This window comes from Macaca thibetana, chromosome 2 (assembly GCF_024542745.1).
Source record: "Macaca thibetana thibetana isolate TM-01 chromosome 2, ASM2454274v1, whole genome shotgun sequence".
Classification (NCBI taxonomy): domain Eukaryota; kingdom Metazoa; phylum Chordata; class Mammalia; order Primates; family Cercopithecidae; genus Macaca; species Macaca thibetana.
In genome coordinates this window covers 6566472-6710650 of record NC_065579.1, presented here as the reverse complement: position 1 = coordinate 6710650, position 144179 = coordinate 6566472, and positions in this window count along the sequence as shown.

The following is a 144179-nucleotide window of genomic DNA, read 5'->3' as shown; positions in this document are numbered from 1 at the left end:
TCATTAGACATTTCCTCATGATTAAGCTTGAAAAAGGATCTTTTCTTTTTAATAATATTTTCAAAAAGATAAGCTTTGGGCCAAAAATTAATTGATACATCAACCATATTAACAGGCACTGGAGGACAGCAGAATGAAAAGAACATTAATACAGATAAACAGAGTATTATCATTTTACAATTACCTTTGAGCATCATGCATTAGAAAGGAGGGTGGTGAATCAAGTTTATTTACAATAAGTACTTTTTTCCTTTTTTAAAACAATGAAGATGATTTATTTTTATGCAGAGAGAAAAATCTGCTAATAAAACAGCCACTAATAGTTTGTAGTGTTTCCTACAAGGCAACAGTTCATCGTACTTAGACAGTGTTTCATAGATGTGCAAAATGTCTTTATTTGATTACTTTATTTAATCCTTTCAACAATCCTGGAGGATTGTAAAACACAGATTTTTATTTCTATTATATAAGTGAGGAAACAAATTTAGAGACTGATAAAATGATCTGCCATAAATAAGTGGAGAAGCTGAGACTTTTGGTTGGACCTTATTTCCCTGATCATTTCACCATATCATAGCACTCCTGTCTCTTAAGAGTCTCCCAGGATTTAAGAGTTTAAATCTGTGGTTATCAGAATCACAATGTGCTAGATCTCTATTCCCATCTCAAAAGTGTTTTCTGGACAATGCTGCAAAGTATAAATGTGTTAGTTGGGGAGATCTTGGTTCCGGTTCAAATTTAAAGGGAGAAAAGCACCAAACTTTTAGGGTTATGGATCCATTAAATGAGAGATACTCATCAAAAGATTTCTGGTACCTCTGCTGCTAAGAAAACTGTGTCGATTTTCACAGACTTTTTGTTTTTAACGAAGACTAACAGAGTCCTAACAAGGTACAGCACAACAAGGCGGCGTGGATAAATCCCCAGTCAGGCTGGTGGACACTACTCCTTTTTATGAAGCTAGTATTCTAGGTCTTATGATAGAGAAAGTAATATCTACCCAGAAGAACTGGAGCTTTCAGAGCTGAGCAGACCTTTATAGCCAGAAGTATTTTCTATTTGAAGTGATTATGAAACCGCAAATACAATACTTCTTTGTTCTATTAAAGGTTCACCATTGGTGTACCTTGTGTATTAATAGCCCATACAAAGATTTTCCCTGCCTTCCTTACACACTGCTAATAAAAATAATAATAAGTTAGTCCAGTCCTGTTTTTCTTCCTCTGGTTATTTTGCCATAATTGAAAAATTTCATATCATGATGTTCTTTGTGAAAATGTTTAAGCTCCACCTCTTCCTCTGCCTACGAAAGTAATGAACTGAAACACCGGATCATGCAAGATGTAATGTTAGGCAGATTTAAGTGTTAGGGAGTATAGAAATACTGACATGTACACACACAGACACACTGAGCATACATTCTTAACTACCAGTAATGGAGGCTGTACATTTGTTTAGCGTAAGGGCAATATGTATCAGTAATGTACAATTTTAGCATTTCAGTATGCAGTTTATTGTTTTGCTTGTTCATTTGCTTAACTAGCCATTCTGTCCTGACTGTATGCATCTACATGCTCTAATAAAGTGTCCCTCTTTGTTTTTTTTTCTATTGGATTAAGGCTAATTGTTTTGGTTTTCCCAAGCTGATTATGATAAGCAAGCCCAATCAAGATAATAGTACCAAGTGAAATGAGTATACCATTAAAATGAGAAGAGATCAGTATTAATATTTTGTAGTCTTTAGTGGCAAATAAGCAAGGATGAAAGTGTTGGCCATATTGATGACTTATTAAGTTTTAGGAAACTGAGCAGTAATCCAGTAGTTATTGCCTGTGGAATCTAATATGAAAGCTACTTTTGGCCGGGCGCGGTGGCTCAAGCCTGTAATCCCAGCACTTTGGGAGGCCGAGGCGGGCGGATCACAAGGTCAGGAGATCGAGACCACAGTGAAACCCCGTCTCTACTAAAAATACAAAAAATTAGCCGGGCGCGGTGGCGGCGCCTGTAGTCCCAGCTACTCAGGAGGCTGAGGCAGGAGAATGGCGTGAACCCAGGAGGCGGAGCTTGCAGTGAGCCGAGATCGCGCCACTGCACTCCAGCCTGGGCGACAGAGCGAGACTCCGTCTCAAAAAAAAAAAAAAAAAAAAAAAAAAAAAAAAAGAAAGCTACTTTTTACATCTTACTGATGATGTACCAAAGACTGAAATCTCTTATGTATCTCTGCAAGTAATTAGAAATTTAGACTTTATGTTTTCCCCACCACAACCCAGCCCAACTTTAAGGGTCAAGCAGAAATGTGATTCAGAAAGAAAAAAACCATAATTCCTATTTGGTTTTCTGGGCAGCCATCCAAGCAAACCTTCCTCACTGCAGCTTTGAAGTATGACAAAGAAGTGGCAGCCCCAGGTAGTGTAGCAGCAAGATGCCTTCACACTGCAGGAGAATCTCGTCAAGGCCAAACAGCTTGGTGAGAAATATTACTGAAGTGATTTGGAGCGATGGTGTTTCAGAAGGGAATTACTAAATAGAATTCAAAAGATCCACCTAGGCCGACAGCTGTGATGAAGAGATTCTTTCCTCTGATGAAATCCCCTCATCTTTCTTTTAGTCCCTTACTCCCAGTTTTGTGGCTTAGAATATCAGCACAATTCATTGAACATATGTGTTCATTAAACGAAAAAGGATGCTGGTTTTTATATTTTCCCTTTTTAATGCAAACTTCGTGAAACAGAACAAGGTGCCACATTATTTTGTTCTTGATATCTCAATTATGAAAATGAAAAGTATATAGTTTTAAACTTAGACTTCCATTAATTAAAAGATTTGTAAAGCCAAGTTTATATTTTTGTAAACGTTTAAAGGAAAGAATACAATGAATATAAACCTGAAGTCTTTTATTTGTGCTTAAGAATATTTTTATAAACACCCACACCAAATTAATCATTCTTACAGCAACAGAATATTCATATTTTTAAAGACCTAAAACAGGAAAATTTTAATGAAATCTAATTTATAGTATATTTAGTCATAAAATAGATAAATGTGATTACTTAATGTTTTCATAGCAATTTTATTACATTGTAGAGTGGAATGTCATTGACATAAAAGATACATAGAATGGAATATGACAGTGAAAAATGAAATATAAAAATTTATAGGCATCTGTAAATAGTATACTTTTAACTTTGATGGAAACATAATTCAATTATAAGAAATCAGATCCCTTCCTAATATTACTTCTTCTATGACTGAAAACAGGGCTTGTTTATCACCTATAAAGTAATATTCAATATCTAAAGGTAGGAACCACCAGATTATAATTTATTAAAATAAGTTTTTACTATCTTGATATGATTATTTAGAAATTCATAGATTTTATCTACTTGAACAAAAGCTGCTTATGTGTGGGAATTATCGATTCTGTTCCTTCTGCCTGAATATCTTTGGCCTGGAACCAAAATACTGCTTCTCCCAAAATTCATTCAACAAATATTTTTAGACATATATTAAAATATTACTATACCATTCCCAAAATTCTATGCTGAGTGACGATTATTTTGAGTTAAGCATCATATTACTTATTGGAATTACTGAGTGCACGTGTTCCCATTATTATCTGAGATTGATTTAAAGTGGTAACATAGTTCGCAAGTCTATTCTTTTTTTTAAATGGAGGTTTCTTGGGAGAAAAATCAATTAGTTTTGAAAAGTGGCATTTTGAGCACAAGGATGATTTAAAGAGAAAGATATTTGGCAGTTAAAGGGTTGTCAATGTGTGAGAGCTACAGATTTTAGCACTGCTGCAGAGTTTAGCAATGCTTAAGCTGGCTCTGGTTAGAGGTATTATAGCTAAAAGGATGATAAAGAGAACAAATCTGGTTTTCCTCTCAGGAGCAATTCTTCTCTGAGGTCATGATGGCCCAGAGTTTTATTTTTAATGTTACAAGTGCAGATAGTTTATCTATGGGCTCCATCAAAAGCTATCAATTTTTGGAAATTGATTCACATTAATCATAATTATTTGAAATTGAGAGAAGCCAAATGTATGGGGGAAATTAACTTTTCAGTGACTAGAAGGTGATATTTTGGTATTCAAGATTTGGTATTTGAAGTACCTGGGAAATAAGATTACTCATCTTAGTATCTACTTTTTGAGAGTTGATCAGAGTATTCGGATGACTTGAAAATTATCTTTCTAGGTTCAGTAGATTGACAAGAATGAAGCTTGTTTCCATATAGATACATTATGCACACATACTTTGTTATCTGCATTTATACATATTATTTGTTGTTTTGTTTTTGTTACAAATGGTTTGACGTGACTTAATACATGCAACATCAAATGAAGTGAAATTTTAAGTACCTCTTTCTAGTGCCTAGAGTTGTTGTAACCACTTGACAGATATACATAAATAAAATCTTTTTTGTGTGTGTTTGTGTGTGTGCGTGTGTGTATGTGTGTGTATCAATCAATTTCAACAGAGGGGTAAGTGGATCCTCTTGATTGCTTGTTTTACTTTAGCTCATGGTATGGGATCCAGGGCTAGACTAAAACTCAGATTCCAAGAGAATCAGATTCTCCAGTCCTCAATAATTCAATTCCAGGTTGAATTATTTGTTTTTCTAAATGGTTAGAGATTGATTGAACGGGTACAACTGATAGGCTATTTATGAAAAACTTCTGCAATCTAAAAGAATGAGATGCATGTAATACTAAAGGATGATAGAAGAAGAACATTTATTTGTAGATTTACATTAGGAAACAAAGCAATTTAACACAGCTTCTGGATTTTGCTGCCAATATAATTCAGTAAACATAGCATCTATGAAACAAGTTCAAAGATGAGATAAAACAACAATTTGAGAAAACAGACTGAGATGAAAAGGCAGCTGGCTGAGAGGCAGAAATAAAGAGAGAACCACATGAGATAAGAAACAGTGTGAAGAAACTAAAATTGCTATTACAAAGGGGCTAGTATCTGTTGTTTAAAATGTCATCTAGCTAGAAGAACCTTAATAGATTTTGCTCAATTTTTTACTGAAAAATTTATAAATAACCATTTTTATAATACTGAAAACAAAGATTGATAGGAAACTAATTATTGAATCTGAGAGGAAATAATTAATAGATATTTCAACTCAGAATTAAAAAAAAAATATTGCTACATAGCTTTCTGCTCCAACCTTCCTCAGGATCTTTGCATTTGTTGTTTTCCTGCCTGGAATGTTCTTCCTTTTACCCTACTCACTTTTAACAGATTGATGGTTTGACTGATTTGATTCTTCGTATCTAGGTACAAAAGTCATATCCTAAGAGAAGCCTTTACTAAGGACTAAAGTAGATCAGATAACTTTTTATATTTTATCTTAATAATGAGCTAGTCCAGAAAGAACACACTTATAATGGGAGCAGGAAACTTGCATTTCTTTAGTAATCTAGCCACGAAACCTGGAATAGTGGTTATTTTTAAGAATGCATTTAGTGAATATTCATTGACTAAATGAATTAGTGATTAAATGGCATTCATCAGAGCCTTATTAGTTGTGTTTATGTTTCTATGTGTAGTTATTTGATTGTATCCCCCTGTGATCAATATTCTTTATGAGGTTATGGACATGATGTACTCTGTTTATTTTGATCACCACTGTACGTTGGCACCAAGCAGAATACTTGGCACACAGCAGACAATTAAACTACATATTTGTGGAATATTTATCGGGTACTGAACAAGCATTATAGGGAAAGGCAGAAACAGAAAGAGCCCTGGCAGGAATAACCACTAGGAATTAAGGCTGTTCCAGAGTACTAGAAAGTCATGCTGTGAAGACAAGAGGAAGATAGCACTACCAAAGAGCAGACATAACCTGGATAGAAGGCTGATGGAAACTTGGAGGTATAGATTTTAATCTGTTCTCCATTGGAGACCTGTAAATTGCATTTAGCAGTAATATCAATAGGCCAAGAGTGAGACAAAAGCAATCCACTACCCCATTTGTTTAAAAATAGAACATCCGTATAAATTCCATATTCTCTGAGGATACATAAAGATTTTTTTAAAGGGGCCAATTAAAAACTACAGAACAAGAAAAATGAAGATTCACAATTACAGAATTCCTCTGAAAATAATTTATAAGCTGAACAAAATTTATTTTATTTTACTTTAGTTCTGGGGTACACGTGCAGAATATGCAGGTTTGTTGCATAGATAAACGTATGCCATAGTGGTTTGCTGCACCTATCAACCCATCACCTAGGTAACTAGCCCAGCATGAATTAGTTATTTTTCACTGATGCTCTCCCATCCCCTGCCCCCCGCAACAGGCCCCAGTGTATATTGTTCCCCTCCTTGTGTCCATGTGTTCTCATTGTTCAGCTCCCATTTAAGAGTGAAAATATGCAGTGTTTGTTTTTCTGTTCCTGCAATAGTTTGCTGAGGATAATGGCTTCCAACTCCATCTATGCCCCTGCAAAAGACATGATCTAATTCCTTTTTATGACTGCATAGTATTCCATGGTGTATAAGTACCATATTTTCTTTATCCAGTCTACCAGTCTATCAGTGATAGACATTTGGGTTGATTCCATGTCTTTGCTGTTGTGAATGGTGCTACAGTGAATATGTGTGCATGTATCTTTTTAATAGAATGATTTATATTCCTTTGGGTATATACCCAGTAATGGGTATATTGCTGGGTCAAATGATATTTCTGGTTCTAGGTCTTTGAGGAATTGCCCCACTGTCTTCCACAATGGCTGAGCTAATTTACATTTCCACCAACAGTGTAAAAGCGTTCCTGGCTAGGCATGGGGACTCATGCTTGTAATCCCAGCATTTTGGGAGGCTGAGGTGGGCGGATTACGAGGTCAGGAGATCGAGACTATCCTGGCTCACACGGTGAAACCCCGTCTCTACTAAAAATACAAAAAATTAGCCGGGCGTAGTGGTGGCGCCTGTAGTCCCAGCTACTTGGGAGGCTGAGGCAGGAGAATGGCAGGAACCCGGGAAGTGGAGCTTGCAATGAGTCGAGATTACACACTGCACTCCAGCCTGGGTGACAGAGCGAGACTCTGCCTCAAAACAAACAAACAAAAAGCATTGCTATCTCTCCACAGCTTCACCAGCATCTGTTGTTTCTTGACCCTTTAATAATCACCCTTCAAACTGGCGTAAGATGGTATCTCATTGTGGTTTTCAGAATATACACTAGGATATACCACTCCATGAATTACAAACACATAAAAAATGGTCTGAACTTAAAGGGCAACTTAATGTTATACAAAAGATAAATGGATGACATAGGAAAGGGATTGCAAAGAAAGTAAAATGTAGTAAAAGAAATAAGTTACCATTGGAAATGGTAAAAAAAAAAATCAAAATTTATTCTGAGGGCATATGTATCAATAGCATGAAGTGCCAGTTTGGGGATTTCAGAATATACTGAAAAAGTAATATCAAAATTATGTAAAAGAAGATCACAATTGTAGAAATTTTATTTTGGAAAACTAATGCAAGATTTTGAATGAAAGTCTGAAATAAACAAATTGAAAACAATAGCAGAAAAATAGTTTCTTTGACCTAAGATCTGACAATGCAGATCAAAAAATAATAGTATCTTGAAGGTTAAACAATGGGAAAGATATTTATGCCAATACATAAAAAATTTTATATACATTGATAATTTAAAAGAATGAAATTAGAAATGTATAAGTGTATCCTCTGATTTTCAGCAATATTAATAACATCTAGGAGAAATAATCAGTTTTGAGGAAAACTATTGTCATCCTAGATTTTTCATATGCTGCCAAGTAGTTCTTTCTGAATTAAGGAAACAAAAAGACTCTGAAAAATGTATTCGCCAGAAAAAAAAAAAATGACAACTGCATGTCCTTCTTAAACAAACCAGAAAATGCACTCTAAATAACTGACAAGGCAAATTTAAAAGCCCAAGATAGGGACGGTGTAACCTCTAATAACAATGGTGTGTACAAGTGCAACTTACAGACTAAAAATTTACAAAAGAATTTAAAATCCCACAATATTATTTATATATTTGTTTGTTTATTTATTTATTTATTTGAGATGAAGTCTCCCTCTGTCGCCCAGGTTGGAGTTCAGTGGCGCGATCTCAGCTCACTGCAAGCTCCGCCTCCCCAGTTCACGCCATTCTCCTGCCTCAGCCTCCCGAATAGCTGGAAATGCAGGTGCCTGCCACCATGCCCAGCTAATTTTTTCGTATTTTGGTAGAGACGGGGTTTCACTGTGTTAGCCAGGATGGTCTCGATCTCCTGACCTCGTGATCCGCCCACCTCAGTCTCTCAAAGTGTTGGGATTACAGGTGTGAGCCAGGGCGTCCGGCTGAATTTAAAATCCCACATTATTTTAAAAAATAGTTAAAACTGAATGAGGGAAGACGAGAAATGAACGCTGTAGTCAACTAATGGCTGAAATAAAAGAGGGCTAAAAATACAATATTTTACATTTGATTTCAATAATATTTACAGTGTCTCCTCCAAATGCAGTGGTGTTTACAACTGCATTTGTTGTGTATAAATATACATTGCATATAAAATATATGATGAACATTATATATCTGTGATGAACTGTATATATGATGAACATTATATATCTGTGATGAACTGTATATATGATGAACATTATATATGTGTGTGTGTGCGTGCATATATATATATATATATGGTCAAGTGAAGCATTGAGAGTGGAGAAGGAACAAAGAAATCTGTAACTCATTGCGACTAATCAGTTAGAATCACCACTACACTTGGACTAGACGCAGTAAATATTATTATATATCTTATATAAATATACAGGACAGGGAGGTGCCAAGATGACTGACGAGAAGCAGCTAGTGTGTGCTACTCTCATGGAGAGGAGATCCAGTGGGCAGTAAACACTAGCTCTTCAAATGGATTATCCAGGAAGACACGCTGGTTGGTATTCATCAAGGAAGCACCATGACCCATGGAGAGCAGAGAGGAGTGAGACAGGACAGCTGCCCACTCAGGACTGGCACGAAAGCAAGGGAGGCTCCCCATCACAAGGAAATGGTGAGTGGGCAGGAGCGCCTGGGGTCCTACACTTTTGCCACAGAGCTTTGCAATTCTGAGCACTGGTGATCTCCCCTGATCCGTCCCTCTGGGGCCTCCAAACTGACACAGAGCTGCCTGGGGCCTGACCAGAGCCACCACTCAGGTTCACATGAAGCCCAAGGGCTTTGGACTCCTGAGCACACTGGCACTAGCTGTGGTAGCTTCACCAAGAGAGGCCAAGCTCTCTTGCATGCCCCCAGAATAGAAGCCCCATCCATGGTGCTGAGGAGCGGTCAGACTACTGGCCTCACCTCCACTACAATTTATCAGGCAAAGCCCACAAGCCGGGAACCCAGTGAAGCCACCCCTTCTCTGACTGGGCGCTTGGGCCAGATGCAGCTCTGCATTTCTCTAGGATGGAGCACCCAGAGGTAACTGACAGACCCACAGCTTTTGCTGCTTCTGCAGCCCATGCCCCTACTGTCCTCAGGCTAGGGAGGGAGCAAAGAGCCCAAGAACTACTGTGGGCCTGCAGCACACTACAGCTGCCTTGTAGAAAAGCAGCCAAGTTGTTTTGCACATGGGTCCCTGACTCTGCTCTCACTAGGCAAGGCCTCCTGACCTGGGTCCCCGGCACAGTTGCCCTGCCCCCGCCTGATCATGTCAGTCAGTGATGGCTCCGTGTTTCTTTGGGAAGGAAATTCCAGGGACGATCCAGACCCTCTGCCATTGCCTCTGCAGTGGTACCACCCTTTCTGACCATTGGGTTGGGAACAAAATAAAGATTCTCATTACTTTGCTGGCACCTCCAGCATGCTACAGCCACCATACAGAAGGAGCAGTCTCTCTAGGCTGTGAGCCCCCACCTTCTGCCCTTCAACAGACAGGCCCTTGCCCCCATGCCCATTGGTCCCAGAGCATAGCAACTCTCCCCCTAGTTGAACATTCCCATTGGCAACAGCTCTGTGTCACTCTGGGATGGAGTCCTTAGAGGCAAATGATAGCCCCTCTGCCACTGACACTGCAGCAGTACTGGGCAGTACTTGTCTTGCCGCCACCAGCCTAAAGAAGGAACAAAGAGCCTGAGTGCTTTGCTTTTACCTCCCACATGCCATAGCCACCCTAGAGAAAAGGTCAGACTTTCTTCCCTACTGGCCCTCCACCCACACCAACCCTTTTTTTTTTAGGCACGGCCTCTTGGCTTGGGCTCACAGTGCAGCTGCCCCATCCCCAGCTGGTTGTTCCAATTGGCAGAAGCTCTGCCTTTCTCTGGGGAGGAGCCCCAAGAGACAAATGAAAGGCCCTCTGCCATTGCCACTGCCAAGGTCCCCAGCCTTGCTGTCCTTCGAGTTACAGAGGGAACAAAAAGCCTGAGATCACCCCAAGGCTACAGTGCCTAGTTCAGGAGTTCCAAGCTGAGATCTGTAGCCAGCACTCAAGTGTGAGAAGAGCCCACACACTCAGAGCATTGAAAGGGAGCATGGCTGCAAATTCTAGGAAATACAGAGAAGCCACATGGCTGAGTATGAGCCTGTCTACCGGCCATTACACTTAAGCACCATCTACTGGATCACAGCCCAAATGTCAACCCCTAAATACTTCACTAATATACCCACCTGTGAAACCAAGGACAAGAATTTCAGTCATGAATAAAGACCCTGCACAAAGCCTCAGCCCTCTGAAGGCATTCAGAAATGAAGCCAACTGCGGATACTCAAATTACAGCACATTTAAAGGAACATCAGCCCACACACATAAGAAATAGCCAGCACAAGAACTCCAACAACTCTAAAAGCCAGAGCATTTCCTTACCTCCAGATGACTACACTGCTGCCCAATAATGGTTCTTAGCCAGAATAAAATGGCTGAAATGACAGATTCTCAGTGAATATGGATGGCAATGAAGATCATCAAGATTCAGGAGAAAGCCAAACCCATTCCAAAGTGTCTAAGGAATCCAGTAAAATGGTTCAAGTGATGAAAGACACAACAGCCATTTTAAGAAAAAACTGAACTGATCTGATAGAGCTAAAAATGTACTACAGGAATTCCATAACATAATTGGAACTATTAATATCAGAAGAGAGTAAGCTGAACAAAGCATCTCAGAGTTCAAAGACCAGTTATTTGAATTAAGTCAGTCACACAATTGTCCATGAAAATTTTCTCAACCTCTTTAGAGATACTGATGTTGACATTCAAATTGAGGAAACTCAGAGAACTCCTGCAAGATACTATACAAGATGACCATCCATAGTCATCAGATTCTTCAAGGTCAATGCAAAAGAAAAAAATATTAAATGCAGCTAGGGAGAAGTAGGTCACCCACAAAGGGAACCCCATCAAGCTAACTGCAGATCTTTCAGAAAAACCCCACAAGCCAGAAGAGATGGTGGACCTATATTCGTCATCCTTAAAGAAAAAAAATCTCCAATCAGTAATTTTATATACAGCCAAACTAAGCTTCTGAGGCAAAGGAGAAATAAGATTCTTTTTAGACAAAGATAAGCAAAAGTAATTCATTACCCAGACTTTCCTTACAAGAAGCCTTTAAGGGAGCACTAAACATGAAAATGAATGACCATAACCTGCCACCACAAAAACATACTTAAGACCCCACATTGCCAAGACAATCCTAAGCCAAAAGAACAAAGCTGGAGGCATCATGCTACCTGACTTCCAACTATACTACAAGGCTACAGTAGCCAAAACAGCATGGTACTGGTACCAAAACAGAGATATAGACCAATGGAACAGAACAGAGCCCTCAGAAATAATACCACACATCTACAGCCATCTGATCTTTGACAAACTTGATGAAAACAAGAAATGGAGAAAGGATTCCCTATTTAATAAATGATGCTGGGAAAACTGGCTAGCCATACGTAGAAAGCTGAAACTGGATCCCTTCCTTACACCTTATACAAAAATTAATTCAAGATGGATTAAAGACTTAAATGTTAGAACTAAAACCATAAAAACCCTAGAAGAAAACCTAGGCAATACCATTCGGGACATAGGCATGGGCAAGGACTTCATGTCTAAAACACCAAAAGCAACAGCAACAAAAGCCAAAATTGACAAATGGGATCTAATTAAACTAAAGAGCTTCTGCACAGCAAAAGAAACTACCATCAGAGTGAACAGGCAACCTACAGAATGGGAGAAAATTTTTGCAATCTACTCATCTGACAAAGGGCTAACATCCAGAACCTATAAAGGACTCAATCAAATTTACAAGAAGAAAACAAACAACCCCATCAAAAAACGGGCAAAGGATATGAACAGACACTTCTCAAAAGAAGACATTCATACAGCCAACAGACACATGAAAAAATGCTCATCATCATTCGCCATCAGAGGAACACAAATCAAAACCACAATGAGATACCATCTCACACTAGTTAGAATGGCAATCATTAAAAAATCAGGAAACAACAGGTGCTGGAGAGGTTGTGGAGAAATAGGAACACTTTTACACTGTTGGTGGGACTGTAAACTAGTTGTGGAAAACAGTGTGGCGATTCCTCAAGGATCTAGAACTATAAATACCATATGACCCAGCCATCCCATTACTGGGGATATACCCAAAGGATTATAAGTCATGCTGCTATAAAGACACATGCACACGTATGTTTATTGCGGCACTATTCACAATAGCAAAGACTTGGAATCAACCCAAATGTCCATCAGTGACAGACTGGATTAAGAAAATGTGGCACATATACACCATGGAATACTATGCAGCCATAAAAAAGGATGAGTTTGTGTCCTTTGTAGGGACATGGATGCAGCTGGAAACCATCATTCTCAGCAAACTATCACAAGAACAGAAAACCAAACACCGCATGTTCTCACTCATAGGTGGGAATTGAACACTGAGATCGCTTGGACTCTGAAAGGGGAACATCACACACTGGGGCCTATTGTGGGGAGGGGATAGCATTAGGAGATATACCTAATGTAAATGACAAGTTAATGGGTGCAGCACACCAACATAGCACATGTATACATACATAACAAACCTGCACATTGTGCACATGTACCCTAGAACTTAAAGTATAAAAAAAAAATCAGAAAAAAAACATACTTAAGTACATAGAACGTTTACTCTAAAAAGCAATTACATAATCAGGTCTACATAACAACAAGCTAACAATACAATGACAAGATCAAGTCCACATATATCATTGTTAACCTTGAATATAAATGGGCTAAATGCCATATCTAAAAGACCCAGAGTGGTAAGTTGGTAAAAGAAACAAGACTCAATTGTATGCTGCCTTCAAAAGACCCATCTCACATGCAATGACACCCACAGGCTCAAGGTAGAGGGATGGAGAAAAATATATTAAGCAAAGGGAAAACAAAAAAGAGCAGTGGTTGTCATTCTTATTTCAGACAAAACAAGCATTAAACCAACAATGACCAAAAAGAACAAAGAAGGGCATTACATAATAATAAAAGATTTAATTTAACAAGACTTAACTATCCTAAATATACATATGTCCGACACTGAAGCACCCACACTCATAAAACAAGTTCTTAGAGACTTACAAAGACACTTACATAATCACACAATAATAGTGGGAAACATTATTGGACACAGTATTAAGGCAGCATACTAACAAAGATATCCAGTAACTGAACTTGACACTGTGGTCCAATGTCATGGACCTAACAGACATCTACAGAAAACTTCATTCAATAACATCAGAATACATATTCTCATCTGCACATGGCACATGCTCTAAAATTAACTACATGCTAAGCTGCAAAGCAATTCTCAACAAATTAAGAAAATTTGAAATCATGCCAACTATTTTCTCAATTCTCAAAATACAGTACCATAAAATAAAAATTAATACCAACATGATCTCAAAACCATACAATTACTTGTAAATTAATATCATCATTCTGCATGACTTTTGGGTAAACAATGAAATTAAAGCACGAATTCAGAAATATTTTTAAATAACGAAAACAAAGATACAATATACCAGAATCTCTGGGACATGGCTAAAGCAGTGTTAACAGGAATGTTTATATTGTTAAACGTCCATATCAAAAAATTAGAAAAATCTCAAACTTAACACATGCCTAGAGGAACTAGAAAACCAAGAGCAAACCAACCCTAAACTATACTATAAGGCTACAATAACCAAAAGAGCAAGGTACTAGTACAAAAACAGACACATAGAACAATGGACCAGATTAGAGAACCCAGAAGTCAGTCACACACCTGCAACTATCCGACCTTCAGCAAAGCCAACAATAGCAAGCAATAGAAAAAGTATGGCCTATTCAATAGATGGTGTGAGATAACTGACTAGCCATATGCAGGATTTACACTGGACCCCTTCCTTTCACCATATACAAAAATCAACTCAAGATGGATTAAAGACTTAAAATGTAAAACCTAAACTATGAAAACCATAGAATAAAACCTACAAAATACCATTCTGGTCATAGGCCCTGACAAATACTTTATGATGAAGACTCCAAAAGCAATTGCAACAAAAATAAAAATGGACAAATTGGACCTAATTAAACTAAAGGGTTTCTGCACAGCAAAAGAAGCTATCTACAGAGTAAATAGACAACAGAATGGAAGAAAATATTTGCAAATGATGCATTCAACAAAGATCCAAAATCCAAGTAATATGCAAAATCTACAGGGAATTTAATTAAATAAATCAGTAAACAACAAACAAGCCCATTAAAAAATGGGCAAAGGACATAAACACATACTTCTCAAAAGAAGACATGCAGGCAGCAAACAAACATATAAAAATAATGTTCAATATCACTAATCATTAAGAAAATGCAAATCAAAACCACAATGAGATACCGTCTCACACCAGTCAGAATGGCTATTAACAAAAAGTTAAAAAAAAAAAAAAAAAAAAAAAAAAAAGAGGATGCCAGTGTGGTTGTAGAGAAAAGCTAATGCTTGCACACTGCTAATGGGAATGTAAGTTAGTTCAGCCACTGTGAAAAGCTGTTTGAAGATATCTCAAAGAACTTAAAACAGAAATACTATTTGACCCAACAATCCCATTACTGAGTATATACCCAAAGGAATATAAATCATTCCACCATAAAAATATTTGCACTTGTAAGTTCGTCACGGCACTATTCACAATAGCAAAGACATAGAATCAACCTAGATGCCCATCAGGGGTGGACTGGATAAATAAAATGTGGTACATATACATCATGGAATACTACACAGCTATAAAAGAGAACAAAATCATGTTTTTTGCAGAAACAAGGATGGAGCTAGAGATCATTATGCTAAATGAATTAATGCAGGAACAGAAAACTAAATACCACATGTTCTCACTTATAAGTGGGAACTAAACATCGAGTACACATGGACACAAAGAAGGGAAAAAGACACTGAAGCCTACTTGAGGGAGTAGGGGCAGGGTGAGGACTGAAAAACTACCTATTAGGTAGTATGCCAATTACCTGAGTGACAGAATTATCTGTACAACAAACTTTTGTAATATGCAGTTTACCCATGTAACAAACGTGCACATGTACCCCTTGTACCTAAAATAAATGTTAGAAAGAAAAAAAAAGAAAGTCAAAATTCAAGAAAATAAAAACATAATTTTTTGTGAAAAATGAAAAATATTTATTTAGTGTTTATATGTGATGCTATTTGATAGGCATTGTTCTATGTTCTTTTCATATATTAACTCATTTTATAAGAAGTATTATTTAGATTTTACTTTCTGATATATTTAAATCAAATTTTGGTAGTTATAGAACAGGCTGTATATCTTCCAAAGCATCAGAGGAGACAACAAGGAGAAAGTAACTAATAAAATAGTAAGAACGTGTAAACAGATACGCATGAGAGAACAAGATGGCATAAATGAAAACAAAGTATTTTATTTCAAAAGGTAAATGAAAATGATATTAATCTTAAAAGACTCTAATTGGATTAAAGTTATTTGTTATTTATGAGAGACATGCCAAAATTAATCTTTTATGAGCATGAAATATAAAAATTTGGCATTATTATTTCAAATCTAGCAATGATGAGAAGGATAATGATGTTAATAATAGGATTCAAAGTAAAAGATCTCAAGACAAAGTGAGCCATCTTATATTAATAAAAGATATAATAAGAAATGAAGATTTATTTAAGAAGCCTAAATTCTCACCTTTCAACTAAGGCAAATGTTATTATAACATGCAGTCAGAGCCCCGGCACTACATATACCTTGCGGTGTCTCCATTTTTATTCTAGAACTTCTTGCAACTACCAGTAATCCAGACCATGACTTACTCCGCCTTGGAGTCCTCAGTCATTGCCACTCACCACTGATTTGCTGGCGTTGCTTATTTTGCAACCATCTATTGAACTCACAATATTGTAACTGATTTTCTTGTGTGATATATTCTTATCAGCATAATATTCAAGCTGCTTCTCGTTTGGCTCAAACTCTCACTATTCGGTTATTTTCCGTTGTATCAAACTTTCCATTGTATCCTCTGGACCCCACGTTAGCTACCTCTGCTACTTCTTGTCCTTTCCTGAAAATTTGCTGTCTTGTAAGGACACTATTTCTATTGGATCTAACTTAAACAGATGCTGCTCATTTCTTTGACACCCCATGCAAACCAGGGTAAGGAAATGGAGCTGCCTTTTCCTACCAGCACAGTGCTATTTCCAGGTCATTGTTATTTTACTCTTTTGAAAATAATGTTCCTTTGAGGACTGTGATCTCTAAGTCTTCTTCCTTCCACCCATCCTCATTATCACCACCTAGTAACTGCCACATTTAGATTCCTGTGTCAACCACTTCAGTCATTCATTTGCTCAAATCCTCAACTCCATGTACATCCCTTGCCTGTATGTGCAACACATTTACTCTAGATATCACCATCTTACCTCTATAATAGGAAAATAAGTCTTAGGGACCAAATCACTAAGATAAAGGAAAAAGTCCAGCTGGGAACTGCTTAAGCAAACTTGCCTCGCATTCTATTCAACATCATCCCTCTTCCCACTGAGATAAATACATATTTGATTGCCTCCTTGGGAAAGGTGAATCAGAAACTCAAAAGAATGCAACCTTTTGTCTCTTATCTACCTATGACCTGGGAGTCCCCTCCCCACTTTGAGTGGTCCTGCCTTTGCTTCGAGGTGTTCCACCTTTCAGGATGGAAACAATGTTCATGTTACATATGTTGATTGATGTCTCATGTCTCTGTAAAAGGAATGAAACCAAGCTGTGCTCTGACCACCTTAGGCACATGTCATTAGGACCTCCTGAGGCTGTCATGGGCATGCAAACTTAACTTTGGAAAATAAACTTCCTAAACTGACTGAGACCTGTCTCAGATTTATGGGGTTCATACCTCCTATGCGCTCAACTGGATTAAGGTCTTTAGAGGTACTAAAGTTGAAATACTAATGCGTCCTCTCATACTCTACCGTATAAAACTTAAAAAGTACAATTTTAGATAATAAATGCAAAACATCTAAAAATTATGATTTTCCCCACAAATGCTTCCTTGCTTTTTCTGAAGGTAAGTCTCCATGTTGGGCAATTCAGTACTGACTAGATAAAGCATCCTGAATAGTGTGAAGAAAATCAAACTATCTTCAAATTGATGCCTATTCAGGGTACTATTGCTGCATATTTAATTATGCCAGTTCAGGAGTTTAATGTCACTATTTTATTATGTTCATAAATTCCTGGGTCACACACTTATACAGAGCCCAACAGGGATGGTTTGTCTCTGTTTCTTAATAGATAGAGTCATAGCAGGAAAGACTTGACAGCTAAGGGGTGATTTGGCTGCTGGGCACTGGAATCATCTGCAGATATCTTCACTCAGATGTTTGGTGACTAATGCTGGCTATTGACTGGGACCTTGGCTGGCACTGGCATCCAGTGCACCTATGCATGGTTTCTTCATGTAATTTGGGCTTTTGTGTTAGTCCATATTCGTGCTGCTGATAAAGACATACCCGGGACGGATAACTTATAAAGAAAAAGAGTTTTAATGGACTCACAATTCCACGTGGCTCCGGTGGCCTCACAATCATGGCAGAAGAGCAAGGGAGAACAAAGGGACAGCTAATATGGTGGCCGGCAAAGAGAGAATGAGAGCCATGTAAAAGGGGAAACTCCTTATAAAACCATCAGATCTCATGAGACTTATTCACTACCATAACAACAATATGAGGGAAACGGAGAGGAGGTGCCAACTGGGCTTCCTGGGTCAAGCAGGGGCTCAGAAAGCTGTGAAACTCACTTATTTCCTGCATCAGGACTTCCTTCAGTCCTGGATGAATAATATTGAAGATATATGCTTAAAATATTCCTAGCACCAGGATTTATGCATGTGTTTTCTTCCCCAAGAAAGCTACAAACAGCACAAATTTTGCTGTAAGTTTCTCTGTGTCTTTCTCTCCCTCTCTCCCTTCCCCCTCCCCCAAAACCAAAGTTAAAAGGAACATTAACTGCCCATTTTTCTGTGACCAGCAGACTTTATCTATCCTCCCAATTCCAATTCTTTGTGAACATACTTTGTAAAGTCCTATAAAATCCTATCTCTTTCGCCATGCCACTGCAAAGTCATAAAGTAGACAAAACCTAAGTTGCAATTCCAGTTTTTCTCAAGATCTAAGACATGTCACAAATGGTTGATTGCCTTTGTTTCTTGCTCTGGTAACATCTTCTCGCTGCATGTATTTCCTGCCTTAAAGAGTTTAAAAGGCAATCTCATAATCTAACTCTGGCTACCCATTCGGGACCCCTTCCATGCTGTGGAAGCTTTGTACTTTCACTCTGCTCAATAAAGTCTATAGGTTTTTCTCTCTCCTGGTCCGTATCTCTATCACTTGCCACAGTCAGCCACCACACCAATTCTTTGGCGTGCCTAGGCAAGAACCTTAGGCATTACAAAACCACCCCCGTGATTAAATTATCTCCCATCAGGTCTATCCCACAACACATGGGAATCATGGGAGCTACAATTCGAGATGAGATTTCATTCTGCCCCTGGCCCCTCCCAAACTTCATGTCCTCACATTTCAAAACCAATTATGCCTTCCCAACAGTTCCTCAAAGTCTTAACTCATTTCGGTATTAACTCAAAGGTCTGCAGTCCAAAGTCTCATCTGAGACAAGGCAAGTCCCTTCCGCCTATGAGACTGAAAATTAAAAGGAAGTTAGTTACTTCCTAGATACAATGGGGTTACAGGTATCGGGTAAATATATCCATTCCAAAAGAAAGAAACTGGCTAAAACAAAGGGGCTAAAGTCCCCATGCAAGTCCAAAATCCAGTGGGGCAGTCACATCTTAAAGCTCCAAAATGGTCTCCTTTGATTCCATGTCTCACATTCAGGTCACGCTGATGTAAAAGGTGGGTTCCACTGGTCTTGGGCAGCATCATCCCTGTGGTTTTTCAGGGTACAGTCTCCTTCCTGGCTGCTTTCATGAGCTGGCATTGAGTTTCTGTGGCTTTTCCAGGCACACCATGCAAGTTGTCAGTGGGTCTACCATTGTGGGATCTGGAGGATGGTGGCCCTCTTCTCATAGCTCCACTCAGCAGTGCGACATTGTGGACTCTGTGTGGGCCTTCAATCCCACATTTTCCTTCTCATGGTCCTAGCAGAGGTTATCCATGAGGGCTCCACCCCTGCTGCAAACTTCTGCCTCCATATCTAGGCATTTCCATACATCCTCTGACATGTAGGTGGATGTTCCCAAACCTCAATTCTTGACTTCTGTGCACCCGTGAATACCACGTTGAAGCTGCCAAGGCTTGGAGTTTGCATCTCTTGAAGCCATAGCCCAAGCTATACCTTGACCCCTTTAAGCCATGGCTAGAGGGCACCAAGTCCCTAGGCTTCACACAGCAGGAGTGCCTAGGCCCAGACCTCAAAACCATTTCTTCCTCCTAGGCCTCCAAGCCTGTAATGGAGGGGCTGCCCCACAGGTCTCTGACATGCCCTTGAGACATTTTCCCCATTGTCTTGATGAGTAACATTTGGCTCCTCCCTACTTATGCAAATTTCTACAGCTGGATTGAATTTCTCCTCAGAAAATGGGTTTTTCTTTTCTATCACATCATCAAACTGCAAATTTTCCAAACTTTTATGCTCTGTTTCTCTTGTAAAACTGAATGCCTTTAACACCACCTAAGTCACCTTTTAAATGCTTTGCTGCTTAGAAATTTCTTCTGCCAGATACCCTAAATCATCTCCCCCAAATTCAAAGTTCCACATATCTCTAGGGCAGAAGCAAAATGGCAACAGTGTCTTTGCTAAAGCATACCAAGAGTCACCTTTACTCCAGTTCCCAATAAGTTCCTCATCTCTCTCTGAGACCACCTCAGTCTAGATTTTATTGTCCATATGATTATCGGTGTTTTCAAAGCCATTCAACAAGTTTCTTGGAAGCTCCAAACTTTCCCACATTTTCCTGTCTTCTTCTGAGCCCTCCAAACTGTTCCAACTTCTGCCTGTTACCCAGTTTCAAAGTCACTTCCACATTTTTGGGTGTTTTTACAGTAGTCTTCCACTCTACTGGTACCAATTTACTGTATTATGCTGTTTTCATGCTACTGATAAAGACATACCTGAGATTCAATAATTTATAAAGAAAAAGAGGTTTAATGAACTCACTGTGAGTGGAACTGTGGCTGGGCAGACCTCACAATCATGGTGGAAAGTGAAAGACACATCTTATATGGTGGCAGATGAGAGAGAGTGAGAGCCAAGTGAAACGAGAAACCCCATATGAAACCATTAGATCTCGTGAGACTTAACCAGTACCACAAGAACAGTATGGGGAAAACTGTCCCATGATTCAATTGTCTCCCACTGGGTCCTTCCCATAACATGTGGGAATTCTGGGAGCTACAATTCAAGATGAGATTTGGGTGGGGACACAGCCAAACCGTATCAGCTTCCTCATAGCATAGAACATTCTGAGAAATTAGATTTTTTTTTTTTTTTACATAGTGGATCAGGACTCCAAAAATGAATGTTCTAGACAATAAAGCAGAATCTACATAGTCTAATCTGACCTAGTCTTGGAAGCTAAACAATATTTTCTGCCAAATTCTATTGGTTACAAGTAAGTCAAAAGCTTATTTAAATTCAAGTGAAGGGACAAGGTTCCTTCCCATCTCTTCATGTGTGAATTTGCACCATTTCCAGTAAACCCATTTCAATGACCATTATAAGCAGGTGGTTTTTTTTTAAAATGAAGCTATAACTAATGCCTTCAAATTACACTAAATAGTTAATTTTCTCTAACATTCTTCAGTGTGACTGATGAAAAAACTCTCCCTTTTCAAAACTCCTGCATGTAGTAATCAGAATACTACTAAGATGACCTCATGAACTACATACTTGTATAATTGCATCCCTTTGAGTGTGAGTAGGACCTGTAATTTTTTCTAATCAGTAGGATATGCTCAGGATGAGGGTTGTTTTTTTTTTCAAATGTAATTCAAGTCCCCAATCAGCTGACTGTAAGTTAATGAAAGAGGGCAATTATCCCGAGTGAGTCTGACTTAATCAGGTGTGCCCATTACATGAGAGTGTAGAGGTCAGAGAAATGTTCCTGCTTGCCTTGAAGAAGATGCAACTATTGATGAGCTCTACAAATGTAATGAAATTAATTTACTAGCTACTTGAATGAAATTAGAAGAAGAGCGATCCCAGGCAAGTCTCCATATGAGAACACAGTCTGACTGACACCTTGCTTTCAGCCGAGTGAGTTCTTAAGTAGAGGGCCCAGCTAAGCCATGCCCACACTCCTGCCTCAGAGAAACTTTGACATAATATATGTGTGATGTTTTAAATGGCTTGTGTTAATTGGTTGCAGAGCAATAGAATAATACACTGCCATAACTTGTAGAGAATAGTATTGCTTCACATTTTCTGCAGAAAATAAAAGCCATCCAGTGAGAACTCAAGTATCTCTCACTACACCTGAAATTTACATTTTCCACCAATACCAAACTGTTTCCTTTCCTTTTCGGAAGATGGAAAGGCTTCATTTTTCATGACTTGATAATTCCCTGATGTAAGATTTGTAACGGTCACATTCTCTGAAAACAATACAATAATATTAGAAATTATAATATAATTTAGTCAAAATAGCAAAAAGCTTACTCTCTTGTGATTTACAAAAATATCCACTTACTTGAAATTCCCAACATATTAATCAATACAAATTGAAAAATATATTTTTTGAACATCTGCTTCCAGCTATGAGAGAGTAGTTTGTAACGAACCAGCACTCACATTAAGAATAACTGAAAAACAACAGCAACAATTTTGTGAACAGCCTAGAGAGTTTCAAAGGCACTCAGAAATTAAAAGGCCATGAATTCAGTAAGAAAGTAATTTCACTGCTGTGTGCCCAATGTCTCCTTGTCACTAGTTATGTCTTAAATCATAAATCATGACAGTCTAAAAAGTTGGGGAGAGGAAGCTCGATACAAGACAGACGAAATAGCAGAGACTTCTGTGATTTTACTGATTAGGGACAAAGGAGATAGAAATTAGTGTTGGCCACTAGAACAAAGACTTTGGAGAGAAAGGAAGCATGTAAAAGTGAGCCTAACTTTCTGAGTTGTACTTTTCTTCAATATTTCTGTGAATTATTAAACTGTACAAGCCAATAGCATGTAAAGCTATAAAGAAATAGTCAAAAAACTCAGAAGAACTCTTGGAAGACTGACAGTGCCAAGAAGAAAAAGCTAGAGTTCTGGTCCTACCAAAGTTGAAGACCCTGGTAAATATCCCAGCCATGCTCTCTTCCAATTCCCAGAAGACTACACATTAAAAGTAGCAGATAAACCCAACATCTTCAGAATCTTTAAAACTGAAAATGAACTGCAACCCCAAACCTGATTACACTGAGAGGAGATCCTCCTGTTCTAGCCACCTTACAGAGGATAAGGGAAACGTACTTCAGAGAAATTTTCTATACTTCTTATATACGTTGTCTGGAAATTAGTAAAAAGTCACCAGGCATACAAAGAAAATGAACCAAGGGAAACAAAATGTATAATAGAAACAGATAAGCAGGTGATCTTTGTAAGTTATCAGAAAAGCATTTTTAAGCAGCTGTAATTATTATATTTAAGAAAATGACGGTGAGATGGATTTTTTTAGGAATTTGAAAGACTTTAAAAATAATCACATAGAAATTACATAGTTGACAATATAATAATTGAAGGAAAGAATTAAATAGCAGAGCATATTTAATGAGATTACTGTGTAAACGGTAGACTACTGAGCATTTGGAAAATGGCTATTCTGAAACCAGATGTGCTGTCAGTGTAAAATACAGATAGGAGTTCAAAAACTTAGTTAAAGAAGTAATCTATCTCATTAACATCTTAATATTGATTACATATTAAAATTATACCACTTTGAGTTAAATAAAATATATGGTTAAAATTAATTTTTCTTTTTTACTTTTTAGAATGTAACTAATAGAGAACTCATACGTTTGCTTGCATTGTATTTCTATTGGACAGTGCTTATTTAGAATGTAGATTTATAGAAAATAACTAGATCGATGCATGCAGGGAGAAATAAACAGAAAAGAATATAAGACACAATGGGACAGGAAATACACGTCAAAATACATATAATTGGATATCTGCAAGGAAGGGAGAGAAGAGTGATGTAGAAGTATTACTTGAATAGATGATGGCTAAGAATTTTCTCAAATTTACAGAATCAATAGTTATAGAATAAGATAAACCTTCAGCAAGAAAAGAATATCTAGGCACATCATAGTAAAACTGTTAATGAGTAAAGAGAAAATATTAGAAGCAGATAAAATAAAAAGACTTTAGGCCACAATAGACTTATGGTTCACTTCTCAACATAAATAATGGAAGCTACAATGCAATGGAATGGCATCTTTAAATTGCTGAAAATGTAACTGTCAACTCAAAATTTTATACTAAGCAAACATAATGTTTTGTAAAAGAGGGCAAATTAATGACATTTCTAGGAAAATAACTAAGATAATTTGTCACTAGGAAAGCTGCATTAAAATAAAATACTAAGGGGAGCATTTCAGACAATAGAAAGTGACCCCAGGTAGCACCACAGAAATATGGAAAGTATGTAATGAACAATAGAAATACAAAAATTTGGGCAAAAGTAAATATTAAAATTTTTTAAAACCCAAGCATGATAATGTCATATGTGCTTTAAGGTATATATAAAATTAAAATGTCTGACTATAGTAACTCAAAATGTTAGAATTCATAAATAAAATTGAAGCATTAAGGTCTTAGTGTTATTTGCAAAGTATGTTATAAACTAGTACTAATTTATTATTAGACTGTGATAAGTCAAGGATGATATTGGTATTCTTTGTGTATTCACTAAATGTATAGTAAAAAATAATAAATTAGACTAAAATGTAACATTGATTGTTTCTATAGATGGCAAGAAAGAAAATATATGGAGTAAAAAAAGCAAGATGGTGGATATAAATTAAAATAGATCAGTAATTGTATTAAATGTAAATGGAACATATAATTAAAAGAAAACTATTGTCATACTAATTTTAAAACTATCCACTATATGTTTCTTAAAAGCAAAAACAAAAAAAATTGAAAGTGAAAAGATATATGATAGAAAAACTGACCTTTAAAAATCTGGTGTAACTATGCTATACTATGTAGCCTATAACAAAGAAGCATTACCAGGGATAAACGGGGATGCTACATAATGATAGAAGATTAAATCCCCCAGGAAAATACAATAATTTAAAATTTCATGTACTTAAAAAGATAACTACATAACATGAACAGAAATAAAATTGAAATAGACTTATCAACAATCAACAGGAAATTTCAGCATCTCTTATCAATTGCGGAAAAAAGGCATAAGGATATGGATAAACTGGATAACAAATAAAATTGTTAGTGTGCAAAATCAAATCAATTACCTCCAGTTCAAAATGATTTCTGCCTGGTAAACTCCAATTCAGCTTTTCCAGAGTTTTCTCAAATATCTCCATATGAATACAAGAAAGTAAGAAATAAACAATTTCCCCACATTTAGATGCATGATGCCAGCTTAGGCAGTAAGAGCCTAAAAATTTACATCAGAGCTTCACTATGTTGTCTAAATCAACAATTTTTTTTTTTTTTTTTTTTTTTTGAGACGGAGTCTCGCTCTGTCGCCCGGGCTGGAGTGCAGTGGCCGGATCTCGGCTCACTGCAAGCTCCGCCTCCCGGGTTCCTGCCATTCTCCTGCCTCAGCCTCCCGAGTAGCTGGGACTACAGGCGCCCGCCACCTCGCCTGGCAATTTTTTTGTATTTTTTTAGTAGAGACGGGGTTTCACTGTTAGCCAGAGTGGTCTCGATCTCCTGACCTCGTGATCCGCCCGTCTCGGCCTCCCAAAGTGCTGGGATTACAGGCTTGAGCCACCGTGCCCGGCCTAAATCAACAATTTCTTAAAATTGAAACCCAACAATTGGTACAAAGATACTGTGCCTTCTCTGTGAGGTAGGATAATCAATACATAGAGAACCAGTAGTCTATTCCTACTTTTACCGTTAATAAACTACTCTCAGGGCGTACGGCCAACCTCTACATCCGACAATGATGGAAAATAATTTACATCTCAATAAAACAGAAAAAAGATTCGAAGATAAATTTGTAATACCCTTCTCTCCTTCTCCCTCTTGTGTATGTAGTTTACAAAAGTTCAGCTGAAGTAGCAATGTTTGTCCTAGGGGAATATATCTTTAAGGCTGAAACTCAGGACTTTGGGTGCCCGACAAGGACAGGCCTTTCCAGGAGTTTGTCAAATAGCACTACACAGATATGCCTATTTCACTTACATTTAAGCATGCCTGCCCTGCAAATAGTAAGGTTACTCCCACCAAACTGGTAAACTGTACAATTGATCATTTTTGTTACATATTTGATTAATGATAAACTTTTGAAATATGTTTACATTCTAAAAATAAATGGCAGTATAGATTTTTGTGCTTTTTTCTTTCTCCCAATATTATATGGTTACCTCTATTATTGTAATTGTTCTGAATGCTTAGGCTGTATTGGCTGAATTAAAATTAATATTCTTCAAAATTCTTTCTTCTAAATCTATTGCTCTGCAAAACTGAATTTCTTTGAGCAAGGATCTCATTCTAATTATTTATCTTCCTTTACTGTTCAGTACAGTGCCTGGCAACAGTAGATAGGAGTTGTTTGAGGAACAACTAAATTACATGTTGTGACTATTGACTGTAACATAATCTATTGCTCTGATATTACAGACGATTTCTTAGTAAACTACTTTTCAATATACAGCAATTAAGAAGACAGATAATTACATAGTTATGTTAATGCCACACAACTCTTTGAAAGAATCTGGTCTACAGGCATTAGCACCACAAAATAATTTTGGTCAGTGTGTGGATGGTTGATATCAAAGTTAGATTTTAAATAATTTTTTACTGATAGTCTGTATATTTCATTTAGAGGTCATAAGAAGAAATATTGATGTCAAGACAAAGAATACAAATGCTAAAGCATTGACAAATGCCAAAGCAATTTGCTGGCAGATATTAACATTAACATTTTTTAAACAATTGTGTTAGTAGTCTATTGTCATATTCTAGACCATTTTCAAGGAAAACATTTAATTTATTGTGGAATCCAAGAGAATTTATGCATATGCCAACAGATGTTTATGTGTTAAAGGAAAAATCCTTGGAATATTTTTAGATGTAATTAACACAGTACATGTTATATCTAATTTCTACCTTTAAAAATTACTTGCAACAATTCTCTTCTTTATAAATAATTTAACCTTGAATAGCACAATTTTGGGGGAGTGGCCCAGAAACTTCTGAACTAGGAGCACATTTAATCTTGTATTTCTACACAATTAGTTTCTGTTTGTTTTCTTTGCTTTACCAAAAATAAACAAAAAACTAAACCATTTTCTGAAATCAACACAATGCATTCCAATAGAAATTGATTGAAAGTCAAGGAAAAGTTTCAGATCTTTTAGGTAATCAAGCAAGTAGTTAATTTTAGGTCAATTAACAATTTTATCCAAAGTAAGCATTAAAATTCTGGCTGATGATCTAGTATATCAGAAAAAAATTAAATTTATTGTACAAATGTAGATTATTGCTGTCATGTCTATTCTGTCAGGCTATTATATGTACTTAAACATAATTGCTGCCTTATGTTATAGTAGGAGGCTGTTCTATAAATTAGAAATCAGTACATTCTATTGTGTTGTTCCAGATATCTAAATGTCACTCTTTTTAATGTGTTCTAGTTAAGAGGAATTCACAAAGATGTGAAGAAATTGATTTCCCAAGTGGTTAACTGGCACTTTAAACACTCGTATATTCATTTCTTCATTCTCTAAGCATTTATTGAGTACTTGTCCCCTGCCAAACTTTATTCTAGGCACTGTGAATATAAGGGAAGTAAAATGAAGTGTATAACCTTGCAGTTCCATCAATCTAAACAGAATGAGGGAAACAATAATAGAAAGATGATTGTACTACACTCTGGAAAATGTAATGATAAAGATAGGCACAGAATATTGTAGCAGTATAATGGTCAAATAGCTAATCCAAACTTGGAGGTTATGGCTAGCAGGAGAAATTTGTAGAAGATAATTCTTGAAATTTTTAAATACGTTCCAGCTCTTTTATAGATTACGTTTCGCAGGTGAAAGGTGTTCCAGGAAGAAGAATAGTATAAACAGTGGCAAAGAGGCAAGAAACAGTAAAGTTTGTACAAAGAATTGTACATATAATCACCTGTTGGTATGTATCACTCGAGGCAGAGAGCTGGTAGGAATAAGGCTAGCAATAGGCAAGCCAGATTAGGTAGAGCCTACAATGTATATTACAACCTTTTCCTGAACTTGTAGCCAATTTGGAGTCACTGATGAGCAATCAGTGGTAGAGTCAAATAGTTAAATGTTGGACTATGGGCAGATAATTCTGGAAGGGATATGGAGAATGGCTTGAAATGGACAAGACTGAAAGCATTCAGAATATTTGCAGTAAGCATGTGAATGATAATGAGAATTGTGATAGGAACTGAGAGGAGGAAATAGATTTGGAAAATATGATATTTAGTTAATAAAATCAGAGCTACATGGTTATTTGGAAATGGGAGGAACAAGGATAAGCCCCCTACTGACATCTTGGGAGATGAGGTGAATGACTGTGCTAAATTACCTGCTTTACTTCAAATTTAATACATGAACTAGAAATTGGTATCATCAGTCAGGAGAAACGAAGCTTGGTACTTCCAGAAATCAAGACAATTACCACAGAGCAATTTAAAGTCAGGGCAAAGTTTCAGATCTTTTAAGTAATTAAGCAGATAGTTAATGTTCAGAAATATTACCTTCATCAAAATTAAGCATTACCGTCCTGTCTGAAGCTCTTGTATATTAAAAGCTCCTTTTTAGTTTTACCTACAAATGCAGCTGATTGCTTTCATTTGCCTTTAAATACAAGGGCTACTGTAAGCTTAAGATAGGTGAATGTGATGTTAGTAGGTGATTAATAGTTAAACAGTCCAGACTTATTATTTAAGAATGTCAATATGAATGTATACTGTATATAGTATACATACAGTATATACAGCCTTAGACACTGTGCTATGTGCTGAGGAGGCAGAGAAGAAATAAATACCCTTGATGACAGAGTTGTTTTAGCTGAAAGATGGATTTTTAAAGATGGGTGATTATTTATTTTATTTTAAGTTCAGGGGTACATGTGCCAGATGTGCAGTTTTGTTACATACGTAAACGTGTGCCATGGTGGTTTGCTGCACAGATTAAATAGGGATGATATATTACATTAAAAAATACTTTTTATGAGATGCTATGATTTTGCTCCTCGCAGAAAATGCTATGTTTCAACATCTAATCATAAAATACAAATTCATCCTCAGAAATGTGCTATTACTTAGATATCAGTCTGCATCCCTTTGAAAGTTTTATTTCTTTTAGTATTTTCAATTATCAATTTTTGAATCATGTGACATGAAATATTATTTTATGTGTTAATAGAATTCATTGCTGCTAGTAACCAGAGTAAGATCAACTTTAGTATTTTCTTTATCTATGAATTTTCATTCTCTTACTATATTTTTGTGGAACATCCCCAAACTAGAAAGATAAGGGCTTAGTCAAGTTCTGAGCACGTTCTCTTCATGATAAAGACAGGATTCAATCTCTTTGACAATAGTCTTTAGAGAAAAGCCAGTTTGTTTTTGGATCCAGACTTGAAGATAAGAGTTTTTCTTATTCTCAGTAATTGAGCAATTGGGGATGTACCCTCAAGATATTTCCTTTGCATATGGTCTGTGAAATACAAGGGCTATGGAAATTTTGGCTAAAAACATTCAATCAATAAGTTAAAAAGCAGTGAAGTGTGCTTAATTAATCCAGCTGATTCACCGAGTAAGAGTTAATGTAATTGCCATTATCAGATGGAACATTTAGGCATACTTAGTTTAAAACCATTATTTTACTTGTGAAGAATCTAAGATTCAGAGACTTTTAAAAATATATATATAATAGATTTCCCAGGGTCAGTAGCTACATAGAAGAAAACAACTGAAATTCACATTTCATTTATAGGTCATGTGTATTGATGTAGAACTGAAATACATTAGCATTCACTCTTTTTTAGTTAAATGCTCAGTGCAGAGTTTTGATAAGCATATATAGTCGTGTAACCACCACCACATTCAAGATGTGGAATATTTACATCACTGGAGAGTTCCACTATGCTCTGTTCTCCACCTCATCCTAGGCAATCTCTGATCTTGTTTTTATGCCTGTAGTTTTACCTTCTTCAGAATGCCATAGGATTCACACATTATGTATCCATTTGTATTGAGTTTCTTTCATTTAGGGTAATTCTTTTTTATATTAATGAAGGTGTTGCATGTATCAGTAATTGAATTCTTTTGTATGAGGAACAGTATTCCATTGTAAGAAAGTACCTTGATTTATCCATTCATCAGTTGATGAGCTTTGAGTTTTCACTATTTGTTTGTTTTGTTTTGTTTTTGTAGGTTTCAGCTATTATGAATAAAACTGCTATAAACGTTTTGTACAGCCCTTTGTATTTTTTCATATCTCCTAGGTACATATTAAGAAGCAGGACTGTTGCATCCTAGGATTCAACTTGATAAAAACCTCCAAACTGTTTTCTAAAGATGTTGCATTCTCACAAGTCACGTATGAAAAGTCAAAGTGAAAAAAAAAACAAGAAAAGTCAAAGTGCTGTGTATCTTTCTCAGAACTGTGTACTGTCTTTTCTTTTTCAGTTTACTCTATCAGGTATCTCATTTTAGTTTCAATTTAATTTTATTTTCCTGATGACTAATTATATTGAGCATCTCTAAATGTGCTTGTCATTCATATCCATTTTTATTAAAATATTTGTTCAAATCATAATCCTTTACCTATGTATTAGTTTACAATGTTATCCTTGTGTTGTAAGGATCCCTTTTGAACTATGTCTGTATTTCTTTACTATATAGTTGTCTTGCAAATATTTTCTTCCAATATGTAGTTTCTCTTTACATTTCTACATATATCTGTAGGGCATAAGATTATATTTTTGATGAAGCCGGAATCATTTGTTTCTTCTTTTATGATTCATGATTTTTGTGTCCTAAAAATTTTTGCTTAACCCTGTCACAAGTATTTTCTCCTCTGTTTTCTTCTAGGGCTTTTATAACTTTTAACTCTCTATATTTATGTCAATGACTTATTTCAAAATTTTTTTAATATGATAAGAGAGTTGATTCAACAAGATTTTTATCATATTGAATATGCTGTCAAATATCAGGAAATTTTTTGTTGGAGGGTTATCTTTTTTCCACTGAATTGATTTGTACCTCTTCAAACACCAATTAAGCACATAGATATGAGTCTATTTTTATACCCTCTATTATATTCCATTGATGCATATTAATATTTTCACAGTAAGATCATATTCCTTTGATGACTATAGCTTTCACTACAGTTAATTTCGGCTTCAGGCAGTGTGAATTCTCCAATTTTGTTCATCTCTTTCAATATGACTTTTTCTGTTCAAGATCATTACATTTCCCACATAAATTTTAGAGTAAGCTTGTCAATTTCTCCCAAAAATAAAACAGATGAGATTACAATAGGGATTGTTTTGAATCTATACATCAATTTGAGAAGAATTGACATTTTAACAAAAACGGGCCTTTGGACCTTTATTCATGGCATATCTCTGCACTAATTTATATCTTTTAAAGTTCCTCAAATTTCTTTAATCGATGCTTTGTAGTTTTGAGCACACAAATATTTCACATATTTTCTATTTATTATTAAGTATTTATAGATGTGATGCTATTGTAAATTATATATACTGTAATTATATATAGATATATATACTATATTTCTATATGATAGAGATAATTCATGTAATTTGCAGTATATATGTTTATGTAATTCTATATATAGTATATAATTATATATAGTGTACTGCAATTATATATAATGTTCTCTTTCTATAGATTATATAATTATGTATATAATTGTCCTCTATATATAGTATATATAATTATCAGTATATATATCTACATATAATTGCAGTACATCTATCATATATGATACATATCTACACATAATTTGTATATATAGTAATATATGTACTGAAATTATATATCTGTATCTATCTATTATCTATCTATCTGTGTGTGTGTATATTTGGGAGGACAGGATTTCACTCTGTCACCCAAACTAGAGTACAGTGGCACAATCACAGCTCACTGCAGCCTTGAACTCCTGGGCTCAAGTGATCCCACTACCTCAGCCACCTGAGTAGCTAGAACTACATGCATATGCCACCATGCCTTGTTAATTTTTAAATTATTTGTAAAGATGATGTCTCACTGTATTGTCCAGGCTACTTTCAAAAGACCACCTCAAGTGGTCTTCCTGCATCAGCCTCCTGAAACTCCAGGATTACAGGTATGAGCCACTGTGTCTGGAATAAATTATATTTTTAAAATTTAATGTTCAAATATTTTATTTATAGTAATTAGCAAAGCAACTAGATTTAGTATATTGGCTTTGTATTCTGTTAACTACTAAGATTAGACATTGGATTCAGTAGCTTCTTTTGTAGATTCTTTAGAGTTTTCTACATAGACAGATCATGTGTGAATAGAGATAGTTTTGTTTGTCTTACCACTTTTTGTTGTTGTTTAGGTCTGTATGTTTTGTTTTCTTTTCTTTTGCCTTATTGCACTGGATAGGACTTCAGTATGATGCCAGATAATAGGAGTGATAAGATGATACTTTATATATTTATTTATTTCCTTTTTTTGAGACAAAGTCTCACTCTGTCACCCACCCAGACTAGAGTGCAGTGGTGGGAACACAGCTCATGGCAGCCTCAACTTTCTGGGCTCAAGCAATCCTCCTGCCTAAGCCTCCCAAACAGCTGAGACTACAGAAGTGTGACACCACACCTGGCTAATTTTTAAAATATTTGTATAGACAGGTTGTCTATGTTGCCCATGCTAGTCTTGAGCTCCTGAGCTCAAGCTGTCCCCCTGCCTTGGCCTCCCAAAATTGGGATTACAAGTGTGAGCCACTGTGTCTGGCCAATTTTTTTAAATTTACTTTTTAACAAAGATAAAGATGGGGTATTTCTATGTAGCCCAGGCTGGTGTCAAGCTCCCAGGCTCAAGAGATCCTCCCACCTCAGCCTCCCAAAGTGTTAGGATACAGGCGTGAGCCTTGTGCCCAGCCAGATAATGCATTCTTGCATTGTTCTCCTCTCTTAGGGAGAAAGTATTCAGTCTTTCACCGCTAAATACGATACTAGTTGCAGGTTTTTCATAGATACTCTTTGTCATGGACGATGACAGCTTACCGAGAGTTTTACTCAGGGATGAATGGTGGATGTTAAATGCTTCTTTTTCTGCATTTCTTGAGATGATCATATGGCTGTTCTTTTTTGGTATGTTCACATGGTGAATTTCACTGATTTTTTAATGCTATGTGAGCCTTTGACTTTTTGGATAACACTAATTGTTCATGATGGATCATTCTATCTGTATATGCCAGCCTTTGACTTACTAATGTCATAGTATGGTTTATATTTCCATATTTATGAGGGATATTGGTCCGCAGATTCCTTTTCTTAAATGTCTCTGGCTGATTTGGAAATCAAGCTAATTCTTGCCTCATAAAATTCACTAGAAAACTTCCCCAATTATTTAATTTTCAGAAAACGTTTTTGAAGAGTTGGCCCTTTTTTTAATCAGTGTTTCCAAATATTTGGGTATTTTCCACATATCTTTCTATAATTGAAGTCTAGTTTAATTATGTTGTGGTAAGAAACAAAAGCATTTTGTATTGTTTCCATTATTTTAACTTTGTTGTGGTTTATTTTTCTGACACAGAATATCATCTATCTTTGTGAGTATTCCATGTGCAATTGTAGATAGGTAGAATGTCCTATAGATGTCTATTAAGTCAAATATCTTCATAATGTGTTTCAGGTCATTAATAGTCTTAAAGACTTCCTGTCTACTTTTCCCATCAAGTACAGAGAGAGGAGCATTAAAGATTCCAGTTGTAATTGTGGATTTGTCTATTTCTCATTTCTACAATTTTTAAAAAATGTTCTTTGAAGCTAAGCAGTTGGATAGGTACAAAAGGATTATAACTTCTTCGTGATAAATTGACACCCTTGTCAGCCAAACTCTGCCTTATATTTGTGGCAGGACTTGGGTTGGAGAGCTTTCCTTTCTTCCATCACTAGTGCCAGATTTCTTCGTTGTGCTAGTGCATTATTCTTGTAACAGGTGATTTTCTGTTCCTCTCTAGAGCGGAGCACTTTTGCTTCAACAAATCCCTTCAGAAGTAGTGGGTCTTTGCCTATTTCCTGGATGTGGATGGGAAGAATCCCTATTCTTCAACAGATTTTGTTTTTACCCTTCCACCAGAAGCAGTAGACCCTTGCCTTGGAGAAAGAATATTGAATGCCCCTTCTGCCATATTTTAAGTTTTTTGTTTGTTTGTTTACTTAATATGCAGGTGTTGTTCTGTGCCTATTCTCCAGCAGCAGCATATGACATGGACTGGCCTCTCTCCAGACTCTTGCACTGCCTTAGATATTTTTTTCTGAAGACCCAATGGAGGCTTATAGAAGAAAAGAGCTTTGATTCTGGGACTACTACCACCTAGCCTTTATGAGCTCTCTAATATTTAGTGAACTGTTTCTAACGTGCTTCTACGCGGGCTACGTTTTCCTACCATTACTGCCAAAAGTCAGTGTTCTCACTGTCCCTTTTCTTCTCAAGGGTCTTTTAACTCTTTGGTTGATTTGTAACCTAAGATCTCTGGAGGGTTAAATAAATTATACTTTTTTAGATTATTAGGCTTTCTTGTTATTGTTAGGATGGAAGGGACATTCTCTTGCAGTTTCCAATATCCTAAGCAGAAGCACAACTTGAACCCGTGAGTCTTGTAGGTAGTTTTTGATTTGAAATTTAGTCATCTACTGGGAAATATTCTCTACGCCTTTCTGTAGCTACTCTGATGAAGTTTAGTAAAATAGAAAGCAAGGAAGATATATGTTATAGTACAACATTGTCCTGCATCCTATAAAAAGCAAGCAAACACACATACAAAAAGCAAAAACAAAACAAAAAAAAACCACACACATTACTACCTGGTTAAATTAGCTTGAGCAATACTCACTTCACCAAACTTCACTGAGAATAGAGGTTTTTGACTATTCCAGTGTGTTATATGTTTACGCTTTTAAAACTATATTGTCAATCCAGAAGATAGGAATATTGTATCATTATAAGTTTTGTTACATTAATTCATTGATTATAAAGAATCCCAACATATTCTGGATTTTTGTTTTTGAATTTGTGCTTGTGTATGTGTGTGAGTCAAAGATGTTGCAAGAAACATACTGTAATGGAATATTATTCCAAGGCTCACTAGGACTTGTTTTTATGTTTTGCTCCTTGTAAGATTTAAGTCTTCACGCCTGTTTTCCAGCACACTTCTCATCCACTCACCATAATATAACAAAATTCAAGTACTTTTCAAACAGTCATAACCTTATTAGTAACAGGAAGACAGCCTGTTTGGAGTAATTCACCCCACTCGCCAACTATGTACAGTTAACCCAGAGACAGTCAAATAGAAAAGGCTTATGGTTCAGAAAATATCCTTACGTAGTGTTCTTGCTTCAATTTCAGAAAATTGCATACAGTTAAATAAACAAACGCTCTTTAAATGCCCAGAGTGTTGGAATAGGTCACAGAATCTGAAAAGGTGGGAATTTTGTCTACGTAGAAAGGATATGGCATATCTGGGGCCAGCCAAAATGAGTTCATGGCAGTTTCTCTCCTAACTAGCTCTGCAATCACAGATGAACCCTTGCCCCTTTACTCATTTCATTTACTCATGCTCTCATCTGTATAAACTAAAGATCGTAATATTCTTTCAATCACAGATGAACCCTTTCCCCTTTACTCATTTCATTTACTCATGCTCTCATCTGTATAAACTAAAGATCGTAATATTCTTTCTTCCAGGCTTATTGTGAGCATTAGTGGAAATGCACATGGAAAGCCTGAAGAATGCCCATTACACGATGGCTGTTGTTGAATCTAAATCCCTCTCCCCTCATATATAAAATGGGGGTGGCTGGGCATGGTGGCTCACAACTACAATCCCAGCACTTTGGGAGGCCGAGGCAGGCAGATCATCTGAGGTTAGGAGTTCAAGTGCAGCCTGGCCAACGTGGTGAAACCCCATCTCTACTAAAACTACAAAGAAAAAAAAAATAGCCGGGTGTGGTGGTGGCACGCACCTGTAATCCCAGCTACCTGGAAGGCTGAGGCAGGAGAATCACTTGAACCTAAGAGGTGGAGGTTGCAGTGAGCCAAGATCACGACACTGTACTCCAGCATGGACAACAGAGCAAGACTCCATCTCAAATAAATAAACAAATAAACAAATAAATAAAATAGGGGTAAACACCCTATTCATGAAAGCGCTGTTCCAATTTTGGCTTTACAATCGCCACTTATGTGCATGTCTTACTTCCCAGTGGGACTGAGTATCTCCAAAGCTGACTAGGAAGTCTTCTCTGCATCCACTGTAGTTTTAGCACAGTGCTTCCTATGTTACCATATTAAACAAACATTTGCTTTAACATAATTTGAACCACTGTTTGGACTACCTCATATGTGTTTGAGAATGGCAGATCAGACAGTGAGACTTTTTGTAAGAAACTCTAGACCATGAGGTAGAAAAGGTCTAGTGATGATGATTAAGACCCAGTCACTGCTCTGTAACTGGAGTGGGTGGGAGAAAGTGTGAATAAATTAGTCAGAGAACAGGTCAAATGAGACACACAGCAGTTATGTTTTAGGATGCTTCATGTTCTTTATGGAAGAGCTGAAGCAATCTTTTCTTGAGGCTAGGGAATAAATCCAGGACTTTGCAGGAGCAGGAGTAGCCTGGGATAAAGCTTTAATCACACCACGAGGAAAATGTATTTCTTTCTGGTCATTCCCCCTGTTCCCTTTAACAAGTTTCCTATGCCCTTCCCTTAAACATTTGTCTCCTCATAATTCTATCTTCCTCTTATCATTTTAAACTTTCAGGCTGAGTCATACTCATCTATTGCTGTGGTTTCAATTATTTAAAATTCCAAGTCTGTGTGTTCAAGATAAATCTCTCTTGAAGACCTGTCTTCTATATCCAAAACCAGATATGACAATTTCACACCCCAGTGTTGCAGATACTTTAGACAACTCAAATTTAATAAATCACAAAATAACCTAATTACCTCTGTCTCTACCCAAATTCATATCTGTGTAATCATCTTTGTTTCAGTAAATGACATCACCATCTACCCAGCTTTGCAAGCTGGGAATATAGGCATCACCCTGCATTTCCCTATCCCTTATCTCCTACTATTAAGGCCACTAAATCTGAATCCTGAACTATGTCTCTCTCTCTTTCTCCTTCCTTGCCCTCCATCTGCCCTCCATTGCCATTCACTCCAGTTCCTGTTTCCATCTCTCACAGAGACTGCAACAGCCTCTCAGTAAGTTTCTCTATTTCTAGTTCTTCTGTCTTCAATGCCTGGCTCACTCTCTAGATAACTTTTCAAAAGTACAAAACTGATTGTGATTGTAATTAGTTTAAAATTTAAAATTCATATATATATTCCCCATCCTTTAGCAACCTTAAAAATAAGGAGAATTCAAGCTTAAACACTCAGAATGTTTTCCTCCTCCATCTTCTATATGCAGAGAAAATTTATTAATTTTTAATGTCTCAATCACTTTTTTAATTCATGAAGACATTCCAACAATAAAAACCAATAATGTGAAGATGCCCCAAATTTTAATATCATATGAAACTCCTAGGGAAAACAAAATCCTGAAGATTAAAATTATTTGGAAGTTAAAGACAAAGAAACCAAAATCTAAAATAATTAAAGTTTCAATATAAAATTATTTACCATATTAAATGTCTAAAGAAATTTTAGTGTTTTTTTTTTTTTTTTTTTTTTTTTTGATGGAGTCTTGCTCTGTAGCCCAGGCTGGACTGCAATTCTCCTGCCTTAGCCTCCCGAGTAGCTGGGACTACAGGCACGGGCCACCATGCCCAGCTAATTTTTGTATTTTTAGTAGAGACGGGTTTTCATTGTGTTGACCAGGCTGGTCTTGAACTCCTGACCTCATGATCCACCTGCTTTGGCCTCCCAAAGTCCTGGGATTACACGTGTGACCCACCGTGCCTGGTCGCTTTTGAATTCTTTATCTTGCTCAGTCTCATCTAGAAGGTGCCTGATGCCTGGGGTTACTGATTTTCCTCAGGGCAGCAACATGTAGGCTGCCTCTCAGCCTAAACTAGCTTCAGGGTCTCAGAGTCTGTGTTAGCTCAATGCTTATTCCCTGATGTGACTCACTTTTCAGAAGTCCTGAGGGTTAATGGGATGCAAAAGATCAGGGCATTAACCCCACAACTATTCCAGAGAATAAATTTTGCTGCCCCATAACAGATTTAGTGGGCAAAATTATGTTCCCAGAACCTATTACCTGAGGAAAGAAAGTAGATAAAGAAATCTTATTTTTAGCTCCATCAGGAGACCAATTGACCTCAGTAGTCCAGCAAATGCAACCTGAGAACATAAACTCACTTGGAGAAATTCACCTCATAACCCAGTGTTGGATTGGGCTAGGCCGTCCTATATCCATTTGGCCTTGCTCCTGAGAAGAGCTGATTTGGAGCTTTCTCCAGATTAAAAAAGAGCAGTATTCACATATAGCAATGTAACAGAAAAGCATGATTCTTGACAAAATAAAACAATTTCACTTTTGTATGCTTTTTCCACTTAAAACTTCATCGAGTAGGGATAATGTACTTCTATCTCTAGATGAAAAACTGCAGCAAAGTTATGATTTGTACCTAATTTTAGATACTAAATAATTTTACAGTCTCCTGAAACAGCAAACATCCACACTCATTTACAGTCTTCCTCCCTTTTCAGCTTAAGCCATTGCAGATTGTGGGGAAAATCAGGCAAAGTTGGCATCTTCTTTCTTTGTGCTCACCTCCTCCCCTACTCACTGGCTGCTGTTAGCTTTTCTCACCAAGGCTGATATAAGGAGAATGCAGAGGGGTGAGTTCCTACTTGAACTTGTGCTATAATATGCCAGCTTTGAGTTCTTTGGGCGTGCCAGATGTTCAAAGACAACCTTTCTCTACTGGGGCATTTTAACAGCTCCTCACAGGTTTCTTGCTGAGCTCTTTTGCTTCTAGTTCCTTGATGCTTTTTTATTCCCACTGGTAGATTGCAGTGGTTCCCTCTGCAGCTAGGAACACCTGGGGGAATGATTCCAGATCTTTCTGCTTACGTCTTCTAGACACCCCAGAAAACTCCTATGGACAGAACTCTGAATAATCTGTGATTCTGCATTCTTTGTCCAGCAACCTCTGGGTGTGCAAATCAATCTTTACCCTATCACACTCTCCCGGCCTGCCACCCAAGTATATAGTTAGTCTTGCCCTCAAGATTACCTGGAAAGAAGTCATAGCCTGGTGCATACACTGTTTTAGATCTGTCTGACTTAACTCAGGTACAATCATCTGTCTCTACCAACAATTTAGGAACCCAAACACCCTCCCTCTGACAAGTGTCTAGGACTGTCAAATGGCAGGTTGTTCAAAGGTACAAGGTCTTTGTGGAGAAAGCCCATACCCAGGAGGGGCTTTGAGTTCCTTCCACCCTTGGTCTTCTTCACCCAACCATCCTCTAATTTCCATTTATCCATAAAAACCACACTCTACTTCTCTCTTCTTTCTCCTCCTAGGTCCCGGCTTATCTGGCTCTTGTTAGGAGAAATAAATATACACATGCTATAAGCAAGATTTTTCCCTGTTATGTAAGCATTTGTAAATAGGGTAGGAATTTGGTTTCTTGAAGCTTTGTTTTTGCTTTGGAGTGACTTGAAGAAGAGAAAGTGCTCATAACAGTGTAAAGGAGAAAGAAAAGACGGGAATGCACAGAGGAAAAGATAGATTTATGTTTTGAATTACCTTATGACACTTCCTCTCCCACTAAATTATTGCATCCTTCCAGAGAAAGTTACTTCCTATCTTGGGGCTTTTTCTCCCCCAAAATGTAAAAGCTAGGGCACTCTGGATTTCATGCTTTACTAGCATAGTAATTCATAAGTGTCTCCCAAGCACTGTAGTGAGTCATGAGCCATGGTGCACTTTCTCTTGTTTCCCCAGACGAATACACAAAACATAATACTGGGTGGTTTAACCTACCTTCTCCATCAGGAATGGGCACAGTTACCCCTTTTACCAGGTGGAGTTCTTTTAAAAAGATTTGGGGTTACTCACTTTTCTGACCTTTATTCCACCTCTAACTCACATACATTTGTTAACTTCCAAAAACGCATTTCTTTTTTCCTCTTTTTTAATGAAAAATTACAAACATACCAAATTTTATTAATTCTAAGCACAGGTAGGTATCTTTTCAGCTCTTAATATTTCTGAAGTTGAAATGCATCTACAATTCGTGTTGTGCCATATTTTATTTTTTGGTTCTTTTTCTTCTTGAGTGGTACAAATATACATCAGTATATTAGAATACGAAGTCCATTTTCAATTTTTCCAAATTGTACTCAAGATAACTTTTTATATTTGGACAGAACAAATTTCAGATAAAGTCTCTTTTAATCTTGTTCACTATTCCTCTTTTGTTTTTGTCTTTCATTAACTTGTTTTTAAAAGTCGCATCATTTGTCTTCTATGGTCTACATTTAGGATTTGTCTTATTGCATCTTTATTGTGTATCTTAATTTTTTTTTTGTTTTGCCTGCCATGTTTCCTGTGAATTCAAAGTTAGAGATAAAGGCTTGCTTATGTTCAGGTTTCATATTCTTGGCAAGTTTACTTTAGAGTAGTGCTGTGTACTTCATATTGTGACTCATAAAAACACAATGCATGGTTGTAGCACTTTTAGAGATGATCAGTTTTAGAATTGATTCTTGTCTTTTTATAGCAATCTATTTTCTTTTTCAACTAATAAAATTGTCTCTCAAATCTTCCCTAAGATATGAATGAGAAGTGTGTTCATGTTCATCTGTTTCTTTGAGTTCTTTTTCAAACTGTTTGTTTTCCATATGTCATGGTCATTGATCCATATTACATATGAGTAGCTTCTTCTGAAGAATGGTACCTCTATATCAAAGAATTCCCTTCTTGAATAAAAACACTAATTAGGATTTCTATGTTAAGTTTGCAGGTCATAGTGATACACAGGCTTCCATTTTAGGTCTGTGCAGGTGGGCTGCAGATATGCAAAATAAGACTGGAACTAAAGCACTAGAATATTCCCTCTAAGGTAGATGTGTTTTTAAATATCTCCCCGTACTTTTTGGTTATGTGTGTTGAGTTTTTTTGTCTATGTTTTTTATGCCAGGAATTCTGGCATAAAGAATATAGACTGAAACACCTCAATGCATGTAACCAAAAATTTAATGGAATGGAATTTATTTAATCTCCTCTGAAATTAACTAGATAGGAAGTTATTTGGTCTCTCTGAAATTTGTTGAGTTAATAATAATTTTATTTCCTCCTTTCTTAATGAGAACTATTCAAAACACATTTCTTGTCTTTGAAAACTAAGTTTCAAATTTTTCCTTTTATAGAAATGTCTAATTATGGTTATTTGTCCTTGTGTATACTTTAGTAGTTTGAGTTAGAGAAGCGCCCAGAATAATTAATCATCATAATTCTATATACATGGTCTCAAAAGTTTTATACATAATGGCAAAAAGAAAAGTTTTTGAAGAACATTATGTTCTGTAAGGTCTAGAGTAGGAGAAAATAATAATGAAATTAAGCATAAAAATGCAAAATAGAGCAATCAGGAGCTCTCTTGAGGAACATATGTTTAAAACTTAAATACCATTTTGTTTTAAATATGATTATACAAATGTTTTAACATTGTAGTGTATGATTTTTAACATCTTGGAAGGTTTAAATAAATTTCAGTCATATAAATATAAGAATTTTGGGTGAGAAGTAAACAACTAAAATATAAAATGTGTAGAAAATCATAGTACTTATTGAAATAATCCAGTATAGGTGTGCCTATAACAGGAGACTCTAAAGAGAAGGTGCTTCCTTTATATATGATGATTCTGGGAGATTGTAGGTTGCTACCTTGATGTATTTTCAAATGTTTTTGGAAAGGCACTACAAGCTTATACCTTTTATTAGAATCAGATTATCAAACTAGAATGACTATTATATATTACAGTGGGTGAGAGTTTTGCTTTCAGGCTGTTCATATTTTAAGAGTTTTATGTTTTCATGAACAAATTTTCCATCATCAGTTTGGGAAATAGTGGTTAAACAGATATCTTTGCTGTAGACCTCACAAAACTGTAAGTATGTTTTATATATTATGATTCTTAAAAAATAAAGTATAATATGTGATGACTTGGGAAGTTATTTGACCATGTTCCTCCAGATTTTTCTTCTTCACCTGGCTCGTAATTTTCTGTTGTCTACTGTATGCTGTGAGTTAAACAATGTAATGACTCTGAATTCTGTCTACGAAAGGCATTGAGTTTTATAAGTTTTATTCCAACAGGCATTTACATTACTGATGGATCATGATGCTCATGTGAAGACATGACTTTTGACATTATTAGAGTGGATCTCTTTTGTTTTTGTCTTTTGTCCAAGATCAAATGGTTTTAGTCTGGAATTTACTACACTATTTACATAGAACCACATTGTTGCTCACATCTCTCCTTGGCTATATTAGGCTTCCAAGTGCGGTTTTCCTTGGGACCTTGACTCACATGTGTGCACTTCAGGAATTGGCCTAGGATTTGAAGGACGTTTTATGCCTAGTTCAATGTTCTCACTTGGTACAGATTTACATTCCTAGATTGCTCTCCTCAACTTCACAGCCATTCTGAGCTGTTCAGAGCCCTGAACTCTGATCTCTGATCCATCCACCCAATCAGCCAGATGCTCCCACCCTCTATGTGCCACACCAACTAGTTACAATTCCCTTTATAAAGATCTTTTTGTTCTACAAATCACACTTGAGTAATAGCTACTAAGCAATGCAATCAATCAATTTAGCATAATCCAAAAAAATCTATACTTATATAAGTGATACATCCTCATTAAAATAAATTGAAAATTAAGAAAAGCAAAAAATGAAAGCATATATTTACCTGAGCAAGATATCACCAATGTCAATATATACATACATTTAATTTCAAGTTTTTTTTATACCCATAGCACTTTTAAATACATGATTATAATTACATTATTTATAAAATTTTTTCATCTGCCTCTGTAACTTAACTATGAGTAATTTTTCACATGAAGCAGTCAGGTTTTTTCTTTCTTTTTTTTGTTTTTAACAGTTTCAACAACTTCATAATATTCTATCCCTGTTGTTTAAATTAATTTTTCTAAGTTTTATGTTATATAAATTCTGCTGGCACACTTCTATTCATAAATCAATTTTTAACTAAGTTTACTAGTTCCATATGATATGCTGCGAGATGTAAAATCAGTAGGTCAAAGAGCATAAACATATTTAGGACTAATATACACTAAAATAACAATGTATGGAAATACTTTTTCACTCTATTTTATTAAATTTGTACATTGCTCTTTCAAAAAACTGTGTTAATGAAGTACATAATTGGAATTGTTATATTTTTGTTTGCTTTACTGTGATCACTTGTGAGTATGCACGTCTTCAGGTTTGTTTAATTAAAATAATCTCTCTGTGCTAACATTTAATAATTTAACTATTGAGGTTTTAGTATTAATTTCACCAAATTGTATGAAGTTTTATAAGACTGATTTATAACCTTAGTCACTTATAAATTCAACAGGTAACTCTTCTAGTTTTTAATTGCTGAATCATATGTTTTTGTTGTAAGAATGATACACAGTCAATGAAAAACCATCCAAACCACCATCATTTTCTTCTTTCCTCATCAAACCAACTTGCCGCAGATCTCTATTTAGCAGCCAAAGTAATCATTTTAAAACAGCAGGGTGTGGTGGCTCACGCCTGTAATCCCACCACTTTGGGAGGCCGACGTGGGTGGATTGCCTGAACTCAGGAGTTTGAGACCAGCCTGGGCAACAGGGTGAAACCCCACCTCTACTAAAATACAAAAAATTAGCCAGGTGTGGCTGCATGTGCCTGTAGTCCCAGGAACTCAGGAGGCTGAGGCAGGAGAATTGCTTGAACCCGGGAGGTAGAGGTTGCAGTGAGCTGAGATCGCACCACTGCACCCCAGCCTGGGCAACAGAGCGAGACTCCATCTACAAAAAAAAGATACATTCCAATTAAAACAGAAATTACATCTCATCACAGCATTCTCTACTCAAAGCTATCCAGTTCTTCCCACTACAGGCAGAATAAAATCAAAAGTCTCTTACATAATTTCTAAGGTCCTGTATCATCTCACACTCGTCTCCTATAACTCTTTTTCTTACTCTAACCACTCAACCCTCAGTGGCCTTCTTACTTTTCTTAGAACCCTCCTGCATTTGATATTCTCTCAGGCTAATGAACATATGCAAATCTTCATATAACTCAACCTTTTTCTTTATTCAAATTCTCTGCTTAAATTTCAAAACGTCAGAGAAAATGTGTTGCATGGGTCACCCACAGACCCTGACCCAATGACGGATGAATAACATACACCAACACAGATACTCTGCTTATCCGTCCAGCTGTGGGTCCGGGCCACTTACACACACTAAGGAAGGTGCTGTAAAGAGTTGCAGCGGCAGCCTCAACCCCCTGGTCCTGCTGGTATTTATTCAGCACACATTAAATGACAGAGGTCTCAAGGAAACGCTGCTAGAAGGTAATTACTGTTGCTGACCCTGCAGGAGAGAGCAATCATGCACCCGCGAATGGTCAAAGGTCAGTCTTAGAACCACATGAGTAAACAAGCTATTTAGACAGACTCCTCTACATTCCTGTGTTAATTACCCTTGCTGTAGCTCAAAGAAGATTAGGCTGCCTTCAGCCATAACTCTATCCTGAGGCTTTTGCAAAAACCTTCCAGCCTTCCAAGAAGGTTTGTATTTATTTTACAATGACTCCCACCACCCTGACCAAATCCCTGCAATGTGTCTATTGTGGCACCTTCCCATTGCTTTGTATCCCAACTTTGTTTTTCATCATAGCATTTGTCAGGGCCTCAAGACACACATGCATACATACGTGTTTATCTCCCTTATTAGAAGAAAAGCTGGAAGAATGTGGTGTTTTGTTTTATTTTTGCTTTTAATACTGTAGGCATTGGACTTAGAATAATACCTATAACAAATGTAACAAAGAATATTGAGAAAATACTTTAAAAGATTTTCTTACAAACCCGCTGATAATTCTATCATGCAAGTATAGTTGCTGGTGACATTTGGTCATTATTTTTCATCTTTAAGGTTTATGATAAACTTCTGAATTTTCCAGGTTAGCATAAGAATATGAGTTTTGAAATCTTTTATTCAACTTTTTTTACTTGACTCTATAAACATTTTAATGTCATTATGTAGTCTTGGTAAACATTTTAAAGTACTGAACATTATTTCTCAATTGCAATCTAATAATTACAGGGTCACACTACTTTCATTAACTCTTAGCTGAAATATTTTATTACCTAAGATAAATCATCTTCTCCACATTCATTGGTAAAGTTTTTATTGCCATTTTTAATTATTTTAAAGTAAATTCATCTTTTTTTTTCTTTAATAATTTACATTTTTGAAAGCCATTACTTTTTTAAAAAATTGTCATTAACATTAATTTCTTGTATAGTATATATTTACACAAGTCCACCATATTCCTAGAGTTCCATTCTTTTCCTTGAAAAAGTTCCTTTCTACTTTTCTTGACTGAGTCTTCTAGATATTTTCTAATATTGTTTACTTTTTAAAAATATAATCTACATTTTTTGAATACTGCATTTTTCAGCTTAGTTTAATTATTTTATTTGATTTATTAAGCTTATCTAACATTTCTTCTCTATTTTTAAAGAAGAAAAACATTCAGGCTTATGAATTTATCTTTCAAATTCAATTAACTTTATTCTGTTTGTCTTTAATATTAAATATTGACTTACAGTATGTTGAAATTCCACCGGGATCCAATATTTATGTAAGAACACTTTTGAATATTCAAGCAGTTGAAAGTATTTTTAAAAATATTATGTAATTTAATTTAATTTAAATTAGCCAAGTACTGTTCAATTTAAATTAGAAAATATACTCTGAATAAATTCCCATTTTATTATTTAAAAAAATTTTCATGGTGCCAAATGCAGTTATTTTAAAAGCGATTCTTTTACTATATCTCTCTTTGTTCTGATACCATCTTATTGGTTATATCAAAGCTTGTTATGGTTTTTTTTTAATGATTGTTTCTTTACAATAAAATAAAATTTTATGTCGTTTTGTTTGCTTTCTCCTTTGAATTTTGTATGTTTGTATTAATAATCACTGTTACTTGTTTGTTTTCTTTGATATATTTGTTTCTGCTTTCATTTTTAACCTTACAACGTCATGCTGTTTTAAGCCACATAAACAAATTATGTTTTGTGTAGTACAAAATTTAAAAATGACTTTTCATAGAATATGATTCAGTTCCATATAGTTTCTTATTTGCTATGCTTATTTCTTCTTATGCCAGTTTATATATACATATTATATATACTTATACATAGGTAAAGATTTGTTCAGCATACACTTCAACTAAGGATTACCTAATTGTTTAATCAGAAAAATAAGTATGATACCTTTTTATAATATCAGGGAGACGATTTGTTTCACAAATCAATTGACTTAAATTAGCCAAAAATCTAAGGTTCTAATTCCTAGAATTAAAAAGAAAAATAAGTCTATATGTATAATCTAATTGCTTCACCTACTATGATGACATTTTCAGCATTTATTTAGACATATCTCTATTCTTTCACCTAGTTCATTAAACACAAAAGCCTTTCCTTTCTCTTCATGTTTCACACCTTTTTGCTTATTTATTTGAAACCACATCTTACTTATCTGGGTCATATTTGAATATTCTTTCAGGAATAATAAACCTAAGCAGTATGTTTTTCTAGACCTTGCATATACAAAAAATTATTTAACTCTTTCAGAGCAAAAACTTAGTTGAGTAGATAAAATTTTGAGTTATGTCCTCTTTCCTTCAATACATTTTATATATTACATTAATAGTCTCTAATATTTAGGTTGTGAATAAGAAGTCTAAGTGCTTTTTTAAATTTTTTATTTTTTAAGTTAATAAGGGCTGGGTGCAGTGATGCAAGCCTGTAATATCAGATCTTTGGAAGGTCTTATCCTACAAAAATTTTAAAAATTAGCCAGGTGTGGTGGTACACACCTGTTGTCCTAGCTACTGGGAGCCTGAGTTGGAAGGATTGCTTGAGCCCAGGAATTCCAGGTTACAGTGAGCTGATTGTGCCACTGCATTCCAGCCTGGACAACAGGGCAAAACCCTGTCTGTGGGAAAAAAAAAAAAAAAAAAAAAACCTAATAAAGCAAATACTTATTTCATATATTATTTATATTTTTCTTATTTTAAAAATTTTACTCTTTTCCTTTGAATTTTGGATTTTTTGAGACTACCATCTAACTACTCGTTTCTCCTGTTTGACAAAATTCTTTCTTACCTGCAGTTTTAATGGATACCAAACTATTCCATTTTATTTTCCACACAGTCACTTCTCCCATGAATTTGCTCATGACCATAATCATGATCAATATTACTTTTAAGTATAATAGCCAATATTTAATCTATAATAATGAGCTGTGTCTTTTTACGCATTATCAAATTGAATCTTCATAACTATTGCTTAACATGGATTCTCTTATCCCAATTACTGACTAGGAAAGAAGGAGTAAGAGAAATTAATTAAGTAATTCAAAGTCACACAATTGGTAATTGTTGAATCAGGTGTTCAAATTCTAATTCATCATACATTAGAAGCAAAGTTATTCACAACTGGGCTTAACTGTCTTCTAAACTTTTCTTACGTAGTTTTAAGTGAATTCAGTTCAGAGGAAGAGTTTTCCTTTGACTTGTGTCCTCTTCTGCTGTAGAAACATCTAGAGGTCTGAAATAGATTTTCCTTTAGTTTGCTCATTGAGCTATAAAGAAAACTCTTACCAGGTACAGAAATAGTGAAAAGTAAAGTTGTCTGAATATCACTCAGATGCTTCATAGTCCTCTCTACATCTGGAAGAATAGCATCCTACCTTTAAAGTTGAAGAGAAGGATGATGTGTAGTTCTTAATACCACGATGTAATAAGGTCTGGCTAGTTCTACTTTCTGAGACAAGCAATAGTCTCATCATTTAGGCTGATGGTTCCCAAACCCAGTGTAGCAAAATGCTCTCAGATGGTTCACAATCATCCAAGTCCTTATGTAATTCCCTCCCCTTGATTGCGGATGGGATCCATAACCTGCTTCTAACTTCTTTTGTATAATATGTGGCAAAAGTGATGGGATATTACTCCTGTGACTGTGTTTTGTCCTATAAGGTGCTGTTGGAACCGAACTGTCGATTCCCTCCTGGGCAGGGGTCGCCGCGAAGGATCACCGACACGAGATTCACAGCAGAGAGTTATTTATTACTAGCGCGCTAGGGTCCCAAGCTCTAAGTTGGCCCTGGGACCCCGACTGCTTGTTACAGGCTGTTTATATAGGCAAATACAAGTTCAAACACAGCTTAGGGCGCGAAATTCAAACAAAGCTTTAGGCGCGTGGTAATTGGGTCTGTCTATGGCCTGAGCAAGGTGTCTTATGCTAATTGGTTAGAGCAGGACCTTATGAGGTTTTTTTTTTTTTTCCTGGAGTTGTTGATTCCGGGAACTTCGAGGCAGGGTGGGACCCCATGAGGTTGTTTCCCGGAATTGGCAGGGTGGGACCCTATCCAGAGCCACCTGGTGTTAATTTTTTCTATATGAGGCCTAGTTTCTAAGTTTTATGAGGCCTAGTTTCAGTGCCATCTTAGCAGACTAGAAAAATAGATTCTCTTATGGCCTTGATAAAGTAGACACGATGTTGTGACCTGTGGAGAGAGGTACATGTTAGGGAACTGGGGGCAGCTACTAAGGACCTGAACGTGGTCTCTAGCAGGCATTCAGCAAAACGTTGGGTATCTCAGTAGACTACTGTGTGGAAATAAATTCTGCCAACAATCTGAACGATTTTGGAACCAGAGTCTCCTCATTTCGAGCTTTCAGACACGAGTGCAGCCCAGCTAATGCCCTGAGTGCATCCTTGTGAGACCCTGAGCAGAAAAACTAGTTAAGTTGTGCATGGATTCCTGACCCAGAAAAACTGTAGGATAATGTGTTTTTATAAGCCATTAAGTATGTGATAATTTGTCATGCAGCAATAGGAACCTCATACACATGGTTATTTATCAAATTAACCTAGAAAAGCAAGTTAAAATATACATTCTTGTGGATTTTTAATTTTTATACTTTGTAAATAATTCATGAGCTTGGGTTGAGCCATGTATTTTTTTGAAAGATACATCATGCTTAAGAATAATCCTCAAAACGGTATTTGAAAATCAGTGCTCTAGACACTATACAGAAGAAAGCCCCTTTCAGGGGATCACAAGTTAGAACTTGGGGCCTGGGAAAACTCCCAAGTATAACCACATGAATGGCTTAAATCTGAGTCTCTATTTGTGGGGCAAATAAATATAAAAGGATGTCTTTTTCATTCAATTCAGGTCTGTTAAGAAGCAGGAGCCAAAACAAGAAATTAGAAATTCGACGGCTTGATTGTAGGAAATGCCTGCAAATCATAAAGGGGAATGGAGCAGGAGTAGGCAGTGAGAGGCTTCGGAAAATGACACAGATCTGACACTAGTGAAACAAAAGGGAAAGGAAGGCTTGAGCTCCTCCTAGCCTCTCAAACCTCGGCACAGAACTGTCTCAGCTGGGCTAAATGGAATCTTCAAGCAAAAGTTGACTACTCAGGCAAAAATGCCCAGCTACTACCACCACTGTGCCCAGTCATTGGTTAGAGGAAACCTGAGGGGCATGGCTTTCATGTTGGTATCTAGGTGGATGTGGGGGTGTGGCAGTGGGACTGTCAATCAACTATGCTCCGTAGAGCACTTTCTCTGAAAGGGTAGCTGTGAGACACACCTCTCTGGCCACTGAGAACTTTTAATTAAGTTCTATCATCTTCTTCTTAGATGTGTGCAGCTCAATCTATCTAAATCACTATCTTTTCCTTTGCCTACTATCTGACTGAGAAACATGCTTGGTCTTTCTAGTGAGAGAAAAAAATAAGTGTCATAGTGTTCCAGGAAATTCCCCCACATATTCCCCCCAAAAAAGAGGTGGATTTATTAGTTCAGATCTTGCGTGAATGTATAAGTCAGTAAGAGCAGAGCATTTATATAAAAGAAGTTATGCACATTCACATTGCCAAGTTTATAATGTAATTGTCAATCATCTGAGACACTTTACATGTATTAAAACATGCTCTGTCACCCGCTGGCTACCAGTGTTTTGTGTTTTAGTTTTTACCTTCTCTTTTCCTCACTGTTTTCTTCCTTCATCTTTTTTTTTTTTTTTTTCAAACCTGTTTTTGTGTGTTCCTGAAGTCACGATATAAGGACAGAAGTTTTTAGGAGTTCCAAGAGATATTTTTATCCTTTTAGTAGGAACAAATTTTGTTTTCAAATGAAACTATATGAATTCAACTTTTAAATCGAACCCAGTTCTCATTAATAGACTTTTTGTAGTTGCTATATTACTTTAATTAATTATTTCTTCATTTATTCTTCATTAGGCACAATATCAGATGCTGGAAGATACCAATTTACCAATGTGTATAAGACATACACTTGAGTCAAAGAACTTGAAATACAATTGAATGAGGTGACACACATTCTAACTATGACGTGTGGAATGTAGTGATTTAATTAAAAATGGAGGAATACAAAGTGCTAGGGAGATTCAGAGGAAGATTTCTCCTTTTCCTGGAGTAATCAAAGATGACATGCAGAAGTTGATGATTAAACTGAACCTAAAATGAGCTAAATTTGGCTTGTGAGAAAACGGAGGTGTTACACTGTGTAGAATCTGCAACCCAGGAAGGCAGGAAACTTGTCAGATAAGGAATTATTTCCATTATTGAAAGAGCTCTATATTCCCCTTTTAATGTCCTCGTTTAGAGATCAGATTAGCCAGTTTATAGAGTAGTTAGCAGCTCTTAGACTTTGCAATCTTAGTAAACACTGTATTGAAACTCAGTCTTACAATAGCAGCACAGTCTGTTTAATAAAAGATATGGTAATTTTAGGTTATTTTGCTGCAGACTTTAAGAGGCCTTTAAGGCAAAACCCTTTCAGACTAGTTGCTTTATATCATTAAAAAGAGATAAGGGTTTTATGAAACATATTGCCCCTTAGGCACAGCTAAATTACTCTTTCATAGCTCAGATGAGGCTGGTTATTTGAGCATTCAGGACTGTTTCAGTGCTAATTTTAAACTGAATGCTTTAGATAATTCCATATGCTATTTGAGCTTCAACTGGAAGGATACATTTGCCAATGCTAACATGGAGAATGCTCTTTATTTTATGGTTTTAAAAAAGCTTAGATTGATGGTGTCTTTTTAACATGTTAATGTGTCTGCCAAGTGTGCCTTTTCAGGATGGCTGTGAAAATTTTGTCGGCATCATAGATGTACTGCTTCCTGAGATATTTCTTTATTACCATGTCTTTGCAAGAAAGCACTTGCCTTAGAATTACTTTTGTGCATGTCTGATTCCTCCTTTATATTTACAGTTTCTTGTGGTACAGCTTTTGTTTGATTCATCTTTGTAGCTCAGCAGTGTCTAGAATATAATACGTACTTTAAAATGCTTGCTGTATCCCATCATCTATCAGTATATCTCAATGAAACATAAACTACACTGGATGACCCTTGAATCCTTTTTTTATGAGAGATTATGCACTCTCAAAGTGTTTCTCAGCTTTTTGTTAGGAGTATCACATAGTACTAACTCGTATAAGTACAGGATTTTTTTAAAGTTTTTTTTTTATTTCAGCATCCTTATGTGCAGGCACGTGGGATAATCAAAGATGACATTCAGAAGTTGGTGATTAAACTGAACCTTAAAAAACGAGGTTCTCTATCATTCTCTACCATTATGAGAATTTTATTTTAATGCTATCAGGTATCTACCACTGGCAAATATGGATATCACTACTCTGGCCATGGAGGGAGGATTCAATAGGCATAAGTCTTTCCCTAATTACCCACAAATCAGAGAAGGGTACTGTGATTTTCAGTCAAATTTATTGCGGTATAATTTGCATGCAATAATAAATGTCCCCATTGTAAGCGCATAGTTACAAAAGTTTTGGTAAATATATTACTCATGTAACTACCACCCCAATCAACATTTACATAAGCCTGGAATGTCCCCTTAGATCTTTTGTAAGTAATCCCTCCCATCCTTGCTTCAGGCAAAAGTTGGTCTTCTTTCTGTTACTATGCAATGGTTTTGCCTGGTCTAAGGTTTTATAGAAATGAAATCAAACAGCATGAATTTTTTTTTTTTTTTTGATTTGGCTGCTTTCTCCCCATACAAAGTTTTTGTAATTCATTCTGTTATGGCACAGTCATGCACAGTTTATTCCTCTCAATCTCTGAGAATTATCCTGTTGTATGACTGTCCCACGGTGTATTCATGTGTTGATGAACATTTGGATTGTTTCCAATTTTAAACAGTTATGAATAAAGCTACTATGAAATTCTTTTATTTAATAGTTAAGATTTTGTGTGGTTATAGGTTTTTATTTCTTTGAGGGTAACTATCCAGTCATGGGATTCCTAGGTCATATGGTAAATGCATGATTACCTTTTTAAGAAGTGCTAAATATTCTCTAAAGTAAGGATACCATTTTATATTTCCACCAGGAATGTACAAGTGTTTCAGCTGTCCCATCTCCATTTTAGTAGTTGGAGTGTTCAGTCTTTAATTTAGCCATTCTTATTGTTGTGTAGTATGATCTCATCATGAATTTACTTTGCATGACCTTGAATTAAAAAAAAAAAGCATGTTTTTATGCATTTAGCTATTTGTATGTCTTCCATAGAGAAATATTTGCGGCCAGGTACGGTGGCTCACGCCTATAATCCTAACACTTTTGGAAGCTGAGGTGGGAGGATAGCTTGAGCTCAGGAGTTCAAGACCAGCTTAAGCAACATGGTGAAACCCCTCCTCTACCAAAAATACAAAAAGTAGCTGGGTGTGTTGCCTGTGGTCCTAGCTTCTCGGGAGGCTGAGGTGGGAGGATCACTTGAGTCTGGGAGGCAGAGGTTTCAATGAGTCAACATCGCACCACTGCACTCTGGCCTGGGTGACAGAGAGAAACTCCCATTTCCAAAAAAATCTGCTTGAACATTTTGCTCATATTTTATTAGTTGTCTTATTATTACAGAATTGTAAGAATTCCTTATATCTTGTGGCTACAAACTCTTTTTCATACATGTATTGCCAATTATTTTTTCCCAGTTTGTGTCTTAGAGTTTTATGTTTATAATGATGCCTATTATGAGAAAAAGGTTTTAATTTTAATGAGGTCCAGTTAGTTTTTTCTTTTATTGTTCATGCTTATTATGTTCTATCTAATACATTTTTGCTTGCATCAATATTATTAATATTTTCTGTATTTCTCTTCTGAAAGTGTTGTCAATTTGCCTATGTTTAGGACTGCCATCTATGCCAAGTTAATTTTTATTTAATGTGATATTGAAGTTGTGATTCATTTACTTTTTATATTGATATACAGGTGTTCCAGCACAAACTTTTCAAAAGATTTTCCTTTCCTTATTGAATTATGGTACCTTTGATTTATGGTACAATTGATTTGAAGAAAATCAATTAACGTTTCTAATTATTTCTGGGCTTAATATTCTATTTTATGGATTGGTATGTCTGACCTCACACCAATGCCAAAATGTTTTGGTTTCTGTAGCTTTGAAGTAAATGTTGGATTCAGATAAAATATGTCTTTAACCTTTATTTTTCTGTTTTCAAAATTTTAGTAGCTAATTTAAGTCCTTGGATTTTCCATATATATTAGAATAAGGTTATCAATTTTTATTAAAAAAATGTTGAGTTCCAATTCTTTTGGATAGATACCCAGAAATGGAATTCCTAAATGATATAGTAATTTTATTTTTAAGGAGGAGCTGATATACTGTTTCCACAGTTGCTGCACCATTTTACATCCCATCAACAATATACGAGAGTTCTAATTTCTCCAGATTCTCGCCAACGCTTGTTCTCCCCCATTGTTTTGGTGGCCCACCCTAACAGATGAAAGGTGATATTTCATTGTGATTTTGATTTGCATTTCTCTGGTGATTAGTGATGTTGAGCATCTTTTTATATATTTCTTGGCTGTATGTCTGTCTTCTCTGGAAAAATGTTTATATATGTCTTTTCACTCATTTTTTAATTGGGTTAGTTGTTTTTTAGCTATTGAATTGTAGGCATTCCTTGTATATCTTGGATATTAATCTCTTACTAGATATATGGTTTGCAAATATTTTCTTCCATTTTGTGGGTTTACTTTTTGCTACTTATTTTTTTTTGTGCAGAAGCTTTTCAGGTTGTCATTCTATTCATCTAATTTTGCTAGTGTAGCTTGTGCTTTCAGTGTCATATTCCAGAAATCATTGCCAAGTCTAAAGTCATAAAGTTTTCCTTTTATGTTTTCTCCTAGAAGCTTACAGTTCCAGGGCTTATGTCTAGATCTTCAATCCATTTTGGGTTGGTTTTTGTGTATAGTGCACAATAATGGCTCAATTTCATTATTTTGCATGTGCAGATCCAGTTTTCCCATTACTGTTTTTTGGAGAATGTTCTTTTTCCATTGCGTATTCTGGGCACTCTTGTTGAAGATCAGTTGACTATATATGCATGGGTTTATTTATGGGTTCTCTATACATCCAATCATTTTTATATCTATTTTTACATCTATTAAAACAGTACTATAATGTTTTAATGACTAACATTTTGTAATCTATTTTAAAATCAGGAGATGTGATGCCTCCAGCCTTCTTTCTCAAGATTGCTTGGTCTACCTTGAAGAGCTATATGCACTACCATGTTCATTACAGCATTATTTATAATAGTCAAGATATCTAAACAATTTAGATGTCCATTGACACATAAATGAATAAGAAAAATGTGAAATTCACACACAATATATTATTATTCAACCTTTTGAAAATCCTGGCTTATGTGACAACGTGGATGTATCTGGGAGACATTATGCTAAGTGAAGCAAGCTGTCACAGAAGGACAAATGCTACATGGTTTCACTTATATGAGGTATCTAATATAAGAAAACCCATAGAAACGGAGAGTACAATAATAGTTTCCAAGGACTTGGGGGCAGGAGAATGGGGAACGAGGAATTGTTTCTCAGAGCATAAAGTTTCAGTTATGCAAGGAGAATAAGCTCTAGAAATCTGGTGTAGAACATTGCTCCTATAGTTAACAATACTGTATTTTATACTTAAAAATGTGTTAAAAGGGTAGATCCCATGTTAAATATTCTTACTATAAAAGAAGGAAGGAAGGAGTGAAGGAAGGAAGGAAGGAAAAAGAAGAAAGGGAAGGGAAAGGAGGAGAAAAAGGAGGGGGGAGAGAAGGAGGGAAGGAAAGAAGAAAGGAAGGAAAGAAGGAGAGAAAGAAAAGAAAGGAAGAAAAAAGAAAGAAAGGAAGAAAGAAAAGAAGAAAGGGAAGGGAATGGAAGGGAAAGGAAGAGAGAAAGGAGGAGGGAGAGAAGGAGGGAAGGAAAGAAGAAAGGAAAGGAGAGAAAGGAAAGAAAGAAGAAAGAAAGAAAGAAAAAGAAAGAGGGAAAGGAGAAAAAGAAAGGAGGGAGAGAGAGAAAGAGAGAAATAAAGAAAGAAGAAAGCCTAATAAATTCTAACCTGCACAATTAAAAAATGATTAGGGTATCAGTAAGAATATATTTCCCTACAATTATTTTTTGATTGAGAACATGTGGAAATATAGTGCCTTAATCCAAAGCAATAAATTTCAATTACTCTGAAAGGACAAAAAAATAAGATTATTTGAGGAGAGAAACAACATACCTAATTATACAGTTTATAATGTACGATGAAATAAAATACCCCTGAATTTAAGTTTATTATTACTCATTTGTAATTATCCTCATGTAGATAATAAAATGTACGCTTCTCCAGCCAAGTCATCTAACTGCTACATGCTTCTGTGTTACTCACTGCCTAGTGAAGTTGAACTGTAGTTTAAATAAAAAATATATATTTTTAAAAAATGTTCTACATTAATTTTAGAAACCATACTGGGATTTTGCTTGGACTTTTGTAGAATTGACTGATAAACTTTGGAATAATTACAATCATAGTTATACGGAGTCATCTTTATTCATAAACAGGGTATATGTCTTTGATGATGTAAGTCTTTTTAAATTCCTCTTAGCAGTATTTTATGATTTCAATAAGTATAGGTTTAGTCTCATAAAAGTTGCAAAATTATACATAAAATTTACTTATGTTCCTCATGCGACTTCCTGTAATGATATATGGTTTGCAGGGTAGAGTACTGGCAAGGAAAAAGTTGCATAGAGAAAACTAACAGAGTTCTGCAGAGGATTCCCCCTGAGAAGTTAATGGATTAAAGTCAGTGCATGTGTGCGTGTATTTAAGGATGTGGAAAGAATCACTCAAAAGGATTTTAAAAATCTCTGAAGTGTAGAAAGGACGAGGACTATTGCCTCTTCTTACCAGCCAGAGCAAAAAATCCTTATTACTCAGAGGAGATGAGTTAGAAAAAGCAAGATAATTTTTGCCTCAGGAAAGAAATAATTAACCTAGACCAAAGACTGCTCTACTGCCACATAACAAAAAAAATCACATAACAAAAAAGACCACATAAAAAAGACCCTGAAAGATCAAACTTTTTCAAAATAAATTTGAATGACTTAGAACAAAACCCATTAATATTTATAAAAATATGAAAACTTCCAGCATCTAAAATATAAATTTGACTATTGTTAGAACCCAAGAAAAATTACTAACTATGAAAAGAAATATGAAAATGCTTCCCATTATGAGGAGGAAGATAAATCAAAAGTGACCACAAACTGACACAAGTTAAAGAATTGGGAGCCACAGACACAAAAGAGTTCTTATAACTGTATTTCCTGTGTTCAAAAAGGAAGAGAAAAACTCGAATATCTTCAGCAAAGACATGGAAGATATAAAATATATAAATCAACCTTTTAGAGATGATAACTGCAATATCTATGATTAAAAATACATTGAATGAGATTAATGGCATGTGTAGTAAAGGGCGGAAGCATGCTCAGTTGGATATAAATTCTTTGGTTCACACATTCTTTCATTAATTTTTTTATAAAAAAATTCTGCTCCAAAACTTCTGCTTTGGGGAAGATGGAGTAGATATATTTTTCTTATTCTTCTTGCTAATCATATGGGGAATGCTGGATATTGTATATAAAATAAACATATGAAGACTTTGAAGGGTAAAAAGGAACAGAATGACTAGTGACCTTGCAATTTTAGGAATGACATGATGATGAGTTGTTTGTTTAGTTTAGTTTTTTTTTTTTTTTGCCTCGTATATCTCAAAAGTTGGCAACCCAGAACTTCCAAAGTTTGCAGAAGTAAAAGTGGCCTCCTATGTGCCCTGCCAAAAGCCTGCTCACTTTAGCCAAAGTACCAGGAAAGTGGCAATCTAGCAAGACAGAACAGCTTTAGACAATAACTACTCTCCTCTAACCAAATACCTCAGAAAAACATGTGGCGCTACCCTAGCAGCAAAGATCAAGTAAGGAGCCTCGCCACAGGCCTTCACATGGCTACAAGATACTACATCCCAATCCTTTCAGTGAGGCGGTGGCAAAGAAGGCCAGTAGGGATCCAGGACTTTCATCCTGGCTAAGCAGTAAAGAGTCCCACTCCACCCCAGGTGCTGGTAAAGACTGCAGGAAAGCCAGAAATTTCACCCCACCTTCCAGTAACAGAGCACCCACCCCATCCCCACAGAGGAGAGGTAGGAGGAAGTCTGGTAGAGAGTCAGGCCTTTCTTCACCGCCTAGCACTAAGGAGGCTGCTCCCCACCCTGCAGTGTCAGTGGAGGCCATGGAGCGAGCCGTAATGAGGCACTCCTACACCTGCCAAGCATAGAGGTATCAGTGAAGACCTAGTGGTTAATCTAAAATCCCACCTGCACCTAGCAGGAACGAGGAGTCCCCTCCCTTTTGGTAGTCAGAAAACACAGAGTAGTGACCTGGATTTCTGCCACCACCTGGCAGTCACAGGGCGGTGTGGCCTTTCCTTCCCCTGCTGGATCTGTATAAAAAGAGGACCAGTGAAAACAGAAGGTTTGGAGAAAGATTGAGATATCATAACATTATACTCCAAATATCCAGGTTTCAACTGAAATTCACTCATCATACTGAGGAAAAAGTGATCTCTAGGAAAAAAGACAGCCAACAGATGTTATTCTGGATGACAGAAATGGCAGAATTACCAAGCAGAGAGTTAAAAACAGGCGCAATATAAATACGTCGGAAGTAAGCGAGGCAGACGGCTTGGCCGGGAGCAGCTAGAAGCTGGGAGAGAATCCTCAGGGAGGGGAAAGGATAAGTGGGAGATCCTTAGCGCCCCACATTCCCACTACAGACTCTTGCAACCCTCACCACGGGAGGGCCCATTGACCCTCACTGTCCCTGATACCAAGCTAGGAAGCTGCCTGGAGACTGTGCAATGGCATTGCTCCTTAGAGGGAGCCCACGCTGAGTCCCCCACACACCCCAAGCGCTAAGCAGTGGAAGCATGGCACCATTTTGAGAGCCCAGCCCCACCAGGCTACATCCTGCCCTGGGACTCAGCAGCCCCTGCAATTCCATATCCCTGGCTCTACCCTAATATCCCCCTGCCTTTACTCAGAGGGTTTCAGTGGTGCCATGCCAGTTGGACCCAGCAGAGAGACAGAATCTCTGGCACTCTAGCACACACAGTATTCTGCACCCAAGGGATTAGGTGGTGCAGTGCACTGGAGAGGTTGCACCCTGGACTGAGGGAACCACAGCATGCTCCCAGGGCCTGAAACTAGCCTAATTTGGACTGCTGCCACTGGCAGCAATCCCACCCCTACCCTACTCCCGCCCCCGGCAGTTCTGCTGCACGACGCTGGCAGGAGCCTGGAACACAGCCTCTCCCTACCTGCGGCCACAGTTGCTGCCACCACTGGGGGCCAAAACATGTGCCACCCTGCCAGGAGCAGACTTGCACAAACCTTAAGAACAGGCTGTCCTCACCCATAGCCATAGCAGCTGCTGCTGCTGCCAGGGACCAAAACATGTGTGATGGCAGTGACCCCAAACTTCCCAGCAGCAGGGCCACCACATACCTGCACACACCATGAGAACTGGCTCTCTCAACTGCTGCCACTGGGAGCCAAAGCACATGTTCCCAGAGCCTAAGAGATGCCTGCCGATGACAGCTGCCACAGAGAGCAACCTTGCCCCCACCAGCAGCAGGGCTGCAGCACACTTGCACATGTGCTGAGGATGGGCTCCTACTGATCATCGTGACCACTGCTGCTATCACCCAAGCGCTCTGCTGGGGCACTGGAGATCACTCTGCCTGGTCCACTATAGCCTGTACCCAGGCACAAAACTGAAAAGCCTAAGCACAGGCCTACCCAACCTGTCACTGCCGCTCCAGTGCCCAGATATGCCAATGGGGAGCTGAGGATTGTCCCACCTTGTCCACTACTGCTAGTGTCTGTGCATTCCTACTGACAGCCTGAGGACAAGCCCACCAAACCTACTGCCACCATCACAGCTGGTACCTATCCACAAGCACAACCTGGGGTTCCCTGGATTAGCCTGCCCAGTTCACTTCAGCCACCACTAACACGAGTGCATGCCCACTATCACATGTCCTGCACAAGGGTTGTCCTCCCGCTGCAGTGGCCATTCTTCACACCACACATGCTTTCCAGGAACACAGTGATTCTCTCGCCTGCCTGACCCTCTGCTGACACTGCTGGTACCTGAGCAAGGTGCCTGAAGGTCTCAGAATCAGCCGCCGTGGACATGTTAACAGCGATGATCACATATGCCACCGAGTGGCCAAAGAACAGGCAGGTGTGGTTCACCACTGCCACCACTGGGGCCTGAAGACTGCCCCACCAGGCATGTACACACACAGCCTTGCACTAATAACCACAGCCCAAACCAAAAAAAAAAAAAAAAAAGAAAAAAAATCGCAAAACAATCAATGTTGTTTATAGCCAAAAAAACGTATACAGAGACTATACTACAGCACATACCCAGAATAAAAATCAAAATGCCCTACCCAACCAAACCAAAATACAATTTTAGGAAAAAGCCCTCCCCTACAAAAGCTAATCCAAAAAAATTGGAAGAAGCAACTATTACACTAGATGTTCAGATATCAAAGTAAAAACACAAGAAACATTAAAAAGTTTGAAAAAAAAGAACCCTGTAAAGTAACACAATAATTATCCAGAAACAGATTCAAATAAAAATAAATTTATAAAATACAGAAAAAGTATAGAAATAAATTTTTAAGGCTGGGCGCGGTGGCTCAAGCCTGTAATCCCAGCACTTTGGGAGGCCGAGACGGGCGGATCACGAGGTCAGGAGATCGAGACCATCCTGGCTAACAAGGTGAAACCCCATCTCAACTAAAAAATACAAAAAATAACTAGCCGGGCGAGGTGGCGGGCGCCTGTAGTCCCAGCTACTCGGGAGGCTGAGGCAGGAGAATGGCGTAAACCCGGGAGGCGGAGCTTGCAGTGAGCTGAGATCCGGCCACTGCATCCCAGCCTGGGCGACAGAGCGAGACTCCCTCTCAAAAAAAAAAAAAAAAAAATAAATAAATTTTTAAAATATAGAAAAATTCAAAATAACAATATTAAAGAAAATGTGATACAAAAGAACATAAACAATACACATAAATTGGAAAAAAATCAGGATATAAGTGAGAAACTCACCATCTCTCTCTCTCTCTCTCTCTCTCTCTCTCTTTCCATATATATATGACAGAAATTCTGGAAGAATACAATTTGTATAATGGTACATTGAAAGCCTCAACAATAGATGACCAAATGGAAGAGATAATTTCATAACCTGAAGTCAAGTCTTTGGAAATACCCCAATCAGACAAAAGTAAAAGAGAATGACCAAACCATATATGACATATAAGATACTATAAAATGACCAAATATTTGAATATGGGGAGTTCCAGAAAATGTAGAGAAAGCCAAAGTCATAGAAAATGATTTAACAAAATTATTTAACAAATTATTTAACAAGATAATAGCTTTAAAATGATCAATTCTAACAAAATATTTAGATATCCAAATACAAGAAACTCAAAAATTTCCAAGTAGATATAATCAAAAAGTTATTCTCCCAGCCCATTATAGTCAAACTGTCAGAAGTCAAAAACAAAGAGATAATTCTAAAAATAGCAAGAGAGACAGATATCTAGTCACATGTAAGAGAATCTCCATCAGACTTACAGCAAGATTCTCAGCAGATAATTTACAAAGTAGGAAAGAATGGGATGATATATTTGAAGTGCTGAAAGAAAAAAAAAATGTTAGTAAAAATTACTATACCCAACAAAGTTATTCTTCCTAAGTGAAGGAGAAATAAAGTTTTGTCCAGAGAAAGAAAACTGAGGGAATTCACTACTGCTAGACTAACCCTATTAGAAATGCTTAAAGGAGTCCTACATCTGGAAGTGAAAGGATGATATCTACCATCATGAAAACACACAAAAGTATAAAATTCACAAGTAGAACAAACAGAGAAATAAGAAAGAGAAAGGACCCAAATGCTTCCATGAAAGAACCATCAAACTGCAATGATAAAGAGTAAGAGAGAAAGAAAGGAACAAAACTTACACAAAACAACCGGAAAACAATTAGCAAAATGATGGAAATAAGTCCTCATATATAAATTATTACCTTGAATGTAAATTGATTTAAATTTCCACTTAATACATATAAACTGGCTGAATGGATTTTTAAAAACATGACCCAACTACATGCTGCCTACAAGGAACTAACTTCAGCTGTAAAGACACATATAAACTAAAAAGTGAAAGGATTCAAAAAGGTATTCCATGTAAATGGAAATCAAAAATGAGCAGGAGTAGCTATACTTGTAGCAGATAAAGCAGGCTTCAAGTAAAAAAATAGAAACAGTAAAAAGAGACAAATATGGTCATTATAAAATGAAAAGAAGGATCAGTTCAACAAGAAGCTATGATAATCCTAAATATATATGCACTTAACCCTGGAGCATACAGACACACAAATCAAATATTATTAGATCTAAAGAGAGAGATACAATACAATACAATAATAATTGGGGACCTCCAATACAATAATAATTGGGGACCTCAACATCTCACTCTAAACATTAGATAGATTATTGAGACAAAAAATTAACAACAAAAAATAGGATTTAAACTGCACTTTAGTTCAAATGGACCTGACAGACATCTACAGAATATTTTATCTAACAGCTGCAATATATACATTCTTCTCATCGACACACAGAACGTTCCCCAGGATGTATCATTTGTTAGAACACAACACAAGTCTCAACAAATGTTTAAAAACTGAAATCATATGCAGTACCTTCTCAGAACACAATATAGTAAAACTAAGTATCAGTAATGAGTAGAACATTGGAAAATGTACAAATACATGGAGATTAAACAACATGTTCCTGAATGAACTTTGTTCAATGAAGAAATCAAGAAGAAAATAAAAAAAGTTTAGAATAAATGAAAATTGATACATAACATACCCAAACCTATAATATACAGCAAAATCATTGTTAAGAGAAAATTTTGCAGCAATAAAGATGTATACTAAAAGAGAAACAGAATTATTTCAAATTTTAAAAATGTGATGATGTACTTCCAGAAACTAGAAAAACATAAGGAGATCAAACCCAAATTTAGTAGAAGTAACGACATAATAAAGATCAGAATGGAACAAAAATAATAGAGACTAAAAAAAACCACAATGATCAACAACATGAAATGCTAGTTTTTTAAAAAAGATAAACAAAATCAGTTATTAACTAGCTAGACTAATCAGAAAAACAAAGGGAAGACCCAAATAAACAAAATCAGGAATGAAAAAAGAAGACATTGTAACTGACACCACAGAAATACAAATGATCATCACAGAGATAATGAATAACTACATACCACTGAACTGTAAATCCTAGAGGAAATGGATAAATTCCTGAACACATACAACTTACCAAGATTAAATCAGGAAGAAATACAAAAACCTGAATGGACCAGTAACGAACAGTGAGATGGAATCGCTAATAAAAAACCTCCCAACAAAGAAAAGCTCACGACCCGATGTCTTCACTGCTGAATTCTACAAAACTTGTAAAGAAGAACTAACACAATTCTCTCCAAACTATTTCAACAACTTGGAAAGGAGGGAATTCTCCCTAACTCATTCTGTGAGTCCAGTATTTTGTTGATATAAAAACCAGCAATGACACAACAACAACAACAGAATCACAGGTCAACATCCCTGATGAACATTGATGAAAAAACTCTTCCACAAAATAGTAGCATATCAAATCCAACAACACATCAAAAAGATAATACGCCATGATCAAGTAAGATTTATTCCAGGGATGATAGGATGCTTCAACATATACAAATAAATAAATGTTCTATGTCACATCAACAGATGAAGGACCAAAAACAGACACATAAAAAAGCATTGGATAAACATTATTTTATGACAAAAAGCTCTCGGCAAAATAGTCGTAGAAGGAGCCTGCCTCCCCACAATAAAGGCCAAACACTAAATGGAGAAAAACAAAAAGTCTTTCTTCTAAAAACTAGAACAAGATAAGGATGCCCACTTTTACCATTTGTATTCAACATAGTACTATAGGTACTAGCTAGAAAACATTAGACAAGAGAAAGAGGTAAAAGACATCTACATTGGAAAAAAGAAAGTCAAATTGTTCCTCCTTGCAGATGGTGAGCTCTTATATTTGGAAAAATCTAAAGACTCCACCAAAAAAACTCTCAGATCTGATTAATTTGGTAAGGTGGTGATAGGGACACTGGGCAGAGAAATTCTAGCTGGCAAAGGGCAGGTCCCCACAGAAACCCCACCCTGAAGCTGAAATTGCTGCCCAAAGTGAGAACTTATATCCCTGTTTACCCACTCAAATGTTGCCTTTTTCTAAACCACCCATGGCTCTGCCCTGCTCTGTCCTGTGCCTATAAAATCTCCAGACTCAGCCAGTAGATGGGACTACAGCGGGATGTCAGAGAGAAGTGGCTTGTCTTCCAAAGGACGGTGTGATGGTGTAACTTTAAAGAAGAATTGACTGGAGAAAGCCAAAACTGAGGGAAAGATGATCTACCTGCCCATCCCTTTTTCAGCTCCCCTTCCCTCTGAGAGTGACTTTCATCAGCAATAAAATCCTCTGCATTTACCATCCTTCAATTCATTCCTGCAACCTCATTTTACCTGGAGGCTGGGCAGGAGCTTGGAAGCCACGAGTGAAGATACAAAAGGCTGCCACACTGGCCCTTTGCTCTGGCTGGAGGAGAGCAGCTGCTTCACACAAAAAGGCAAAGGGTGCATTGAGCTGTTAACACTTAAGCCATCCATGGATGGCAGAGCTAAAAGAACCTTGTATCACGACCTTTGGGGCTTTGAGGGTCACAGGAACCGCTGCATGGATGCTGCCACAGGGCCCACATGGAGTTTGCTCCTGCTGGTGCCCAGAAGTGGCCAGCTGGATGCCATACTTGCTTACCCACTTGCCCCTTCCACAAGGAGTTGAGTGTGGTGAGCCAAGTAAACGGAGCTTGTTCCTGCCTGTGCCCAAAAGCATTCACTTCCGTTCTGACACTGGCTTGCATGCTCCCTCCCATGAGTGGTAGACACGAGTAGGCTGAGTAAATGAGGCACCCACTATTGCAAGTCCCATGAAGGAGTCAAGAAAATATCCTGCTTTAGTGGCAGGATACAAAATCAAAACACATTTCAGTAGCATTTCTATACACCAATAATGAAATTGCTGAAAAAGATATCAAGAAGGCATTCTCATTTACAATAGCTACACAAATGAAATAAAATAAAATAAAATAAAAATCTAGAATAAATGTAACCAAGGAGATAAAATATCTCTCCAAGGAAAACTATGATATGCTGATGAAAGAGATTGAAGAGGATACAAACAAATGGAAAGGCATTCCATGCTCCTGGATGGGAAGAATTAATGCTGTTAAAATGGCCATACTCGGTCAGGCATGGTGGCTCATGCCTGTAATCCCAGCACTTTGGGAGACCGAGGCAGGCAGATCACGAGGTCAGGAGATCAAGACCATCCTGGCTCACACGGTGAAACCCCATCTGTACCAAAAATACAAAATATTAGTCGGGCGTGGTGGCAGGTGCCTGTAGTCCCAGCTACTCAGGAGGCTGAGGCAGGAAAATGGCATGAACCTGGGAGGTGGAGCTTGCAGCTTGCAGTGAGCCAAGATTGAGCCACCTGCACTCCAGCCTGGGAGACAGAGCGAGACTCCGTCTCAAAAACAAAACAACAAAACAAAACAAAACAAAAATGGCCATACTGCCCAAAACAATCTACAAATTCAATGCAATCCCTACTGAAAAACTAATGACATTTTTCACAGAAAATGCGACAGACATTTTCACAGAATACACAGAATAATTCTAAAATTTGTATGAAACCATGAATGACCTGGAATAGTCAAAGGAATCCTGAGGGGCAGCACACTACCTGACTTCAAAATATGGTACAAGGAAATTTTATCCAAAAAAGCACAGTGCTGGTGCAAGAACAGAGACATAGGCCAATGGAACAAAACAGGGACATCAGAAATAAATCCAGTATTTAGAGCCAACTGATTTTCAACAAAGGCACTAAAGACATGCACTGGCGAAAGAACATTATTTTCAATAAATGATTCTGGGAAAGCTGCATATCCATAAGTAGAAGAATAAAACTAGATTCCTATCTCTTCCTGTATATAAAAATCAGCTCAAAATGGATTAAAGACCTAAACATGAGACCAGAAATGATAAAACTACTGGAAGAAAACAAGGGAAATACTACAGGACATTGGCCTAGGAAAAGATTTTATGGCTAAGACCTCAAAAGCACAGGAAACAAAAACAAATATAGACAAATGAAACCATATTAAACTAAGAATCTTCTGCACAGCAAAGGAAATAATAGAATAACAGACAACCGGTTGGATAAGAGAAAATGTTTGCAAACTATTCATTTAACAAAGAATTTATCAACATAATACATGAAGAACTCAAACCACTCAACAGTAAAACAAAAACAACCTCACTTAAAAGTGGACATGGGCAAAGCACGTGGATAGACATTCCTCAGAAGAAGACATAAAAATGGCCAACAGGTATATAAAAAGAAAAATGCACAATATTGCTATTCATCAGGAAAATGAAAATCAAAACCACAATGAGATCTCATCTTACCTCAGTTAAAATGGCTATTATTAAAAAGACAGAAAATTGGAGATGGTGATGAAGATCTGAAAAAAGGGGATGCTTATTCACTGTTGGTGGAAATGTAAATTTATACAGCCATGATGGAAAACAGTATGTAGATTTCTCAAAATACTTAAAATAGAACCATCATATGACCCAACAATCCCACCACTGGGTATTAATCCAAACGAAAGGAAATCAGTTTATCAAAGACATGCTTATATTCCCATGTGTATCACAGCACTATTCACAATAGCAAAGATATAAAATCAACCGAGTGTTTGCCAATGGAACAGTTTTAGCCATAAGAAAGAAAGAAATCTTATAATTTGAAGCAACATGAATGGAACTGGAGATCATTATGTTAGGTGAAATAATCTAGGAACATAAACACAAGTATCATATGTTCTCATTCATATATGGAAGCTATAATATTGATCTTATGGAGGTAGTGAGTAGAATGATAGTTTTCAGAAGTTGGGAAAAAATGTGTGTGTTTGTGTGTGTTTATATTTGTGTCTGTGTGTGTGTGTCTGTGTGGTGGGCCAGGGTGGGTGGGGGAGGGGGGAATAAGAGAGTTTAGTTAATGGTTCCAAACATACAATTAGAAGAAAGGAATAAGTTCAAATGTACAATGGCAAAGTAGGATGACTAGAGTAAACAATGTATTATGTATTTCAAAATAGCTACAAGAGAGCACTTGAAATGTTCCCTATATATAGTAATGATAAATACTTGAGGTGATGGATACTCTAAAGACCTAAGTTAGTCATTACCCATTCTATGCACGTAACAAAATATCACATGTACCCCATTAAAATGTACAAATATTATATATCATACAGTTTTTAAACTAATAAACAATTGTGGTATTTTTATATAATATATTCAAGTCAGCAACCAAAAGAAATACATGAAAGCAGATAAAGTTCATACTACGTTGGCCATTTATATTTAATTCTATAAAATGCAAATATAATTGACAAACAGCACATCAATAGTTGCTTGCTGAGGAGAGGAGAAGAGCTCAAAGGAGAAATGCAAAGGCATGGGACAATACTCAGGGCACTTATGAATATGTTCATTATCTTGACTGTTTTAATGGATTTAGGAGTGTCTACATATGTCAAAAGTTATCAAATTGAGCTGGGAACTGCGGCACACACCTATAGTTCTAGCTAGTTAGGAGTCTGAGGGGGGATGATATCTCAAGCCCCAGAATTCAAAGCCAGCCTGAGCAACATAGCAAGATCCCATTTCAAAAATAAATGAATAAATAAAATAAACAAAAACTTATCCAATTGTACACCTTAAATATTTGCATTTTACATCAAATATCTCCATAAAGCTGTTAAAACAGTAGCTTAAACAATTCTGCCTTGCTTTCTGTGTTGGTTTTGAAAATTCTAATACCAATATCCTCTGGCATTTGTAATTTATTTTTTGAACATCTTGATAATTTTGCCTTTGTCTTTGAACTGTAACAGTTCTACTAGGATATGTTTCAGGGATAATTATTCTGGTCTAATTTTTCCTGGTACCTTGAGTGCCTTTTCAATATCTTTATGTACTTCTGGTTTGGATCAGAGTTCAAAATATGGTCTCTGGTCCATTGTTTTGTTTTTCTTCTTCAGAGACTCCAGTAATACGAAAATTATTGCTTCTTTGCCTGTCTTCCATTTCCAATATTTTAAAACTATTTTTATTTTTTCTTTGTCATTTATTTTTTATTTTTTAAGTTAATTTTAAAAATTTGAGCCTATTTTCGTCCTCCCTGAATGTTAGTCACTTTTCTTATCTCAGATCCACTCAACGCTGGACTTAAATGCTTCTGGGCAGAAATTCAGGACAATAAGGAGGCTCGTATTGTCAACTTGTCTACTCTCATGGTTCCTGTTACACAATGTCTGAAAGAAAACATTTCAAACATTACATCAAGGTTTTCCTTTGTTTCTTCCGTGAGTGCAATTACAGTATCTCAATAAGACAATGAAAATAGACTTTTGCTGATAAATTTCCCAAAGTGCGACTGAATATAACTTCTCTGATGTATGTTCCAGTGATTCCACTACTTTGGATTTTGCTTCCTTTTTAAGGATGCACTTAATTGATGATGAATCCCTAATCTAATTACATTTATTTATTTATAAATGTTATATGTTTTAGTATTTGAGTGCATTGCCTACATTGTAGAACATACATTCAATTAAAAACAAAAAAGGATTCAATGAAAATAAAAAGTCTTCCTTTGGTTCCCTCTTAAGGTTCAGGGAGCTAGAAAGAGTATCACTTCCACCACGACAACAGCAACAAAGATCAGGAAAATCTGTCAAATAATAACTTTTTCTATACCAATTAGAGAGCTGGGGTTTGCAGGGCAACCAATAGGCCTAAAATCCAGGGAAAGACCGGACCCTCTAAACAGACACTGTCAAACCAGAAAATTGCAGCAGACAATGTTAAAAAGGGAAGGAAGACTGTGATTGAGGCTATTACAATAGAAGAGAGTCAAAGTCTAAGCCCAAACTCAACTTCACTGAAATAGAGGACAGGAGGGTTTCTAAGTGCTGGAATCAGCAAGTAGAAAAATCATAGGCTATCATGTTTGCTAATTGATTTCATCTGAAGGAAATACTAACTTCTCAAATCCTTATAACAGAGGGTACTTTGCAACTTGAAACGTGGCATCCACTGAAGTTAGTCCCCACCCTCCCTCCCAGGCTGGGAGTTAGGAGTGCTGCTATCTTCCTTGATGATTATTTTTCAAAGGGAGGGCTCCCAGGTCCTTGAGAAAGGTATTTCTGGGTTATAAAACTGGTAATACGCTTTAAAAAAGCATTACACTTCAAAGAGACAGAAGAATTTACAATTACAAGTATTTTAGAGTAAATGTCTTAAGAAAAGAGAGGTCAGAGGCCCAGAGTCAAGAAGAAGGAAATCTAAAGTTCTGTCAAGCCGAGGAGAACAGTAAGGCCGCCTTGGTCAGATGGGATGCAAACACTGGCTTACCTAGGGCAGACCCAGAGTGTCATAAAAGCTGGGAAGAATCAGGTAAAATGTTCAGTAAATTGCTGAAAGCTAAGCACAACCTAGAATGTGACTATGGAACCCCTATGAGTTGCAGATATGGAGGGAATTGTCACCCACTTTCAGGCTCTTCTCTTCCACCTGGTCCCACCCTTGACACGTGGGGATTATTGGGATCACAATTCAAGGTAGATTTGGGTGGGGACACAGAGCCAAGCCACATCAATAGGCAAAACCTAACAGGTGTGAGGTCATATCTCATTGTGGTTTTGATTTGCATTGCCCTGGTGATTAGTGATGTTGAGCATCTTTCATCTGTCTATTGGCCATTTGCACGTCTTCTTTGGGAAAATGTCTGTTCAAGTCTTTTGCCCATTGTTTAATCAGGTTATGTTTTTTCACCATTGAGTTGTATGAGTTTCTTTCATATTTTGGATATTAGCCCCTCATTATGGTTAATGATATGGTTTGCAAATATTTTCTTTCACTCTTTAGGTTGCTTTTTCATTTTGTTGATCTTTTTCCTTTGCTTCGTAGAAGTTGTTTAGTTTGATGTAGCTCCATTTGTCTGTTTTTACTTTTGTGGCTTGTGCTTTTGATTTTATTGTCAAGATCAATATCAAGGAGCTTTTTCTCTATGTTTTATTTAGGAGTTTTATGGTTTCAGGTCCTAGGTTTAAGACTCTAATCCATTTTTAGTTGATTTTTAGCTGCTACAGGGAACTTCGCTAGCTGATTATGACAAGAGCAGCCATTTCTCATGAGAGGTGTTGTTTCATCTGCCTTTTTTGTCAGACTTTGAATCATCTCTCCTACCAAGAAGGTTTCCTTATCAAGAAGCAGTTAAACAAATGTAAAACTGAAGCCCTATACAGCCTAAGAGCAAACCAAGTATAAAATGGGTGAATAAAGAAGTGACACTGGAAATTATTTTGGCCTCCTATAGAAAATTGTGATAATTAAAAAGAGGAATAAAATGTAATGCACATATATTCTTATTGATGATGGTTCGGATCCTTGTTTTCAATGAGCATGCATTATATGATTGGCACTCTACTTGATGATGTATACATAATAGATAGCAAATAAGAACCTGTACTAATAATTTCATTAACACATATCTGAATAGCATTTCACAGTTTTATAAACAGTTTGACCTAAATTATTTCATTTCACCCTCAAAAACCCCTTTGGGTAAGTAGGCTAATAGTTTTTCTCTTCATTCTAGCACATAATTGTTATTCACTGAATAAATTTTGAATTTATTCAGAAATGACTAAACGTAATTCAATGTTAAGGATTCTTATCCTTAGGTCACACAGCCTTTAAATTATCCAAATAAGTCTTATGTCCATATCATTGGGTTTCATGTTTTTTACATTCTTCAAATTTGTCTACACTTATTCTAGTTCTTCAGAATATTGTTTCATTAGACCCATTCCTGACAATACTATTCATCTTTATATCTTTAGCTTCTAACATAATGCCAATGAAGGAATGCAAATACTATATTTACGTGCTTAGGAGCCTCCTATATTTTATTGGAAACATGTCTCCATGAAAGAAATACATCCGAATACAGGGCAATGTGTAAGCAAATTATATAAATAAATCCATTAAGTATTTTAAGATGTTAAAAAGAATGCAATTAAATAATTGCGATGGCAGAATCTTTTAAATACCCTCCAAATGTTTCCCACTTGATCCCCAGAACCTGTGAATGTGGTGAAGTATCACTCCCATGCTTATGTTATGTGACCCTAAGATAGAGATGTTATCCAGGTGGATCTGATATAGTCACAGGAAGCCATAAATAGCTCTTTCTTCAGCTGATGGCAGAAGAGGAAGTCAGAGAGATTCCCTGCAGGAGAAGGATTCACTGCACTACTGCTGGCTGAAAGCCGGCCACATGAGAAGGAATGCGGGCAGCTATAGGACCTGAGAGAGGCCCCCAGTCGATGGCCAACAAAGAAATGGAGACCTCAGCCTACAACTGCAAGGAATTGAATCTACTCACAAGCAGAATTGCCCTGGAAGAAGACTTCCAGAGCCTCCAGGTAAAAGCCCAGGCTGGCCAACACCTTGATTTTAGCCATATAAGAGCCTCATAACAGAACCTAGTGAAGTGTGTCTGTATTTCTGACTTACAGAACTGTGAGATAACAAATAGCTACTCCTTTATGCTACTGTATTTGCGATAAATTGCAGTAATGTAAAGCATAATAGCAGTGGCCAGAGTTTTCCATAAAAAATTAATGGAACTTGTTTTTCTGAGAATGAAATCAGTGTTAACTCTAGTACTTACCTACTGCTATTGTAGCAAATTACCACAAATTTAGTGGCTTAAAACAATATGAATTTATTAGCTTTACAGTACTGAAGGCCGAAAGTCACAAATGGGTCTCACTGAGCTACAATCAGGCAGAGTTGTTTTCCTTTCTGAAAGCTCTAAGGGAGTATCCACTTTTTTGCCTTTCCAGCTTCTAGAGACCAGCTGTCTGGCCTCTGGCGCCTTCCTCCATTTTCAAAACCAGCAATGGCTTTTCAAGTCTTTCTCACATTGCATGTTCTGATACTGACATTTCTGCTTCCCTCTTCCACATAAGGAGCCCAGGTGATTACACTGAACCCATCCAGATAATACAAAATAATGTCTCCATCTCGAAATCAATGAAATAGCAATCTTAACTTTACCTGCTACCTTAATTATTCTTTGCCATTTAAATCACATATTCACAGGTTCTGGGAATTAGAATGTGGACATCATTGGAAAACTATTATTTTGCCTACCAGATAATATGTTTTAAAAAAGATTTGTTGGTCAGACAATGAATTGTGCAGAAATTAGCATTGATAAAGTATTAACTGCAGTTTTTTTTCACATATGGGTGAGATATTTACTTTTGAGTGAATTTTTTTCCTCAAAAAGAAATGTTTAAAAAGATGATGAGCCTTGGCAGTCCATGAAATATTTTGAATGCTAATCTGTACAAAGTTATATCATAGCAAAAATGTCCTAATGATCGAGAACTGAGTTGGAGGAATTTATAGTAACAAGTATAATTTCTTAAATGGTATAAATCTTTATTGTTTAAAAAATACTTTCCCAGATATTATCCCATTTATTTATTACATTTGTGAAGCTTTTGCCAATTCTCCTGACCTGTGTTTCTCTCCTTTCTCAGAAGCATTTTAAATATATCCTTATTAGAGCATTCATAACAGTGTATTTTGATAATTCATTTAACATTTGTCATTAGTGCAGGGGTGTCCCCATCTCACAAATGCTTGGATAGTATCTGGCACCTTTGTCTGCTAATACCTGTTACTGATAATGAATGTGTCTTGGGTAAGTCTTTCCTAATAATTTATCCATAGAGAAAGAATAAAAACTAGCGATGGTTGAGGTCAGCATTGTAGAACATGTTCCTTTGATTCTGATCTTAATATCTGAGCCAAACATATTAGTTAATCAAAATTTTAGCTAACATTTAAAAACAAACTTTATCAAGTAATATGACCACTTCTGTGATACAATTTGTGTCAAAATCTACATTTATTCAAACTAAGTAATTATTAGCTAAATGATATACCTTTTTATATGGTATGGTTTTTAAATTTATGTTAATTAATTTTATGTACATACAAATATCTATGCATATGCATGAATAAATATGTCCATTTCTGCTGAGAGATTTACCTTATAAACGCCACATATAAGTCCATTGTAGCTTGACCACTTTATTAAGGTATGATTGACATATAAGAAACATACATATGTAATGTCTACATCTTGATGAGCTTGGACATAAGTATACACCTGTGAGATCATCGCCAAAATGATATGTTTTTAACAAGAATTTTCTGTTGCAGATTCTTAAAAAACAAGAAAAACAAAACAAAACAAAACAAGAAATCCCAACAGTCTTCATAAAGACATATTGTCTCCTTTGCTTAATTATGTCTTTTCTCATTTTTAAAAATATGGAACATCTTTATTATTACCTATGTGTCTCAACACTCCTTCTTCCTGTTCCCATAATATCTTGGCAGCTCAGATTTCCGTAGGTTTAATTGTTTCCTTATTCTTACAATATGAAGGCACAGAGAATGCTTCTGGGTGCTCCTTCATCTTTTCCACATATTGTTTCCTGAGTCGATATTTTAATGCCTTACGATACAAGAAAATTTAAACTACTATCTTTTCGTGATCTAAGTAATGTTTAAGGTTTTCTCTTCTTCAGTGTTAAGATAGAAACGATAGGGTAAGTAAACAATCACTGGATCAGGAGAAGGAAGGCTTAGATCTTAGACTGAACTTCCTATTCACTAGTTATAGGATCTTGGGCAAGTATTATAGTCTTTCTGATCCTAAAATACCATATCTGTATGTTATAGATGATAGCTCCCTTATGTGTTAGAAATATTTTTAAAATACACAAGTATAGAAGATTACATAATAGGTACCAACTTACTGACTACCTACTTAAAAAAAATAAGAACTAACAAGTACTGAAACTTGTAATTCTCCCTAATAATATTCCCTTCCATTTATTCATAGGAATAATCTTTAAAACTTCATTTTGTGCAGATGATTTTTATGTGTGGGTTTTTAATTTTACTACATATGTATAAATTCTTAGACAATATGTTGGTTTTTTTATGTTACAGTTTATTTCAATTTGTTTTGATAAATATTTAGAATTTTTCCAAAATTGTATTATTACAACATAAAAGTAAGCATTTTTGTACATCATATCTTCCTGTGAATATGTGCAAGAGTTTTGAGAGGGTATATTATAGGAGTAGAATTGATGGCTCATGGAGTATGCCTGACTCACAACTTTAGTTAAATTTTCCAGATAGCATTCTACGTTTGTTGTAACAATTTATACTCATACTACAATAAATAAAAATTCTCATTGTTTTACATGTTCACCAATACTTGGTTTGGGATGAAATATACCTCAATATTTTATTTTGTTAAAACATTTTAACATGTTTATAGAAGTATAATAGACTTAAATTATACATATTTAAAACATACAACTTGGTAAGTTTTGACATATATATATGTGGATAGATAGATAGATAGATAGATAGATAGATAGATAGATAGATATACAGAGACCTGTGAAAAAAAATCACCATAGTCAACATAATGACTATATTTATCATTCCCAAGCATATCCTTATGCTCCTTAGGAAGCCCTTCCTCCTCATTTCCCTGTCCCACACCAGTGTCCCAGATACCCACTGCTCTGTTTTCTGCCATTATAGATTAGTTAGCATTTTCAAATATTTTATATAAATAAAATGACACTGTGTGCAGTTTTTTTCCTGCTGTTTAAATCTAGTCTGATTATTTTAAGATTTATTCATGTTGTAGCCTGTTTGAATAGTTCACTCATTTTTATCACTGAAAGGTATCCTTTGTATGAATAGATCACGGTTAGTTTATCTATTCACATATTGATAGACATTTGAGTTATTTCCAGTTTGGGGCTGTTATAAATAAATTTTGTATAAACATTCATGTACAAATCACTGTATAGACATACACTTTCATTTTTCTTTAGTAAGCTCTCAGGAGTGAAATGATTGGATTATATGGTATGTTACATTTAACTTTGTTTTCCAGAAGGGGTTCACCACTTTACAACATAACCAGGAGGGAATGAGCATTTTGAAAGTTCTTTACGTATTCTGAATACAAGTTCTTTACAAAATATAAATGCAGATATTTTCTCCTAGCTTTTGGTTTGCCTTTTCTCAATTAACAATGCCTTTTTGATAGCAGAAGATTTTCATTTGGATGAAATCAAATTCCTTCCTTTTTCCCCCTTACTTTTGGGGGTCATGCTTTTTATGTCATAATAACAACAACAAGATTTCTTAACACAAAATTATATACATTTTCTTATATATATTCTTCCAGAAATATTATAGTTTTTACATTTAGTTCTCTGGTCCATTTTAGATTAATTTTCTATACGGTGTGAGGAATAGATCAAGGCTTTTGTTTTTTAAATATGGATATCCAGTAGCAACAGCACTATGTTGCACTGTTGGATGGATTTTTTTTCCATTGAATTACCTTTGTATCTTATTCAAAATTCAAGTGTGTGAATGTCTGGCTATATTTTTGGATTCTCTTTTTATTTCAGTAGTTCTACTTGTCTACTTTTAGACCTATATTAAACTGCATTACTATAACTCAGTAATAAGCATTAAAATTATAAAGTTACAGTGAAACACTATTTTTCAAAGTTTTTGTTTGTTCTTTTGCTATACTAGGTCCTTTGCATTTTAGAATGAGTATCAATTTCTACTAAAATAAATAGAAGTTTTGTAGTATTTTAAATAGAATCGTGATATTATAAAATATATTTTTCTTCTCCTCCCTGTTTCCTGGTATACAACCTTTAAAATCCCTGGAATCTCTGGAGTGATGAATGTCTTTTGTTTGCTAATAAAATGACTGGTTGCTGTGGCCCCTATATAGCTTTAAAATGGAAACTGGTCACATAAAAGCCCAAAGCATAATTAGAGTTAAGACTTTTAGCCCCATGCATTATGTCTACTTAAGCCTCCATAAGAACCCAAAAGGACTGGGTTTGGGATCCAGATTACTGAACATGTGGAGGTTCCTGCAGGATGGTGTGCCCAGACAGCACACAGCTTTGTGTTCCCTCCTCCATATCTTGCTCTGTGTACCTCTTCCTTCTAGCTGTATCCTTTGCAATATCCTTTATAATGAATGGGTGAATATAAGTAAAGTGTTTTCTGGAGTTATTTGAGCCACTCTAGCAAATTAATGAAACCCAAGAAGGGGGTCATAGAAACCCCAATTTATAGCCAGTCAGTCAGATGTATAGGTCACAACCTGGGAAGTGTGATTGACATCTGAACTGAGGGAGAAGTCATTTGGGAAGGAGCCCTCAACCTGTGGGATGTGATACCATCTCTAAATAGTGCCAACAAAAAATAACAACAGAGAGAGAGATTCTCCAAAGATAAGTTTATTTTGGAATAAGCAGACGAATTGCAATCCAGGAATACTTGTGCCATGGCACCCAATAAATGGCCATTGACATACCCAGAAAGGCAAAGAAAGGAAAAGGTTTTTAGGAGCAATATGAGGAAAGTTACATAAGTTGTTTTGAAATAATTATCCTTGGCTACAAGGATCTATAACAATGGTGGCATCAGTCCAAGGTTGAATAGGTAGTTGCTGGGCAGATGTCTTTATAAAGTACTATTTCTAAAAGGTTGAGGGCCGTTTGTGGAAGGTTGTGGTTTCCAGAGAGTCCTTCTAATAATTTTAAACATAGATATGTGCGTGAGAACCCTTTCTTTATGGCCTCCTGACTATTTTGTTAAGGTTTGGCAGAACTATTTTGATTCTGACAACTTGCATTGTAGTGTCAGAATAGAATTATAGGATATCCTGCTGGTGTCAACTAGAGAATCTGGTGTCAAAAGTATTGTGTTTAGTGAGGTGTGAGAGTAAGAAAAGCACATTGGGTTTTATTTATCTTATCTATTAGGAATGCTTTGGTTCTATAAATATATTTTCAGAGAATTGGCATAAGCTTCCTAGAGTCCTTTTCCATTAGAGTAACAGAGAATATGTTTAATTCCTTCAGCAATAAGTTGTGACAACATATACAAAGCGATATCCACCAGGGAAGCTGCCTGTGCCTAGGACTGCAGCATTTTACAGCGTTTTTAATAGGGATGCATGTAGGCGCATGATACCTGTGTGACTGACCACAGTTACTAAAGCTCCAGAGCCCCAGAAGGAACACTGGTATTCACATAAAGCACATTGTTTACTCAGACTATCTAGAAAACCTGGCACAGTTTGGTTCAAGGACACAAGCATGCAAAACACTCCTATCAAAACATTCGAAGAGCTCAGTTCCCAGGCATCAGCCAAGGGCCATTCATGAAAACAGGCAATTCATGAAAACTGAGAACGCTTAAGGCTGGAGTCACTCATGCCTGCTGAGTAAACCCTTTCCTACACACATTCTATTCCAAGTTTGAGAAAAGTTTTCATCAAGGCTGAATATTGAATTTGGTCTATATCTTTTGTGAGATTGTCACGTGTTTTTTTTCTGAGACTGTAAACATGATTAAATGCATTGATTGATTTTCAAATATTAAATGAACCTTGCATTATTGGCATGAATCCACTTGGTAATGAAGTATTATAGTTTATATATGTTGTTGAATTTTATTTGCTAAGTTTGTTTAGAATTTTTGGCAAAGCTGGGTGATGTATTTCTTACAATTTTCTATATTGTTACTTATTTTTTGTCTATTTGTTTACGAATTACTGGGAGAGAGGTATTGAAATCTCCAACTATATTATGGTTGTGGATTTCTTTTTTTCTTGCAGTTCTGTCATTAGTTGCTACATTTTTTTGGAAGAATTGTTAATTATAAATATTTAGACTTATTTTAGTTTGACAATTTATTCATTTATTATTTAATAATTTTTTATGTTTTTGGAAATATTATTTTCTGTGTAACCTAGTTTATCTGATATTAATATGGCTCCTCAACTTGCTCTTGATTAGTGCTGGCAAGTTACATCTTTTTCTATCCTTTCCCTTTTAACCTGTTTACGTCTTTACATATGAAGTTTGTTTCTTACAGTTGAGTTTTAATTCTTTTTCTAATCTGACAGTCTTTGCCTTTTAGTTAGACAGTTTGTGTTTAATGTAATTATTGTTATGATAACATTTAAATAGTCAATTGCTATTTGTTTTCTTTTGGTGCCACATGTTATTTTTTCCCTTTCCTGTTTTTCAAGTTCTTTTTAATCAGTTGAATGTTTATTTATATTTTCATTTTTCTTCTCCATTTTATTTACTTTTTGTCTTTTACGTTAGTGGATGTTTTAAGGATTATATGCCTTTAGTTATCTTTATATCTTTAACATCTGTAGCCCATTACCCTCTAACTTCTAGTGATATTATACCACTTGCAAATAGTGCTCAGTCTAGTGCTATTAATTCCCCATTAGTAAAGTAAGACCCTTATGTGTACTTCCATGAACCACAGATTTTCCATTCTTGCTGGTTAGAGCAGGCTCTATTCATAGCCATGTTGAGTGCTGGGTATTGTTACCTCTAATCCTTTTTATATTTTCTTTTCTTAGCCTCAGGTATTTTCCTTACATACATGTACTAATCAGTTCTCAGCTGAATATGTAAGGGGGCCTTCTGCAGATCTCTGAAAATGTATGTATCTACCTATCTATATATGTGCAACTTTCTCCTCTCCAGGAAGTCCAGTCACATTGGTCTTCCGAGAACATCAGTAAGCCCATCTCCTGGTGGTAGATTGGTTTCTCATTGCTAATGCAGCAAATCACCTCAAACATAGTGGCTAAAACCACCACAAATTTATGATCTTACAGTTCCATTGGTGAGAACTGCAGAATGGGTCTTGCTCTGCTAAAACCATGGACTCAGCAGGGCTGAGTTCCTCTCTGCATGCTCTAGGGGAGAGTTCATTTCCTCAACTTGTCCCGCACTGGGAGGATGCCTAAATTTCATGGCTCGTGTCCCCTTCTTCCACCTTCCAAGTCAACAGTGTTGCATCTCTCTAATCATTTTTCAATAGCCACATCTCTTTCCAACTCTAAACTGAGCTGGGAAAGTTTCCTTTATTTTAAAGACTCATGTGATTAGATCTAGATATCCAGGATTATCTCCCCATATCAAGATTCTTAATCGGCATCTGTGAAGTCCCTTTCCCATGTAAGGTAGCATATCCAAAGGTAAAGGGGATTAGGACATGTACATCTTTGGAGGACCATTATTATGCTGCTGTATCTAGGTTCCACCTCACTACAACATGCCCTAGAAACTTTCTTAAGTCAATAAGCTGGTCTATTGGAGAGTTTATCTCCTGTGTTTCTCATCTCTTGCAGTTCTGGGTCTTTCACTGATTTCTATTTAGTGTCTTGAACACCGTGATTTCATATATTTTGTCTTCTTTTTTAAAAAGTCGTTTCATGGGAAAGAGTAAATCCAATACTTGTTACTCCAACTTAGCTAGAAGGACTTCTGTCCTTAGTACTCTACTGTTTTAAAATAAATTTTATTGATTCTTCATAGGACTGGGCATCTTTTAATTTCTTTTTTCTTGTTTACTTTTGCTATTCAGGTTTACTATTTAACTTTCCTTTTGGGAAGTTTGTATTTTTTTCCTCTTATTTTATAGAAATAATTTATATAATATATTCTAGAAAATAATCTTTTACCAGTTGTCTGGAATATATTTTCTTTCAGTATGTGTTTTACTGTAGACTCATTTGTTCTTGAGGAATTTTTTATTTAAAAAGTTTTAATATTATTATAAACAGACTTCTTCTTTTTTAGGCTCTGTGCTTAAGATATCTTTCCCTGTCATGCAGTCATAAAGATATTCTAGCACATATTTCTGCTAAAATTAGTTTTGCTTTTCACATCAGGTCTTTAATCATCTGAAATTTATTTCTTTGTATAATACAAAGTAGAAAGCACAATTTTTATATGGATAACAAATTATACTATTTATTGACTAATCCATTCTTTTCATAATGAATTATGAAGTTCATTGCTATTTTCTTTAGGGCAGTCTTTTTATGATAAATTCTTTTTTGAGAAATATCTTCAATATCACCTTCATTTTTAAAAAACTATTTTCATCAGGCCAAGAATTATAGTTTGCTTGGTATTTTCTTTTAACCCTTAATTATACGATTTCATTGTCTTATGATTTTCATTATTTTTATTTTAAAATCATTGCTCAATTTTTGAGGTTATTTTGATGGTAAGTGTCTTTTTGTATTTGGTTTTCAAAAGTTTTACTAAAATATACCTAGGTGTGAGTTTTTTAAAATTTATTTATCTCTACTTACATCTTTGGCTTGACATGTTTTTTTGGTTTTGAAAAATTACCATCTTCTGACCTATTCTCTCTCTCTCTCTGTCTCTCTCTTGCCACTTTCTCTTATTCTTCTTCCTCCTGTTCAACTCCAATTTCATAGATATTCAATTTCTTCCCCATTTCCAATTTATCTTTTGATCTGTTCTGTATTTTCCATTATTTTTTATTGCCTCCCCATATTTCAGGTCAGATATTTTCTACTGACCTATTTTCTAATTAATAAGTTATTTCTTCACCAGGGACTATAATGTTATTGAAACTATGTGTTGAAATTTAAATCATTGTATTTTAATTAAGGCATTATTCAGACTTTCTGAATAATTATTTTTATACTTTCTCTTACCTCCCATGATTCATCATATTATTTAAGTTATTAAACATTAATCACATATTGAGCACTTTAAAGTATAATTGTGATTTTTTAAAATTGATTTTTAATGTATCTCTTTTTATAACCTATTTTTTCCTTTTGATTTTTGTCAATTCTTTTCTGTAGAGCTGTTTATTCTTGATAGGATGGCAGAAACTGTGGAAGAAAATTAAAGAACTTCTTTGAGGCCTCGGATGATGTCTTCCTCCATGTATAATTGACTTCTATTTCTTGAAGACAGTTTAAAATATTAAGGAATTGAATTGACTTGTTCCTGGACTGCAAGTGCAATTATTCATTATACAAGACAGTTGGTAAAATGTGTCCCCCAAAAGTGAGAACTAAAAGGCCATAAACATTCATAAAAGTATATACCCATTTTATGTAGAAGAATCAAGGATGTTTTCATGAAACATAAAATTTGAGCAGGATCTGTGTAATACTTAGGAGTTTGACTACGAGTTTAGAGCGAGAGACTGAACAAGGAAAGCAGACAGTGAGTCAGAAAAGCAAATCTAAAAAACAACATTGTTCAAGTTGATCTAATACATTCAAACACATACATACGCAAGCTTTTTATTATCACTCTCATTTTTTTTCTGTGGATAACCTGAGACCATCCTTGAAATAGACTCACTTTGGTGTAATCAAGTAAGAAATAAGAAATAGTGGTTTTCTGATTGCTCTTTCTCTCTACAGAATATTTTATAAAATTGCCACTCAATTTGAATGTCACTGCTATCATGGTGCAAAAGATTAACTCATGAAGTGAAAGTCTACTTTCTTTTCATCAATGTACATTTGAATTTAAATACTAACTATCTTGATGATACAAGAGTATTATTCAAAAACTGACTTTTAAAATGTAACCTAAATCCTCAGAACACACTGAGTAAAATAACATTAAACAACTTTTCCTTTACAGCTCAGAATCTCATCTGTAAAATGAGACTTTAGTGATTTGTGTAATTCATTCATCAAATAAGAGAGTACCTTTATGGACCAAATATTTTCCTAGTAACATAATAGTACTTTCATTGTAGGATTGATATGAGTTTTCTGTTTTTCATCTTCACTCCCAGAACCAATCTCATGGTACTCCCTGAGAAATACCAGCACCAAACAGTGCTGGCTTCTCAAAGTTCGCGTCCTAGCTCCACAAGTTTCTTTTCTAACAGCATAAGCTGGTCAGCCTTCCATCTGAAGAGGTCTGGCTCCTGCTCTGAGGGAACCACTTTCAAATACTAATTATTAAAAACACCTACCTCTTCCCTTTTTTTAGCCTCATGTCCAGGAATGGTAGCTGTTTCCTGCAGAAAATATTTCTGTGGTATCTCAATGTTTCCTTATTTGTATTTCAGTCTTCTAATATTTATATATCCAATAACTCATATTTTTTTTCTGTTAAATTAATTGGTCTGTTTTATATGGTCTTGATGGGACCTTGACTGATAAAGAGCCATAGGCAGTCACATGTGTAATTCTAATATAAATAATAGGGGTTATATAATACTGATTTTAAGATCTAATGGAAATATATGGAATTGAGATGATTTCGTGGTTACCTCGTAGTCTAGGAAAGGCTTATAAGAAGACTTTACATGAGAATTGGGCTTGACGCCTAGAAAAGAAATTTGTTAAGAAGGTATAAAATTTGTAGCAGGTGGTCAAAGTGGCTTTCAGAAGCAAGAAAGCATGTGATTCTTTAAAACTGGTATGAAGTGTGCCCTAATATGACTAGATTATGAAGGTATAAGAATATATGTGAGAAGCTACTGGATAATGAGATTTTTTTCAAGTCTTTTTGTGTCAACTTTTTGACCTTAATATTGGACTAAGGACTTTGGACCTACCTTGTATTCAATAGAAGGTCTCTCTTGGACAAAGAGTTACATAATGCAGTCTAAAATTTAGAATGTTTATCCAAGTAGCATTAATGGATTGAACACTAAACAGGTGGACTTCAGGAGATTCTTTAAGAGAGTGTTGCGATAGTCCATGGAATAGATTAGGGCTTAAATTAAGTTAGTAGCAATTGAAGTTGAAAATTTAATATAAGCAGATCCGGTGGCATAAAAATAAAAACATTAACCAAGATCTCTGGACTTTTGAAATAAATGTGAATAAGAACTTTATTTAAAAAGCTTTTTTAGTACTATGGAATGATACAAGCAAGGATAGTGTCTTTAACCTATACGATATCTAAATTAAGGATTATTTTGGCAACTCTCAATCTTTTTTTCTTTCTTTAATAATCTTTTCTCTCTCAACAGTGAAAAGTGACTTTATTTTGGCTTGTTTGTTTTTGATTAGCTTGAAGCTTCAGGCCAGTAATTTTGAACTCTTAGTAACAAATGTACAATAATAGTAATCAATATGAAAGACACATACTTAGGTGACAGCTGCAGTGAGGGCCCCAAATACTGAAGGAGAAGTCAAAAGAGACGTAATTCTCTGCTTCCTCCTCTGCCTTTGGGTCTTGCCTTAAGCAATAAGTTTCCACCTGACATCCTCCATCAATAAAGTAGGTGTATTAATGAATATATCCTTATCTTGATTTCTTGGCAGTTTTAGGAACTAAGAAATGCTTATAGGAATATCTATACTCTATAGGAAGTAGCTCTTTTTTTTTCTTTTTAGGAAGTAAGAATGAGCAATACATTTATTGTGTCTAATGCAAAGTCGGTTTGAGTTTTATCACTTTTGAACAAACTTCCCAAAAACATGGAAAAAATCAAGCAAAACAAAACAAAACAAAAACCACTTTTTGTACACAAAGAAATATGACTCAGCACATCTGCATTATTTTAAAATTCTGGATGTATTTTGTCTTGTTGCATTTATGTCATGAAGTGACAATTTTAACATTGGCAGGAACCTAAAAGCCATTGTAAGGACCAAGGAAAAACTTATTTGCCCTCTGTCATATCATTGAAAAACTCAACTGACAAAAGGCAAATTAACAGGGGAAATGGTGTTCAAATTTAGTAGCATGCACAGGGAAAAATCACGGAGCGATCACCCAAAATCCCAATGGGACAGAAATGCTTATATATTCTAATTTTTAGTGGTAAGGAAGATGGGAAAGTGTGGATGATTTTAGGGGGAGTATTAAATGATTTTCAGGGAAATTCAATGGGCTTAAAAAAGAGACAATGGCCTAGGATAGTGTCCCTTGGGCCTGAAAAGTAGACGATGATTTGTGACAAAAGTCTGTCCATGAGTGTTGACAGGCTTCAGTCTTTCTTCCTGTGACATTAGTTCAGTTAATGAAAACTGAAGTCCCTAGCAGACATAATTGTTTTGGGTCCAGGCTTTAGGCAGATAAGAGAACTTCAGAAAACAATTTCTTCCTGTGCTTCGGGAAAGATAGAGGATTAAGAGACAGGAGCAAGGGGCTGGGTGGAGGGAAATAAGGTAGTTCAGAGAAGCTTTGAGGCTTCTTTTTCAGTTCAGTGTACCAAAGTGCCTTATTTTGAGGTATTGGCTTCTAAACCTCAACACCATGTAGAACTATCACCTAGCATCCACCTCCCCTAGCTGCAGCATTTCTTCCAACTGATCAACTAGACCTTTCCTGCAATCTTCTAGTTGAGAGGAGTTCAAGTTTTCTCCCAAGGCTTCCCATTCTACCTTTGAAGTATAAACAGAAAGTTGTTTTTAAAACAAAATATTTAGCTTTCCTAAGTTTCTACTTTTCCTTGCTGACTTTATCCTTGACAGTCAAAATAATACATTTTATTTCTCTTCTATATGATGGCATACTTTAAAAACATAATTTGCATGTTCCCTTCCATTTGACTCACCATTAACTTATTATATACCTGATATTGTTTGTTATTTTTTTGGTAACTTTGTTTTTCATTGATTTCAATGAATCTCTTATCATTTGGTGTAAGACACAGTGTCCTAGACCTGGGTTGTATCTTTTATTCTGGCATGGTGCCTATAATGAAAACATTCTTGGCAAAGACTTACACATACAAGTTGATTGCAAAGTAAGAATACATTAAAAAGTAATTCCCTCAGTCATATATGACCTTAGTAAGACTCTTTGCTCCTTGATATCAAATTCCCTATCTTTCAATGTCTTGTACCTCCTTCATAATGGTGCAAATTTGACAGGTCTTACTGGTTGGGCTCTATTGCCTTTGCAGTATATATACACTGCCTACTGCTCATACTGATATTCTCTCCCATTTTGTAGAGCCTCAGTTCAGTATAGTGTTTCCTGTTCTCTTGAAGTCTATACCTGTCTGTGCTCCTGAAGTTTACATAGGGTACTTGGGTATTTGTGTACTTCTGTTGTTGTAAAATATCACACAGTCTGATTGCAAACAGAATACACTTAGATTTCATAAAATATGAGGAAAAATCGTACTACTTTTCTCTTGTAATTTTTTCTTCTTCCTTGTACCAACCATATACCCTGTCTCCTCCCTCCACCTCTATGCACACTTTCCCCAAAAGCTCCATAGATAACAGCTCCATTATATTTCCATTAGAAAATGCTTGCTTTTAATTATCTCCAATTTGGCTATAAAAAAAGAAAGTACTTCTTGCTTATCATGGAGGTTTTTATATGCACATTATCCTGAGGCAGAGACAGTTAACATCTGTCAAAATCTTCACCCTCACCTCTTCTTTCATACTGGCCAGTTATTTAGCAACTGTTTCTACTACATTTACCAGCCTTATATATCAGTATTTTCTAATGAAATTAGAGTAGATATTATATGTACCACTTTCTGTCATGGATCATAAAAGCTCCCACAAGTGTTCTTTCATGCGCATTTTTTTTTTCTTTTTTTGGGTGGGATGACAATAATGATGTCTTGAGAGGACTTAGAAGTTGCATATGAAGACAGAAAACTTCAGATAACCTCACTTTTGAATGAATATAGAGAACAATTTCCTCTTCTTTTTGACCTGAACAGCTACCCTGAACTATGTTACAAAAGAGGAGTGGGATGTTCCATCATGTTGAAATCCTTATATTTCTGCTAAAGCATGCTTACCTCTAATGGCAATGGGATTGCTGGATCATGTGGTAGCTCAATTTTAAGTTTTTTGAGGAACCTCCAAACTGTTCTCCATAGTAGTTGTACTAATTTACATTCCCATCAACAGTGTACAAGGGTTCCCTTTTCCCCATATCCTCACCAGCATTTGATATTGCCTGTCTTTTGGATATAAGCCATTTTAACTGGGGTGTGGTGATAACCACCCTACCCTAGGAGTATTGCCAGACTACCACCAGTGTTGCCTCTAGGCCCAAGGTTTCTTAAGGCAGCTTGCTTGTCATTAATGTTACCTAGCTTGGGACTCATCCTTCAGGATAGTAGGCTTCCCTCTGGTCCAGGGCAGGTCAAGAAATGCCGTACAAGAATCAAGTCCTAGAACTGGAGACCTCAAGAGCCCACTTGGTGCTCTGCCCCACTGTGGCTGTGTTGGTAAGGCACAAGACAAAGTTTCCTTTACTTTTCCCTCTGCTTTTCTCAAGCAGAAGTTTTGTCCCACAGCTGTTGCAGAACTTTTCCTTAGTTTAGGTAAAGATGCGGTTCTTTGTCCCGTGGCCATGAAAATTCAGGCTCACAGACAATTTGAATGGTGAGTAGGACTAGGTTTTATTGGGTGAAAAGGAAAAAAGGTGGAAACAGGGACTCTTGCAAGACCAGATTCCCTGCTAGAGCGTTTCCCACCCATAGCTTGAATCCTCAGGTTCCACACAGGAAGAGGAGAGGCCAGGCTCCTCACCACGGCAAAGGGTGCAAACTTCTGTGGCTCACCCATAGTGCATAGGCTGGTTGAAGATTTTCCAGGGACTCGCTCCAACCCGGCTGTCTCATAGCCACCAGTTACGTGAGTTTAATTTGGTTTCTAATGTGCTGATTCTCTCCTGAAGCCAACAGGTCTCAGAGGCTCACCAAGGCCCTTGATGTAGTACTTGGGTATCACTACTGGTTATTCAGGGCCCAAGGGCTCTTCAGTTTGCAGACAATAAATGCTGGCAGGACTAGGTCCTTTTTTTTTTCAAGGTGGCAAGTTCTCTTCTGGTCCAGGGTGTGTCTATAAATGTCATCTGGGAGCTAGCACCTGAAACAGAGGCTGCAGGACTCTGACCATGCCCTATCCTGCTGTGGCTGAGCTGGTATCCTAGATGCAAGAAAAATCCTCTCCCCTCTTCCCTCTCTTCTCAATAAGTGGAAGGCAGGGGTCTCTTTTGGAGCTGTGAGCTGTACAGCCTGGGGTTGGAGAAGGGTGATGCCAGCACTCCCTTGACTAGTGTCTCAGTGTGTTGCATGTCTCCCAAGTCCATTATCTCTGGGCCTAATTCAGCATGAGGACTGCAAGAAACATGCTCTATCCAAACCCAGAGAATGGACTCAGAGGAGGAAGCAGTGAAAGTGAGACTTTTAATAGTAGTCTTGCAAGATCAGGTGTCCAGTAGGCGGGCACACCCAGGGCAGGTATGGCAGGCAATTTATCTCCTAGCATGCAAGTGTCAAGTACTGTGGAGTTACAGTCTTCTCAGATGAAACCTAAGTTTCATTATCCCCCTTACAAGGTTATGTCTTGGTCTCCTTCTCTGCTTAAGTTTTGATTTCCCAATAATGAAACTTTCTTCCCTTTTATGGGCTGACCCCTCTTCTACATTCTGTTCACTTATCATGACTTTCTAGGAGCGTGGGCTGTGAGGTTTGTTACATTCACAGTCTGGCTGTCAGTGCTTAAATTTATCGTGCCTTGAAAATGGATCATTTAAAATGTTTTCTCATAATTTACCTCCTCTTTTCTATTTACTTCCTTTGGTCTCATTTTCATTTAAATCCTTTTGGTCCTTGAATTGCTCTAGAAGTCATTTATTTTCTTCCTCCTAGGAGAATGAGCTTAATTTGGTTTCTAATAGTAGCAGGTATTTTACTGGTAAGTCATGGGCATTTCTTTATTACTAGCTGTTTCAATTAATCTCTGTGCTAGTTGCTTTACACAAGGCATAATACAACACTGCACTGCTGTTAGGACTCTGGCCATAATTATGAGGGATGTAAGAACTGAAGATACTATGCCTTTCCATTTTCCAAACCAACCTTCTATCCAACCCATAAATGGGTTATTAATTCCAGAATTTTCTGCCAGTTCGTTGGCTGCAGTTATCAGTCCTTGTAAAGCTTTTGTGATGGTCCCATCTGGGGCAGTATTGAAGTACTGAGTACTGAAGTATAGAAGTACAAAGTTTCCCACCCAGCATAACATATATGCCCCCTTTACTGCTAGTTAATTACATCGAGCACAAACCTGTTTTCCCAGGCCACTCAGCTGGTGGCATCTAATTGGCTAATTGACTAGCCATGCCTTTGAGGGCGTCCTGAGTATAACTGATAAATCTCTGTTGATTATGATAGATGTAGTTAATCCAATCAACATTCTTATTAATAGTTGACCACCAGAAGAGTGCTGACTCGAACCCAGGAGCTATTTGGTATCTGGCCTTAAATTCATTAGGCACTCCCCTAGGGACTCTTAGAGTCAACATATATATTGGGATCAAAAGAATTTGTTGAGTCTCTCTGTTTCGGTGGTCATGTGTATTTTCGAGTATCTTATGGAATACCAGGGTGAAGGGAATGGCCAGTTGGACTAAAGCACAAGTCCTGGTCAATTGGGATGGTAACAAGTTATGGAGGTTCCTTTTCCCACAATACCACCAGTCATCAGCCTGGGGTATATGGAGGGCTGAGTAATTGCCATTGCCTCACCAGTGATGTTTAGGATGTGGGTACAAGTCGAGATTCTCCCACAGGCTCACTGAACTCTGCCCACTGCCTAGAGAAGGAAAAGGAATGGTTCATATTCCCTATAGAGAATGAGGGGATTGCTCTGGGATCTGACCTCTGCAATGCAGGAAGGAGCAATGACAGACTCCTACAAGTCTCATTTCCCCATGCGTCTTTGTGCTGGTATAGAGCCAACACGCAACACATTCCTTTAGGATCAGTATCCTAGATCAGTATCTAGGGGAAACATAACCACCTGTGCCTGAGGTCATCCCGCAGCACCACAGCACATGCATAGCAGCTACTCTTATTGAGGGTTTGTACCAAAAATTTGACCCATTCAACACAGACATTCATATCCCCATACCCTGTCTCAGTTTCTAAGGTTTGCTTTAAATGATTTACCTCAATTATTTTTACTCTTTTAGGGTCATTATTTGGAAGACTGAAATGTTTATTAGGGTGTGGGTTTGGAGTCATCCCAGGCAAATGGGAGTTGAGTTCTTGATTAGTTTGAGAGCAAATCGCCCTAGGGGGTCTTTCCCTGTGATGTCTGCCCCTAACCCATATACACGAGATGCTACTTTTGGTTCTTAGTCTAGAACAGTTGGATTGTCAATGGTGATGAGTACAGGATTGCATTCTAAATTCTGGCAGTTATTTGGAGGTGTTGGGGAGCGCTTGGACAGATGTAGTTTATCCTTCAAGGGTCTTCAGCTTGGAGTTACCCACCCCATGTTTATTATTCCAACACTGAAATTTGTTCATCCATCATACATTATCACAGCTGGGGCAGGGTGATGCCCTACTGTAACTTGTATCTGGTTCAGGGAAAAGATATTTGTCTGCCTGCAAGAGCTGTCTCTGATTTTTTTAATTCTCACAAGGTAAGACATGGCAGGTATCAAATCTTAAAGTTTGGGGTGCTGCCATCTTGGTCACATTAATCATCAACCTGATTGGGTAGGGAGGAGTCCCCTGACAGTTTCCATTTTGACCTTCTGCTCTTTGTATAGTAACCCATCCCAGACATATTAACTTCCAGAAATGGGGCCAGCCCATGTTTCTTATTAGATGTTTCTCAGAGTTAACTATAAGAGTCCTCAGGTGACCCATGCACTCTTCACTGGTCTTTTCCCCTCCCTTTTGGGGTCTCTTTAACCAGTCCCTTGACTCGAGTATAGTGAGTCCACCCCTGTTCAGCTGTTTGCATGGCCGTCTCAATGGTCAGGAGCACTTGATAGAGACCTTTCCAGCTTAGGTGGAGCTTGTCTTCTTTCCCAGTCTTAATCAGCACTAAGTCACCAGGCTGGAAGTGGTGAACTGCAAACTCAAGAGGCTGAGTTTAAGTCAGTAGTCCTTTTAACCTAAGAGATAACAGGCTGTGGAATATGGCCAGGATATAATTTCTTAAGAATTGATCCTTGGTTTATAGTAGGGAGATCTGTAGCTCTGCCCAAATACAGGAGCCCATATAGTAATTAATATGTGGACAATCCCAAGTCTTTTCTTGGGGCTGTCTTAATCCTAAGGAGTGCTCTTGGGAGGCATTTGGTCCAAGGCATTTTAGTTTTTAAGATTAGTTTGGAGATATGCTTTTTGAGACTTTGATTCACTCTTTCTACCTTTCCAGAGGCAGGGGGATACCAAGGGGTGGGATATTCCCATCTAATTTGTAAACCTTCCATAATTCCCCTTAACATCCTTGAGGTAAAGTGGCTCCTATTGTATGAATCAATATTTTCTGGGCTGAGCATGGTGGCTCACGCCTGTAATCCCAGAGAGGCGGACAGATCACCTGAGGTTGGGAGTTTGAGATCAGCCTGACCAACGTGGAGACATGGAGAAACCCTGTCTCTACTAAAAAAAGAAATAGAAAATTAGCCAGGTGTGCTGGTGCGTGCCTATAATCTCAGCTACTCAAGAGGCTGAGGCAGGAGAATTGCTTGAATCTGGGAGGCAGAGGTTGCAGTGAGCTGAGATCGCACCACTGCACTCCAGCCTGGGCAAAAAGAGTAAAACTCCATCTCAAAAAAAGAAAAGAAAAGAAAAGAAAAATTCATCTGGCCAAATCCAGGTACAATCTATTTTAATATTTTTTGACCACATTTCTTGTGGTGGCTATTGGAAAGAGAAAGCCTCCTCTACTTTGGGCATTTCTGTGAAATCTACTTGAATGGTTTGAAATGGTCTTAGTCCAGGAGGTCTTCCTCCTGTGGCCTGTTTTCTAATCACCTTTTTGTTTATCCTTCAACAAGTTACACAACTTTCACATACCTTTTTAGTGAGAGTATAAATTCCTAAGTATTGCATTGCACAGAGCCTGGGGTCCCCAATGACTCCCTTTGTGTAACAGAGATATTAGATCTCCTATTAGGGGTTTACTCACCCTAGCTCTCTCACACTGTCCACCTTTATCCCAACTGTCTGTTCTGACTCTGTGGCTCCAGCCACCCCCATGCCTGCAGCTGCACTCCCTGGCCTGCAAGACCAGCTCTTAGTTACAAAGTTAACCTTCAAAAGGCCTTGCCCTACTGGGTCCTCCAGATCGAATCCAGAGTATTTTCTCATCTGATCTCTGAGCCTCTGCATGAATGCAGAGGGACTTTCCTCTTCTTGTTGAATCTAGAATGCCTCTGAGACATTCTGTGTCCTAGGAGTGGACTCTTTGATCCCTTTAATTATTAGTTCCCTGAGGTCCTGCATTTGGGCCCAGTCCCTGGGATCATTATTATCCCATTTGGGATAGACATTTGGAAATTTTTGTTCAACTGGCAAGACTCCTTTCCTTGGAGCGTGTTGTCTCTCCCAGATGGTCATGGCTGCTCTCCTAATCACTCCCTTTTCTTCTCCTATGAACAGGATATTTATGATAGACATTATCTTAGCCCAGGTATAAAAACTGGGTCCTAGGAATTGGTCCAACTGGTTTACTAAACTGAGGGGATCTTCTAAGAGTGGATTCATTTCCTCTTTGAAATTCCTAACTTTGGTACTTGTAAGAGGACCGTTTACAAAACCAATCTCTCCTTGTCCCATGGGAACTGCCCTAAGTGGGAGCATGCTAGATGCCTGCTGTGTGGAAGGGATAGGGAAGTTCTCAATATCCCTCTTACACTGTTCTAATTATTTTCTTAAATTTGGATGAGGATCTGAAGGAGCTGTTGTTCTCCTGATCTTTCTTCCTCTAACCCTTCTGTTGCCCCTTCATCTTCTTGTCTCCTATTTTGTGAGATGCAGGTAGGGGGTAAGCATGATAGGGGGTCCCAAGGCTTTTCACTGGGTGAGTGCTCTTTAGTAGGCTTTTTTTCCTTCTTCTTTGAGGGGGAAGAGGGGGTCTAATTCCCTGATCCAGCAGAGAGCATAACCTATATGTTCTGGCGAGGATGGGATTTTATCATTCACATAGGGAATTAAAGCTTGGCATACCCAATCCTCATCTAAGCCAAACTTAGGCCTAAAGACTGAAGGCTTATGAATGGGTCTTTGGGCCAGATAAAACAGCAATACTTCATCACCTTTTGCTTTTCCTTGTCCCTGGTTCGAGGGTTGTCCCTCTAAACCTGCAACATTCTCCCCAAAGGACTATCCAAGGGAATGTTTGAAGGATTCCCTTTAGCTCCCTCTTCCCTTTGTCCCCTAGGCCTAGAATTTCTGTTTCCCATTGTCAGTCAGTCTTTGTGTCTGAGCTTTTCCCTGTGTACTCCCCCACCCACCACTGGAGGTTTCTTGCACACCCTGAGAATCACTTCGTACATCTCCAGCTGTTTCCCTCATGGGAGAACAGAACTGCAAATTTCGACTCCGCATTCACTTCGTATGTTGGATAGGTCTCAGTCACACACACTCAATCTCCAAAAATGCCCAACTATTAAGGAAGTACTTATAGTCCACTTTTCCTACCTTCGCTTATGCACAAGGTTGCCTGGTTCCCACAGTGCCTGCTTTTTTCCCTGTGTTGCCTCTGTTGCCTCCTGAATAACAGTCTCCAGTTTGTCTATGGCCTCTGTGGGGAGCCGGGATGCCCAGACAGAGCGGGCCACCTAAATCAGGTGGGATGTGTCTCCTCTCTCAGCCAGAGTCCCACTCCATGCAGGCACAGAGATCCTGGAGGGGACCCCAGATTTGTGAGAAACATGTTCACTCATCCAAACCCAAAGAATGGACTCAGAGGCACAAAGAACAGCGAAAGTGAGACTTTCAATGGCGGTCTTGCAAGATCTGGTGTCTGGTAGACAGGCACACCTGGGACAGCTACAGCAGGTAATTTATCTCTTAACATGCAAGTCCATCCCCCTCCTTCCTCATTGGTCGAGTATTATGGGGTTACAATCTTCCCCGACATTGCCTAAATTTAATTATTCCCCTTATAAGGTCATACCCCAGTCCCTTTCCCCGCTTAAGTTTCGATTTCCCAGTAACTAAACTTTCTTCCCTTTTATGGGCTGACCCCTCCTCTAAATTAGGTTCATTTATCATGACTTTCTAGGAGAATGAGCCGTGTGGTTTGTTACATCTGCAGGCTGGCTGCCAGTGCTTAGATTTATCATGCCTTGAAAATGGACCATTTAAAATGCCTTCTCACAGGACTCACCTAAGAGTTACAGTCCCTATGACAGATTGCCTTTCAAGTTTACTTGGAGACACAGAGTGCTCGTAGCAATGGTGGTGAGGTGTGAAGGCACTCAAGTTTGGACCACTAGGATTGGTAATTCCCTTCTGGCTAGGGCTAGTTTAAATGCTCCCTTTGTGGGCATGGGTGGGTGACAGCTAAATTTCCGCCAGTTTTCCTCTCTGTTCTAACAGGACAGCACTGAGTTTGATGCTTCACAATTGCTGCATTCTCCCTCCCTCAGTGCCCAGAGGCACTCCCCACAGTTGCTAATGTCTTGGATGGAGGAGGGGTTGTATCCATGATTCAGGACTTTTTTCTATCTCTTCAGCACTTCTTTCAGTGATACGAAGTTAAAACCAGGTACTATGAATCCTCACCTTATTTTTGATTCTTATGATGGTCTTTATTCTGTGTAGATGTTGATTTGGTGTCCTTGGGATCGGAGTGAGTGGGAGGATTGGGGTAGCTTTCTATTCTGTCGTCTTGCCCCACCACCTATTAGTACTTCTCATAGTTCACTTACCTTATTCTATCTGTGATAAACTCATTTGTATACATGCCTTAATTTTCTTATTAAATTATAACATCTTTCTGATGATGGTTATTCATAGTTTTTAATACCTTTAGTGTTTAATAGACCTACACTACTAAGCAATTTTTATTATTCACATTAAATAATTCAAAGTCACACCGTTAGTAAAGAAAGAATTCCTAGAACCAGTGCTAGAATAGGAATCTTAGCTCAACATTTTCTCTTCAGTAATCATTGTCTCTCAGACTTTCATGTGCCTTGTGCTTTATCTTGTCTGCATAAACAGAATGTTTTGTCTATATATACAAATGCTGAACACAGCACCTTGCAGTTTTCTTGGATAGATAAGGAGAGACAGAATATAATAGGAAACTGGGTATGTTAACATTTTTCTTTTTGCAAACTCCCAACCCTTATCCCTTACCCAGAAACTCTGCATTCTTTATAGACTAGGATTTTATACATTTTAAGGAGACTTTTCTTCTCTTTTTTTTTTTTTTTTTTTTGGTGAATGAAGATTTAGGCCTATGTAATGGTCTTTTCAAATCTTTTTTATCTGTAATCTGGGTTAAGCAATCTAGCACTCTCTTCTGTTAAATGCTTCAGTAAGCAGTCACACTCAAGTCCCAGGAAATCCCAATATGTTTGTTAGATGCCATCTTAACTTACCAACCTGCCTTTAGCCTAAAGTCTATTTTTTCTTTATCTTTTTAGTTGCCCTGCTGCTGGGATTCTATTTTTACCTTCTAGAGAAGAATTTCTCATTTTGTTGGAGTGATTTTCCTTGCACATGTGGCTGACACAATAAAACTTTCAAATTCCTAACAAGTTGGTCTTCTGGGACTGAACAAAAATAGGTTGGAGCGGGCAGTGGTGGAAGTAAAGTCAATCTTTGCTCTCACCGAAGTAGAGACAGCAGTGGCATGTTATCCTAAACCTGGAACTGGGATCAGAAGATATGAATTCAAGGCACTGGCTTTGCAACCATTGTGCTTGTTGACATTATGAAAATGATATAATCTCTCAGCCTCAGTTACCTTAGACACAAAGGGGAAAATGTATGACTTATTCTATGTTATTTCTGAAGATAAAATAAATACATTTTGTGATTTATAAAGAATAATACAAATTATGACCAAGAGTACTAACACAATTCGTTTTTATGTGTATATAAATATAAAATCATCATCATTCTTTTCCAGAGAAGATTGAAGAACAGGTAGGCTCTGTCCCTGACTTGAGATCAAACAGCAGGTTAGCCAAACCCAAAGATTAGAATTCAATAGTCTATGATTCCCACTAGGTTCATTAATTCTTAACTGCTGCATGAGCCAGTTTCTCTATAGAATTACTGCCAACAGAACATGATTCACTTCTTAATTGTAATTTCCCTGCATTTTCTCATAACTAAGTGGAGAGCTTTTACAGACTTTTATTCACTTTTCTAAGAATATCTTAAATTTTAAACTTGTACTATTTTGAGTCTCATTACACCTAGCATTCAAGTCCCCTGATTAATTTGTTGATGAATTTGGCCTCCAAGTTTGAGGATGATGTCTAGCATCCATCATATGCTTATTAACTTATTCACTGAGCAGGAGGCTATTTTGAATACTACTTTTTATTTTATTTTAAGTTCCAGGATACATGTGCAGGACGTGCAGGTTTGTTACATAGATAAATGTGTGCCATGGTGGTTTGCTGCACCTATCAACCCATCACCTAGGTATTAAGCCCCACATGCATTAGGGATTCATCCTGATTTTCTCCTTCCCCTCCCCCTTCAGGTTCAGTGAGTGTTGTTCCCCTCCGTGTGTCCATGTGTCCTCATTGTTCAGCATCCACTTAGGAGTGAGAACAGACAGTGTTTGATTTTTTGTTCCTGCATTAGTTTGCTAAGAATAATGACTTCCAGCTCCATTCATGTAAAGAACATATTCCTTTTTATGGCTGCACAGTATTAATGATTTTTTATGTACAACATTTTCTTTATCCAGTCTATCATTGATGGGCATTTGGGTTGATTCCATATCTTTGCTATTGTGAACAGTGCGGCAATGAATATACGCATGCATGTATCTTTATAATAGAATAATATATATTCCTTTGGGCATATATCCAGTAATGGAATTGCTGGGTCAAATGTTATTTCTGGTTCTAGGTCTAAGGAATCATCACACTGTCTTCCACAATGGTGTAACTAATTTACATTCCCACCAACAGTGAAAAAGCATTCCTACTTCTCCACAGCCTCACCGACAACTGTTGTTTCTTGACTTTTTTAATAATGGCCATCCTCTGGTATGAGATGGCATCTCATTTGTAGATTTGATCTGCATTTCTCTAATGACCTGTGATGTTGAGCTTTTTTTCATGTTTATTGGCTGTATATATGTCTTCTTTTCTGTTCATGTCCTTTGCCCACTTTTTTGTCATTTTTTTCTTGTAAATTTGTTTACATTTTTGTAGATTCTGGATATTAAACTTTTGTAAGATGGATAGATTGCAAAGATTTCCTCCCATTCCGTAAGTTGTCTGTTCACTCTGATGATAGTTGCTTTTGCATACAGAAACGCTTCTGTTTAAAACGTTCCCAATTGTTAATTTTTGCCTTTGTTGCAATTGCTTTTGATGTTTTTGTCATTAAATCTTTGCCTGTCCTGAACGGTATTGCCTAGATTTTCTTATAGGATTTTTATAGTTTTGGGTTTTACATTTAAGTTTTTAATCCATCTTGAGGTAGTTTTTGTATAAGGTGTAAGGAAGGGGTCCAGTTTCAATTTTATGCATATGGCTAGCCAGCTTTCCCAGCACCATTTATTAAATAGGGAATCCTTTCCCCATTGCTTGTTTTTGTCAGGTTTGTTGAAGATCAAACTGTTGTAGGTTTGTGGTCTATGGCCTTAATCCAGGACAGGTGTTAAACTATTGTGAGACAACTGTAAGGTTGTTCCTTTCTTCATTTCCACACCTAAGTAACACACATTTTAACAATCCATAGTGATTAGACTTATTTATGTGATGCCCTTTGTTAAAGGATAACAACAGGTCCTTTACCAAAAAAATCAAAAGCAAAAACATAGAAAACCACCACCAACAACAAATCAAAAGTAAAAGACAACCTGAAGGGACTTCATTCAAAATAATCAAATTGGCAGAGTGAGAGGCCATTGTATGAATGGAGCAGTTGGAAAATGGGCTAGTGATACAGCAAGATTGGCCAGGAGTTGATAATGTATGATCTGGTTTATGAATATATGGAATTCTCATATAATTCTGCCTAATTTTTACTAATAACAAATGCTAAAGAATCAATTTTATAATAAAAGTTATAAAACTTTTATTATAAAACCTACAAAAAGAACATTGATATTATTATGAATGATACATTTTTGATCTTAAGAATGCCTGTGCTTACTTGTCAAAATGGAAAGACTTTTAGCTGTTTTAAATTGCATTTCAGATGGGAGAACCACTTAATTGTTGATAGATTTGATAAATGATAAAGAAGATCTTATATACAATTAAAAACTTAAAAGTTGACAGGTATTCCTATACTTAGATCTTTTTGCTTGGGAATATTCTTGAATAGTGACTACCTTGGTCCTGGTATTTGGATGTAAATATACCATTTTACTTCTGAGGCCCATCTTCCTGAGGGATATTAAGTGTCGACTATTTGTAGCATTTGCTGCTAAAAAGAGTATTATATAATTTAAGCTACTAATGAATCAGCATGCCTTAGGAATGGATTCTGAGCTTAGATTTTTAAGAATATCTTGTCTTTATTTTATGACTATTTCTTTCTCCAAGAGTGGTAAAGTGAGCTTTAAAAACATATTAGCTGCAATTTCTTTATTAAAGAAGATCTTGGGAATTTTGACAGGTGTTATTTTCATAGTCCCTCTTTATCAGTCACATTGATCCAACTTTTTCTGTGTCCTTTTCTGTAACTTTCACATCAATTATTTTGCAAGATGTTTGATGACAATCAAATGTTCCATGCGTGCTATAATAAATTCTCAAGTAGAAGAACGAACAGAATTGGAAGTGTCACTCTTCAGGATAAAGATGAAATGTCAGTGCCTTACCTTGTTGACATGGTGCATAAAATGTCTTGAGAGACAGTGTCCCCAGAAGGGAGGTTCAAATCTAATTATCATGTAATGTACTATACAAGGTTATAGCAGATACTTTCCATAAATACATCAGTGAAATACTGTCAAAAAAGACACAGATTAAACATTATCAAATTGGCACCAATGTCAACAGTTTGCCTGGAGTTTTATAGAGAAAATACTTTAAAAAAAAAAGTCAAGAAGTTTATAATAAGAGAGTTTTATCTTCTATAAGAAATCTCACATATTTAGTCATTTCCCTTTCATCCAAAAAGGTATAATAATCATATTGCAGGAGATAAATGATGGTTAGTCATTAACTTTTGAAATTTATGAATAATTAAAAATATTCAAATGATTTGAGATGAATTGAGTCACCACATATTTCAAATAGCTTTATAAACTGTAAATTCAAGATTTACATAACAAAGATCAAACAACATTTAGTACCTCAAAAAATTAGTACTTATTTGAGTTAGGTGATCTAACAATAACCTAACCCAGTTATAAAAGTTAATTCTGGAACTGAAGGTGGGATGTGCCCAGTGTCCAAGAAATGTAAGTCTTAACATTCTGGGAATGTTCAGCTCTAAAGGCCTCCCAGCAAGTGACTTTCCATTAGGGGTGTCTAGAGTAACTAGGGATCTGTTCTTACTGGGAATTCAGAATAAGTTGGTGATCTTCAAATAAAAGCTTTGTATATGAGTTGCTAAACTACCATATTTGGGTAAAAAGAGAAACTATACTGGGACAAAAGTGAAACGAACAATAATGAAAAGGACTGTAGCTATAAAGCTGATGTTCAGAACTTTCATGAGATTCATGTAATTGATCCATACATTTATCGATTCAGAATGTAGAGTAAAGCAAAGGCAAAATTTCTGATTCTTATTAGTTTGTTCAAATGTACAGGAAAAAAGAAAAGAAAGAAAAAGGAAGAAGGAAGAATAGAAAGAAGGAAAGAAGTAGGATGAAAGAGAGAGACAGAGAAAGAACATTAAATTTGTAAAGTAATAAAGAAGATGTATTCAAAAATAAAAGAAAAATAACCTCTCTTACTTAGACAGTCATACCTAGATTTTGCTATTTAATTCCTCAGCATAAATATAGCAGAGTCACATCACTCATGCATTTTAATTTATAAACTGCCTTTAGAGTTTACAGAATGTGCAACCCCAACATCTAGGCTATAAATATGTTTTCAAGTTCAATTTCTGCAAAAATATTAAATAGGGTAGTCATAATTCATAATATAGTAGCCATTTCAAATAAAATGTTATAATCTGCATTGATTACAACCTTCTAATTCCTAAGAAATCTGTTATGTTGTATACAAAAGTATAAGCAGGATTTGGCTTAATATACAGAATAGTCTTCTCTAATGTTAGTTGTGTGACATGGCAATGAAGATAATGAACTACCTTGCAAGTTGTGAGGTTGCTGCTTTTAGAGTTATGAATATAGACGGAAAAATTACTTCATAGAGTGTGGTTGGAGGGCTTTCTACAATAAGTACATGGAGCTTTCTTCCAAGGTCACTTCACATCAATACTTTCATGGTTATATAAAATTCAGAAAAATATCACGACTTAACCACAATTACAATGTAAAAGTCAGCAATTTTTCCTCCTTGTGCCTCACCAGCTTATAACACAGCATTCTGCTCACTAATGCAAAAAGTAGTACTAAGATTTAATCTTAAACTACCCCCAGTACAGTCCAGTTTGTTCTGATTTCAAGGACTTAAAGTTCCCAAAGAGGACTAAAGATATTTAATTGTAATTAGAAAAACAATCATGGTCTAAAATTTTCTAATGATTGAGTAAAAGTTTAAAAGTCCAACTCATCACAATTTTCAGGCTAAGAAGTCATTTGGTTCACAGAAGTTTGCTTGCAAATGGCACATATGGCAACACAATCTCAATATTTTATTGCAGAAAAGTTATGTTAATTGCAAAAGCTAAGTCTACTGAGAGAGTTAATTAAGAAAATATGTAGGATTATGTGCTGTGTCTTCAAACTAGGTCTGAGGGCTCAGAATTGTCACTGAGTACAAAACTAAGTGAAAGGGATCAATATTCAATTTCACAAAGGATAATGAAATACCTTGGAAGAAAAAAAAAAAACATGTTTCTCAGACACTTTCCAAAATATAAAATTTTGGGATATGGAATCAAACCTTGAAAAGTAAAACCACTAAAAAGATTTTTAGAGACAACTACTGGATTAAGGAGAACTTCACTGAAACAGTTGATCAGTTGATCACCCCCAATGTTGCCAGGTCATTCTGGGTTCCCCAGCCTCTCGCATAATACGGTAGACACTAAATATAAAGCTGCAGACTACTGACCACCAGTCCACCAATAAATTTCCTCTCGAAATGAAACAGAGAAAGATTATTATAGGAAGTCAAATTCTTCCTTCTTTGATTCCAAATACAAAATTAAAGAAAGGACAATAATTTGGCTGACATTTAAAAGTCACTTTAAGTCATTTCAAATAGTATTGGAATTTTTTATGGTGAGGTTAAATAAATGGCATAAGACAAGGGATCATACACATTTAAACATTTTTCAGATTTAAGAGGGAGCAGAAGATAGCTGCAGCAAGTTTCTTAGGTTAACATTCACAGTGAGCAAGCACAGTTCAAAAAGTAGCCACAGAATCTAGAATTTCAGGACTATAAAAACTTGAGATTCTAGCAGCTAAAATTTTCCATCTAATGCCTGATCTTTCCCACAGAACCCTGAAAAACTGATGGCCAATTTCGACATGTAATGACTAGAGCTCTAAATGCTCAAAAGTAGTAGTTTACCCTTTGTGAATCTTTTATTTTTTTTACTTTTTCAGATTTAATCAGATCTATTTTTCTGGAATTTTTATCCATTGTTTATAATTTCATATTTAAAATCCAATACATTAAATTGAATTCTTTTTCTACATCCTAGCCTTTCCTGTCTTTTTTTTTCCCCCAATGATAAGACCCTTCAGTTTATTCAACTTTTCATCATGTATGTTATGCTTTTGTATGTTTGTCTCCACTCTGGTAGACTTTCTCAGGAGATAATCTGAGTTTATCTTTCTGGGTTTTCAGCACCCCCCTTAAAGAAGGCTAGCCATAACTTAACACAGCTCTCTGACCAGTATAGAGTAAATTGTGTCTTAGTCCCAATATTCTAGATCTCAGAGTTCCATGACAGTGGCCATGTCTCACTTAAAGATGATATACGGGTTCACCGAATCCCATTCCCTTTTTCTGTCCTTGGCACATAGTTAGACTACATTTCTGATTCCTCTGCAGTTAGGTGGGACCATGCAGTGGGGTTCTGGCCACTGGAACATATGTGGAAGCCATATATCCACTCCTAGGCCTGGCCTAAAGCTCCTGAAACTATTCTCATGAGATTCTTCATGTACTCTCTCTCATCCCTCATCTCCTGGCTTATCGGCATTCAGTGGGGAACTCAAAGACCCAAGGGAATGGAAAAAAATTAATAAATGAAATGAGTCTAAGTCCCTAAATAAAGATAGAGAAGAGAATTCTCAACTCTCTGCCTACTAGCATTAGACTATGATTGGAGTAAGAAATGCACTGTTATTGTGTTAAGCCGCTGAGAATTTGGATATGCTTGTGAAATTTGAAATCAGGTAATCTCGGCAAAGTGCCCACACCTTAATATATTTGGTAGGGATAAACAACTGGGAAATAATTATGACAGTACTACGTGTGATATACTAGTTGATAAACCTGTTTTTCTTCACTTCTTAAACTTTGTTGGATGTCTCCAGTGATAAAAGTAAATTATGCTTTAGTCCTTGATGTTAACTAGAATGGTGTCAACATTTTGAGTGTCATGACATACTTTCTAATATTAGAATTTTGGACAGGACACACTTGAAGACCCTAGTTAGCACCAAACAAGTACCTGCTGAGAACTAACTGAACTGTTGGATATCTTTTTCTCGATTATTTTTTCTAAAAATTGAAACTTAAAAAATTATATTTCCTATCTCTTTATTGAATTAATCACTTTACATCACTTTTATGGTAAGATGAAGTAGACCCTATCTAAATGTAACCAATAGTATAAATTTTGGCAATTATATATATATATATAATACACACATATAAATATATATATACACATGTTTGTCTCTGTGCATACATATGCATGTGTGTGTGTGTGTGTGTGTGTGTGTATATATATATATAGGTTTCTCAAAGGTTGCTCAAAGGAGGCAAAGAGAACAACTAGAACGTTGTAATTATTTTGTAACAAGTGATTTTAACTAACTTCTATGACGTCGGATAAATCTATGGCCTACCATATTCTCTCCAAAAAATAGAAGGGTTAATTTCAGCTAGCAAACAAGCTCAGCCAGGTCCTGTATCTCATCCACCCCATTAGTAATATCTCACATCATTCCAGCAATCTCAAGAATTACTCCAACTGAGTCACATTCTGCAAATGTGTTTGGACTATTCAGTAAGTAGTCTGACTTTGATGGATTGATACTAAAATTAAAGTCCTCTGAGATATCCAATGTTATATCACACTACGTTTGGCCACATCTAGTTGTGCATTTCTTCCCTCCATCTAAATAACCATGCCCAAAACACATCAAATTACTCACTCCTCTTTTGCGCTGTCTCCTGTCACCTCCCTGTCTTGGCTTCTGCTTTTATCTCCTTAGAATACCCCCCACCTTACCCAATCTACTTTATAAAATTCTGTTGATTTTCCAGTGCTATCACAAGTGCCTGTTCTTTTGTGAATTCTTATCTCTTCCCCAGTTAGAAATAATTTTTACTTTTTTGGCATATTCAGGTTCTTTTGTGTGTACATAGCAGTACTTAGAGTAGCTTTTCATGTGCCAGTTTATCATTACTGGATCATAACCTATGCTGGAGCAGGAATCACATTTCATTCTTCTTCTTTATATGGCCAAAGAGAGTTGTATATAAATGTGCTCAGTATATGTATAATGAAACTAGTGAATGCATGGATAGTTGTGGATGTGTCAGAGCATGTGTTTCGAGGTATCTCCCAATTGCATTTTAGAACTATTTCAAAACTTCAAGGAAAAACTAAAAATGAGTTGATCTGTAGAAATGATTTCGAATGACTGAAAAGAACTGAATACATATTTTGATAGCAAGTTCTTTTTCCTATATATATATATATATATATAAGTAAATGCTTTATGTCAATGCTCAGTGTGATCTTAATCTGGAATTCTAAAATTACCAGAAAAAAGCTTAAACCGAAATAGAAGAAACTGAAAAACGATCTATTTAGTTTTTTCTTATTAGAAATTGCTTTGATTGAATAGTCAATTCTGACATTCCAAAATTTAAGACCCAAACCACTTCTTCATATTCCTCCACATTTTTCTCTCCTTCCATAATTACAAATTTTGTATAAATAGATTTAGGGAAAGGTTAACCATTATAATTAGAGGATAATTCAATAATAATAGTTATATTTGGATAAAATGATGTCACATACCTGATTCTGTGAGGATATTATACTGAATATCAAAAGAGCATATAGAAAATACGGTTTGACTTTAATGAAATTGAACAAGAAGCCAAAAAATTATAATACATTTTCTACTTAAATATGCCCTTCAAGCTACAAATGATAACTAAAATAGCAAATTGCAAGAAATGTGATTATAAGGAGAGTTTTGATGTTTTCATCCAAAAGAAAGAAACAGAAAATGATGAAGTACATAAGAAAGTTGTTTCTACGAGCTCAAAGGTGAAAAGAAAGATAAATATCAACAAAACAAGTTACTAATTTAATTCAAAGTTAAATTCAAGTACATAATGTATACTTGAGTATGTGTGTATGTTTGTGTGTATGTGTGTGTGTGTGTGTGTAGCACAGTTTGGAAAAATATACTAGCTTATATACACATTGAAATTTACTTAATGAGTAAAATGGCCAGTCTTCAAAAATAAATGACATGTATGGAAAACACATTTAAGACCAAAAAGTAAACTCAAAAATATGTTTCCCACATTAGAAAATGTATTATTTTATAGAAACTTGTCTAAGTATTGATTCCCCAAAAAGCTGACTGTGGGCTGGGTGTGGTGGCTCACGCCTGCAAACCCAGCACTTTGGGAGCCGAGGTGGGTGGATCATGAGGTCAAGAGATGGAAACCATCCTGGCCAACATGGTGAAACTCTGTCTCTACTAAAAATACAAAAATTAGCTGGGCTTGTTGGTGCACGCCTGTAGTCTCAGCTACTCAGGAGGCTGAGGCAGGAGAATCACTTGAACCTGGGAGTTAGAGGTTGAAGTGAGCCGAGATCATGCCACTGCACTCCAGCCTGGCCACAGAGTGAAACACCGTCCAAAAAAAAAAAAAAAAAAAAAAAAAAAAAAAAAAACAGACTTTGAGACAAGGATTTCAGTACAGGTAGCTTATGTGCAAGGTGATCCCAGGAAGCACTAAAAGAAAGTGGTTAGTTAGGAAAGGCAGGATAGTCAAGGAAAGACAATAAAGAATGCAGTCATACATCAGTTACTATGGTGGTTGACCAAGGCTTATTTTCTCAGCGACCCACAAGAAATTGAATGCAAAAACATATCTCAGAACTCTTCCAAAGAAGGGCAAATATTCTAGAGTATTTGCCCACTCTATTAGGCAATTCTTGCATTGCTATGAAGAAATACCTGACGCTGGATAATTTATAAAGAAAAGAGGTTTCATCGTCTCACAGTTCTTTGGGCTTTACAGGAAGCATGGTGCTGGCATCTGCTCAGCTTTGGTTGAAGGCTCAGGGAGTCTTCAGTCCTGGCAGAAGGCAAAGCAGGAGCAGAAACATCACATGGCCAGAGTGGGAGCAAGACAGAGGGGAAGGGAGGTGCCACACACTTTTAAACGACTAGATCTTGTAAGAACTCACTCACTATCATGAAGACAGCACCAAGTCATTAGGGATCCACCCCCATGACCAAAACACCTCCCACTGGGCCCCACATCCAGCACTGGGGATTACAATTCAACAGGAGATTTTGGCAGGGACAAATATTCAAAGTTTATCACCCACCAACTTCTAGCCCTCAATGACTGTGGGTTAGTCTATGGGCATTAAATCTCTAGCAGACGTCTATCTGAGCATATTCTCGTGCCTTTAGACAAAAGCCATCAGCTTGTGGGGTAATGTCTGTATAAGGACTTTGTGAAGGGGGGTGTCTAAGGGTGTCTTAGACATTTGCTACAGAGCATGCGGAATTTAGTTTTCCTAAATTCAATCTAAATAGACATTCGAAGACATTAAAATCCTGTCACTCATAGTATAAGGAATTTTACCTATTTTACCAAGTATAGGATAGGAATTTTACCTATGTATCAATGTGTTTATGTATCTGCCTACTTAGATTAAGTGGTGAATATATACTTAATACACTGGTTCCACAGTTTTAAACAATGAGCATCAAATATGAGCTAAAACACCTTCCCTTTAAACAATCGTGTATAGCTCATAAATGGAATTGATTCTTTTTCCATTGCTGATTGCTAAATACATATTTTTCCTGGAATAAGGCTTTATTCACATGAGTAAAATAACCCAAGATGAGAACTTTACCAACAAAAAACCGAAGTGAATGAATGATTTTTCAGGACATTTGCCAATCAAAATAAGAAATAGAAAACTGCTTCTGTGAGAACATCTGATTCAACATATGACTATCTGTATTATAATGTTAGGGTTAGGAGCACATGCATATGAAATAATGATAAATCATGCATTCATTTATCTTAACCAAAAGAAGTAGTGCCTATATACATATATAATTTAAATATATACTCTTTTTCTGTAGTTATGTTTCCTACATTTATTTTTCCCTTACTATCATTTATTTCAAGTGCATATATTATCCATATACTATTGGAAGTATATTTTGTTTAATTAACTTTGCAATTATTTATTAGAGTTTACTATGTGTCAGACAATGCTTTGTAGGAGCTAGGGATTTATGGCAAATAAGTCATTATACCTGTCTTAAAGAATTCACAGTTGGTAGAGTAGATTTACATGTAGAATTGCTATAAATTAAAGAAGAACATATCATTAGAGGTGTAGACATAATGTACTGTAAGAACACAAACAATGGGGAGAGAAGTAGTTAGTCATGACTGGAGATTCACCAAGGATCACAGAGGAGGTAGTCGTTTGAACCATGAAAAATAGGTGAAACTTCAATGCACAGAGATGAAGGTAGAAGTGGGGATGTACCAAAGAGACCAAATAGAATGAATGAAGGTTTGGAGATCATAATAGTTCATAGGCTTCTTCAGAGAATGAAGAGTCTTGGGAATGGTTTACATATAGGTGCCTCAGTTGGTATGGTGAAATACTGCACCAGAAAGGTAAGTTGAGTCTAGATTTTGGAAAACTTTGCATGGACTCACAAGGCAGTTGGGCTTCATTCTATCAGCTATGGTGAGAAAGTTTTGATAAATAAATCCCACAATCAAAACTATGTTTTATAGAGAGAAGTAACAGTGTAACTAATCTTCATGGAAATCACTCATCTATGTTGATGCAAAATAGATGAATGATGAGGGAGAGAAAAATTTGGAAACAGGTAGACCTACCTCTAAAAATGAGAGACTGCTGTAGATATCCATGTTAGAGGAAAAAAGATCCCCAACCACAGCAGTGGCAGTGGGAATTTAAAAAGGAAAGACATTTCAGAGGTAAAACTGACAGCATTTAATGAACAGTAAGACTTCGGAGCAGTGAGAATGAGAGCAGCTAAAGATAGATCTGTGGTTTACATTAGTGGACATTATTGGTACTCTGCGAGTCCCCCTCTGATGCTTTTACCAGGTTTGTCCATGCTTGCCCCAGCACCTGCATGCCTTTGTACTTTCTTTTCTCTTTGCAGGAAAGAGCTCTAAATGCCTGGAAACAAATGTCTCTATCAGACAGCCTACAGAATAACTGGTGTGAGAGTAGAGAAGTTTAGCTTCCTTGTGTTGAACTGGGAAAAGCATTAGAGGATAATTCACTTTCCTGATATCCTGGGTGGGAAGAAGTTGAGGTCGGTACTAAAATTGCATTCTTGCTGGATCCTACCCTTTCTTTGTATTGCATGCCCTACTCCCTTACTCATTTGTTTCTGGAATTGCTTCTTTAACAAATGACTTGCACATGGAATGCTCATCGGAGTGACTATTTCCAGGATATTCAACTTGAGAGGGGTATGGAAATGGAAGGTTTTGATGAAATTAACTAAAAAAGGAAACAATAGGTTATATCCCTGTGACTCACTTTATTTTAAACTCCAAGAAACCTCTCCTACTGATACATTTTACTTCAGTAAAAACAAATGACCTCCATTTGGAATTTAAAGTAAAAGATAAGCAAAAGCAAAGGTGAATATCTATATTATGTGAGTGTCGTGTGTGGTGGGGGGACATGACAATGAATTATTTTTTAAAGCATAAATGGTAACAATATCTTTAAGAGCAATATGCTAATTCTTCAAGTATTCAAGGCAGTTGGAATATGAGTTTCAAACATTTTTGTAGGTATCTTAAGTTTATCTAAGTGACATTAAAAAGAATGGAGGAACAAGGAAGAAAAATATGCGAGCCAATACATTTGAATATAAAATTATTTAACATGGAAAATACCATTTTATATGCTCTGATTCCTTGAGAGTTGGCATAGTAGCTGATGACTTTAGCAGTATTAATTTCATGCCACTCTAAGGAATATAGATTAATTTTTCTTTCCTCCAAATGGGCCTAATTGTCCTACTTTTTGATTCCTTACATCTACCACTTAATTTTTCCAACATTTTGCCACTTTTTCAATCAAATTATCACATTTAATGCATTGTTATTAGAAACTTCAGTCTAATATTATGTTTCTAATCCTTTATGAGCTGGAAAACCAAATATTCAAGACTTTTGGCATTACACTTGGCATTACAAGTAAAACAAAGTATTTCTACTCCAGATTCCAGGATGGTATCTTGGTAAACTCTTGAGGTGAACTATGTTAAAAAGTTTCTAGTTGGCTTTAATTTTTAAATATGTTTCATTTTCAGTTATTTGATTTATATCTATAAGTCCAGAGTATATCATAATGGCTTACAGTGAACAGACGACCTATAATTTTAAGTTGAATGAATTCCAAATCAAGGTGGGGGGCATTACCATGAGTTCATTGTTGGCAACAATATCTAACTAGTTTCTCTTCATACAGCGAAGTAGTAAAATCTTAGTCTTTCACTCTGTCATATCTTAATGTGCTTTCTAGTCACTTAGCACTATAGTAGCCTGAAGGTCAAAAATTGCTATGTAATAAAGTCACTATCTCCACTCTCTCTCCTCTTGTTCTCTCTTGAACCCATTCATGTAAGTCTTTCATTTTTCTTACAGTAAAACTGCTCTTGTCATGGTCACTACTAATACCTCTGTTAGTAATGCACTGATCTTCATAAAATTTGATATACCCAAACATTTGAAACAATTGGTCACCTTTTCTTTAAACAATTTCTTTTATTGGCCAGGCATGGTTCTCATGATGACATTAGTGTTCTTATAATAAGAGATACTGAAGACCTTACCTTCTCTGCTATGTGAGGACACAGGATGAAGAGGTCACCTGTAAGTCAGGAAGAGAGGCCTCATGAGGACCTGACCATATGGCATCCTGATGTTGGGCCTCTGGCCTCCAAAATCATGATAAATAAATTTTTGCTGTCTACAAAACAGGCTCAGTTTAATGTTTGTATAGAGCACCTTATTATATTCTCTCATTAACAATGAGGAAAACTTGTGATTTCTGAAATTGATTACCACAATGTAATCTTACATTTGATTCTGGATAAAAGCAGAATATTAAATTTCAGTTTATGAAAAATCAAAAAGCAAAAAAACCAACATGAAAAATAGAGCCCTCAAAATGGTCTATAAGGTTCTCGGGCATTTTTATCCCCATCATTAGTCCATATCATCTGTTACTTTTCCTTCTGCTCTAGCAACCGTGGGCTCTTTGCAATTCAGAGTGTGAGCACGTGTTCCCTCTTCCTGGAACGCTTTTCTTTGTATGAACATATGGGCTATTTTCTACACTTTTGGTTTCACTCAAATTTCATCTGATGATGAATGTGCAATGATAACTTCTCCCCTCCACACTTTCTAGGTTTCATATCCCATTTCCCCTATATGCATTGCATTTATTGTCACCATGTGGCACACATATTTACTTATAGATTTGCTCATTATCTGCTCTCTTAATTAGAATGGAAACACTTTAAGGGCAAGAACTATGTCGTTTTACTCATTGCTGTATCCACATTTCCTTGGACAGTGCCTGGCACACACTAGTTTTCAGTATACATTTGTTGACTGACTTGTTGGATTAATTTAATCCTAATTCTGTATTATTCCTTAGCTAATATTTACATTATTCCTCAAAACTGCAAATCAACCTGGATAATCATTGAAATCATAGAAAAGGTCCACCAGGTGATTTTAAGCTGGAGTATATTACCTAACACAGCCGTCTATAAATATTGTGACTTTAATGATATTTACTTAGCTTTTTCAGTGTTAGGTCCCCATCTACAATGAAAATCAAAATCTCTACTTTTCAAGTTATTGGAATGAAATTAGATAACATACGTAAATTGCCGACTCTAGTGCATACTACATTACAGGAGCTTCATAAAATTAGTTCGTGCCATTTTCCCAACTAGGGGATTAGACAAGTACTTTGGGACAAATACAATATGGAACCTCAACAAAAATATTACTAAGCATCAACCATATATGTGGTAGCTTTTTTGGTGGGAATTGAGAAAGAGAAAAAGAGAGATAAGATAAAATTTTTAAAAATGTAGTATACTAACCTGAGGAACTTACAATGTAGTAGGAAGAGGGACACATGATTAAGGCAAATTAAGCCAGCCTAGAAGAAGAGCATACTACGGGTGAAGTATTGGTTTTGGTGTTAGAAGACATTGCTTTGAATCCCAGGTTCATTAATGGTGAATTTATCCACTGCCAAATGTAATTGTTATTAATAATGCAACTGGCAACATTGTGAATATTCAATGAGGATGAGTTGTTGGAGAGTTTTTGGTACATTGCAAAATTGTCTATAAATCAGGTTCATTATATTTATGAGACATATTGAATATCCTTTTCATTGTAGTACCATTGCATTTCCTCTACTATATATTAGTACTTATCTCACATGATCACATTAAACACATAGTTTGATGAACTATGAGTTTCTTCAGTGAGGCGATAGTTCTTTGAGGGCTGGAATTGTTCTATTCATTTTAGTCTTATGATGCCTATTTAATAAATGTTGAATGAAGGAAGCTAAGGAAAATGAATAAATGGTTCTAATCGAGGTATAAGCATATTAGAGGGAATAATAAATATTAACTTGCATAGAGAGATAGAAATACAAAAGACGACTTAGGGAGTGGCATGTTCAACTTAAATCTTGAAAGTTGAATTGGAATTTAACAGCAAAGGATAAAAAGAACATTACAGGTGCAGTAAAGGTTCTTCAGCTGAACTCCAAAGATAGGATTCCAGGGACTCATAAAGTGATTATATAATTTTATGTGTTTATCCATTTGTCCCAAGGTTAGGGATTATAGTTTTGATAATAGGTTGAAAGTCATCAGTGACACAATAAAAAGTTAAGTAAGAACACTGAGGTTGAGAGAAGAAAATGAGTAAAAATAAAATGTGAGACAGCAAAAGCATTATTCGGAAGTAAAAAATGTGTTTGCTATAACTGGATTGTGTTCATTCCTTACTTTACAACCTGAAAAATCAGGAATTTAATTTTTCTTTTGAAAAATAAGTAACAAAATTTTCATATGTGTTTAAACTCAGTACTAACTTTTAGAAATGTAAATGCCTAATTTGTTATGAAATATCATCTAAATAGAGTCTTAAAAACGGAAGATCAAAACCCAGTTACCCTTTCAAAACTGTCTATTTTATTGATTCACAGCAACTCTTTTAAGTCTTCTTAATTCTTTGGTTCTCACTTATTCTTAAATGGCAGGATTTTAGCCTTAGATTGTTTCCAACTGAGTCCTGGCTTTGTTCCCTTTGGTAGAGAACAGCTGGTTGCCTATGGTAATCCCAGCAGTAAATGCCAAGCTAAGGATGTGATATAGAACACAGAGTTTGGAAAACAGGTTAGATCAGAGTCAAAATTGTTCCCTCAACTGAAGATGGCAATGATTACCATGCTGATTGCAGTTCAGAATGGCTTTGCTTTTCATTTTCTTGTTTTTTAACATGTATATGCATATGTATGTATAGTCAAAAGCCCCTTATATTTCTCCTTTATGCAGTCCATTAAATTACTCAGAAATTATGTAATCTACCACAAACCTTATAAAGAAGAATATGCTGTCCAGTGAAAACAGCCTTGTTTCATAAGGGTCTTTCCAGAGAGCATTCTGCTGAGTCATCTGCTGGACACATTGACTTCCTATAGAAAATTGAGAAGAGCATCAGACTTTGCATTTTTTGTAATGCTTTTACAGATTGGAATGTCCAATTCATTTGCTTAACAATTAGAAGAGAAGCTTCAGTTTTAACCTTGTACAGGCTTCACCCATGCAAATATGTCTTACCTAATTCCTTTCTGCTGGATGAATGAAGATACACAGTAGTACAGAGGCAGAATAAAGGGACGGAAATAATAAACAGAGTAATGGTAACCTTGCACGTTTGTATAGCAGTTTGCAGTTCACAAAGTACTGTCACACAATGACATAGTGGGAAAAAAAACGGAATTTGGATTCAGAGAAATCTGAGTTTAATTAGTGGATATAGAGTGTATTAGTAAGGTAATAAAATCACTTGCTCTGTTACCCCCAGTGTTATTGCCTTATAAAGAAGATATCTATCTGCATAGTCTACCCATAAGTAATTTTGGGAAGGCTAATTTGAATTAAATGAGATAGGGAAAGTAAAAGCATCAGTAAACTTTGAGTGCTCTACTGAGGTTAATCATCCTCATTATCACCAGCATCATCATTATCATAATCATTTATTTAAAGTTGCATAAGAGTATAATTTTTTATTTAATAATAATGGACATCAAAAAGCATTGCATTTGCATCTTATCATAAGTAAATATTAAATATGAAAATAAAATTTTGTGCATTTTATTTTAAAGAGGCAATATTATGGAAAATAAAACATTATTTTTAGTAAGATGCTTGAGAAGATAAATTGGCTAAATATGAGAAAAATAAAAACTTGAGCACAAAAATTATACAAGGGTTATGGTCCTGAGTTTCAGGAAAAGTAAGAGAGGGAACTAGAGTGAGAGTGAAAAAAATGTTTCATCTGCAAATCACTATTTTCTTAATTTTTAAAACTAAATTTAAAAAATTTGTGGGTACATGGTAGGTATGTACCGACAAATACTATGTGGGCACATAGTAGCTATGTACCCACATAGTACGTACGTATGAGATGTTTTGTTACAGTACGCAATGTGAAAAAAGCACATCATGGAGAATGGGCTATCCATCCCCTAAAGAATTTTCCCTTTGAGTTACAAACAATCCAATTATATTCTTTAAGTTATCTTAAAATGTACAATTAAGTTATTACTGACTATAGTCATCCTATTGTCCTATCAAATAGTATGCTTTATTTATTCTTTCTAACTATCATTTTGTACACATTAACCATTCCCACCTCCCCTACATCCCCCGACTACCCTTTCCAGCCTAGGTAACCATCTTCTACTATGTTCATGAGTTCAATTGAGTTCACTATTAGATTCCACAAATAAGTGAGAACATGTAATGCTTGTCTTTCTGTGCCTGGCTTATTTCACTTAACATAATGACCTCCAGTTCCATCCATTTTGTTGCAAGTGACTGGATCTCATGTTTTTTTATGGTTGAATAGTACTCTATTGGTATATGTACTATGTTTTCTTTATGCATTCATCTGTTGATGGACACCTAGGTTGCTTCCAAATTTTAGCTATTGTAAACAGTGCTTCAACAAACACAGGGATGCAGATATCTCTTTGATATACTGATTTTTTTTTTCTTTTGGGCATATACCCAGAAGTGGGATTTCTGGATAATATGGTAGTTCAATTTTTAGTTTTTTGAGGAAACTTCAAACAATTCTCCATAGGGGTTGTACTAGTTTACATTCCCACCAACAGTGAAAAGGGGTTCCCTTTTCTCCACATCCTAGCTACATTTGTTACTGTCTGTCTTTTGGATATAAACTATTTTAACTGGGGTAAGATGATATCTCTTTGTAGTTTTGATTTGCATTTCTCTGATGATCAATGACATTGAGCACCTTTTCATATGCCTGTTTTCCATTTGTATGTTTTCTTTTGAGAAATGTCTGTTCAAATCCTTTGCCCAACTTTTGATAAGATTAGATTTTTTTGCCTATAGAATTGTTTGAGCTCTTTATATATTCTGATTATTAATCCTTTGTCAGATGGGTAGTTTGCAAATATTTTCTCCCATTCTTTACTTTGCGGATTGCTTCACTTTATCTGTGCACAATCTTTTTAACTTGTAATCCTATTTGTTCGTTTTTGCTTTAGTTGCCGGTGCTTGAGGAGTACCGCTCAAGTAGTCTTTGCCAAAATCAATGTCCTGAAGAGTTTCCTTGATGTTTTCTTTTCACAGTTTCACAGTTTGAGGTCTTAAATTGCAGTATTTAATCAATTTTGGTTTGGTTTTTGTATATGGTGAGAGACAAGAATCTAGTTTCATTCTTCTACATAAGGATATCCAGGTTTCCCAACACCCCTTATTGAAGAGACTGTCTCTTCCCCAGTGTATGTTCTTGGCAGCTTTGTGAAAATGAGTTCACTGAAGGTGTGTGGATTTGTTTCTGACTTATCCTGCTGCTCCATTGGTCTATGTGTCTGTTTTTATGCCAGTACTATGCTGTTTTGGTTACTATCGTTCTGTAGTACAATTTGAAGTCAGGTAATGGGATTCCTCTAGTTTTATTATTTTGCTTAGGATAGCCTTGCTACAGTGGGTCTTTTGTGGTTCCACATAAATTTTAGGATTATTTCTTCTATTTCTGTGAAGAATGTCATTAGTATTTTGATACGAATTGCATTGAATTTGTAGATTGCTTTGGATAGTAAGGACATTATAACAATACTGGTTCTTCCAATTCATGAACATGGAATATGTTTCTTCTTTTTTTTTTTTTTTTGGTGTCCTCTTCAATTTATTTCATGAATGTTGTATAGTTTTCAATACAGAGATCTTTCATCTTTTAGGTTAAATTTAATTAATTCCTAGGTATTTCATTTTATGTGTGGGTATTGTAAATGAGATTACCTTCTTAGTTTCTACTTCACATTGTTCACTGTTGGTTTATAGAAGTGCTACTGATTTTTGTATGTTGATTTTCTATCCTCCACCTTTGCTGAATTTATCAGTTCTAATAGTTTTCTTGTGGAGTCTTTAGGTTTTTCCAAATACAAGATTAAATCAGTAGCAAATATGGATAATTTGACTTCTTCCTTTCTAATTTGGATACCCTTTATGTATTTCTCTTGTCTGATTGCTCTAGCTAGGACTTCCAGTACCATGTTAAGTGACAGTGGTGACAGTGGGCATCCTAGTCATGTTCCAGAATTTAGAGGGAAGGCTTTCAGTTTTTCCCCCTTCAGTATAATACTAGCTGTTGATCTGTCACATAAAGCTTTTGTTATGTTGAGGTATGTTTCTTCCATCCCCCAGTTTTTGAGGATTTTTATCATAAAGAGATGTCAATTTTTGCAAATGCTTTTACAGCATTTATTGAAGTAATCATATGGTTTTAATCCTTAATTCTGTTGATATGAGTATCATATCAATTGATTTGCGTATGTTGAACAGTCTTTGTATCACATGGATAAATTCCACTTGATCATGATAAATGAACTTTCTAATTAATGTATTGTTGAATTTGGTTTGCTAGTATTTTGTTAAGGATTTTTGGCTAATGTTTTTCAACAATATAAAATTTTGCATCAATATTCAACAGAGATATTGGCCACTAGTTTTCTAATTTTGATGTCCCTTTGTCTGATTTTGGTATTAGGGTAATGCTGGTCTCATAGCATGAGTTTGGAAATATTCCCTCCTACTGTACTTTTTGGAGTAGTTTGAGTAGGATTGGTATTACTTCTTCTTTAAATGTTTGGTAGAATTCAGCAGTGAAGCCATCTCATGTCTTGGGCATTTCTTTATTGGGAGGCTTTTTATTACAGCTTCTATCTCATTACTTGTTATTGATCTGTTCAGGTTTTGGGTATCTTCCTGATTCAATCTTGGTGGGGTGTATATATCTAGCAATTTGTCCATTGCTAGAATACACAGTTCAGAAAAAGCCCTCTGTCTAGCTGCTAAGATTTGTGAGGTACAAACTAGTAGCCTTATTTATACTCTTTATGCTTGAATTAAACACTTAAAAATGTCAAAAAAAAATGGGTAATGATAAAGAGAAGGAGAATGTGACTGATTTATAAGACTCTACAAAATTTTATATCGTTGAAAAATATTAGCCAAAATTTGGAAACAAGACCAAGGATTATTGCATGTCATTTTATTTTAATACTGGAGTATTGTCTAATAAGCCTTTGTAGGAATTATTCATCTATCTAGAGGCCTGTCTCTTTTATTAGAACCAAGATTTGGACAAATTACCTGCTAACTTGTATTTTGCAGATTTTTTTTAAAGGTAGAGATGCAGATGATTTCTGTTCTATAGAAAAGATATCTACAAAAAATATGGGTTTGCTGCCCTATAGGAGTCTAACTTAGCAAAATAATTTCAGTATATTTTTTCAACTGACTATATAAAATCTCTGGTCCTCACATACTCTTTAAACGACACTATTGTTTCTTCTATTTATGAATTAAACAATCTATCTTAAGTTACTCTATATTTGCATGTCATAATTTTGTTAATCTGACACTTTGACATTTTGTTTTACTTTATACTTAACATTATTTTTGTATTTTTTCCAAAATTTGAGAGAACAACAAGAAATTTGGCAGTTATATATGGGTTTCATATAATTTGACTTGTGTTTTACCTTTATAAAGCATTATTTATCATTTTTGTCATTGGTAATCTCATTGAAACAATTGTTGATAAGTAGTAGTGTTATTTACATATTTGAGTGAAATGACTCAGAAAAGCTTTTAATTGTTGACGATATCAAATTTTAAACATTACAGAGGATATATACATCAGTAGAGAAATTAAAGTCTATGACAAGTTGGTGAACTAATAAAATCTAAAAGCTTGCTTCTCAAATTCCTGCTCAGGAAATATAAATATTTAAAAGAGGTTACATGGAAATTGCTCTAATAAGCCAATTTATTTTCTTTTTAAAGCAGAGAAACTCTTGAATTGAAGGGATGTTGGTTATTAGTGCTAGGAGTATGGTTGGCAGAAGGTCTAGGGTGGTCAGAAAGGAGTCAGGCAGAAGAGGTCAAAGACAGGTAATAACAGGCTAGGGTATTTGTTGCAGGGAATAGAGAAGATTAAATAGATAAAATAGATATTTATTACTCTATTAGTAGCAATTCTCTCAAGAAAAATAACTCTGTGGTGTGTGTTTCTGTGTGTTCATGTGTGTGTGTGTGTGTCAGGGGGTGTCTATGGGAAGAGGAAAGAGGAGAGAGAGGTTTTTTGTTTTTGTTTTTTTCTACTTTAAGTTCCGGGATACACGTTCATAATGTGCAGGTTTGTTACATAGGTATACATAAGCCATGGTGGTTTGCTGCACCCATCAACCCATCATCTAGGTTTTAAGCCCTGCATGTATTAAGTGTTTGTCCTAATGCTCTCCTTCCTCTTGCCTCCCAGCCCCTGACAGACAGCAGTGTGTGATGTTCCCCTCCCTGTGTCCATGTGTTCTCATTTTCAACTCTCACTTATGACTGAGAACATGAGGTGTTTGGTTTCTGTTCCTGTGTTAGTTTGCTGAGAATGATGGCTTCCAGCTTCATCCATGTCCCTGCAAAGGACATGGACTTATTCTTTGTTATGGCTGCATAGTATTCCATGGTTTATATGTGCCACATTTTCTTTATCCAGTTTATCACTGATGGGCATTCAGGTTGGTTCCAAATCTTTGCTATTGTAAATAGTGCTGCAATAAACATACGTATGCGTGTGTCTTTATAATAGAATGATTTATATTAAGAAATTAACTCATGCAATTATGAGGACTATCGAGTCTAAAACCTAAAGAGCAGGACAGTGGACTGGAGACCCAGGAAAGAGTTGCTGTTGCAGCTTCAGTCTGAAGGCAGTCTGGAGGCAGAATTCCTTCTTCCTTAGACACCTCTCTCTTAAAGAGAGATTTGTCTTGCCCCTTAGGTGCCAGCAGGGCCACAGAAGGGCAGAGAACCAAGTGGGTTCTTGGGGTCCCTGATTCCAGGACTTGACTCTTGGACAGCATTTCTGGATCTACTCCTGGCCAGACAGAAGCCTACTGCCCTGAAGTGTGAATCCTAGTCCAGGCAACATTCACTACAAGCTGATTTAAGAGTCCTTAAATGGACTTGTGAAGTCTTTGGGTTTTTAATCCATTGTCTTAAGGGAACATTGGTGATAGTGACCAGGGATGGTGGTGGCTATGGGTTGAGGCTCCTCTGCCTTTGGAAAGGGGAGGGAAGAGTAGGAAGGACTGCAACTCGTGGTTTGAGTGCCAGCTTAGCCACAATACAATAGAATACCAGCTAGAATTTTAAAATGTTTGACTCTAGTTCTTCATTCTCCAGTGGCACTTCTGCACCCACCTAGGGCCTGAGAGACATTGCTTCACTGAAGGGAAGGACACAAGCCTGAATGGCTTTGCCACCTGCCAATCATAGAGGTCCAAGCACATTGAGCAAAAGAAAGCAGTAGCCAGGGCATGGTTACTGCAGGCATTGGGGGAGACCCAGTGCTGTACAATTTCAGGTCTGAATCAGCAAAGTCATAGTGGTGGTAGTTACAGAAGTGCCTGTGTCATTCTACTTTCAGCTTTAGATGGCTCAGGACAGAGGCAGAGACTCTGTACATTTGGAAAAAGTAAGGGAAGAGAACCAGAGTCTGTGCCTGGTAATCCAGAGAATTCTTCCAGATCTTGTCCAAGACAATCATGGTGGTGTATCCCTGTGCGTCTGCAAGAACCACGATGTTGCTGGGCTTGGGGTGCACCCTAAAGTAGTTAAAGCTTAGATCACAATACCCAAGTCCTTTCAAATATCTGGCATGCCTTTCCAAGAAGGGAATCTTCTAATAAGCCCAGAGAATAAAGACTACAGTGAATACCTAACCCTTCAATGCCCAGACCCTGAAGAACATCTACTAGCATGCACACCACTGAAAAGTACATGACCTCAGCAAATGAACTAAATAAGGCACCAGGGACCAGTCTTGAAGAAATAGAGATATGTGACCTTTCAGATATGGAATTCAAAATAACTGTGTTGAGGAAACTCCATGAAATTAAAAATAACACAGAGACAGAATTCATAATTCTATCGGATAAATTTAAGAAAGAGATTGAAATAATTAAAAGGAATCAAGCAGAAATTCTGAAGCTGAAAAATGCAATTGGCATACTGAATAATGCATCAGAGATTTAAATAGAAGAACAGATCAAGCAGCAGAAAAATCTAGCGAGCCTGAAGACACACTACTTGAAAATACACAGAGGTCTCAAAAGAAAAAGAATAAAAAGCAATAAAGCATACCTATGGGAATTAGAAAATAGCCTCAAAAGAACAAATCTATGAGTTATTGGCCTTAAAAAGAAGGTAGAAAAAGAGATAGGGGTAGAACGTTTATTCAAAGGAATAACAGAGAATTTTCCAAGTCTAGAGAAAGATATCAATATACAAATTGTTCTACAACCTACAAGAAGGTTATAGAGCACCAAGCAGATTATATCCAAAGAAAATTACCTCAAGGCATTTAATAGTCAAACTTTCAAAGATAAAGAATAAAGAAAGAATCTTAAAAGCAGCAAGAGAAAAGAAACAAATAACATACGGCTGGAGCTCCAATATATTCTACTGATTTTTAAGTAGAAACCTTACAGGCCAGGAAAAAGTGGCATGACATATTTAAAAAGCTGGAGGAAAAAACTTTTACCCTAGAATGGTAAATCCAGTGAAAATTCCCTTCAAACAAGAAGGATAAATAAAGACTTTCCAAGACAAACAAAACTTGAGGAATTTCATCAAGACCAGAGCTGTTCTACAAGAAATCCCAAAGGGAGTAACTCAATCAGAAAGAAAGGGACAATTAATGAGAAAAAATAATCACCTGAAAGTATAAAACCTACTCATTATGGTAAGTACACAGAAAAACACAGAATATTATAACACTATAATTGTGTTGTGTAAACTACTTTTATCCTGAGAGACTAAAGAATGAACCAATCAAAAGTAAAAACTACAACAACTTTTTGAGACACAGTCAGTAAAATAAGATACAAATACAAACAACAAAATGTTAAGGATTGAGGGGGTTAAGTTAATGCAAATTTTTATAAAGTTTTAGTTTAGTTTTAGTTTTATTAAGTTAATGCAAGTTTTCTATTTGTTTGTTTATGTAAATAGTGTTAAGTTGTGATCAGTCCAAAATAATTGGCTATAGGATAGTATTTGCAAGCCTCCTGGTAACCTCAAACCAAAAAACATACAATGGATTTACAAAAAAAGGAAAAGTAAGAAAGTATATCATGTCACCAGAGAAAATGATCTTCACTAGAAGAAGACAGGAATGCAAAAAATAAGGAAAAGAAGACCACAAAACATCTAGAAAACAAATTTTAAAATGGCAGAAATAAATCCTTGCCTATCAATAATAACATTGAATATAAATGGACTAAATTCTCCAATTAAAAGATGTATACTGGCTGAAAGAATAAGAAAAAAAAAAGAAAAGACCCATAGATGTGTTGCCTACAAGAAACACACTTCACCTATAAAGACACACATAGACTGAGAATAAAGTGGTGAGAAAAGCTATTCCATGCCAATGGAGACCAAAAAAGAACAGGAGTAGTTATACTTATATTAGACAAAATAGATCTCAGACATAAAGAAGGTCACTTCATGATGATTAAAAGGTCAATTTAGCAAGAGCATATAGTAATTTTAAATATATATGCACCCAAAACTGAAGCATCCAGATGTATAAAGGAAATACTATTATGACTAAAGACAGGGATAGGTCCCAATACAATAATAGCTGAAGATTTCACTGTCCACTTTCAGCATTGGGCAGATCTCCCAGATAGAAAATCAACAAAGAAACATCAGACATAATCTGCACTATAGACCAAATAGATCTAATAAATATTTACAGAACATTTCATCCAAGAGCTGTGTAATACACATTGTTTTTCTCAGCACATGGACCATTCTCAAGATAGACCATATGTTACGTCACAAAACAAGTCTTAAAACATTCACAAAATTTGAAATAATATCAAGCATTTAATTTGACCACATTGGAACAATACTGGAAATTAGTAACAAGAGAAATTTTGGAAACTACACAAATACATGGAAATTAAACAATATGCTGCTGAATGAACAGTGGGTCAAAGAAGAAATTAAGAAGAAAGTTGAAAAATTTATTAAAACAAATGATAATTGAAACACACATATCAAAACATGTTATACAGTAAAAGCACCTATAAGTACCTACATCAAAAAAGAGGAAAAACATCAAATGAACAACATAATGATGCCTCTTGAAGAACTAGAAAAGTAAGAGCAAACCAAACCCAAAATTAGCACAAGAAAATAAATAAGATCAGAGTAGAAATAAATGCAATTGAAAGGAAAAAGCAACACAAAAAATCAGTGCTCAATGCAATGGAAAGTTGGTTTTCTGAAAAGTTAAAAAATTGAGAAACCTTTAGCTAGACTAAGAAAAAAAGGAGAAGATAAAGATAGATAAAATCAGAAATGAAAATGAGGCATTACACTGATACTGCAGAAATTCAAAGAATCAATTGGTGACTACTATGAGCAACTATATGTCAATAAATTGGAAAATCTAGATGAACAAATTCCTAGATACATACAATCTACCAAGACAGAATCAGGAAGATATCCAAAACCCAAACAGACCAATAACAAGTAATGAGATTGGAGCTGTAATAAAAAGTCTCCCAGTAAAGAAAAGCCCGTGACATGATGGCTTCACTGCTGAATTCTACCAAACATTTAAAGATGAACTAATACCAATCCTATTCAAACTATTCTGAAAAATAGAGTAGGAGGGAATATTTCTAAACTAACTCTATGAGACGAGTATTACCCTGATACAAAACTAGACAAAGACAAATCAAAACAAGAAACCACAGGCCAATATCTCTGATGAATATTGGTGCAAAAATCCTCAACAAAATACTAGCAAACTGAATTCAATGACACATTAGAAAGTTCATTCATCATAATCAAGTGGGATTTTTTCATGTGATACAGGGATTGCTTAACATACACAAATCAATCAGTGTGATACAGCGTATTAACAGAATGAAGGCTAAAAATCATATGATCATTTCAATTGATGCAGAAAAAGCACTTGATAAAATTCAACGTCCCTTCATGATAAAAACCCTAAAAACACTGGGAATAAAAAAAACATACCTCAATATTTAAGATGGGAGATAAAACAGCTTTAAAATCTCAAAAGTACTAACCAAAGGGTAAAAAACACATTTGAATTAAGAACAGTTTTTCATTATAGGACATCAGGAGCAAAGCTAAAAATCAAGGAGAAGAGACTTCAACATGTAAAGCAATATGAAATACAAATCTAAAATATTTATGAAACTTCTTTATTCAAAGAACAAAAAGGCAGGAATTTCTATAAGAATAAGTAAACTTTAAAAGGGGAGTATGTGATGTTCAGTCTACAGTAATCCAAGAAATGAAAATTGAAACATGAATAAATCATCATTTTAAACCATCAAATGAGATAGAGAGAGGGACAGAGAGAGCGAGCAGCAGATCATATTTGCAAAGATAGGTGTATAACTTATGATTCAATCAAAGAAACAACCGCTGTGAGTGACATCAGACAATATACTTATTACATATAAGAAATTGACCTCAAACAATTGCAAGAATTGGTTAATCAGTCTGTAGAAAGTGGCAGTTTCTGCATCTGTGCTGGGGCTGAAGGGAAAGCAGTCAAGAAGGAAAGACAGATTTTTAAGGAGATATGTGCAAGGACAAGTTGAAACCTGGAGAAAGGAGCAAACTAGAACATGTGTCAGTCTCACATTGCCTCTAAACCTCCAGCTGTGATGCTGCTGAATGTGCACCTGACCCAGGAGAGGGGGTGCTGCAGAAGGGCAATCAACTTCCAGGAGCTAGAGGAGCTGTGAACCTGCTGCTGACCCCACCCGACAGAGTGAGCCTGCCGACCCATGACACTGTGTGAGAGCTGCAGCAGTGTCCGCTTTTATCGTCTTGACCTTTGGAGCATAAAATAATATGGCTTCTATGGCTCCTTTGCTTTCCAAAACTCATGCAAACAGTCTCTTGTGACCCACATTGAGCCAGAACAATATAGAAGGATAAATTCTGGGAAATATAACTACAGCTTAGTTAAGATGACCTAATACAAATCCTCCACAGGCCACTCCTTGCCTATTTGGCATCCACATGCATATTTTTTCAAATATTGTTAAATTAATTTCCAAATAAAGGCAACAGAGAAATTATGCCTTTGCCAAACATAATGCAATTATTCTTCCTGAATACTGAAATAGACAACCTTCTCCTCAACAGAGGATGCAAAGTCCTTTTATCTATTTTTGAGTGATATTTATTCCTCTTCTGAGTCATATTCTCCCTTTGATATTTTATAATTTAAATACTGAGATATAAAGTTAAATTCTATTAACATATTTTATGTCAGATGATAGAGAAGTGGGAGAGGAGAAAATGAAAACTAGTTGATATATGCATAAATGTATTCATATTAATATAAATAGATGCATATAACTATTATAGTCTCTGTGCCTACAGCCCATCACATGGCCAGTTATAAGCTGATACCTTTTTCCACTATCTGTGTTATATACCATTTGCCTCTAGCAAGCATATTGGCTAGTCTTAGTTCCTTGCCTTATGGAGTGACAAAACCTTCATTCCTAGACGTTCTGGAATATTCCATTAATTAATATTTCCTCCTATATTGGGTTGTTGCAGTTTTCCACTGACTTTAGTCACAAGGTCATATGAATAATAAGAAGAAACATAGGGGATTGCCTGCATTCCAGATATTTTCCTCCTTACCCTCACTGTGTAGCAGCAACCCAATCTCCCTTTGGAAGTCAGGATCAGTTGCCCCAGAAGATACAGCAATCCCCTTCTCCCTTCTGGATTCCCTAGGATGAGGAGCACCAACCGGCCAGATGGCTTTCTCTCCTTCCACTTTGTGGAAACCACGGCCATGTGCCTTGATTAAAGCATTACTATGTCCTTTGATGAGGCTTCTTTCCTTTAGAAACTATGATTTCTAGGCAAGTGGAGTCCCAAGTTGCACTGACAGAAGGGCCAAATCTTGCTAGTGCCTCACAAAGGTATTGGTGAGCACAGCCGCTCACATTTCTACCCTTTGATTACTAGACTCATCAATCCAGGATATGGGAGGACAACATCTATATTTGTTTCCAACTTAAGCCATATTCTACAACTTGGAGGACATTGCTCCAAGCCTTTAAACTAGTGTCCCATACCTAGCACACATAATTATGTCTTCAAAAGGCCATTCTAATGTTCTATTAGGCCAGCCACTTCAGGATAAAGGAAAATATAATAGGACTAGGAAATTTAATGACCACGAGTTCATTGTCTCACTTTACTTGCTATTGGGTGAATTTTTTGGTTAGAATCAATGCTATATGGAAAAATATGATAGTAAATAAGGGATTCCCTGAATCTACAGATAACCGCTTTGGCAGAAACATTGCGGGCAGGGAAGACACATTCCAGAGTAAGCTGTATTCCATTGAGGACAAAAGTTTGCACATTTCTTGATGGAAGTAGTCCTGTGTAATTAATCTGACACCAGATGAGTGGCTGATTTCCTGGGGACTGGTGCCACATCAGGGGGTAAGAATTGGTTTCTGCTGTTGTCATATTGTACGCATGTGGCTGAAGATAGATCAGCCTTGATGAGTGGAAGTCTGTACTGCTAAGCCCATGCAAAACCTTCAACTTTGTCAAGACAACCATTTTATCATGAGTACTTGGGCTCACAATAGACAGGATAGCCAAGAAAATAAGTTGACAGATGTCATCAGAACAGATAATTCTATCCATCTTATTACCTTCTACTGCAGAAGTTGTTTTTTGATGAGAATTCACAGGGGCACAAATATCTTCAAATTCGGTGACTATTTGAAAGGCCCATTTACATACTTCTTTCTCAGATCTTTTCACGAGTTTTCCCATTGTACTTCTTCCAAGTTTCTCATCATCAGCCCCAAACTATTAGCCACCACCTATCTATTCAGTGTAAATCTGTATCCTAGCTTCTAGGCAAAGTGCAAAATCATATCTATTGCTCAATATCATGCCTACTATTCTGAATTTGTTCTATGAATTCAAATAATGGCTTTTGAAATCTCAGCATATCATTTTGTGGATGTTGTGAAGCTGACTCTAAAGACAAAAGACCCAGATAGAATACACAATACTAAAGAAGGGGAACGAAGTCAGAGGATTGCTACTACCTGACTTAAAGACTCAAATACAAAGCTATATTAATCAAGACAATGTGGTGTTGGTGAAAGAACAAATAGATCAGTGGAAAAAAAACAGAGTTCAGAAATAGACCACACAAATATAATCAACTGATCTTTGACAAAGTAACAAAGGCAATTCAATGAAGAAAGAACAGCCTTTCCAATAAGTAGTGCCAAAACAACTGGACATCCACATAAAAGAGAAAGCATCTTGACCCTGACCTTACACCTTTTACAAAAATTAATTCAAAGTGGATCTCAGAACCAAATGTAAGCTATAAAATTATAATACTTCTGGAAGACAACGCAAATGAAAATCTAGGTTACTTTGAATTTTGTGATGTAGTTTTAGATATAACATCAAAAGCACAATCCATAAAACAAATTGATATGTTGGATTTCGACTTCACAAAATACCCTGTTAGAAGAAAATACAAGTCAAAACTCAAAAGAAAATCTTTGCAAAATATATATCTGATAAACGTCTGGTACCCAAAATATGCAAAAAATTCTTAAAACACTGATAAATAGTGGCCCAAAAGTCTGAAAAGACATCTCACTAAAGAGGTTATATATGGCAAATAAGTATATTAAAAAGGTGCTAAATATTATGTGGCATTAGAGAATTGTAAATTAAGTCAATGACTGCTGCACACCTTTTTAAATGGCTAAAATTTAAAACATGACCACCACCTTTGCAAAGACGTGGAGCAACAGGAACTCATTCATTGCTGGTGGGAATGCAGAATGGTACAGCTACTTTGAAAGACAGTTTGGAAGGTTTTTTAATTTTTATTTCTATGAGACAGGGCCTGCCTTAGTTAGACATGACCTCCAGCTCAGGTCGGAGCACAGTGGCATGATCATAGATCACTGTAACTTCAAACTCCTGGGCTCAAGCAATCCTCTCACCTTGGTCTCTAGAATAGCTAGGGCTACAAGTGCTCACCACCACATACAGCTAATTTTTTATTTTTATTTTTTGTAGAGATGGGGTCTCAATATGTTGCCCATGTTGTTCTTAAACTCATGATCTCATGTGATCCTCCTGCCTTGGCCTCCCAAAGTACTGGGATTACAGATGTGAGCCACTGAACCCAGTCAGCTTGGCAGTTACATAGGCCAAATGTAGTCTTAACATGACCCAGCAATTGTCTTCGTAGGTATTTATCCAAATGAGTGAAAAATGTTTGTGTATGCAAAAACCTGCACATGAATATTTAAAACAACTTCATTCATAATTTCTAAACACTGAAAGTAACCAAGATGTTCTTTAAAAGGTGAATGAATAATAATTTTAAAAACCTGGTATATCCATTCAGTGGAATATTACTTAATGATAAAAGAGAAATAAAGTGTAAAGCCAAGAAAAGATATAGAGGAACTTTAAATGAACATTGAGGAGTTCAGCTCCAGGCCAAAGTGCTGTGTTATCTTTCCAGTCCTAACACCTGTAAATAATTACAAAGAATTTATCTGGCAGGCATCATTTGGGAAAGTACCTCTCCACACCAGACTTGATGCCCAGTCTGAAAGAAGAAGTTATAATCAAGAACTCAGCAACTGCTCTTCCCCATGCAGTTGGCCACACACTTATGCAAGCCCTCAGCTGAGGCCTTTCTCAGATGTCTATGCCATGACCACCTCACTGGAGGGTCTTGAAGACGCTTCTCTACTCTGACTTATGATTCAGTACTTTTCCACTCTTAGCCCTTTTGCTTCTCTCTACCCTCCCCACCAGGATCATAAAACAGCAGGAGCTTTTTGTTCAGGGATTCCTTGGCAGTGATATTCTCACATCAGCACTGACATATTTGACCTTCATCAGGCACAATTCCATAGGGACAAAATGGGACATTGAAGAAACTAGCATTTTTTTCCTGTTTAACCCTTTGTTTTTATAATACATTGTAGTAAGTGACTATTACTTTAATTTTGGATTGTAGTTTTAATGGAACACCTCAACATCTGGTAGCTAGCTTTTACCAGCTGAGTTCTTAACACATATTGCTTAGAAAATAAGCCAGTCTGAAAAGGCTATATGCATACTGTATGATTCCAACTATGTGATATCTGGAAAAGGCAAAACTATGGAGACAGTAAAATATCAATTGTTGCCAGGGGTTCAAGATGAATCTTGGGGATTTTTAAGACACTGAAACTCTTCTGTAAAATACTATGATGATGGATACATAATATCATACATTTTTCAAAAGCATAGAAATAGATAACACAAATGGTGAACCCTCGTGTAAACTATAGACTTTAGTTAGTAATAATGTATCAATATTGGTTTATCAACTGTAACAAATGTACTACACTAATCCAAGGTGTTATTAATAGGGTAAACTGTAGTGGGAAATGAGAAGTTGGGAGAGAGAAGCTTATGGGAACTCTCTGAACTATTGTCTCAATTTTCTGTAAGCCTAACACTGCTACAATAATGAAAATTGATTAATTAAAAAAATTATGCCTACTGGAAAAATTTTCCGCTACAACTGTCCTTCAGAGACACCCTGGTAGGAATGTGGTGCTGGATAAGCTGCCAAAACCACATTTCTTTTTCTTTAGTCATTGGTCAGAAGAAATTCTCCTTGAGGATATAGATGTCAGTTAAGAGGCAAGAGGGAAAGTGGCAATGAGTATGACCAATGGCAATATCTGCCATTTATCCATGAGACTTATTTAATCCCATCTTATATATCATTTCTATTTGGTGATAGAATGCTACTATGCATACTCAACTTTATGACTTGGTAGGTCAGATAATACCCATATGATGGGCATCCAGATTATATGGTAATAAATTGACCCATAGTAAGTATCTGTCTCTGGTAAGCCCGCTAGTAAGACAAAAACTATTGAAAGCTGTATTTGAAAGGAGAACAGTTATCCATAGAAGGTGGTGTAGCTTGTGGTCAAAAACCTGAATCTGTACTATGGCTGACTCAGGCTTGATTAGCCTGGGTCTGCTGCAGGTCTTTCTCCTGTTCTGAGCCTTACCCAAAATAGGCAGCTTTTTGGATTAGTCATTTTATCACAGTATAAAGAGCATGCCCAAACAAGATACACTGTGATTCCAAAATCCCAAGGTCATTAGTTCTTGCATCTTTTTCTTAGTGGCCAGATGTAGGAATTTGTCCTTCACCTTGGAAGGAATATTGTGACATGCTTCAGATCACTGGGTCCCTAAAAATTTCACCAACGTGGAAAACTCCTGAATTTTTATGGGCTTTATTTCCAAATAGCCAATTGAACTCCTAGAGGAATTTTGTTGTATCAGGGGTTCAACGTTGGTCTCTGTTGCAGACATCCTGAATTCTTAGAGGCAGATGTAGCTAGTAGGCCTTATGAGTCCATGCTGTTAGACTAATGTGTAGCCTCTGTCTCTGCCACTGTGTCTCCCATATCCATGTGACCACCATACCAGTTCTAGGGTGGCTCATGACCAATTTCGATTAATGTCAACTGGTCAAGTCATTTTGTCTACTTGATTGGTGATTCTTTCATGGTGTGTGGTAACAGGTGGTCTAAACATTTTACTCACTTTATTTACTCCCTTAAGTCTACTTACGTGTTTTTACCTCTGAATTCCTTGTCAATGATCCAGTCCTTTTCCTTCTGGGTTTCTAACCGGATGACCAGACCATTGACCACTATGCCCATGAGCATATATACATATATGTATGTATTCTCACTCTAAGGTAATTTTTATTTTATACAAAGTAAATAACCAGGTACACTGCTTGCAGCTTTGCCCTTTGGAAGTTGCTATTCATTTTTTGCTAGCACCCATGTACTGAGTTAAGCCAGCTAGAAACCAAGTTTGGGCATTTTCCTCCTTTCAACTGCTCCCACTACACAGCTACTGCTTTTTGCAAGAGCTGCTTCTGTTTATGGGTTGGCCATAGTTATTTTTACTCTTACTCTGTTTTTTGTGAGATATTCTGAATTCTAGATTATTAAAGGTGATATTTATAAAATAATTTTTTACTTTTAGTAGACTGATATGGTTTGGCTGTATCCCCACTCAAATCTCATCTTGAATTGTAGTTCCTATAATCCCCACATAATCCTCCCATAATCCTCCCATAATGTCATGGGAGGGACCTGGTGGGAGGTAATTGATTCATGCGGGCAGTTACCCCCATGCTATTCTCATGATAGTGAGTGGGTTCTCATGAAATTTGATGGTTTTATAAGGGGCTTTTCCTTCTTTGCTTAGCACTTCTCTCTCCTGCCGTCTTGTGAAGAAGGACCTGTTTGCTTCCTCTTCTGCCATGATTATAAACTTTCTGAGGCCTTCCCAGACATATGGAACTGTGAGTCAATTAAACCTCTTTCCTTTATAAATTACCCAGCCTTGGGTATTTCTTCATACCAGTGTGAGAAGGAAGTAATACAGTACCCTGGTACTGAGATAGTAGGGTGCTGCTATAAGGATGCCTGAAAATGTGGAAGCGACTTTGGAACTGGATAACAGGCAGAAATTGGAACAGTTTTGAAGGATAGAAAGAAGACAGGAAAATGTAGGAAAGTTTGAAACTTCCTAGAGATTTGGAGGTCTCAGAAGACAGGAAGGTGTGGGAAAGTTTGAAACATCTTAGAGACTTGTTGAATGGCTCTAACAAAAAATGCTGATAGTGATATGAACAATAAGGTCCAAGATGAGGTGGTCTCAGATGGGGATGAGGAACTTTTTGGGAACTAGAATACAGATAATCCATGCTATGCTTTGGCAAAGAGACTGGCAGCATTTTGCCCCTGCCCTAGAAATCTGTGAAACTTCAAACTTGAGAGAGATGATTTAGGGTATCTGGTGGAAGAAATACATAAGTGGCAAAGCATTCAAGAGGAAGCAGAGCATATATTTTGGAAAATTTGCAATGCGGTAGCAAAGAAAAACCATTTTCTGGGGAAAAATTCAAGCCCAAGCCTGCTGCAGAAATTTGCATAAATAATGAGGAGCTGAATGTTAATCACCAACACAATGGGAAAATGTCTCTAGGGCATGTCAGAGACTTTTGCAGCAGCCCCTCCCATCATGGGCCCAGAAGCCTAGGAGGAAAAAATCGTTTTGTGGGCTGAGCTCAGAGCCCCTCTGCTGCGTGGAGCGTAGGGACTTGGTGCCTTGCATCCCAACTGCTCTCACTGTGGCTAAAAGGGGTCAAGGTACAGCTTGGACCATGGCTTCAGAGGTTGCAAGCCCCAAGGCTTGGCAGTTTCTACATGGTGTTTAGCCTGCAGGTGCACAGAACTTAAGAATTGAGGTGTGGGGTGGCGAGTTTGGGGAGGGATAGCATTAGGAGAAATATTTAATGTAAATGACAAGTTAATGGGTGCAACAAACCAACACGGCACATGTATACATATGTAACAAACCTGCATGTTGTGCACATGTACCCTAGAACATAAGTATTAAAAAAAAAAAGAATTGAGGTTTGGGAACCTCCACCTAGATATCAGAGAATGTATGTAAACACCTGGATGCCCAGGCAGAAGTCTGCTGCAGGGGGAGAAGCACTAATGGATAACCTCTGCTAGGGCAGTGCAGAAGGGAAGTGTGGGGTCAGGGCACCCACACTGGGGCACTACCTGGTGGATCTGTGAGAAGAGGGCCATTGTCCTCCAGACTCCAGAATGGTAGGTCCACTGACAGCTTGCACCCAATGCCACAGGCCCTCAATGCCAGCCCATGAAAGCAGCTGGGAGGGTGTCTATACCCTGCAAAGCCACAGGGGTGGAGCTGCCTAAGGTCATGGGAACCCACCTCTTGCATGAGTGTGGCCTGGATGTGAGACATGGAATCAAAGGAGATTATTTCAGAGCTTTAGGATTTGATCACTGCCTTGTTGACTTTGAGACTTGCATGGGCCCAGTAGCCCCTTTGATTTGGCCAATTTCTCCGATTTGGAATGGGTGTATTTGCCCAATGCTGGTACACCCATTGCATCTAGGAAATAACTAGCTTACTTTTGATTTTACTGGCTCATAGGCGGAAGGGACTTGCCTTGTTTCAGATGAAACTTTGAACTTGGACTTTTATGTTAATGCTTAGACTGTTGAGTGAAGACTTCAGGGGACAGTTGGAAGAGGATGATTGTGTTTTGAAATGTGAGGACATGAGATTTTGGAGTGGCCAGGGGCAGAATGATATGGTTTGTCTGTGTGTCCCAATCCAAATCTCATCTTGAATTGTAGTTCCCATAATCCCATGGGAGGGACCTGGTGGGAGTTAATTGAATCATGAGGGCAGTAACCCTCATGCTATTCTCGTAATAGTGAGTGAGTTCTCATGAGATCTGATGGTTTTATAAGGGGCTTTTCCCCCCTTGCTTAGCACTTCTGTCTCTTCAGCTGCCTTGTGAAGAAGGACTTGTCTGCTTCCCTTTCCACCACGGTTGTAAGTTTCCTGAGGCCTTCCCAGTCATGCAGAACTGTGAGTCGATTAAACCTTTTTCCTTTATAAATTACCCAATTTCAGGTATTTCTTCATAGATGCCTGAGCAGGAACTATTAGGCTGATGCAAAGGTAATTGCACGCTTTGACACTTTTTAAAAGTAATGGCAAAACCCTCAATTACTTCTGCACTAACCAAACAATACATATACTATCCAGATTTCTTGGTTTTCAAAAGTTTCTCTTTGTAAATACTCCAGCGATAGTATAATCTCATTGCTGTTTTACTTTTAGAAGATTATTTGCCAAAATTCATACACAAAAGAAGATAGAAATGATTAGTGCTCAACTGGTTTACAGTTATATCAGAGGCAATCATAGTATAAGTGAAGATCTCATAAGGATATAATCATATCAATAATGTTTATATCTTCTGCGAATTATTATGGAGTTTTAGTGTCTCTATTTCTCTATTTAAAGTGCATAACATGTACAGTACCTAGTGTTTCTTCCTAACCACTTAAGTTAAGCTTCTCCAACCTGCGGCCTGCAGGCCACATGCAGCCCAGGAAGTTTTGAATATGACCCAACACAAATTTATAAATTTTCTTAAAACATTATGAGATTTTTTTAGCTCATCAGCTATTGTCAGTGTTAGTGCATTTTATGTGTGACCAAAGACAATTATTTTTCCCATGTGGCCCAGGGAAGCCAAAAGATTGGATGCTCCTAACTTAAGCGATCGAATATAAAAGACTATTAAATAAGGTTCTTCATTGAGTACTCAAAGTGCTAAATGCACACAAAGGACAAGAAATATCCTTTGTGTTCTGTGTTCTTATGAGATGAATGTCACAGAATGACCAGGAGTCATTTGTTTTTGAATCACATCCACATAGACAAAGTTTTATAAAAAGCCATCTGTTTGTTCATATATTCATTCACATACTTATTTAATAAAATGTGTACAAGGAGAAAAGGTACTGGGATGGCAGAGGCAAGGAAATCATAGTTTCTGCCTTTAAGGAGTTCAATCTAAGTGTGAAGTTACAAAAACAAACAACTGAAAGAAATGTGTTAACTACTCTGCTGCAAGTACTCTATTGATATACCAACTAATTCTAATTTCTCCTACCTCTCTTCTACACATTCATTAGTACTAACACACTATGCTCCATCCTGGTCCTAAAATAAATTCAGCATGCTCTCACCTCGGGAACTGTATCATAAAACTTATGTCCAAATTACAAAAAGAAGGCCCTACAGGGCTTGAGGATTTTTAAGAAAATTGAGATATATCACTACTGAGAAAATAATCAGGTTAAAGTGAAAATTCTGTTCTATGGAGTTCAAAAAGCTTGGGACTTAGAATCTGAAAAACTTGATCTCAGTTTGGGGCAGGCCAAATCTCAAGCTTTAGTTTTCTAGTACATAAATTAAGCTGGGCTTTCTTTCCTCATCCTTAAATTTTTAAAGGGATACACCAAAGAATTTCTAAAACCTTTTATGAAATATGGTAAGTTTCATACAAGTTCATTTCAGGAGATCAACTGAGCTAAAGAGAGAGCTGAGCTGCTGTGTATTGGAGTAGCTAATTAAAGAAACGAGCCAAAATTAAAGTAATAAGTAAGCTTTAATCAGTTACTGCGATTTTATCAGTAAGAGTTTAAAACCCAGAGAAAGCACCAACTCACTCTGGTTTCATTATCCTCCAGGGACAGGCACAATTGGTTGAAGGTCAGGTAAATCAGCACAGATGTGGAAGCAGTCTCACTGTTGAAGGAAACCCAAACAAAAGATCTGGCAGATTTATGGGCACTCGTGTCTAGGAGGGACAAGGGGGAAGGGCTAGTGTGAAAAATACTGAGTACTCAGTCAGAGTAGGGAAAGGTGTCCTCAAGGTTTCTCTTTCCTCCTTTTCTCCTCTCCTAAGGAACCCTCAGGAGAGGCACTTAAAAAAAGACCTCTGCTAAAGTCTTCAGGTAAAGAGACCCAGGAACGAAGGTGCCAGGGCTAGAAATGCAAACATGTGATGAAAATGACTAACTGAGGGGCCTGAGTCCTTGACTGCAACTCCCTTCGGAGACTGCCACAGATTGGCTGTACACCAAGTTTGGTGTGCAGAGGACAGGTTTTGTCCCCTGAGACTGCTGAAGTAAAGCATTTGTAACTGCATACAGTCGGGCCTGAAAAATATCACAAGATTTGTAACTGGAGCCAGACTTCACAGTTAATGCGACATTATGTAGACATTCCACCTGAGGATTGAGAAAAATGTACATTTGATCTTCATTATTTATAGATTCTGTATTTGTGAATCCATCTACTTGCTAAAATTTCTTTGTAACACTCAGATCAATACTTACGATATTTTCATGATCTTTCATGGACATCTACAGAGCAGCCAAAATTTTGAGTTATTTAATGTGCATGTACCCAGCTTTAACAATCCAATATTCTGCATTCTTGTTTTGACACTCCTATTACAGACAAGTGTCCTTCTCATGTTCTACTTAGTGACATGGTTTTTGCATTTTTGTGCTTTTTTGGTTATTTTTCTGTTTAAAATGACCCTCAAGTGCACTTATTGACGAGTGTTTCTAAACACGAGAGGGATGTGTTGTACCTTATGGAGAAAATACATGTTAAGTAACCTTCATTCAGGCATGAGTTACAGCACTGTTGCACATGAGAAGAATGTTCCTAAATCAACAACATATATTAAATGAGATGTCTTTAAACAGTGACACACAGAAAAGAAAGTTATTTATTGATCAATTAACACAAATATTGTGCACAAGAACCTAACCCTGTATTTCTCCTAGGAGCAGTGGTTTAATAAATGCTAATTCAGTGACCAGGGTAACTTTATAGACTCTAACTACTATGAATAATGAAAATTGACTGTATATGTACAGTCAAGGTATTTCATTATAATAGCAGGTACTGTGAAACATTAAAAAGTACTAGAACTGAAAAGACATAATATGTATTTTTATTATTTTTGTTTTTCCCTATTGCACTTCTTCCTTTAAAAACAGCAGTCTAACTTATTGGTGATGTATTTCTCCTTAGAAGTCTGGATGTTGAATAGAGGAATGCAAGGTAACAAAAAGTGGTTATACACAAAAACAGGAAACTGAATATTGCATGTTCTCACTTATAAGTGGGATCTAAACATTGAGTACACATAGACATAAAGATGAGAACCATAGATGCTGGGGACAACTTGAGTGGGGAGGAAGGAAGAGGGACAAGGGCTGAAAAGTACCTGTTGAGTACTACGCTCACTACCTTGGTAACAGGATCAACTGTACCCCAAACCTCAGCATCTCTCAATATACCTGTGTAACAAGACTTCACACATAGACCTGAATCTAAAATAAAATTTGAAATTTAAAGAAAAAGAAAAGTGATTACCTTAATAAACTTTTATATGTCAAAAAGAAAAAGTTGTTAGAGATGTTTACTCTGGTTATGGGATCATATAAGACTGCTTTTGCTATTTAGACTCTTGGATAAGCTGTGGTTCTGTCTGTTTCTGAAGCTTAATTTTGTTACTAAGCATCATTGACTGTGGTGTTTAAGTTAGTCAGAATTTATGTTGCTGAGAAGAAAAGATATAATAAAGAAAATGGCAATAAAGGGTTAGTTGCAAGTAGTATACTCTGGGAAATGTAAAGTGTTTGGAGGTGGTATTCTAGATCAAATATGATCTAGAATGATCATATTTCTAGATCATGTATGAGGCTTTGTGGTCTATAATCTATCTTACTGGCTTTGTTTTCTATCCCTACAATTCACTAATTCTTTTCACTCTTTATTCCTCCTTTAGTGTGAATTAAATAATTTTACTAATCCACCTTTTTTCTAATACTTATAAATTTTGCACTGTATTCCAATTTCTTTACAAAATTATGTCACATGTTTTAATCTGTATACTTAAATTGTAAAATTAACTATTGTCTTTACCTTTTCCTCCCAAAATACAAAGATATTAGAGGAGTTTAACTTGAATTGTAGCTTTACTGACTTAAGTGTTATTATTATCATCTGTATTGGTTTTATGTTTTCTAAAACCCCAAGAGGTTACTGTTGTTGTTGTTGTTGTATCATTAGTACTAGTGTTATTACTTTATACATTCATTGCTTGTTTTTATGTTCCCACATGCTTACCATTTTCCTTGCATTTTATTTCTTTTGCAGATCAAACTTTCTATCCGTGAACTCTCTTCTATGCAAAATTGAAGCTCTGACCCCATATTTTTCTTATGCATGGCCCTAGCAGAGGTTCTCCACAAGGGCCCCACTGCTGCAGCAAACTTCTGCCTGGGCATTCAGGCATTTCCATACATCCTCTGAAATCTAGTTGGAGGTTCCCAAAACTCAATTCTTGATTTCTGTGCACCCACAGGCTCAACACCATGTGGAAGCTGCCAAGGTTTGCCCCCTCTGAAGCAGCAGCTCAAGCTGTGCCTTGGCCCCTTTTAGCCATGGCTGGAGTGGCTGGGATGCAGGGCACCAAGTCCCCAGGCTGAAGAGAGTAGAGAGGCCCAGGACCTGGCCCATGAAACCATATTTTCCTTCTAGGCCTCCAGGCCTGTGATGGAAAGGGCTGATCTGAAATTCTCTGACATGCTCCGGAGACATTTTCCCCATTCTCTTAGTGATAAACATTTGGCTACTTGTTAATTATGCAAATATCTGAAGCTGGCTTGAATTTCTCCTTAGAAAATGGGTTTGTCTTTCTTATTGCATAATCAGGCTGCAAATTTTTCAACTTTTATGCTCTGTTTCCCTTTTAAAACTGAATGCTTTTAACATCACCCAAGTCACATCTTGAATGCTTTGCTGCTTAGAAATTATTTCCATTACATACCCTAAACCATCTCCCTCAAGTTCAAAGTTTCAGAAATGTCTTGGGCAGGGGTAAAATGCTGCCAGTCCCTTTGCTAAAACATAACAAGAACCACCTTTATTCCAGTTCCCAACAAGTTTCTCGTCTCCATCTGAGACCACCTTAGCCTGGATTTCATTGTCCACATTTTGGTCAAAGCCATTCAACAAGTCTCTAGGAAGTCCCAAACTTTCCCACATCTTCCTGTCTTCTTCTGAGCCTTCCAAACTGTTCCAACCTCTGCCTGTTACCCAGTTCCAAAGTCACTTCCACACTTTCAGGTATCTTTACTGCAGCACCGCTCTCTACTGCTACCAATTTACTGTATTAGTCTGTTCTCATGTTGCTAACAAAGACATACCCAAGACTGGGTAATTTATAAGAAAAAGAGGTTCAATGGACTCACAGTTCCATTATGGCTGGGGAGGCCTTATAATCCTTGCAGAAGGCATGGAGGAGCAAGTCATGTCTTACATGGATGGCAGCAGGCAAAGAGAAGGAGCTTGTTCAGGGGAACTCCTCTTTATAAAACCACCAGATCTCATGAGACTTACTATCACGAGAACAGCATGAGAGAGACCCACCCATGATTGAATTACCTCCCACTTGGTCCCTCCCACAACATGTGAGAATTGTGGGAGCTATAATTCAAGATGAAATTTGGGTAAGGACACACCAAACCATATCAGACACAGAAAGGGACTATATATTTATTTTAGCTGGAATGATTGACTCCAATGATTATAAAGAGAAAGGTTTGCAGCTATGAAATGAGGGCAAGTAAGAGTATGGATGGAACCTATCTAATCTTTAAGACTACTCTTTTTTATACCATTCTTGAGGGTAAAGTTTAATAGAAACTGCTACATATTTACTTGTGTGATCATCAAACAGCCAGCTTCCTCAGAAAAGAAGATTTGGTGCATATGAGTGGAGACAAATTACCCTGACTAGGGGAAGGGATCATGGAAGACATTGTGGAAAAGAGGCTGTGGAAAAAATAAATACCGGTTCTATCCTTAGGATTAAGTTATTGAAAGAACTTTACCAATTTCCTTCTTTACCTATTCAAATGTATTTGCCTATTTTTAATGATTTCTCAATTTTTTTATCCCTAATATATATACATGAACAAATAAGCAATAGGCTCCCTATAGTTTTAGAGTAAGAGTTAGCATTCTGATGAAACTAGGGGAAGAGTAAACTTCTATAGGAGATCCAGAATATTAAGCAAAAATAAGTCATGAAACTGCTTGTTTTCTCTTGGAGAAAGGTTGAAGGAGTTTACAGGTAGACATGGCAGATGTATTTTGTTAGACAGGGATTATTTGGAGTATCCTGTACTCATTGGACAAAAGATCTATGTGGATTTGGTGTAACAAGAATGATTACACTGATTATTTGTTAAATTTTGTCTGCCCACTATCCATTTCTCTTTTTTGAATAATAGCAGCAAAATTTTAGGGGGGTAGGGGAAAGGCCATTATCTCCTATTGGGTGCAAACTTGGAAGGCAGTTAATTAAGTTGGCCTGCTCTTTCCTAGCCAAGAGTTGACCACATTATCCAATTAACCAATTAAGTAAATTAACACAGCTCTAGGAGTTTATTATTGTCAGCAGAGTGACACAGAAAATAAAAATTGCTAAACCTCATTTATTCTACATGTAATATCCTGATGAGATTGTTTATATGTTCCTGCTACTTCTATCTTTAAGAACTGCAATAATTTCTAAATTAGAATTTCTAGACTTCCATTTGATTCTGTGAACATTTATGCTTACAATAATTTTTTTACTGCTTAACTTAGCCAGCCAGTTTTTATGGTTTGCCAAAAAACAAAAAACGAAACAAAAAACGAAACAAAAAAAAATACATCTAATTTGTTAAGAAACAGATTTTTTTGAACAGTCATGTCTTTTTAGTATACTACTTATGAAGACATTATTGACAACTTCATGCATATTCCATTTTACTTTTCTAGATATAAATATTTTCTTTCCTGATATTACATTGGCAAAGACATCCTGGAAATCAGAATTCAGCTTTAAATTATATTCAAGATTATTTACTTAAACAATTGGTTCTTGAAATATTTTTCTTAAATGAATAAAGAGGAGAAATAAACAAATAAATCATCACCACCTCCTTGTCCACCAAAAAATACGAAATTGTGAAAACTTTTTATCCACTACACACAGTTACCTAATAACTAAAAACAAGTGTAAAGATTGACAATTTTACTATGAAAAAGCCTTCTGTCTAGGCTTGGTTTGCCATTAAACATATGTGAATGTAGGCAACAAACCCACCAATGAAACTCAGACTTCCACTTTGGATTTCCATTTACTCATCTCTACAATAAGGGAGTTAACATTAGTCATTCAAATATTTAAAAAATTCTAAAATAAATATTTGGTATGTTTCCAATGACAAATAGGAAATATTTTTAAAGCCAACATTAAACTCAGCTTTTTGTCATAGCTATTTAATAAAGACATAACTCTTAAAGATATTAACTTGTATAGCAGACAAATATTTGAGCAACAAACAAAAATTTTTAAGTAATATAATAAGATAGGATTTAACAAAATTAATGAGAGTGCAAATGAGAATCTTCACTAAAATAATTGCAAAATAGTCTTCATAAGCACAGAAAAGACATCTGGCAATTAGAAATAATGAGGAGCAACATGTTTATCAGATTGGTTTTTGCAAAAGATTAATAAGCTTTGTAGCTTAATTATTTTATTCACCTCTGAATTAGTAACCACATGGAAGCTTTTATAAATCTGTATTGGAAATTATTTTCTATTAGTTTCAACTCTAATTTTAATCAATTTGCCATATATTTTCATTTTATTTAATTTTTAAATGTAAAGGTGTTAGTGTGCTTTTATAAAACCAGGATGCACTTCTTTGGTATTTATTGATGTTTAATCGTATTTGTTTAGAGGTTTTTTTTTTTTTCTCCTGTACAGACCTCCTATAATATCTGTAAATTTAAAAAAAAATAATTGAATACATTTTCTGTTAACCTGTTTTTAATTGGGGTGTCTTAGACCTTGCATTGGCCTCTTTTGGTTTCAAGTAGGGAAACTACCTGTAGTACCACAAATACAGAGCATATAATGTGACAATATGATGGCAATGTGAATAAAAACCCTCAAGAATGCAGAAATATCCATATAACTATGCCTTTTGAAAACTGAAATGATACTTGGAAAGTGGAAGTACATAATGAGCTTTTATTGAACATTTTTTTTGTGAGTGTGTAACAACCTCAGTATCTCAGGGCCTTACAACCCCAGAAATTTACTTTACTTGCTCACAGTTCCATGGGACTGCTCATGTATAGCTGATTATGGCTGAGCTTCTTGTATAGTGAGTTCCCTTTGGCTTTATGAGTTTTCTAAAACATACTCTTCTCATGGTAGGTCTTACTATCACAAGAGGACAAATGAAGCCCCACACATCATGTGTATTCCCATTTCATTAGCTAAAGAAAGGCAGTGGCCAATTTCACAGAGTAATTAGGGAAAGGAAGTATATTTCCAATGGATTGGGTGAATACCCTGAACAATAATTCAGTCTATCACATGGCTCTGGAAACTTACTGCCTATTTAATAGCAAGAGCTCTTTTATTCTTGTTTCTCTTAATGTCTCTTAGCAGCATTCTTTGATTCTGTCCCTGCTTCTCTATAATATCTTTCTTATAGCTTCTCTTCCTTGTTCCCACTTACTTGTTCATTTATTTCCAAGTTCACAGTTTCCCTAGTGGAGACTTTAGGAAGAACTCTCAAATCATTATGTTTGGTCTTTCTTTAGCTTTGGCCACAAGGATATCTCACAACCCACAGGCCAGACTAAACACTGGTGTACATTGAGTGAGATGCCTGGCTTTACCCAATGAGTTATGATTAGTAGAGGCAGTGAGTCATATGATGCAGAATATGGCCAGTCTTTCTCCAGGCACTAAGACCAATGCTCACAGAAGGGACGTATGGGCAGGACAGTTTATCTTAGGACTTTGGATATATTAGACATTGTAAATGAATTGACCACAGTATGCCCAACCAATGTTCGGTAGATTCTGTTCCCTCCGGAGCTAGTTTTCTTGTATGATTATTTTAAGGAAGATATTAATTTAACATTTTGTTCTTTTTTCCCCCTAATCCATAATCAATGTAAAAGCTGTGAAGACCAAATAGTTACAAGGCACAGGTATAATTATGTCTCCTAAATAGACTGTATATTTTGATTAAATAGAACATTTTAATATTACTTAATTTACAATGCCTCTTCCTTAGGCTATTTAAAAGAAGTTAAGTAAAATAAGAAACCATTTCAAAATTATCTTTCTCAATGTGTACAACAGATATTCTTAACTCTTATCCATCCTTGAAACTCTCACAGTTTTCATCTCTCCCATCTCTTTCCCAATTCTTGTTATTTGCTGCACTCACAGTCCTTACGTTTGGATTGGATTAAGCTCAAGAATGAGGTGGGGTTCTAAGAATAGTTGAAATAACTATTGTATAGTATAACAAATGCTGTAAGTTTAATAATTTTGGGGAGAACATGTAAGTACATTTTCTATATCAAAGTGCCATACATCCCAATGGAGTCACTGAATAACATTATCTTAATAGAAAAAGAAAATAAAGCTACAATGTTTTAAAATTAATTTTCTCTTTCTTGTGCTTTAATGAATAATTTCAACAGAAAATGAGTTATAATGTTCTAACAGGTAGCAAATGTATTTAGTTACTGTATTAATCCATTCTCATGTTGCTAATAAAGACATACCCAAGACCGGGTAGTTTATAAAGGAAAGAGGTTTAATGGACTCACAGTTGCACATGGCTGGGGAGGCCTCACAATCATGGCAGAAGGTGAAGGACGAGCAAAGGCACATTTTACATGGTAGCAGGTGGGACAGCATGTGCAGGGAACTGTCCTTTATAATGCCATCACATCTTGTGAGACTGATTCACTATCATAACAAAAGAATGGGCTGGGTGTGGTGGCTCATCCAAGCACTTTGGGAGTCCGAGGCAGGCAGATCACGAGATCAGGAGATTGAGACCATCCTAACTAACACGGTGAAACTCTGTCTCTACTAAAAATACAAAAAATTAGCCAGGTGTGGTGGCAGGTGCCTGTAGTCCCAGCTACTTGGGAGGCTGAAGCAGAAGAATGGTGTGAACCCAGGAGGCAGAGCTGGCAGTGAACTGAGATTGCACCACTGCACTCTAGCCTGGGCGACAGAGTGAGCCTCTGTCTCAAAAACAAAAAAAGAACAGAATGGGAAAATCTCACCTCATGATCCAGCTACCTCCAACTGGGTCCCTCCCACAATATGTGGGGATTGTGGGAACTACATTCAATATGAGATTTGGATTGGGACACATAGCCAAACCATATCATTCTGCCCCTGCCCCCCCACCAAAATCTCATGTATCATATTTCAAAACCATACTGTCCCAACAGTACCCCAAAAGACTTAACTCATTTTAGCATTAACTCAAAAGTCCACAGTCTAAAGTTTCATCTGAGACAAGGCAAGTCCCTTCTACTATGGGACTGAAAACCAAAAGCAAGTTAGTTACTTCCTAGATACAATGTGGGTAGAGAGATTGGATAAATACACCCATTCCAAATGGAATAAATTTGCCAAAACAAAGGGGTTAATGGCCCCATGCAAGTCCAAAATCCAGAATGGCAGTCAAACCTTAAAGCTTTAAAATGATCTCCTTTGAATCCATGTCTCACATCCAGGTCATGCTGATTGAAGAGGGAGGTTCCCATGGTTTTGGGAAGCTCTGCTACTGCAGCTTTGCAGGATACAGCCTCCCTCCTGGCTGCTTTCATGGGTTGGCATTGAGTGTCTGTGGCTTTTCCAGAAGCATGGTGCAAGCTGTTGGTAGATACACCATTCTGGGGTCTGGAAGACAGTGGCCCTCTTCTCACAGATCCACTAAGCATTGCCCTGTTGGGTACTCTGTGGGGGCTTCAACCTCACTTTTCCCTTCTGCACTGCCCTGGCAGAAGTTCTCTATGAGGGCTTTGCCCCTGCAGCAGACTTCTGCCTGGATATCCAGGCATTTCCATGCATCCTCTGAAATCTAGGTGGAGGTTCCTAAACATCAATGTTTGACTTCTGTGCACCCCCAGGCCCAACACCACGTGTAAGTTGCCAAGACTTGGGACTTGCACCCTCTGAAGCAACAGCCTGAGAGGGACATTGGCCCCCTTTTAGCCATGGCTGGATCTGAAGCTGGTGGGATGCAGGGCAGTATGTCCTGATGCTGCATAGAACAGGGGGGTCTGGGCCTGGACCCAGAAACCATTTTTCCCTCCTAAGCCTCAAGGCCTGTGATGAGGGAGGGGGGCTGCCGTGAAGGTGCCTGACATGCCCTGGAGACATTTTCCTCATTGTCTTGGTGACTAACTTTTGGTTCTTTGTTATTTATTCATATTTCTGCAACAGGCTTGAATTTCTCCCCAGAAAATGGGTTTTTCTTTTCTGTTGCATCATCAGGCTGCAAACTTTCCAAACTTTTATTCTCTGTTTCCTCCTGAACCCTTTGCTGCTTAGAAATTTCTTCTGCCAGATACCCTAAATCATCTCTTTTAAGTTCAAAGTTCCACAGATCTCTAGGGTAGGGGAAAAATGCTACCAGTCTCTTTGCATGGCAAGAGTGACCTTTACACTAGTTCCCAACAAGTCAGAGTATTAAATAGAAAAACAATAAAGATCACATATTTTGCATTTGAAGATTCCATTTCCTAAAGGAACCGCTTTTCCCTAAATTAATCTAGAAATGCAATCAAATTTCAATACAAATTATGACAAGATTTTTGTAAAACTTAATAAGCTGATTGTGGAAAATTTTTTTAAATAGCTAAGACTATTTTGAAGAAGAAAAGGTAGGGAGTACTTTCTCTACCCAATATCTAAAGTGATTGACAGGCTATAACACTTGAGACCATGTTGTAATATTACAGAGATAAACAGTGCAATGGCATAGAACAGAAAAGCTGAAGTAAAGGCACACACACACACATATGTATACATGAATATTTACATAAAGGTGATTCCATTAAATATTAGGGGGATAAGGCCGGGTGCAGTGGCTCATGCCAGTAATCCCAGCACTATGGGAGGCCAAGGTGGGCAGATCATGAAGTCAGGAATTCAAGATCAGCCTAGCCAACATGGTGAAACCCCATCTCTACAAAAAATTAAAAAAAAAAAAAAATTAGCCCGGAGTGGTGGGTGGGCACCTGTAATCTCAGCTACTCAGGAGGCTGAGGCAGAGAATTGCTTGAATCCAGGAGACAGAAGTTGCAGTCAGCCAAGATCGCACCACTGCACTCCAGCCTGGGCAACAGAGCAAGACTCTGCCTCAAAAAAACAAAATAAAACAAAACAAAACAAAACCCAAAAACCAAATAAATAAATATTAGTGGGATAAAATAAACTATTTGATAAAGAATTAAGTCATCAGATTCAAATATAGTGAATTTCTAAATTTTGTTTTATGTGTACTTCAGTTGCATAATTCCTTTTTGGTTTCTTTTCAGGATTTCTATTCTTTTACTTAAATTTCCATTTCGTTTACACTTTTGCTAAAAATGTCTCCATATTTTCCTTTAGTATTGGAGCACCTGTAAGAAAGTTGTTTTAAATCTTTGACTAGTAGATCTACCACCAGGTTTTTTGTGGAATGCTTTCTGGATTTTTTTCCCCATTGAATTGGCCATTGTTTACTATTTTGTGGTATGCCTTGTGACATTTTTATTGCAAACTAGTCATCTGAAACTATTAGTGTGGTAATTCTGGAAGTCAGATTCTCCTCCTATTCCAGAACTTTATTTTTTTTTTCAATTGTTGTAGGCTACCTCTGTGCAAATGATTAGACTAAGATGTAAACTTAATAGTTCACAAAAATTTTCCTCATGTCACTAGAGAGGTTGACATGCAAATCCAATAAATACAGGGAAACCCAGAAAGATACTATACAAGATGACCATCCCCAAGGCACATAGTCATTAGATTCACCAAGGTCAATGCAAAGAAAAAGTGAAGGAGAAATAAAGTCTTACTCAGAAAGGCAAATGCAGAGAGCATACATTTCAGATAGGCACTATCATGCAATTATACAATCAAGTCTACATAACAACCAGCTAACAACATTATGACAGGACCAGAATTCCACATATCAATACTAACCTTGAAAGTAAATGAACTAAATGCCTCACTTAAAAGACACAGAGTGGCAAACTGGATAAAAAGACAAGACTCATCAACCGCTGTCTTCAA